At 41.8% G+C, this 136,438-nt stretch overlaps 1 protein-coding gene across 1 annotated transcript; it reads left to right on the top strand.

Moving 5' to 3' along the window:
* Window positions 1–16,058: 16,058 nt before the first annotated feature.
* LOC139470711 (H(+)/Cl(-) exchange transporter 6-like) lies at window positions 16,059–109,676 on the top strand. The gene is made up of 24 exons (XM_071252975.1): window positions 16,059–16,139; window positions 17,270–17,320; window positions 18,555–18,623; window positions 19,309–19,374; window positions 19,611–19,677; window positions 20,284–20,390; window positions 23,213–23,339; window positions 23,537–23,604; window positions 28,595–28,656; window positions 32,168–32,214; window positions 35,028–35,113; window positions 35,514–35,627; window positions 36,359–36,528; window positions 39,611–39,698; window positions 40,720–40,867; window positions 46,404–46,557; window positions 46,921–47,080; window positions 52,221–52,327; window positions 52,882–53,047; window positions 53,524–53,573; window positions 57,114–57,228; window positions 91,920–92,018; window positions 101,302–101,427; window positions 108,507–109,676. Exons 1-24 carry the CDS (start codon window positions 16,059–16,061, stop codon window positions 108,585–108,587), a joined length of 2,409 nt encoding a protein of 802 aa, XP_071109076.1. The 3' UTR covers window positions 108,588–109,676.
* Window positions 109,677–136,438: the final 26,762 nt, after the last annotated feature.

Genomic DNA, 136,438 nt, shown 5'->3' with positions numbered 1-136,438 from the left:
AAGTTATATTCGGCATAACATTTCTCAGTCTTCGCTGATATTGCAGGAGGAGGATGGAAGTCGGTACAAAACGTGATCTCACAGAACATTACCATTGATGGTTTGAAAAGTCATGCTGAACTTCTCCAGTTACAGTTGGGAAAGTGCTGACGAAAGCTCGATTCAATAGTTCATTGGGTTTTGATTCCGATACGCTAAAAAGTAGATATTGTCTAACACTTCAGGGTCGTCTGAACACTCTAAAGTAAATCTGTCACGTTCCCAGTAGATAGTTTGCATGAACCGCACTGAAGAAAGAGTGTAATGTAATTAGATTATTGAAGATTCCGAGCCCTCACCATCATCTACTGTCTCACATAACTACCCCGTCCCCTGTCTTATCGTTTCTCCCCGTCTCATCCCTACTATCATTCCACACCTGTCCCCTGTTTCACCCCTGTCCCATCTCATCGCTTTCTCTCGTCCCCCTGATTCACCCGTCTCACCTCTGGCGCCCTGTCTCACCCGCTTCACCCTTTTCACCATTACCTCAATACCCTATCGTGTGTCACTTTTCTACCCTGCCCCAATGTCTCACCCTTACATCCACTACTCTCACTCCCACCGCACTCCACCCCACCCAGTCCTGTGCCCCAGGTAACCGACGTGAGCCTCGTGTGATGTAACAGACGAGCCGGAGATGTCGCCAGGCCGCACACGACAAGATGGCGACAGGGACAGTTAGCAGACGACACGTGCGGAGACAGACGACAGACAGATTGGACGTGAAGGAAGGCAGGTTTGGTCACGGACTGACCATCCACTGATCGCCTCACTGGTCACCAGTACAAGGGACGCCGACGATCGAAGGGAGACTTACGTAACAGTACCTCAAGGCTCCGAGTCGTGACCTGGGAGCATGTGATGAAACTAATTGACGCATACATACTAACGGATACAAACCAACGGATGTTCAACACTGGACACACATTAGACTCAACATATATAAGGAGTACAAAGATACGATTGAATTCAAGTTACACACGTTACACCATCACCACCCCACACCCATGGCTCACACACAAGTGATAAGTTTCAGTATGCATTAAAGCAATTTGTTTGTGTCTAAAGAATCATATTAACCCGACAAAATATGTGTTCAACAATATGTTACTGGAGAAAGGGGGATTAGTGTTTGCACCAGTTCTGATGAGAGCTTACTGACTTTGTCCGTACAGAATGATTCTCAGATGATAAGAATATAAAAGATCTTTTGAAGTATGTTTGTATTGCAGACATTAGCCCTGTGTGGGGGAGCCGGGATCAGCGCGTGAGTTTCTAACACCTACCCTGATAGCGAAATGGGCGCCCGCAGGTGACAATTGACACAGGACTTCAAAGAAGTTGGTCTGCAGGAATTCGCCATTCACGGGACCTACACACGCACATACGAAATTCTACAGATGCTTGGCTAGAATAATTTACGTGTCCGCCACACGAGTTTTGCCGGACGCGAGCTCCCAACAGTCCCCACTTAAACCTGACTGTGTCGCTTCCATAGAATAACCACAGCACGCTGAGAAAGTGGCGTGGACTTGCGGTCCCTACAGTTGGAATAGTGCGGGGATCGCTCTGCAGATCGTAATATACCCTCTCAACTCCAAATAGGTCAGCTGTCTTAAATTCTTCGTTTACGAATTCACTGGATCAACGTTAAAAACAATAAGACACAAACCTGATTGTTCTTCCAACTACTACTACTACCACTAGTACTACTACTTCTACTACAACTAAACTGGTAACAGATCGTGTGACGCGTGTAGATTGTCAATAGACCATGCAACACGTGTAGACTGGCATTGGACGTGTAGACTGCCAATAGACCACGTAATACGTGTAGAATGACAATATATGTTGTGGCGCCTAGAGACAATAGCTCGTGTGATACATGTAGACTGGCAATAGCTCGTGTGATGAGGGTAGACTGGCAATAGGTCGTGTATCGCATAGAGACTGGCAATAGATCGTGTGATGAGTGTAGACTGGCAATAGATCGTGTGATACATGTAGACTAGCAATAGATCTAGTGATTAGTGTAGACTGGCAATAGATCGTGTGATGAGTGTAGGCTGGCAATAGATCGTGTGAAACATGTAAACTGGCAATAGATCGTGTGATACATGTAAACTGGTAATAGAACATGGTATACGTTTAAACAGCCATCAGATCGCGTGCGGCGATTCGACTGGCAAAAGATCGTGTGACGCAGGTAAACTGGCAATAGACCATGTAATACGTGTAGAATGACAATATATGTTGTGGCGCCTAGAGACAATTGCTCGTGTGATGAGGGTAGACTGGCAATAGATCTAGTGATTAGTGTAGACTGGCAATAGATCGTGTGATGAGTGTAGACTGGCAATAGCTCGTGTGATGAGTGTAGACTGGCAATAGATCGTGTGATTCGTGTAGACTGGCAATAGATCGTGTGATGAGGGTAGACTGGCAATAGCTCGTGTGATGAGTGTAGACTGGCAATAGATCGTGTGATGAGTGTAGACTGGCAATAGATCGTGTGATGAGGGTAGACTGGCAATAGATCGTGTGATGAGGGTAGACTGGCAATAGCTCGTGTGATGAGGGTAGACTGGCAATAGATCGTGTGATGAGGGTAGACTGGCAATAGCTCGTGTGATGAGTGTAGACTGGCAATAGCTCTCGTGATGAGGGTAGACTGGCAATAGCTCGTGTGATGAGGGTAGACTGGCAATAGATCGTGTGATGAGTGTAGACTGGCAATAGATCGTGTGATGAGGGTAGACTGGCAATAGATCGTGTGATGAGTGTAGACTGGCAATAGATCGTGTGATGAGGGTAGACTGGCAATAGATCGTGTGATGAGTGTCGACTGGCAATAGATCGTGTGATGAGGGTAGACTGGCAATAGCTCGTGTGATGAGTGCAGACTGGCAATAGATCGTGTGATGAGGGTAGACTGGCAATAGCTCGTGTGATGAGTGTAGACTGGCAATAGCTCGTGTGATGAGGGTAGACTGGCAATAGATCGTGTGATGAGGGTAGACTGACAATAGGTCGTGTGATGAGGGTAGACTGGCAATAGATCGTGTGATGAGGGTAGACTGACAATAGATCGTGTGATGAGGGTAGACTGACAATAGATCGTGTGATGAGGGTAGACTGGCAATAGATCGTGTGATGAGTGTAGACTGGCAATAGCTCGTGTGATGAGTGTAGACTGGCAATAGCTCGTGTGATGAGGGTAGACTGGCAATAGCTCGTGTGATGAGGGTAGACTGGCAATAGCTCGTGTGATACATGTAGACTGGCAATAGCTCGTGTGATACATGTAGACTGGCAATAGGTCGTGTGATGAGTGTAGACTGGCAATAGATCGTGTGATGAGGGTAGACTGGCAATAGATCGTGTGATGAGTGTAGACTGGCAATAGATCTAGTGATTAGTGTAGACTGGCAATAGATCGTGTGATGAGGGTAGACTGGCAATAGATCGTGTGATGAGTGTAGACTGGCAATAGATCGTGTGATGTGGGTAAACTGGCAATAGACCATGTAATACGTGTAGAATGACAATATATGTTGTGGCGCCTAGAGACAATTGCTTGTCTGATGAGTGTAGACTGGCAATAGCTCGTGTGATACATGTAGACTGGCAATAGCTCGTGTGATACATGTAGACTGGCAATAGGTCGTGTGATGAGTGTAGACTGGCAATAGCTCGTGTGATGAGTGTAGACTGGCAATAACTCGTGTGATTAGTGTAGACTGGCAATAGCTCGTGTGATACATGTAGACTGGCAATAGATCGTGTGATGAGTGTAGACTGGCAATAGATCGTGTGATGAGGGTAGACTGGCAATAGATCGTGTGATGAGGGTAGACTGGCAATAGATCGTGTGATGAGTGTAGACTGGCAATAACTCGTGTGATGAGTGTAGACTGGCAATAGCTCGTGTGATACATGTAGACTGGCAATAGATCGTGTGATGAGTGTAGACTGGCAATAGATCGTGTGATGAGGGTAGACTGGCAATAGATCGTGTGATGAGGGTAGACTGGCAATAGATCGTGTGATGAGTGTAGACTGGCAATAACTCGTGTGATTAGTGTAGACTGGCAATAGCTCGTGTGATACATGTAGACTGGCAATAGATCGTGTGATGAGTGTAGACTGGCAATAGATCGTGTGATGAGGGTAGACTGGCAATAGATCGTGTGATGAGGGTAGACTGGCAATAGATCGTGTGATGAGTGTAGACTGGCAATAACTCGTGTGATTAGTGTAGACTGGCAATAGCTCTCGTGATGAGGGTAGACTGGCAATAGCTCGTGTGATGAGGGTAGACTGGCAATAGATCGTGTGATGAGGGTAAACTGGCAATAGATCGTGTAATTAGTGTAGACTGGCAATAGATCGTGTGATGAGTGTAGACTGGCAATAGCTCGTGTGATGAGGGTAGACTGGCAATAGCTCGTGTGATGAGGGTAGACTGGCAATAGCTCGTGTGATGAGTGTAGACTGGCAATAGCTCTCGTGATGAGGGTAGACTGGCAATAGCTCGTGTGATGAGGGTAGACTGGCAATAGATCGTGTGATGAGGGTAAACTGGCAATAGATCGTGTAATTAGTGTAGACTGGCAATAGATCGTGTGATGAGTGTAGACTGGCAATAGATCGTGTGATGAGGGTAGACTGACAATAGATCGTGTGATGAGTGTAGACTGGCAATAGATCGTGTGATGAGGGTAGACTGGCAATAGCTCTCGTGATGAGTGTAGACTGGCAATAGCTCTCGTGATGAGTGTAGACTGGCAATAGCTCGTACGATGAGGGTAGACTGGCAATAGGTCGTGTGATACATGTAAACTGGCAATAGATCGTGCGATGCATGTAGACTGGCAATAGATCGTGTGATGCATGTAGACTGGCAATAGATCGTGCGATGGGTGTAGACTGGCAATAGATCGCGTGTTGAGTGTAAACTGGCAATAGATCGTGTGATGAGTGTCGACTGGCAATAGATCGTGTGATGAGTGTAGACTGGCAATAGATCGTGCGATGGGTGTAGACTGCCAATAGCTCGTGTGATACATGTAAACTTGTAATAGAACATGGTATACGTTTATACAGCCATCAGATTGCGTGCGGCGTGTAGACTGGCAATAGATCGTGTGACGCAGGTAAACTGGCAATAGGCCATGATATACGTTTAAACAGCCATAAGATCGCGTGCGGCGTGTAGTTTGGTAATAAATCGTGTGACGCGTGGAGACTGGCAAGTGTTCGTGTGACGAGTGTAGACCGGCAACAGACCATGGGATGTATATGGACTGGCAATAGATCGTTTGACGCGTGGAGACTGGCAATAGATCGTGTGACGTGTGTCTACTAGCACTAGATCGTGTGACCAGTGGAGACTGGCAACAGACCATGGGATGTATATATACATGTAAACTGGCAATAGATCGTGTGATGAGTGTCGACTAGCAATAGATCGCGTGATGAGTGTCGACTGGCAATAGATCGTGTGATGAGTGTCGACTAGCAATAGATCGCGTGATGAGTGTCGACTAGCAATAGATCGCGTGATGAGTGTCGACTGGCAATAGCTCGTGTGATACATGTAAACTGGCAATAGCTCGTGTGATACATGTAGACTGGCAATAGATCGTGCGATGGGTGTAGACTGGCAATAGATCGTGTGATGAATGTCGACTGGCAATAGATCGTGTGATGAATGTCGACTGGCAATAGATCGTGTGATGAGTGTAGACTGGCAATAGATCGTGTGATGAGTGTAGACTGGCAATAGATCGTGTGATGAGGGTAGACTGGCAATAGATCGTGCGATGGGTGTAGACTGGCAATAGATCGTGTGATGTGGGTAGACTGGCAATAGATCGTGTGATGAGTGTAGACGGGCAATATATCCTGTATCGCATAGAGACTGGCAATATACCATGTAACATTTGCTGACTGACAATATATGTTGTGGCACCTTGAGACTGGCAATAGATCGTGTGATACATGTCAACTGGCAATAGATCGTGTGACGCATGTAGACAGGCAACAGATAGTGGGTCACGTGTAGACTGGCAATACATCGTGTGACGCATGTAGACAGGCAACAGATAGTGGGTCACGTGTAGACTGGCAATACATCGTGTGACGCGTGTAGACAGGCAACAGATAGTGGGTCACGTGTAGACTGGCAATACATCGTGTGACGCGTGTAGACAGGCAACAGATAGTGGGTCACGTGTAGACTGGCAATACATCGTGTGACGCGTGTAGACAGGCAACAGATAGTGGGTCACGTGTAGACTGGCAATACATCGTGTGACGCGTGTAGACAGGCAACAGATAGTGGGTCACGTGTAGACTGGCAATACATCGTGTGACGCGTGTAGACAGGCAACAGATAGTGGGTCACGTGTAGACTGGCAATACATCGTGTGACGCATGTAGACAGGCAACAGATAGTGGGTCACGTGTAGACTGGCAATACATCGTGTGACGCGTGTAGACAGGCAACAGATAGTGGGTCACGTGTAGACTGGCAATACATCGTGTGACGCGTGTAGACAGGCAACAGATAGTGGGTCACGTGTAGACTGGCAATACATCGTGTGATGCGTGTAGACAGGCAACAGATAGTGGGTCACGTGTAGACAGGCAACAGATAGTGGGTCACGTGTAGACTGGCAATACATCGTGTGACGCGTGTGCAGGGGATACCAAGTAATCATCAGTAATAATAACAACAACAAAAGTAAACGCCCGATCTGTATTTAATTATGAGACGGATTTAACAACATGATACAGATTGCTTCAAGTCCCCATTCCTCAAGGGGTTCAATGTTTGTGTTATATATACAATGTATCCAAATGTGGTGTTCCAGGGCGCGCACCCACGTCTGTTTACACTCATGATACATGGAGACATTTCTTTTGATTAGAAGGTAAGATGCATTGCTAGTTGGGGATACGTTGTTCTTTGCTAATTCAGGTAGAAACAGCCAATCCACTCCAGCTTAAGAACACACGTAAGGTCGATATTGAAACACAATATATACGACAGAATTATATTATTTCTCTTCCGTTGAATTATATCTCGCTCTACGATGTCGTAGGCACACTGTACACAGCTGTTTATTATAAGCAATCAATCAAGAAAACAGCATGTATGTACATTCTTCTAGAAATACTACACGGCTTCTGGATCTGAGTACAATAAATGGTTGGATTAAATGCTTGCTATACAAACATTTTTTAACTCTAATCCTCCGAAATGTGAACACTGGAAAGGTGAATATTTGTGGAAATGATTCGTTGCACTGAGGGGAGACATTGAAAGCATGTGATATTATCTGTCACTTGTGAGTGGACAGGATGACATTAAGGTGTTACAAGTCTCACGTTTCGCTAACGGGGGAAAAGGAGATGCGCCTCCTGTTGACAAGCCTAACGTTGCCACGGAGATGATGATGCAAGAAGCCGGCGTTACGCCATGTGACGTCATTGGGGTCTTCCTCTTCTTGACACGTCACGACGTCAGGTTTTGGTATTGACTTGGAAAACTACAGAATGCAGCAGTATGTACACAACAACAGCAACATCACTCTGTTGCCACAGCAACGGACTAATTTATTTGGCACGCCTTCCGTCATTCTCTGATCATGCGTACATTCGGAAGCACCTGACGGAATATATGACACTTTGACAGGTAGACTTTAGTACCACAAAACAATGATTTGGCCCAGAGGAACATATATTACCCAACAGAGGGAACACAGATGGCGCAGTCATTTAACCCAACTAGTGCTGGATGACACGAGGTATCTACATGTTTACTACACTCGACATTGGCGATCTATTAGCTAGCCCTCACAATATCCAAGTGCAACACACACGGCCCATGCAGAGGTGCAGGACAGTTGATATCCCCTCGTCACTACTATTGTCTCGAAGTAAATTTAATGAGGCTGATTCGAATGATCCCGATTGAGGCCCTTCCACACCTACCTCGGTCAATTGACAATACAGATATAGATCATATGCAATTTCTACATAGGTATAGCACAGTTAGACAGGAGAATCTGACAGTAAAGGATATATCCTTGATATCCCATCCGTGTGCCTCGTATACTTACACGAGATCTAAATAGGAAATCTTAGGTATTTACTTGAAATGTATATGAGAGATCTCAGTCTCAACAAGAATAGTGACCTCATATATTTACGCGAGATGTATATAAGAGATATCAGTCCCAACAAGTGACTTCATATATATTTACTTGAGATGTATATAGGAGATCTGTCTCAACAAGTGTCTTCATATATATTTACGTGAGATGTATATAAGAGATCTCAGTCTCAACAAGTGACCTCATATATGTTTACGTGAGATGTATATAAGTGATCTCAGTCTCACCAAGTGACCTCATATATTTACGTGAGATGCATATAAGAGATCTCAGACTCAACACGTGACCTCATATACATTTACTTGAGATATATAGAAGAGATCTCACTCTCAACAAGACTAGTGACCTCATATATTTACGTGAGATGTATATAAGAGATATCAGTCCCAACAAGTGACTTCATATATATTTACTTGAGATGTATATAGGAGATCTGTCTCAACAAGTGACTTCATATATATTTACGTGAGATGTATATAAGAGATCTCAGTCTCAACAAGTGACCTCATATATTTACGTGAGATGCATATAAGAGATCTCAGACTCAACACGTGACCTCATATACATTTACTTGAGATGTATATAAGAGATCTCACTCTCAACATGTGAGCTCATATATATTTTATTTGAGATGTATGTAAGAAAGCTCTGTCTCAACAAGTGAACTCATACACTATGTAAATATGAGATCTCTGACAGAGTCTCAACAAGTAGTCTGGACTACTATTTGTGTGTCACAGAATTCTAAATTCTGGGCGCAGGACATATATCGCTTAATGTAGATAATGGTGTCCAGTAGTGATTGGATACCTGACCAGCTAATGGGAGCAGGGAGGTTCGCTGTAGGTGTGCGGAACTCGAGACTTGTGCTGGGCAGCACACTGGACATATTTTACTGTCGTTTCAACAGATTTACGCGACACCGGGGCTCTAATTGTACATTCTACTCACAGTTTAGAACGCCCCGTTTCAATGCATGTTGTTTTTATTGTTACCGGGTGATTTCCAAATTGACACACAAAGAGTAACCACAATATGGGGACGTGCAGAGCTAATTTGTGAAATCAGACCACACAGGATCAACAAATAATCATTAAGTCATATCAGAACACACAGGTTTACGTAACCAATCACAAAAGGGTAATGTGTCAAATAACTGGCAACAGCAATATATGACATGTCCTAGAATTACAGTGCGTGCTTTAACAAATGTCCGGAATCAAAGTCATTGTTCTTTGCCACGAGTCAGTCGATGCAAGGGAGATAACTGTTTAGCGTGACACAGGCACAGCATATGACTGGCGTCTGTTTTCCGTGCGCACAGTTACATATCTGCATGATTCACGCACCATTTCGAAGAGAGAGCACCCCATATCTGAATGATTTTGACACAACACAAGCTGCTGGCAGTCTGTTATTTTTTGAAACACCATAGTATGATGTTTAAAATCGATATTGTTTACGTTTGATGGCAACTGAACTTAATGTGACCTTGCCTGCCACTTAATGACAGCATCATTCGACGCAGCCAGAAATATTTCGATGCATTACATATAATCAAGACAGTCAAACCAGTGATTGATAACATGATCGCCGTCCACCGCCATTGGTGTCGTCACAGAGACTTGTCACTCGATCCCATGGAGAGTGAAGGCAAGGTGGACGACACAGTGGGAGAATCATCACTCCCACGTAACAGCCTCCTGTTGGGAGGTGAGGTGAGATGGGGTTATTTCACATGCATGTGTGTGGCTGCTTGTACTGGTGGTTGTTGTTGCATGTTGTTGCATTAGGTGTTTAAGAGGTCGCCTTGTGCCTAGGCAATTTCGGCTGACCTGTCCCTCTTTGGGACTCCTGTGTGTGAGAAGGGTACACATATCTATTGTGAGTTCGGTGTTCACATAATTTCTGTTTTTGCATTGATATGATTTCTATTTTCTTATATTGATATGATTTCATTTTTATCCTTGGTTGCTCTGTTTATAAACGTTCGAGCAGCTGTCCATCTCTCAGAAATAGAGTTAGTTTGGCCTTCGCTATTGCATCTCTTGGCTTTAGGAGATCTATGACAGATAGCGGATCTAACTGCAATTCTTGTTTTAACCTAGCCCGGGCTGGGGCATTGTCTTGACATTTTAGTAACACGTGGTCAATGGTTTCAGCCTCATTGCAAAAATGAACAAACCTTGTCATAGTGCTTTCTGTGACCAAGTCTGAGGCGTGAGATAGCAATTTCAATTTTCCTTTCATTTGAGTATGAGTTTGGCTTTTGTTGGACCTTGGGTTGAATTTTGTATAGCCATCTGCCGATCTTACTTGCGTCCCATTGGGCTTGACATCTTTCTGCTATGGAGGCTTTCATTTTGCTTTTTGTCTCTAGTTTACTAAAGGGAATAGGCTGTATATCCCCATAGAGCTAGCTTCGCCAGTGAGTCTGCTTTTTCATTTCCATGAATATCTATGTGAGAGGGGATCCAACACAGCTCCACCTGTTGCCCTTGGTCCGATAGTTTTGTATATTCGTATAGAATATTGTTGACTGTGTTTGGCCTGGAGTTTGAGTTTCTGCCACTGATGGCCTGAAGTGCACTGAGCGAGTCTGATAGGACGACTGCCTTTGCTTCCGGGAGTTCCGGTATGAGTTTGAGTGCATGATGAATTGCCTCCAATTCAGCGGTGAATACTGACTGACCATCAGGCAAGCGAACTGAATGTGCTTGGGGTTTGGAGCTGTGGATATTGATCCCGTAACCAACACTGTTTTTGATAGGATTCTTGGATCCATCAGTGTATATATGGGCCCAGCTGTCCCAGGTAGTTTGAATTTTAGTGATAGCTACTGATCGTAGTAGGGTTGGGTTTTCTCTTTTAGTGACTTCTGATGTTAAAGCAGTGTCACCTTTGGGAGTTTTTAAAGTCCAGGGAGGGTGTAACCCTTTGTAGTGACTTTCTGGAGGCTGAAAGTCATCGCAATTGTGACTTCGAATGAGTTCACGTACTAATATCCCAGATGGCTTTAGTGAGGGATTTTTTCGAGCTAGGGCTTCATCTCGAGTGTTTTTGTCTTGCCATATCTTTTTAACCATTGTACTGGTCCGTACTGATGTCTTTATATAGTGCTAGCCCACTCAGATACCATGCCGCAGTTTAATAAGGATACCGCATCATGACACATGTGCTGATTCCGAGCAAACAAATCCTTTTTTTATCCCTTAAATGCCGAGCACCGGGTAAGGAAACATCAAATTCCATTTCAATGCTTTGTGGTACGATTCAGCCAGGGGATAGAACGACCGACCTTCCACTCTCTGAGCCGACACTCAGCATGGAACCGATCTCCGGGCAGACGCTCTATCCACAACACCACGGAGGCGATCTCCGGGCAGACGCTCTATCCACAACACCACGGAGGCGATTTCCGGGCCGACACTCTATCCACAACACCACGGAGGCGATCTCCGGACCGACGCTCTTATCAACAACACCATGTAGGCGGTCTCCGGGCCGACACTCTATCAACAACACCATGGAGGCCGTCACAGGGCAGACGCTCTATCCACAACATCACGGAGGCGATCTCCGGGCCGACTCTCTATCCACAACACCACGGAGGCGGTCTCCGGTCCGACGCTCTATCAACAACACCACGGAGGCGGTCTCCGGGCTGACACTCTATCAACAACATCAAGGACGCGATCTCCGGGTAGACGCTCTATCCACAACATCACAGAGGCGATTTCCGGGCAGACGCTCTATCCACTACATCACAGAGGCGATCTCCGGGCAGACGCTCTATCCACAACATCACAGAGGCGATCGGGCAGACGCTCTATCCACAACATCACAGAGGCGATCTCCGGGCAGACTCTCTATCCACAACATCACGGAGGCGATCTCCGGGCAGACACTCTATCAACAACACCACGGAGGCGGTCACAGGGCAGACGCTCTATCCACAACATCACGGAGGCGGTCACCGGGCAGACACTCTATCCACTACACCACAGAGGCGGCCTCCGGGTAGATACTCTATCCACTACACCACAGAAGCGGTCTCCGGGCAGACACTCTATTCACTACGTAACAGAGGTGGTCTCCGGGCAGACGCTCTATTCACTACACCACAGAGGCGGTCTCCGGGCAGACACTCTATTCACTACACCACAGAGGCGGCCTCCGGGCAGATACACTATCCACTACACCACAGAGGCGGTCTCCGGGCAGATACTCTATCCACTACACCACAGCTGCAGAGGCGGTCTCTGGGCAGACTCTCTATCCACTACACCACAGAGGCGGTCACCTGGCAGATACTCTATCCACTACACCACAGAGGCGGTCTCCGGGCAGATACTCTATCCACTACACCACAGCTGCAGAGGCGTTCTCCGGGCAGACACTCTATCCACTACACAACAGAGGCGGTCCCTGGGCAGACACTCTATTCACTCTACCACAGAGGCGGTCTCCGGGCAGATACTCTATCCACTACACCACAGAGGCGATCTCCGGGCAGACAGTCTATCCACTACACCACAGAGGCGGCCTCCGGGCAGATACTCTATTCACTACACCGCAGCTGCAGAGGTGTTCTCCGGGCAGACACTCTATTCACTACACAACAGAGGCGGTCTCCGGGCAGATACTCTATCCACTACACAACAGAGGCGGTCTCCGGACAGAAACTCTATCCACTACACAACAGAGGCGGTCTCCGGACAGACACTCTATCCACTACACAACAGAGGCGGTCTTCGGGCAGATACTCTATCCTCTACACAACTGAGGCGGTCTCTGGACAGACACTCTATCCACTACACAACAGAGGCGGTCTTCGGGCAGATACTCTATCCTCTACACAACTGAGGCGGTCTCCGGACAGACACTCTATCCACTACACAACAGAGGCGGTCTTCGGGCAGATACTCTATCCTCTACACCACATAGGCGGCCTCCCCCTCCTGCCCTCCTCAACATTAGATAGATCCAGAACATTCAGACATTTAGCTTTGAGATATTAAATATGTGGTAAGAAAGTGGTGATTAGAAATTGTTCCTAAAAACTTAGCTTCCTTTGAACTTTACTTGATGTGCCCGCTAGATGTAAAATAGATATTTTTTTTTATTTAGAAAAATATAAAGCCATTACGTTCTGACCAATCATTGATATGGTTGAGACAAAGCTGCAGCTGACTCTCAATCGTGTGCATATGTTTACCTCAACATGATACATTAAAATCATCAACAAATAATGACCCATCAACAGTCACTTAAGCACTTAGATAAACTATTTATTTTGATATTTAACTACGTTACTGATAATATGCTACCTTGTGGGACACCTTGATCGCGATCATAAATATCTATATAAGGTAGAACCCACACGAACCTGGAATGCCTATTTGATAAAAATTGTGATATAAAATTATGTCCTTTCAATCCCGTCTCGTGAAGATCTTTTAAAATTCCATGTTTCCAGGAGGTGTCATAAACATTTTCTAATTAAAAAAATATCGATAGGACATGTTGATTTTTAATTATATAATTTTTCACAAATGTCTCCAATCTAATCAAATGGTCAACAGTACTTCTATTCTTCCGAAAACTACATTGAATATTTGTCATAAGATTATATGTTTCAAAGTACCATATTAATCCGTTATTGACCATTCTTTCCATTGTCTAACAAACACAGCTAGTAAGTGATATTGGCCTATAATTAGATGGATTAGTATGATCCCCACTAGGTTTAGGAACAGGAATGACAACAGCATTCCGCCAGTTGAAGGGAAATTTCAAGAAGTCCATATATTGTCATAAAGACTTAACAGTACTTCGAGACACGTGTCAGGTAAATGTTTTACCTATTAAAGGATATTATCAGCCCTCGAGCAGTATTATGTGCTTGCCCTAAAGCAGTGCGCAGTTCCTGTAGGGAGAAAAGTTCATTATAGTCCTCACCATTGTCAGAATTAAATTACATTTTTACTTTTTTCTTGTTGTTTACTATTCTGAAATTTCGATGTATAATGTGATGAGGAAGAATGGTTAGCTGATGATTCTCCGAGTCTATTTGCTATATCAGATTATCTGTTAGTAATGTGTCGCCTTCCTGCAGATGCTGGACGCTAGATCTTCCTTTACGTTGTTGTAGCATGTTCCAAACTTTTCACATTGAATTCATTTCAGGTACATACGTTTGCCAAGAATAAAGTTTAGTTTGCTTAACGACGCGGCGGGCTTTAGCATTTGATATTTTAAAATTCGTTTAAATTGTGGACTGTGTGATGTTTGCGGAAATACTTTTCAGCCTTCTTCCTAGCCTTTGTAGGTTGTTTATAGTCATCAATTTACCATGGTTTCCGTATATGTGAATTTGTAGAGGATTTAGGAATACATTCATCAGCAATTGTCTTTAATGCAGCTGTTTTGAAAGTACTTTTGCATAATGTTTCAAACAAAGCCCAAGTCTAGGTGAAGCAAGGGTCAAAGTGGTGTATTAGGCAAAGGAACGCTATTCCTGGCTCCAGTGCCCTCAACCATCAGACTCCCGTCCTCCACCGACATAGAGGCGCAACCCACGGCAAAGAGGTTTCCCAACTCGGTCGCCTCTTACGACAAGCAATAGGGTGCAGGGGACACATTCTACCCCGGGTCCCCACGGGGGACTTACAGTATGACACGTGCATGATGCCAATATACAGTATGACACGTATAGCACGACACATGTAGGGTGACCGCATACAGTATGGTACGTATTGGTAGGTAACATACAGTATAGAGTAGTAGACGTGTAGAGTGTCAGTATGAGACGTGTAGTAGGCTATGAATATGCAGGACGACGTCCTTAGAATAGGAATGTACATTATGTCACGATGTCGTAATGGTAGATGAATGAATGAATGAATGAATGAATGAATGAATGAATGGGGATATATAGTATGACACATGTAATAGGAATGTACATTATGCCACGATGTCGTGATAGATATATGACATGACATGTGTAGAATAGGAATGTGCAGTATGTCACGTGTATGTTGGGGATATATTGTATGACACGTGTAATAGGAATGTACTGCATGGCAGTGTATGTTGGGGATACTAGAATATAGTATGACACGTGTAATAGGAATGAACTGTATGGCAGTGTATGTTGGGGATACTAGAATATTGTATGACACGTGTAATAGGAATGAACTGTATGGCTGTGTATGTTGGGGATACTAGAATATAGTATGACACGTGTAATAGGAATGAACTGTATGGCAGTGTATGTTGGGGATACTAGAATAAAGTATGACACGTGTTATAAGAATGTATAGTTTGAGACCAGTATGTTGAGAATATATAGTATGACACCGTGTAAGGGGAATGTACATTATGCCACGATGTCGTGATGGTAGATATATAGTATGACATGTGTAGAATAGGAATGTACAGTATGACACGTGAATGTTGGGGATATTAAGTATGACACGTGTGATAGGCATGTACAGTATGACACGTGTATGTTGGGGATATAAAATGACACGTGTAATAGGCATGTGTTGTGTGACACGTGTATGTTGGGGATATATTGTATGACATGTGTAATAGGAATGTACAGTTTGACGGCTTGACTGCCCTTGATTGTAATTACCATGGTGACTATATCAGTGATTTTGTATAATTTCTGTAGTAGTGGTTGTGTACTTTACCACTGATTTACACGACGGTAGCTGGCTGGCGCTATCGCATTCGCAGTTGATACCGATACAGCACGTGGATCGACAATGCTGTCACGCCCACCTGATCAAATCTACCGCCATGTCATAGGTTAAGGTCATCAAAATGGCTTCCACTAGTTGGCCCGTCGGCGCGAGGGATCGACTGCGGACTGCTGAGAGTGGCACGGGCGACACTGAGGAGAGGGTATGTTACTCTCACTGTCACTGACTCCAACACCCACTGTTTCACCTTGTTAGTCCTGTGTGTTTTCACCGTCAATCCATGAAGTATCGAGTTATGCCAGCACCCAAACGGCACGCCCCCTTGACTTCTGACCTACTTGGTAGGATGTCGTCTGCATCTGTCGTCAATGAACACTGATATCATAACCATAGCTGATTTATATTAATTAAAACCGAGATTACAAACTTGTGGGTAGCAAAGTCTTCCGAGGCTATGTTTCATGATTATTTCCGTTGTTGCAGACATAGATTGGAATTATCTTTACTGTATAAAAATCCTGCCTGATGGCCGTTGTCTATGATAAGGTATTGGAGTTACGATCACCTTAGTGCTAAGATCGCTTTGTACAACGGCACCCTGGACATATGGGGAAACGAGTGCACTTAGATGTCTGCTTGGTTTTTAGGGCATTGATTAGGTGTGAAATGTTCTTTTGTTCGTTCTATTGTTCAACGCCACACTTAGCAGTGTGCCAGCGATATGACGGCGGTCTGTAAATAATCGAGTAATGTCAACATAATTAACTGAAAAGAGTGAATTGCCTTTATCATAGTAAAAATAATTATCTAAAAGCATAGAACCGTTTAATAGTTTATTCAAATACAATACGCTCAAATGGAATCCGCTTTGAACTGGGTGCAATCATGTCGCTAAATGTAACAGAGGGAATCTAATGTAAACACTAAAAAAGCATTACGGCAGCTTACAACTCCTATTGTTATCTCGTTACGCCCAAGAAAATAACAGTAATCTTTATGTAACTTAACGATAAACGATATTAGAAAGAGTGCTTCGAAATAATTTGTTTAATGTGCTGTAATATGTGGTTTAGCCCACACGGTTATAATTTTTTCGTACAAACATACAAACCCACTAATCGAAATTATTTCATATTGTTTCTAAAATCGGGAATGTGATTAAGACACTTTAGATTAATTATTTCTCTGCTTTAACGTGTTTGTGTTTCAAAACGATTATCATTAGTGTGATATAGTTAGAGTTGATATGAAACGGTACACATGTATAAGCGTACATGTGGAATAACATAAGCCACATGTATGCACACAATTAACGCTTATCTGTCTATACAGACCCCACTGTTGCCGTCTCGTCAGCCCACCCTCCTGACAAAGGACTTTGAAGTAAGTTTGTTTATTTTCCAGTTAAAACTATATAATTTGTCGATGACAAAGGTCACGTTTATTGACAGGTGTGTTCTTCATTAATGTTTAACACTTACAACCTTTGGCTGCGTGGGGGGCATGGGTGACCCAGTCGTATGTTTGATTGTTTGTTGTTTAACGCCGCACTCAGCAATATACCAGCTATATGACGGCGGTCTGTGAATAATTGAGTCTGGACCAGATAATCCAGTAATTGACATCTTGAGCATCGATCTACGCGATTGGGATCGATCTGAGGACCCCCTGAGCAGACGTGCGTCCCTTGCACACACCAGAAACCTATAATTCTGGGTTCGAATACCGGTTCGCCCGTATATGTTTTTAGGTTCGACAGCATCATATTCGTGCTCGTGGTTTCCAACTAAGTGGTAGATGTCTAAAGCCTGCATTACTTCGGGCTTTCCTCCCACGTGAATCTCACACGACGTGATATAACTGAAAATATGTTCAAATCGACGTTAAACCTAACTTACTCACTGTGTGTTATTCACGCTGGTGACCTTTGACTCAGGATGTCCGGCGATGATCTTCGAAGATCAGTCTGCTTGTGTAACTGTTATGATTGTATGTGCGCTTCGGAGGACTAGTGTGACAGTTCGCGTCAGGTGACGGGATTCATTGTGTGTTGTGTAACCCCGCACTCAGTCGTATTGCCGTTGCCTGTATGGAATCGAGTCTGGACCAGACAAACCACTGATATTATGATAAACGTCCTACGCCGTCAAAGACACGCATTCAACCAAGCCACCGAGGTTGAACTCCCGACCACTTTGTATCAGGCCCCTCTTACAAGCAGCTCACTCTTAGCCCCCAGACACCCGTGAAGATCCGGGGAGAGAACAGGTCTTCAGCAACCCATGCTTGCCGTTAAAGGCGACTATACTTGTCGCAAGAGGCGACTCACGGGATCGGGTGGTCAGGATCGCTGACTTGGTTGATGCATGTCATCGTATCCCAATTGCGTAGGTCGATGCCTATAATGTTAGTCACTGGATTGTCTGGTCCAAACTCGATTATTTACAGACGGCCGCCATATAGCTGGAATATTGCTGGGTTCGGCGTTAAACAACAAACAAACAGAACTTGTTCCTCAGTTCCAACCAGGACGTCCGCGTACTTACGAGATAATGGTGCGGCTATTTGTGTTTACATCTGATACTCTCTCAGTTTCTAATCTACCGTCTTCCTCCAGAGTTTGGATTACGACAGATGTTTCAACGAACCTTATGAGCTCCTCCTGAAACGACAACAGCAAGAGCACGTGAGTGTCACACACGTTAACTCCAGACGATACGCTGACTGTTATGGTAACTTTTTCATGTACGACTCTGAAGTGATCATTTTATTGATGTTTGTGTTAAAATGTACAGATCTGAAACAGAGTAGAGTATTAATATTGACTGTGGTGTGCGTTTATGTTCCTAACGTCAAGACCGCCTCCGTGGTCCAGTGGAAGAACGTCCAACCGGAGAGCGGGAGGCCCGGAGTTCGATCCCCGGCCACGTGGGTACTTGCTGATACCATGCCTGGCGCTCGACATTAAGACCGTGTATTCGTGTCAAACTGCGGCATGATATCTCAGTGGGCTAGCACTATAAAATCGGTATTAATACGGACTAGTACAAGAAGACACACACACACACACACACACACACACAAACACACACACACACACACACACACACACACACACACACACACACACACACACACACACACACACACACACACGTAATCTTGGCCGCGACGTTTAACCAAATTCACCTCTCCTCACCTAACGTCAAACTACCATCTGTTTACCTTAAGCTTAAGCTAGTGGTCCTGTCTCTTGACAATGTCCTGATGTATGAATGTATACATATATGGGCTTATATGGAGTGTTGGTTTCACAGTTTAAAATAAAATAAAACATGTGATAAAACAAGATAGAGGGTTATTTTTTTCAGTCCGACAACAAGATCGAGGCTATAAAATGGATTATTACGTTTTTGGTTGGACTTTTGACTGGAATGGTGAGTATGCATTCTCCGCGTTGCCAGGAATATGGAAAAAGATGTATCTCAAATCATCAATTTCCTGTGATCATGGGAATGTATGTGTTTATAAAGCGCAGACATTGCAAGTCAGTGACCCTGACAGAGAAGCTAAGCCTGAAGCATGGGGAACATATATAATATAATATAGCCTTCCTGTCTGTGTCCTGTACGTCATGCCGGACTTCCCATAGTGTGTCTACTTCTACTTTCAGGTTGCCCTGTATATAGACAGCATTGTCAAGCTCTTGTCTCACTGGAAGTTCAACACTATCGATGTATGTATCCTTCACTGAAACGAGGCTGTTTATGTGACCGACCTCTCAGGCTCCGCAATTCGTGGTCGTAGTCCTGCCAAGTTCCCGGGTTCGAATACCAACATCGCCATGGGTATTATCATTACTTTGTCCGTGGTTTTTACCCCACAGTGTAACGTAACAAACTGACACATTCATGACATGGAAATATATCCATTGAGCTATCCTTGCAAGTTGTTCTCCCTTACTGAATGGTCACATTGAGGCTTAGGCCCCCACAGATGAGATTAGAGAACACTTGGGCAGAGAGTCTCTTAGGAGGCTGTCTGTCTGTATTGGTGTATTATCGTACCCGAACGTCATTATAGAATATGTGGTTATACCATACAAACACGTAACACATGACACACAGGCTGACATTGATGAGGTATTCCTCATATCTAATATGTTCCGTACACACACGGTATCTATATTTGTCAGGTAAAGGATGTTTAGAAATAAGCTGGTCTCTGCAATTTGTTGCTCAATAGTAGGTTAAACCCCAGACCGACAAGTATATCATTGACCGGCCGTTGGATTGCCTTTATAGCACATGTTGGTGTGTGGAGCGTTCTGTGCCTTGACATGCCAGCCATACAGAAGTGTTCTAAAGAGGGGTGTCTAGTGGAGTCGCTGCTGTTCCTGCTGATGTTCAATGTGGGCTTTGTCATTATCGCCGCCTGTCTGACCGTGTATGAGGTAGGTGCACCCTCAAAGTCACCCATGTACATCTACCCTCACAGTTACCCTGGTACATCCACCCTTACAGTCACGCATGTACATCCACACAGTGTACATCTACAATCGCAGTCACCAGTGTACATCCACCCTCACAGTCACCGTGTACATCTACCCTCACAGTCACAGTGTACATCTACCCTCACAGTCACAGTGTATATCTACCCTCACAGTCACAATATACATCCACCCTCACAGTCTCCCATGTACATCCAGCCTCACAGTCACCGTGTACATCTACCCTCACTGTCACAGTGTACATCTACTCTCACAGTCACAGTGTACATCTACCCTCACAGTCACAGTGTCCATCCACCCTCACAGTCTCCCATGGACATCCAGCCTCACAGTCACCGTGTACAGCCACCCTCACAGTCACCCATGTACATCCACCCTCACAGTCACAGTGTACATCCAGCCTCACAGTCACCGTGTACATCCACCCTCACAGTCACCGTGTACATTTACCCTCACAGTCACAGTGTTTATCTACCCTCACAGTCACTGTGTACATCCACCCTCACAGTCTCCCATGTACATCCACCCTCACTGTCACCGTTTACATCCACCCTCATAGTATCCTATGTACATCCACCCTCACAGTCACCCGTGTACATCCACCCTCACAGTCACCCGTGTACATCCACCCTCACAGTCACCCGTGTACATCCACCCTCACAGTCACCCGTGTACATCCACCCTCACAGTCACCCGTGTACATCCACCCTCACAGTCACCCGTGTACATCCACCCTCACAGTCACCCGTGTACATACACCCTCACTGTCACCGTTTACATCCACCCTCACAGTCACCCGTGTACATCCACCCTCACAGTCACCAGTGTACATACACCCTCACAGTCACCAGTGTACATTCACCCTCACAGTCACCGTTTACATCCACCCTCAAGGTATCCTATGTACATCCACCTTCACAGTCTCCCATGTACGTCCTCCCTCACAGTCTCCCGTGTACATCCACCCTTACAGTCTCCCGTGTACATCCACCTTCACAGTCTCCCATGTACACCCTCCCTCACAGTCTCCCGTGTACATCCACCCTTACAGTCACCCGTTTACATCCACCCTTACAGTCACCCGTGTACATCCACCCTCACAGTCACCCGTGTACACCCTCCCTCACTGTCTCCCGTGTACATCCACCCTTACAGTCACCCGTTTACATCCACCCTCACAGTCACCCATGTACATCCACCCTCACAGTCACCCATGTACATCCACCCTCACAGTCTTCCATATACATCCACCCTCACAGTCACCGTGTACATCTACCCTCACAGTCATCGTGTACATCCACCCTCACAGTCGCCATATACATCCCCCCTCACAGTCACCCATGTACATCCACCCCCATAATCTCCCATGTACATCCACCCTCACAGTCACCCGTTTACATCCACCCTCACAGTCACCCATGTACATCCACCCTCACAGTCACCGTTTACATCCACCCTCACAGTCACCCGTGTACATCCACCCTCACAGTCACCCGTTTACATCCACCCTCACAGTCACCCGTGTACATCCACCCTCACAGTCACTCTTTATGTCCCCACAACGATGTGTCCGACTGATGTTAAGCGCTGTTGTTGATTGTCATTACCCTTAAAATACACTGCTTGAAAGCCCAGAACGATAATTTCCAAATCATCAAAGGCAAACAGAGATTTTTGCAACACTGCATTATGAACATAATGTTTACAAACGACGCTGAAGCGTGAAGCCATGCGTCATGTTTTATTAATCGTGTCCACCTTTTTTAGTTGACATGTTTCAAGGCCGTGTTTCTCTGTTCTTTTGTACTATTTAGTCGTCACTATGTGCTCTCTTTCCAGAAAACAATAACTGACAGTAATTACTTTTGAAAATTGTCCATTAACAGCCATCTATGCCTCCCTGCTCTGGAGACACACGCCGCTAGAAATATGCACACATTTAGGAGAAGTTAAAGTAGAAGTGAAACGCTACACTTAAATCGTGACATATAATTTTATGACATTTTTCCCGGGAGACGTTGTTATAACGACTCACTGACTTATGTGTATATCGTGTTTATCGTGAAGTGTAAGATGTGATCATGTAAAACAAGATACAGATTATTGTTTAATCTCCGATTTAAAACGCTCGTTCCCGGGATCCAGTACTCCACACAGCTCAAACAGCACTGGGAACTCAGAGACAAATGCACATTATGACATGTACACCTGCCTTCTGTGTTGTTTGTGTTCATTTCTACCTGCAAATGTACGCAGTTGTTGATCACTTGATACACCAATGTATAGATACACTGAATGTGTACCCTAACTATTGTACACTAGCAAGATACAGGGGACACGTTTGTCCTACACTGTAAAATGTGTTTACAGTATATGTAAATACAAGACATGTTTAGTGATGTTTATGAATATGTTTAAATCCCAAACGGAATACATGTTTTGTATGACTGTTCTATTTAAACACAGTTTGTGACATCAGTTGTCTCACAGTCTGAACACCACTGTAAACACAACATCCGCTTTATCTTAATATGTTTAGAATGTAAACTAATGAGACAAAGATTACACTAAGCTCTAAGCATGTTTAAACACTAAACATAATTCATTAGGAGGGTATTATTAATTGTGTTTAAACATGTTAAAATTCAAAATATGTTTAGATTATGGGGATGCTGTGTGTACAAACGTGCCCATTGCAGGAGTGGGGTGGGGTGGGTGGGGGTAATCTAGTACCCCAGAGATCAAATGCTGTCTCACTGTTTCAGCCCGTCGCCGGGGGGTCTGGTATACCTGAGATCAAGTGTTATCTGAATGGCATCAAGGTCCCGCGTGTCGCAAGGTTCGCCACACTTCTCGCCAAGTCTATTGGAGTCCTCTTCAGTGTAGCAGGAGGTACGTTCCACCCGTCTAGTCCAATACCAGTACCTTACGGTGTGAGATTTGTCACAGACGCAGACAGACGGAATACGCACGTAGACCGTGATATACAACGTTCCCCTGATAGTTCAACATACATTAGTTACGAAAGAACGACTCGAAACAGTCACTGACCAGTGATGTTTCCTGATTCTATCGGTCTCTTCTTCCAGGTTTGTTTGTTGGCAAAGAAGGCCCGATGATCCATAGCGGCGCCATCATAGGAGCTGGCGTTCCACAGGTAGGTCAACCCTGCTGACACGCACTGGAGTGGTCTTTGTTTCAGACATCACAGCCGCATTACTTCTTGTCAAATCGAGATGAACAAAAACATTGAAACTGCGTGTAAATAATAACCACGTCAAGATTAATTCTCCACAAATTAGATCCCAGACAGTAACTAATGTATCAATTTGATGTATAACTGTTTAGACACATCGGTCGCCTGAACTATCGACGTGTGTCTTAAGGCGGGGAGCCCCTGCTAATGTGTGTTCAGTGTACGTGTTTAACGTGTTTGTTGGGATCTGACGTTTGTGTTCCAATATGCACTGTTCATCAAATCTTTAGAACTTAATATGAATTTTAATTAAGTTTTAACGTTTGGCGATGATTCTATTGGATTCCTGCGACATTACTTGGGTTCTGTTCCTCTGATGGAGTGGCTAATCGTCGACCCAGTTTTTCGGTTTCGCGGACGCCACCTGGGTCTGCTATTGTTGAATCCTATACGACACTGTTACTACCTGAGCGAAAGCATCTATTCATATTCTGCCCTGGATAAAATAAACCACATTCATTCCTTCATTTAATAAATCCAGATAAAGAAATAGTTTACACAAAAACCCTTCAAGACCGTTTTAAAGACTGCTATGAATCGATGCAGCGATGCGAGAAAACGATTGACTAATGCGATGAGACGATGAATCTATGCAATAAAACGATGAATCGATGCGATTAAATGATAGAGCATTCGATGAAACGATGAAGCTATACAATAAAACGATGGATCGATGCGATTAGATGATAGGGCAATATGATGAAACGATGGAACAATGCGATGAAACTATGAAGCGATGCGATTAAACTGTGAAGCGATGCGATGGAGCGATGATGCGAAATGATGGTGTGTTAACGCGATATGACGGAGCGATGCAATGGAACGATGAAGCGAAGACTCCGTGTGCTTTTTTTTAATGAAGAGTGGTTTGGAAAGGGAGGCGACAGCAAATTCTCTCGACAGTATGACAGATAAGACCTCAAGACATTTTCTGCTTCCGAGTTATTGCTGAAATTCCGCCTACAACGTTTTTCGTTCGTAATATATTAAGTCAAGGAAAACATTTTGTTCTATGATGTATTGAGGTATTGTACATTACGCCAGTGGCATAACTACCACGTATCACAAAAAAGCGAGTGCTTACACTTTGAAATCGTCGGAAACATAAAATAAAATAAATAATTAAAAAGATGTACTTCAGTGTGGTCTCAGTCGTTAATTTACAGGTTGATCCGCCTCCCACTGACACAAGTGTCGTTGATGAATTGGTTCGATGCTGTTGTTTGCTTTTTACATTTCCTTTACCCATTTCACGAACACCTGGTGTTATTACTGATTTTCAGTAGTCTATTCATTTAATTTTCACAGCTGGTTTGCCCTTAACGCCAAATGTAATCTGTTCCTGTGGACAATTTAGAGTGGTTATTATTTAATATATTTTATGAGGATATCTTGGTTTGATCACAATAATCAAACTGTTTTATACTTAAAATGTGTTATGTTCAGAACGTGGTGAGGACATTGCGTGATATCTCTGTTTTAGATATGCTTGGGCCTGCTTGGGCCTGCATGGGCCTGCTTGGGCTCGTGTTTGAAGCGTTATTGGAGTTTACGAAAAATAAGTACTGCAATGTGACTGCTTACATTTTATTTCCCCCAAACTACGTCCCTGAACGCCAACATTCAAGAAGGTGCCGATAATACCCTAGGCTAGTGTCGTGATAACCGAAATAACCCAAACCACGTGTCCACTGTAACCATATCATTCACGCCTTGCACACATGTAATCATTGGCTTGTAGGAATTTTGACAATCGGTCATATTTGAATTACTTATTTATCACTATTAAGTTGCATAGTTGCCAAACGTCCCCTGGTTCACCGATTCCTGATCATATCAGTTTGATAGTTTGAGTGAAGAGGTTGGGTGTAGCACTGCTCAGAATATTGGGTGGGGTAGCACTGCTCTGAATATTGGGTGGGTAACACTGCTCTGTATGTCGGATGAGGTAACACAGCTCTGTATATTTGGTGGGGTAGCACTGCTCTGAATATCCATCACCATTATGACGTCATATCGCTCATTGTGACGCAAAAGATATGACGTCACAGTCGTATATAGAAGAGCGCCAAAATGTCAAGCTCTCTGTTGTCTCCAAAACGTAAATACATTCCCCTTGTAGATTTCTGTCGTGTTTTTCTGCACGAAATGTATTGCCACACATCCTTTGAATATTGTAGTAACCGCATCTGTGCATTTTGTAACCTGTAATTGTAGATATAGTGATTTAAATATGCCTACCGACAATGACTGAAAATAGTACTATTCTATGAATATTAGCTTCCGCGGTGATGCGGCCGTCAAACCAGCTGTTTAAATTTAGATGGGGTTTATTGTGATTTAATAGCCTCTGATTGACCAATTAGAATCGAGTAAATTCGAAATTCATGGTAGAATTATCATTTAACTTACAGTAATTACTTAATGTGATTATTTATGTATATATGTCATATAAGATTATAGGTCATTGATGATGATATGTGCTATGATGAATATATATGCTATGCTGAGGAGTATTAAAAGATTATTAAAAGTATTGAAAGTTGTAATTTTGTGTTTCTTGGATCATTCCACTTTAATTGTGGGTATTACGAAGGTAGTTGTTGGTGCAGTCTACCATGCCATATGTTGTTTTAACCCGTATGACTAATGTGGGAAATAGGCCTTTTTGCAGTAATCATCGTCTGCCTCGAAGAAGAGTCGTATTTCACGAAAACTTGACCTCCAGTTATTGACTTAATAAAAATAACAGAGATGTCGCGGGAACGAATCCCAAAAAAATGCTACGAAATGCTTGTCTATCGTGATAATGTTGGTTACGTAACCTGGGCATCAAACATTAAGCATTTACTCTTCTCTCACGGATTTGGATATGTTTGGCTTAATCAAAGCGTTGGAGACAAAATGTATTTTCTTAGCTCTTTTAAGCAGGTAGCAATTGATATGTTTACTCAAAATTGGAGGTCGTCACTAGATAACAGTACACGCTACGACGTTTATAAAACCTTTAAATATTGTCTAACACCAGAGGTTTACCTGCATACTATAACAGAGAGAAAAATTAGAGACACATTTATTAAACTTAGGCTAGGGTTAAATGATTTGATGTGCAACAGGGGTCGCTTCTCCTCTATTCCTAAGGATATGCGTTTTTGTCCATTCTGCGAAAACCATATTGAAAACGAATTACACTTTTTGTTTATATGTCCAATTTACGACAACCTAAGATTGAAATATATGCCTAATATAACTAAGAACCACTATTCCATGAACAAAATATTATCTTTTAATGGTATCTCTAGTAAAAAATTAACTAAGATATTACAATACATCTATCAAAGTCTACGAGTGCGCAGTAAACTACTTAGTAAATCCGATATGTCCAGAAATAATAAGTTGTTTTGAAACTTTCGCATCTAGATCAGGAGTATCTACATTTCATTTTTGTCTGTTTGTTTCTACTAGAAATGCATATAAATTTAAATTGTCAAATTGTCCTGACATGATGAGTATATTTCTGATAGATCCTCCTGATAGATCCTTTTCTATTGAATGTCGCGTTATGGCTGAAAGCCTTTGCGACGTAAAACTTCATATTTCCATTCCATTCCTTTTGTATTCCTTTTGTATTTTATACTACTACTGCTGCCACTGTGGTTATTACCACTGTTATTACAATACCTTTATTATATGTCAAGCATCATATTAGTTATCAAATAATTATAAAATGCGCTGTACAGCTGTAAATAATATTGTTTATCTGTATGTGTATATGGGCCAATGGCCTTTCATACAATAAAGATTGATTGATTGATTGATTGATTGATTGATTGATTGATTGATTGACTTAACATGGTTTTTTTATTTGAATCGGATATAATTACAATACAATTCATCTTTTGTCTTGTTCATATTGCGTGTAATCGTTATCGTACATATTTACAGCAAACTTATGATATACTGTATGGGAATCACTACCGATCGCGCACTTGAGATATTAACATTGAGAATATACACCTGTCTTTTGACGATCAATTTGAATGTTTGTGAAATATATATAATATGTTTCATAGATATATTTAAACCTATTGAGAATCTGTCCATCCCATCGAGTCATCGCTCCATCGTTTCATCGCAGCGCTCCATAATTTCAAAAACATCGTCCCATGGGACATCGTCCATGTCCCATGTCAAAACTTGTCTTGTCTGTGCGACCCGGGAAGATCCGGGTAGAGAATAGGACAATCCATTCTCGTCGAAGGAGGCGACTATGCTTGTCGTAAGAGGCGATTAACGTAATCAGCTCGCAGACCTGGATGATGCATGCCATCGTATCCCAATCGTGCAGATCGATGCTCATGATGTCAATCACTGGATTGTCTGGTCCAGATTCGATTATTTACAGACCGTCGTCATACAGCTTGGATATTACTAAATGCGACGTTAAACACCAAACAAACAAATAACCAGAACAAATGTCTCTCGTGCTCACATGACCAAAACTGACTTACATGTTTCTGTTGAATGCACGCGTTTCATTTGTGATGATATTTATGGTTCGAACATGTTTTTTAGAATCTGTATCTTATTGTGTCGTAGCCTTGATCTCGGAGAAACCTGCCTTCTTCATTGTCAGGTCGTACATGGAAAGAACAGCAGTCAATGGGAGAAACGCACCATTTCCGAATCTTGTATTAATCCGTCACATTTAAACTTGTGATATCCGTTTTCAACAATGCATAAGATGATGTTAAATATTTATTGGAATAAAAATTATATTACTCGTCGTTACACACCGTTATTACAAATCGTGTGCTTGAAACACATTAGTTTCCATACAAAGACTATCTAACGTGATCAATATACATCAACATGTTTCTTATGGCTTCAGTTTCAGAGTCTGGCATTTCGAAAGATCAACATTAGAAAATATGCGTTCTTCAGGACGGATAGGTAAGATAAACGATTCACGGCTTTATTGTTCAAACTGTTTGACGTTACATGACGTTGATACAATGTGACGAAATGTGAAACGGGATAACAACAACATTCTTCAGATGGTATCATCGTAAAGATACAAAGTACCATTGTCATGATCATGAACATTTCGTACAGGTTGTAAATACGTCTTAAACATGAAATATAAAGAATAACTCAGACAACTATGTCACTAAGCTTACACGATTTCCCACAAGTCTTTAACAACAGTGACTCACGACAGACCTAGTGTGAACAGTGTCTCCAAGTGTATTTCATTACCTAAAGTGACACACTTCACAGACCTAGATACAGTGTGCACAGTGTCCCCAAGTGTATTTCATTACCTAAAGTGACACACTTCACAGACCTAGATACAGTGTGCACAGTGTCCCCAAGTGTATTTCATTACCTAAAGTGACACACTTCACAGACCCAGATACAGTGTGCACAGTGTCTCCAAGTGTATTTCATTACCTAGAGTGACACACAGAACAGACATGGATACAGTGTTCACGTGTTCCTAAGTGTATTTCTAACCTAAAGTGACACACAGAACAGACCTAGATACAGTGTGCACGTGTCCCCAAGTATTTCATTACCTAAAGTGACACACTTCATAGACCTAGATACAGACACCGTGCACGTGTTCCTAAGTGTATTTCACTACCTAGAGTGACAAACTTCACAGGCCTAGATACAGTGTGCACCGTGTCTCCAAGTGTATTTCATTACCTAGAGTGACACACTTCACAGACCTAGATACAGTGTGCACGGTGTCTCCAAGTGTATTTCATTACCTAAAGTGACACACTTCACAGACCTAGATACAGTGTGCACGGTGTCTCCAAGTGTATTTCATTACCTAAAGTGACACACTTCACAGACCTAGATACAGTGTACACAGTGTCTCATAGTGTATTTCATTACCTAAAGTGACACACTTCACAGACCTAGATACAGTGTGCACGTGTTCCCAAGTGTATTTCATTGCCTAGAGTGACACACAGAACAGACCTAGATACAGTGTGCACAGTGTCTCCAAGTGTATTTCATTACCTAAAGTGACACACCTTACAGACCTAGATACAGTGTGCACAGTGTCCCCAAGTGTATTTCATTACCTAAAGTGACACACTTCACAGACCCAGATACAGTGTGCACAGTGTCTCCAAGTGTATTTCATTACCTAGAGTGACACACAGAACAGACATGGATACAGTGTTCACGTGTTCCTAAGTGTATTTCATTACCTAGAGTGACACACTTTACAGACCCAGATACAGTGTGCACAGTGTCCCCAAGTGTATTTCATTACCTGGAGTGACACACTTTACAGACCCAGATACAGTGTGCACGGTGTCCCCAAGTGTTTTCATTACCTGGAGTGACACACTTTACAGACCCAGATACAGTGTGCACGGTGTCTCCAAGTGTATTTCATTACCTAAAGTGACACACTTCACAGACCTAGATACAGTGTACACAGTGTCTCATAGTGTATTTCATTACCTAAAGTGACACACTTCACAGACCTAGATACAGTGTGCACGTGTTCCCAAGTGTATTTCATTGCCTAGAGTGACACACAGAACAGACCTAGATACAGTGTGCACAGTGTCTCCAAGTGTATTTCATTACCTAAAGTGACACACCTTACAGACCCAGATACAGTGTGCACGGTGTCCCCAAGTGTTTTCATTACCTGGAGTGACACACAGAACAGACCTAGATACAGTGTGCACGGTGTCCCCAAGTGTTTTCATTACCTGGAGTGACACACTTTACAGACCTAGATACAGTGTGCACGGTGTCCCCAAGTGTATTTCATTACCTACAGTGACACACAGAACAGACCTAGATACAGTGTGCACGGTGTCCCCAAGTGTATTTCATTACCTAGAGTGACACACTTTACAGACCCAGATACAGTGTGCACGGTGTCCCCAAGTGTTTTCATTACCTGGAGTGACACACTTTACAGACCCAGATACAGTGTGCACGGTGTCTCCAAGTGTATTTCATTACCTAAAGTGACACACTTCACAGACCTAGATACAGTGTACACAGTGTCTCATAGTGTATTTCATTACCTAAAGTGACACACTTCACAGACCTAGATACAGTGTGCACGTGTTCCCAAGTGTATTTCATTGCCTAGAGTGACACACAGAACAGACCTAGATACAGTGTGCACAGTGTCTCCAAGTGTATTTCATTACCTAAAGTGACACACCTTACAGACCCAGATACAGTGTGCACGGTGTCCCCAAGTGTTTTCATTACCTGGAGTGACACACAGAACAGACCTAGATACAGTGTGCACGGTGTCCCCAAGTGTTTTCATTACCTGGAGTGACACACTTTACAGACCTAGATACAGTGTGCACGTGTCCCCAAGTGTTTTCATTACCTGGAGTGACACACTTTACAGACCTAGATACAGTGTGCACGGTGTCCCCAAGTGTTTTCATTACCTGGAGTGACACACTTTACAGACCTAGATACAGTGTGCACGGTGTCCCCAAGTGTTTTCATTACCTGGAGTGACACACAGAACAGACCTAGATACAGTGTGCACGTGTCCCCAAGTGTTTTCATTACCTGGAGTGACACACTTTACAGACCCAGATACAGTGTGCACAGTGTCCCCAAGTGTTTTCATTACCTGGAGTGACACACTTTACAGACCCAGATACAGTGTGCACGGTGTCTCCAAGTGTTTTCATTACCTGGAGTGACACACTTTACAGACCTAGATACAGTGTGCACGGTGTCCCCAAGTGTTTTCATTACCTGGAGTGACACACAGAACAGACCTAGATACAGTGTGCACGTGTCCCCAAGTGTTTTCATTACCTGGAGTGACACACAGAACAGACCTAGATACAGTGTGCACGGTGTCCCCAAGTGTTTTCATTACCTGGAGTGACACACAAAACATACAGTGTGCAAGTGTTCCCTTGCTTCCTTGTTGCTTAACGCCGTACTCTGCAGCTATTTGGCGGTGTCTGTAAATGATCGAGTCTGGACCAGTCAATCCAGTGATTGATATCATGAGCATCGATGTACGCATTTGGGATACAATGACATGCATCAACCAAGTCAGCGACCCTGACCACCCGATCCCGTTAATCGCCTGTTACAACAAGCATTGTCACCTGTTGCGACAAGCATGGGCTGCTGAAGACCTAGTCTAGCCCGGATCTTCAAGGCTCTCACGGTGTTTCTAAGTGTTAGCGTCCAGGTCGGGCGGCCATGTTATGTACAACTTTTTCTATTGTTTTCTAGCAAACAAAAACATACACTGATATACATAACATGATAAAACACAACACGAAGTTTATATGTACTGCTACTTAGAGTGAGTGTACCAGTGAATTAAAACTTAACGTCGCATCGGCATTATATCAGCCATATTGCGATTGTTACTCAGATGTTTATGAATCATTCAATCACATCATCATCAACATCATTAATTTTACAGAGACAAGAGGGACTTTGTATCGGGAGGAGCGGCGGCGGGTGTGGCAGGTATGCCGGGATAAAATGTGATGGGTATGGCGAACAGGAGGGTGTGGAATGTTCGAATATGTAACAGGTAGGACGATGAGGCAGATAGAGTGTGTCAGGAAAGATCGTGTGGCATGTAGGAGGGTGTGGCAGGTAATAGGGTGTGGCAGGTAGTAGGGTGTGGCATATAGGAGGGTGTGGCATGTAGGAGGGTGTGGCATGTAGGGGTGTGTGACATGTAATAGAGTATGACAGGTTATAGAGTGTGGCATGTAGGGGTGTGTGACATGTAATAGAGCGTGGCATGAAGGGGTGTGTGACATGTAACAGAGCGTGACAGGTAATAGAGTGTGGCATGTAGGAGGGTGTGTGACATGTATAGAGTGTGACAGGTAATAGAGTGTGGCATGTAGGGGTGTGTGGCAGGTAATAGGATGTGGCATGTAGGGGTGTGTGGCAGGTAATAGGATGTGGCATGTAGGAGGGTGTGGTAGGTAATAGGATGTGGCATGTAGGAGGGTGTGGTAGGTAAAAGGGTGTGGCATGTAGGAGGGTATGGCAGGTAATAGGGTGTGGCAGGTAGTAGGGTGTGGCATATAGGAGGGTGTGGCATGTAGGAGGGTGTGGCATGTAGGGGTGTGTGACATGTAATAGAGTGTGACAGGTTATAGAGTGTGGCATGTAGGGTTGTGTGACATGTAATAGAGCGTGGCATGAAGGGGTGTGTGACATGTAACAGAGTGTGACAGGTAATAGAGTGTGGCATGTAGGAGGGTGTGTGACATGTATAGAGTGTGACAGGTAATAGAGTGTGGCATGTAGGGGTGTGTGGCAGGTAATAGGATGTGGCATGTAGGGGTGTGTGGCAGGTAATAGGATGTGGCATGTAGGAGGGTGTGGTAGGTAATAGGATGTGGCATGTAGGAGGGTGTGGTAGGTAAAAGGGTGTGGCATGTAGGAGGGTATGGCAGGTTATAGGGTGTGGCATGTAGGAGGGTGTGGTAGGTAATAGTATAGGGCATGTAGGAGGGTGTGGCAGGTAATAAGGCATGGCATGTAGGGGTGTGTGGCAGGTAATAAGGCATGGCATGTAGGGGTGTGTGGCAGGTAATAGGGCATGGCATGTAGGGGTGTGTGGTAGGTAATAGAGTGTGGCATGTAGGGGTGTGTGGCAGGTAATAGGATGTGGCATGTAGGAGGGTGTGGTAGGTAAAAGGGTGTGACATGTAGGAGGGTGTGGCAGGTAATAGGGTGTGGCATGTAGGAGGGTATGGCAGGTAAAAGGGTATGGCAGGTATGACGGGGTAAAATGTGATGGGTGTGGCGTGCAGGAGGGTCTGGAATTGTTGAATATGTAACAGGTAGGACGATGAGGCAGATAGAGTGTGTCAGGAAAGATCGTGTGGCATGTAGGATGCGGTAGGTAATAGGGTGTGGCAGGTAACAGGGTGTGGCATGTAGGAGGGTGTGGTACGTAATAGGGTGTGGCAGGTAATAGGGTGTGGCAGGTAACAGGGTGTGGCATGTAGGAGGGTGTGGCAGGTAAAAGGATGTGACATGTAAGAGGGTGTGGCATGTAGGAGGGTGTGGTAGGTAATATGTGTGTAAGATAACAAGGTGTGGCATGTAGGAGGGTGTGGCGGGTAATAGGGTGTGGCAGATAACAAGGTGTGGCATGTAGGAGGGTGTGGCAGGTAATAGGGTGTGGCAGATAACAGGGTGTGGCATGTAGGAGGGTGTGGTAGGTAATAGGGTGTGGCAGGTAAAAGGGTGTGGCAGGTGACAGGGTGTTGCATGTAGGAGGGTGTGGCAGGTAATAGGGTGTGGCAGAAAACGGGGTGTGGCATGTAACAGGGTGTGGTAGGTAATAGGGTGTGGCAGGTAAAAGGGTGTGGCAGGTGACAGGGTGTTGCATGTAGGAGGGTGTGGCAGGTAATAGGGTGTGGCAGAAAACGGGGTGTGGCATGTAACAGGGTGTGGTAGGTAATAGGTTATGGCAGGTAACAGGTTGTGGCATGTAGGAGGGTGTGGCAGGTAATAGGGTGTGGCAGGTAACAGGGTGTGGCAGGTAACAGAGTGTGGCATGTAGGGGGGTGTAGTAGGTAATAGGTTATGGCAGGTAACAGGGTGTGGCATGTAGGAGGGTGTGGCAGGTAACAGGGTGTGGCAGGTAACAGAGTGTGGCAATTATGGGTGTGTGGCAGGTAATAGGGTATGGCAGGTAACAGGGTGTGGCATGTAGGAGGGTGTGGCAGGTAATAGGGTGTTGCAGGTAACAGGGTGTGGGATGTAGGAGGGTGTGGTAGGTAACAGGGTGTGGCATGTAGGAGGGTGTGGCAGGTAACAGGGTGTGGCGAGCAGGAGGGTGTGGAATGTTTGAATATGTAACAGGTAGGACGATGAGGCAGATAGAGTGTGTCAGGAAAGATCGTGTGGCATGTAGGAGGGTGTGGCAGGTAATAGGGTGTGGCAGGTAGTAGGGTGTGGCAGGTAGGAGTGTGTTGCATGTAGGAGGTCGTGGTGGGAAATAGGATGTGACAGAAGGGGGCTTGGCAGGTAGGAGGGTGTGGCAGGTAGGAGGTTGTGACAGGTTAGAGGATGTGGCATTTAGGAGGAAGTATGTTAGCAATATTTTGTAACGTTTTACTGTGATTGATACACAATCGTTCGTTGTGGCTGAAAGGCATGCCACTGTCGTGTCTGGTGGTGGAAATCAACTGCATGCCGGCCTCCATGTGATGTTTGTAACTATCTTGTACCATCTCTTGTGTAGTATGATATCTGTATATGGTCGAATGATATAACGACAAAATGTTTTGTTCGTTTATTTTCAGCTGCTTTTGGAGCCCCCATTGGAGGTGTTCTGTTTAGTTTGGAGGAAGGGTGTTCGTTCTGGAACCAGAAACTGACGTGGAGGACGGTAACTTGACTTCACGTTGCCAATGATGTTCCAGTGGGATCCGTTATTGGTCTTAGACAACGGCTAAACAAGGATTGAAGATATGTCAGTCGAAATATGGAAAGTCAACTGAAAACTGGGGAAAGAACGGATTTCAAAATGCGATAAATTCTCACCCAAAACATGCTCAAAACGTGCAACATTATTACTTTGGTCATTGGATTCATTACCCTCTTCCTCTTTGCTCTTCTTCTTTGCTCTTTTATCTTTCCAAGGCAAAGGCTCAACAAGTCGTATAAGTTCGTATTCAATAAGCTTGTAATTTATTAAAATATATTGTTATTTCTTCTTTTTCCAATAGTAATAAAATTGTTTTGTAACTTTTTTTGTTCTGATTGTGACTCATTTTGTCTACTCCTAGTTCTTCTGTTCAATGGCCGCCACGTTCTCTCTCAACTTCTTTCTGTCAGGACTTGACAGTAGAGACTGGGGGTACTTCTACCTACCGGGACTCATCAATTTTGGAGAATTCAAAGTAAGTAATTTATAAAATGCACAGCACTTCAAGACAAAGTGGGCATTTGATACAAAGCTTTCAACATAAAAATGGGTAAACTGAACCTGTCACCGCGCATCTGTCACAATGAGAAGAAAAAATGCAATTGTCAAGGCAAAACATAACAAGTGATCTCTCCCGAGACATGACTGTCAAATTGCCTAGATATTTAATAAAAATGTGTGTTTTGCCAACAAATATCCTTTTCAGGAATGCTGTATGGGAATGCATTGATAATTATGAACATTCTTTGATTCACGCTCCAATGAAAGGGTTTACGTGTGTGTGTGTGGACGTGTGACCTTTGTTGTGTTATCCGGGGCGACCAGAGCGTCATAATCTTTGGTTATCATAACGCAATAATGTTTTTTCACTGCTGGTTGATGGATGTTTAGTTTGATAAAACAATAAATTCCTTTGTGGGAGGCTTTAATATAATCGATATGAACTTTGTTATTATCAAATTGAATCTATATATGCACGTATCGCTTGTGAATGTTGGGCGGAGCGTGTCATATAGTTTGTTTTACGCCGCTTTGAACAGCACTTCACATTAAGACTTGATGTGACACGAGGGCAAAATGTCTCAGGCATTCACCAGTTTCGTGAAACCAACGAGCACGGGCAGAACGCTGACAAACCCGCACGTTAATAGAGACAACAATGGGAGTTTCCAGAAGCAGTGAAAAGTATATGTCTATTCACCACAGTGCCAGAGCGAGGAAAGTGGAGGATGCCACTTGTGGAACGCCGTCGACCTGCTCATCTTCATCGTGATGGGTTTTGTTGGAGGACTTCTTGGTGCGCTCTTTAACGTCTTCAACAAAGCGTTGACTGTTCACAGAATAAAATATTGTCACACCAAGCATAAAATATTCAAGTATGTACCTACTCTACTTCATGAAGGACACACGCAATATACGAGGGTAAATCGATAACTTCTTGGCCTCACATACAAACTCGTTCGGAATACAAATTGTTTGACTACTATCTATTTCACAGATTACATAAATTCAATGTCTTGATCCTAACTGATAAATGTAATATCATAAGAAATTTAGCTTTGGATATTCATAAGTCTATGCAATTGAGGAGAAAAACTGCTGATGTAAATGTCAATCACAATAATGGCTGCTGTGCACCTGTTGTGACAAGGGCCGATGGCCTACGTTACCTTTCTGAATAAACATAATAATAAACAGAATATTTATGTTCTGTGCAGTGGGACAGGAAACACTCACCTTTTCGCGAACACCTGGAATCATCAATAATTGCAAGTGATTTAAAGACAAATGCTTATGATATAGTCGGAATCGTTATGGGAATTGTTTTGTCGCTTTAATTTATTATTGATATCTTTTTGACATCGAAATTTCCGAATCGAGGTGGTAAAGCTGACTTCTGATTGGCTCAAGAACCCACACATCCTTCATGTAGATTTAGGGCTTCACCTGACACGACCTTATATGGAGGTGTACTGAGATCGTTAAGGAGAGAGGTATAGTTTAAGAGTAAAATATTTCCTTTAAATAACGTTGATTTCTTAATGGAATAGGGATGGCAGTCATCCCCAAGTGTGTATATCTTTGCCACATGCCCTTTACATGGCTCGTTTCTCAATTTTCTTTATTTTCGCAGCTCCTAAACCCTTTCAAACTCGCTCGCTGACTTCTCGAAAAGAGATGCACTCCGAAACGTGGTGTCGTCTAAAGAGAAATGATACTCTTCATACGCGTGTTAAAACCTCACATTATAAAATGCAATACCTCCAGAAGGCCACGAAATGTTCGAATTACTCTCGTATAACAGCTAAATGGTTGTTAGTTCCTGACAAATAGCACGACACTAGATATGTGCCTGATGTATGTACTGCAGATTGCATGGATCGCCATCACAGTATACTGAACACATGATTCGTTTGCTTTGTTGTATTTATAGGTATGTAGAATCACATTTACCTTTTTGAGAACCGACAATGAATTGTCCTAGGCTTGGCCCGCTGCATCTATACATTGACACAGTGTCACGTGTCACATGTTCTTCTTCCAAACTCGATGTAATCACCCAGACCACAAGCATCCGCAAGCAAGGAAGGTGGAGCATGCAATCTTATCAATTTTATGACATACGAGGGTATTTGGCCTTTCTTGTCTAATGACATGTTTATCTGATAGAGTGACCTGGCAAGATTGATATTTTCATGTGGCGCAGATTTTCCGGTCATAGGATAAGATATACAGGTTATTTGACGTGAAAAGACAAACGTTCTATTTCTTGTGTGTTGCTTTGCTGATTTTTTCACGATCTTGCCCATAAAACCAGCGTGTCGCTGACGCAGACTGAACGCAGTGTCAACTCGAATAAAATATCAGTTTGATTTTTTTCATCAAAACATACACAATAAATACAGTTAATTTGGGGTTGGTGTCGGTGTTTGCTGATGAAGAAGATGCAAGCTCTTTGTATTGACCCAGTTACCCACAATGACGTATCTTAAAAACTGTATCCGTCAACGTCGCGATGTAGTAGACGACTGGACAAGACATCAACTGTATCCGTCTACTTCACGATGTGGTAGACGACTGGACCAGAGATTACCTGTATCCGTCTACTTCACAGTGTGGAAGACGGCTGGACAAGACATTAACTGTATCCGTCTACTTCACGGTGTGGTAGATAGCTCGACCAGACATCAACTGTATCCGTCTACTTCACGGTGTGGTAGACGGCTGGACCAGACATTAACTGTATCCGCCTACATCACGGTGTGGTAGACGACTGCACAAGACATTAACTGTATCCGTCTACCTCACGGTGTAGTAGACGGCTTGACCATACACTAACTGTATCAGTCTACTTCACGGTGTGGTAGACGGCTGGACAAGACATTAACTGTATCCACCTACTTCACGGTGTGGTAGATGGCTTGACCAGAAAAATGACTGTATCCGTATACATCACACTGTGGAAGACGGTTGGACAAGACATCAACACTATCCGTCTACTTCACAGTGTGGTAGACGACTGGACCAGACCTATACTGTATCCCTCTTCTTCAGGGTGTGGTAGACGACTGGACAAGACGCCAACTGTATCCGTCTACATCTTTTTGTGGTAGACGACTGGACAAGACATTAAGTCTTCTTCACAGTTTGGTAGACTACTGGAACAGACATCAACTGTATCCGTCTTCTTCATAGTGTGGTAGACGGTTGGACAAGACATCAACTGTATCCGTCTTCTTCACGTTCTTGTAGACGACTGGACCAGACATCACCTGTATCCGTCTACTTCACAGTTTGGTAGACGGCTTGACCAGACATCAACAGTATCCATCTACTTCACAGTGTGGTAGACGGCTGGACCAGACATTAACTGTATCCGTCTACTTCACGGTGTGGTAGACGGCTGGACCAGACATTAACTGTATCCGTCTACTTCACGTTGTGGTAGACGACTGGACCAGACATTAACTGTGTCCGACTACTTCACAGTTTGGTAGACGACTGGACCAGACATTAACTGTGTCCGTCTACTTCACAGTGTGGTAGACGGCTGGACTAGACATCAACTTTAACCGTCTACTTCACGGTGTGGTAGATAGCTGGACCAGACATCAACTGTATCAGTCTACTCTACGCTGTGGTAGACGACTGGACCAGACATCAACTTTAACCGTCTACTTCAGGGTGTGGTAGAATATCATTTTAAGCGATGCTTATGTTACCACATACCTCCTGGTTATTAACCCCAGTATGGAGGAACAGTGCACGAGGAGAAGTCTTGCTGTTGTCAGTGGTGTTTTCACTTTAGGGAAATTTTGTATCTGAATGATAAGAAATCTTGACTGTATTACAATGGAATTAAAAGAACACATTTTCCCCATACTATCGTACGCAAACCCCCTGACACGTGGGCCAGTTTCCTAGATAATATGTCTAACAACTGTCTCGTCTATTTAGAATTCTTGAGGCTGTTTTGGTTGCTATGGTAACAACAACGGTTGCATTTACTGCCGCCATGACCCTTGGGGAGTGCAGTCCTTTAACCGTAAGTTCAACAGCAATAGACTGAAGAGTATTTGGATTTTAGATTTTGTTAAGTTGCGACCTCTTGCATGATAACACCTTGGACGAAAACACGCAGTATATGCCACAATGTAACTAAACCGTGACATAGTCTTGCTATACCTTATTATCCCTTTTTGCCCTGATTATGATCCCTGATTTGCCCTGATTATGGTCCCTGTTTTGCCCTGATTATGATCCCTGATTTGCCCTGATTATGATCCCTGATTTGCCCTGATTTACCCTGAATATGATCCCTGATTTGCCCTGATTATGATCCTTTTTTTGCTACTAGGATGCAACAAAAGAAAAATAAACGTCTGATACCTACATCACATCGGATTTTCCTCTCACATTAAGCTGATATGCCGTGATATGAAATGTTGTGAAATGATATGAAATTAGCTAAACTCACGGCGATGATCGTGAAGGATCGTGTCCATAGCATATCTGTAGTCAGGTATCCAAGCTGAGTAGAAGCATTACACTCGTAACTCGTAACTTGGACGGAGACGCCATTCAGCCAGAAGCCAATTTACTTCTTTTATCACATTGATAATGTTGTATCCTCTTCTATACAGATGCGATCTTTGTTACTTTAAATCAGCCATATATTACAAAAAAATATTAAAGCATTCATGGTTTGCTATTTTCCGTTATTTGTAAAAGTGATATTGCTGACTGAGGACTGCTTGTGTTGCTAGGGTGATACTGAGGACTGCTTGTGTTGCTAGGGTGATACTGAGGACTGCTTGTGTTGCTAGGATAATATTAAGGACTACTTGTGTTGCTAGGGGGATACTAAGGACTGCTTGTGTTGCTAGGGCGATACTGAGGACTGCTTGTGTTGCTAGGGTGATACGGAGGACTACTTGTGCTGCTAGGGGGATACGGAGGACTACTTGTGTTGCTAGTGTGATACTGAGGACCGCTTGTGTTGCTAGGGTGATACTAAGGACTGTTTTTGTTGCTAGGGTGATACTGGAGACTGCTTGTGTTGCCAGGTTGAGGGCCATCTGAATGTATCTCTAGAGGAGAATGTGGAGACCACTGTCCGAACCTACTTCTGCGAGGACGGCTACTACAACGACATGGCAACGTTGTTTTTTAACTCACAAGAAGTGGCAATCAAACAGCTTTTCCATCAAGCAGGTACATGTGCTGCAGATTACACGTATTTCACTGATCATGAATATTTATCATAAAGGGCTTGGGATTTCACATGTCCCGTTAAAGTTACGTGCATTGTGTTGTTCATTCTATAGTTCAACAGTTAGAAATAGTTCTGCCTCGATTGATACTTACGTCACTGGGTCACTCTTAATACGAACACGCATTTACAAGCGTAGAATCCCCACCAGCAGGTCACATCGCCCCACTTAGATATAATGAGGGCTGTGAATAGGGTCCGAAATGGGGAGCTCTTCGGGGCTCGGTTCAGATTTGTCCGAGGGTTTTACAATATGGTCCTGAGTGGACGTACGTGTATAGCCCGCATGGGCCTCAAATGGGTGTTTGTGTTTTACCCTGCCTGAACCCTTTTGTGGCATCACTATCTAGTATCTTCACATACATATAACATTGTAGGTATATATTCATATTGCATGTATATTCGAGTTTATAAATTGAAACCATTCTACAATTACTGCGCAGCTAACTTTATAATGTATTTTTAGCAAATATTATGATTCAGCATTACAATACTGTGTAAGAATGTATCCTGTCTAACTAAAACGGCCTAATTCATACCATCTTTCAGATGAACAATAAAGTTCTGCACAGGAACAAAGGAGTACACTTCACCGTATCGTTGTAAATGAGATGATTTATTATGAAGTTAACAATACATATTGGTCAAGTTAATGTTCAATAAACACCCAGAGCTTCATTCTAAAAACACCAACATTCAGGACAAGAGTTTGCAGTCCCCACAACTGTTTTGGTTGTAGTTTATTGAATTCCTTTATAACAATATGTTTTTTTAAAGATATTTAAGCTACTCCATGAAATGAAATATTGCTGGAATATTGCTAAAAGTGGCGTAAAACAATAATCACTCACTCACTCACTTATTCTATACGTTATATTAGCTTTTAACTGTACTTGTCTTCAATGTCCAAATTACAGTCTTACATTTGATGCCGAACGTCAGGGGCGTAGCTGAGCCCTCTTACAGGTGTTCAGGCAACATTGGAAATAGAAATTACGAATACATTATCCGAGGTCGGTCTGGGTATCAGTTCCCATAACTGTGATTGTAGACTTCTGCGACTTGGAGTCTTTTCTCGAATATAGGTACAGTTTACTTCATTTGGTGGACGGCTACAAAACATAGAACCCATAACTGAGGAAGAGGTTCATGTACATTCCATACCGAAATGAGGCAAAAAATGGCCGAAGGTGTCTGGTAAACCGCATTTATATATGGAATACAAGAAGGGACATTGTCGCGTCGTCGCCCTTCCAACAACAAGCAAAAAGTGTCAAAATTAACCAAAGCGCGCAATTCTTGCTTTGTATCAATGTGTCGGTGTGGGGGACATCGGACCAATTTCGTAACACAATAACAATGCAATGATCAGGAAGACTCGAAACAAACAGACCTGTGAATATCCGGGCTAGAATAAGTCTTCAGCAACCCAATGCTTATCGTAACAGGCGACAAACGGGCTCGGGTGGTCAGGATCGCTGACTTTGTTGATGCATGTCATTTTATCCAAATTGCGTGGATCGATGTTTATGATGTCAGTCACTGGATCGTCTCGTCCAGACTCGATTATTTACACACTGGCTGGGGTGTTGCTGAGTGCGCTGTTAAACAACAAACAAACAACTTAAACAAACCTCATTCACTGGAATTGGTCCCCGGGACGAGTGACCGCATGAACCAGATTACACGTCTCATTGCCTGGAGTAGGTTCCACTCAAAAGATGATGAAGGTACAGAAACTCCAGCCGGTGGTCCGATTGTTTGCCGCAAATGGCGATCATTGACAGTATGTGTAGGTAATTGTCTTCTAGCTTTCATGGCAGTTAGGTCTTTACCTGAAAGGAAGATTCAGTCGAAACTATATTGCCACTGTCCGACTGACTAAGCATTGACCTTTTGACGCAATATCTTAATCGCACATTCCAGGAAAATGTGCAATGTTTAGGAACCGTTTATGGCGTATGAATTAAAGAATAACATCATATGATACATGGATTATAACGCTCGTGAGTTTTGTGATGACAAATATCCTGTATTAGGAATAAACACACTGTATGTGGCTCATCAAGGCTCACTTATTACAATGTTTATTCACACTACATTACGCTAATAAACAACATCAAACAAATATTCATAACATGACACTTGCCTCCGGAAAACACACTTGCGTGATAACCTTTTTTCGTTATGGGTAAGACTTGTTGGGAGCCATGGGGACCCAGTGGACAAGTTGCTTCACCTGGACCTCGCACAACCAAAGTGGGGCCAGTGTGTACATGCTGGCGGGGATCTGACAATTTAAAGCAGTTCACCTTGTGGAAAGGTGGATAGCTATAAATGGAATTTATTTAATGACAAGTAAGTTGCACGTTAAGAAACGACCGACAGACAGAATGTGTTTTAAGTCTCATCCTAATTACATTAAAATATTGTCTACTGTCCATGGGTAAAAGTACACTCTTTAAAAAAAGAGGAAACAGTTCTATTGATTATTATATTAGTTATATTGGAAACGAGTATACGGGTTTTTCTCTGTTTTAAAATAACACAACAGGTTTTGGTCGTTACACTTTACATATCACATGATGATAAAACAAAATAAACTTGTTTTGACATCACACAGATAACTAAAACTACAATACACCTCCTGGCATTCTGTAGTCAGTGTGGCACATTCCCTATTGTAGACAGGGCAATATAGAAGGACATGAATGTCGTCTTCCAAGTTTCTGTACAGTTAAAACACTTCAATTGGGAGGTTGCTATATCGCCCTGTCTCCACGTGTATTAGAGCAGTACCACACCTGTCATCAAGCCAGTGCGCTTCTGTGGGATCGGGGCATAAGTCATGAGACATAATCGTGGGACATTTTTTAAAATTACAATTCAATCTGGTTTTTTTGCCGCCATAGAGGGAGTTACCATTGGGTTGTGGACTTGGCGGATTCCTTTATCGTCACATGCTTCCTCATGAACACCGGGTTCTAAATGACATGATCAATGTATCCACAGAAAGGCATCCCTATCTTGGCATACACAGTTGTATAATACCTTTGCGTTAACGAAATATATACACACCGCCAAAAGAAACGCGAACCATTGAAACGTTTAGAAAAGTTTGTACGTTAAGAAGAGATGTTTCAAATGTGGACCACTAAGTCTTTATGACGAAACTAAAATTCAGTCATGTGGTACCATAATGTCTCTATTCTTGTCGCGATATGCTGCATGTGATTTCCAAACTTTACAAGCTAATCCTGCACAAGAGTCATGGGTCTATCACGTTCATGAGCGTCGATTCACACAATATACCAGTATGTTCGTTTGTGCCTCGAACAAATCTAATATCTCTTGAATTTTAGCCATTCTTCATATACTAACCAACATGTATGGTATTCGCGTTTCTTTTGTCGAGGAGTATACACCAGTAAAACAACAGTAATACACTCATACTGCAAAAGTAATCGGATAGCAGCATGTTGAAAGTGACGGTACACTGTCTAACCAGGCCTAGACGAGGAGAGTAGCTCAAAGTCTTTTTGCTTACCACTCATCGTACACCATACACTGAAGTCCATGTTGTCCCCTTTGTAATATTGGTAGGAAGTATATTAGATATCAGGTTGTGGAACCATTCTGTTCTCACATTGTCTTCGTCCTTTGTCCTCCGTTATCTCGTGGATGCCTTCCTAAATTGGGAGTCACCTTGTGCTTTCTCAGCGTGTCTCGCGGATTCCCTCGTCCTGATGGCTTACCTTGTTCTTCCTTCCCAGGACTCGCCATGTGTTTCCCCACGAGGTCTTCAATAGTATTTTCTCGTGAGATCTAACCGAGTGCCTCCTCCTAGGGTTTCGCCTGCTAGACGGATTGTTTACTGCTAAGTCTAGTCTTAAGATTTTTAACTGAAAATTACTTCACTGACATGAGGTTTATTAAAATACTAAATCTGCTGATCGTGCTTGCAATTGACTAAGGTGACAAAGTTGTCATGAATGTTACTGCAACATGTCTTAAATAAATGTAAAACTTGGATGGTTCTTGTAATTATTTTGAGTTTTGATATATCATGCGCGCCTTGTGTCTTGTAGTGTATAATTCAATGAAGTAACTGGGAGCCTTCAAGGATGTGTCAGATTAAAAATGCTTACGCAACCGAAAGGTCAATATTGTTTCCACAAAGGTCATTTTTTGTATTTCTTTCTCTTTTTAAGCGTCAGCTTAGTCTTCATGTTGGGGACATGGAGGCGTCAATGGCATGTTCTACGCTCAACTGCTGTGCGATTACCTGCTAAACTAAATGCTATAGTGTTCGAAGATAATCAGTGGAAACAGACTATTCATGCAAAACGTAATGGTTCCGTGTTGATGGCGTTACGTAATTTGACCTTCCCCTTTGTGTGCTACAGTGGTCTGCAGTGTATTGAAGTCTGCTAGCCCCTTTACCTGTTAGTTTGTATTGCAAATAGATAGAACCCATCAGTGCAAGATCATACTAATTGTGTCATTATTAAACAGAGATCCCTTATCATTGCGTGGAAGATTGTTTACTATTACTATTGAACTTATCAGTGGATCCGCTTTCTTCTTTTGATTAGCATCTTTTGCATCTCCACCCTTGGGTCAAGTTGTCTGTCCTAATGGTCATGGTGGTTGTTTTCGGACATAAAGCGCTGAACGAAATTCATTACTGATTATAATTGCAAATTAGGCGACAGTAAGGTCGATCTAAAGATATTCAAAATAGTATTCGCAGTGAGGTCTCGTAATATAAGCCGCCATTTGTATGTCATGTGTTTCATATTTGGTTATTGTAATTTTCCAAAATACTAACCGCAAGGTATATATCACGAATGATCATGCCGTCCATGGGGATTTTCTATACCTGATTCTTCATGCTGACGTTTTACTGTTTCAGGTAGATTCGGCGCAGTCCTTGTGGATATTCTTTATCTGTTTTTTCATACTGGTGTGTTGTTATTTCAGGAAGATTTAGCGCGGTCCTTGTTGATATTCTTCGTTTGTTGGTTTTTTTCATGCTGGTGTGTTGTTGTTTCAAGAAGATTCGGCGCAGTCCTTGTGGATATTCTTTATCTGTTTTTTCATGCTGGTATGTTGTTGTTTCAGGAAGATTTAGCGCGGTCCTTGTTGATATTCTTCGTTTGTTGTTTTTTTTCATGCTGGTATGTTGTTGTTTCAGGAGGATTTAGCGCGGTCCGTGTTGATATTCTTCGTTTGTTTTGTTTTTTCATGCTGGTGTGTTGTTGTTTCAGGAAGATTTAGCGCGGTCCTTGTGTATATTCTTCGTCTGTTTTTTTTTCATGCTGGTGTGTTGTTGTTTCAAGAAGATTCAGTGTGGTCCTTGTGGATATTCTTCCTCTGTTTTTTCATGGCTGTCCTGTTGTTGTTTCAGGACGATTCAGCGCGATCCTTGAGGACATTCTTCATCTACTTTTTCATGCTGGCGTGTTGTTGTTTCAGGAAGATTCAGCATGCCGTCCCTGTGGATCTTCTTCGTCTGTTTCTTCATGCTGGCGTGTTGGACATACGGCGTCACTGTCCCGAGCGGGCTGTTCGTGCCGTGCTTGCTGTGTGGAGCCGCGTATGGGAGAATAGTAGGAAACTTACTCGAAAAGTAAGAACTTAACATGTACATTATATGACGATCTCATTTCATTATAATGTCACAGCGTCACTTTGTCTCATCAACAGAGAAATACTACTTCGAACCTGGACAATTCTGTGACTGTCCTAAGGTGATTAGCCGAACGTACAGATCAAGTACTATCATCTACCATTAACTAGTAGAACGAGATACCCTTAGCAGCGGAGTAAATACATTGCAACTAACACCTTCTTACTGAACAGATCGTCAGCCAAGTATATGACCGTTTAAGGAACTGAAATTATTTATACATTTCTAAGTTATAGTCATTTAATTTTGCTTCCCCTTTTAGTCTTCACAGTATTATATTCGTTTTATATACTTTATTTCCAGTTATATAGGATATAAGACAATCTACTCTGGAACATTTGCTTTAATCGGAGCTGCATCGTTTCTTGGTGGCGTTGTCCGAATGACCATAAGCCTCACCGTTATCTTGATAGAGTCAACCAATGAGATCAGCTATGGAATGCCTCTCATGATAACACTAATGGTAAACTATCCTTCTCTGCACTGTCCCCACAGTCCTCATACATGTGTACACCATACCCTATATTATCACATGGTCACATGGACCAGTGGACAGAATTCGTCAGGGAAGTATCACTAGCTTCATTAAGGTTATCTTCAATGTGTCACAACGGCAGGAATCTGGCACTACTAATTAATACTGTTCAACTGCTAATTAAGATACTTTGTTAAAGCCGTCTAGTTCCTGTACTGGACTTCCACTGGACAACGGACAATTTATAACGACCTCTGCCTTAACAAAATCTACATCGTACAATCGACGCTGAGTATAGAAAAGGTTTTGTCGCATTTATTTACAACGGGAGCCAGCGAACCATGGTTTGTCAGTAATTTATTAGGTTCAAATGAAGTTGTTTATTTAGTTCATTCATTTGTGAATCGAGAATGCAATAAAAAATGACTGAGTAAGTCCTCGTTCTTTCTTTGATGACCGTATCATACATTGAACGACTTGTGATCATTCTTAACCTTTAGCCTGCTGAATTATTTTCACACTTCTTACCCCTGCCTGCTGGATTAATTTTAGCATAAGGCGCTAAAGAGGGTGGGTGATTTCAAACAGTCGGTGCCTCATTATACAAGGGCCAATTGAAGAAATATTTTGCACATATATTCCTGATAGAAAACTACACAATACTATATAAAAATATCCCGGTGTTTTCAATCATACCTAGGTTAAGACCAAAGCGAACACAAAATTTGTAATTTTTCTTGAACTTACCTGAATTGCGTTATAGAAGGTGGTTTGTATTTCATGCTAGGAACCTTTTAATATCGTAACATTTGTGCAAATTGATTTCAATAATCATATCGGCATATAACAGCGCGATGGTAAATTATGAACCATTTCAGTGAATTTATTATCTATACGTTAAACAGAAAAATAACTTTATTTTCGAGGTCATCAGTGTCGGTTGCAGAAATACGAATATTCGGGTTAATCTGACGTTTTAATGTTATAAAATTTGCAGGAAACATTTAATGACTTATAAATATTCACTAATACTAATTTCAAGCGTTTTGGTTGAATATCTACGATGTACAAAAATATTCAGCCCGTGTCATGACGCTAGCAGACGTCCTAAAATCAAACATGGCGCGCTTCGCCCGACCTCCGCATAACTCATTGCTATTTCAATATCAACAAAGTTTACATTGCCTTTATGAATATAACTTGGCGAAAGTTGTCGATCTTCGAAGATCGAAGAATGTTTTATTCGTCATATTCCGATTAATATGACGAGAGATAAACGAAAATAAAGATCGTGAATTCTGACAGCACTATTTCAATAAGTGCAAAGGTCACCGGATGTGATGTCACAGACAGGGGTAGTCTGCTGATAATCTTTCGAAACAAAACAATTATAGTAAATTTATAAATAGTTCGCCTATCACATACAGCAAAAACATAAGTATCAGTAATCACCACTAACATGAAATACAAATGTGACTTTGACGTTATAATTCGCGTATTAGTTAATCCGTTTGACCTTGCATGCTCCCGTGACCCGGAAACGGTAGACGATAAATCAACATGCCACATGCGAGTTTCTCGGTATCTTTTATTTGAACTTCTGTTGATATTTAAGAATTACCATTCAATGTTACGGTGAATATAAATGGGACATGATTCATATTTCTGCGATGTACACGCTGATAAGTTTCACTACAACAAGTGTATCCCACGTAATACGTCTATGGATATCGTCGATCAGCAAGATCACCCTCTACAACAGGTGCGTGAAAATGGGCTTGACACAACGTGTTCCAAAATAACATCCCCGCGTTGCTGAATATGATAGGGTATATATAAACAATAAAATGTTACGTACATATTTTCGGTGTTAGTTCCACATTACATTTGAGATAGTTTTCCTTTCGGGAATACATTCATAGATTCTAGCATGATTTTAGAACAGTTTCACGAAGGATTTCTAAATTTATTCCAAAAATATGAAGACCACCATGATTGCGTATTGATGATAGATTTGTAATTGTTTAATTATTTACAGCTGTTTACAGGTTTTAAAATTTAAAGTTATATTTAGTAGTTATTTTTTTCCACAATGATGGTGTGTGTGGACAGTAAATATTGGTCTTTGCATCAGCACAGTGTAACTGATCAAACTTCAATTATTATCTTTAGTTTAGACATATTTTTTCAACAATTATTATCTTTCACTCTGAAAACCAATTACGTGAATAAGTAACTCTCTGATGTCATCATTTTAATTTTAGTATTCCATGAATAATGAATAAATCAGATCCTTAACATATGCATACTAAACTCATATGGACATTAATCTTGTGCATTATGTGGTTTGTTTCCAAATAAAACAATTCTGAAATATAATTTAATAGGAATATGATATACATTAATTACAGTAACAGTACTTGTAACAGTATATAACATTTTTGTTTGTTTAATCCCAAGGTGGCACATAAGCTTGTAAATTAGCCATATGTTTCTTAGAAAATGCTATCTCAGTCTTCTGGTTGGAATGAAAAGAAACATGTCTGTGTACATGTTTACCCTTGCCAGATGTATTTTTTCCTGTCAGCCAATCCATTACTGTTGTTCACCTTATGTGGTCTATTTTATACATACAGGTACTGCTTCCAACCTGTTTTTCCTTTGTATGCACAACTTCCTCAGCTGGTGTGTATAAAAGATCCCCTGTAATCATGAAAAAAGATTTATAAAGGAAAGTCATATTTTCATTCAAAAACATATCTGTCTTTCCTTGAATACTCTTTGTCTAAGTGCCAGAAATGTCAGTGTCATAACAAAATTAATAAAAGACTTTCATAAGGACTTTTCTTAGATAGACCTAGATCTAAGTCAAACCATGTGACAAGTTAGGTAGAATTATAACCTTATAAGCCCTCATTTCTGAGGTGTCCATATTTTTTCACATTTTTATATATTTTTAGGACAAAACGTGATCCGTGTAGATCTGCCTGTTTTGTTATGTAAACACATTTTTGTCTTAAAATGAGAAAAGGAATCATTCAAACGAATTGTGTTTATCCCATTGATTCACGAAAACCAGTTGAAATGTACAGTGGTGACTTTTGTACCCAAAATGTCTAGTAATTTGTTACCCAAATGGGTATGTGATTTTGTAGATCTACCTAGAATTATTTCAAAGATATACATTAATTTTGGTGTCTTAAACTTAACATAATATCACTTTCCTATCAAAACAATAATTCTAACTTAGGTTTATTTTTATTTCTTATTTTCTTATGTACAAATTCACAAAGTATTTTGGGTACAATTTAATTTGTTTTGGGTACAAAATCACATATAGGAGCCTATAATCTATAAAACACTACCTCGTCGTGTACCAAAATTGTATAGGTTCAGAGGACTGGAGGTTCTCAGGAAGTTTTCAAAAACATCTTTAATATTTTAAATTGTTCTTTTTGTGATATTGGACCAATAACAATATCATGTTGTTATTATTATGGCATATCAATACGTTATATCGCTCTCCGTTGCGTTCGTTTTCAGAAAATATTTTAAAATTAAAATCATCGAGCGTGAAATCCATTACGGTTTCGGATTTAGACTTACACATTTAATGGCGACAATCACGAAGAAATATGAAACAAATAGGAGTGAAAACTGCTCTCCAGATCAATAAATAGTAAATAGTTGACGAAAAATAGTAAATTATGTATTTTCTTTTGAATTTGAATCTATTTCGGAATTTCTTTATGATAGCTTACCAAGTTTTGCATATTTTGCTTCCATGTGTCACATGCGGGACGTGCTTCCGGTTTCAGAAATGATAGCTAAAATTGCAAGAATTTTGATTATTTCTCGTAAACTGCATACCTAGAATGTATATCAGTTCAGATTTTGCGTATCATCCAATATTTGTCATTTTTCGCAGTGTTTGTTGACTTTGTTCAACTCAACAAATCGCGAGTTAGGCCACGCCCAAACGTATCACTGACGTTTGTCGGCTTGTCAATGTGTCCGAAAGTTTATCAAACGAAATCATTATGCCAACTCTTTAAAAATGATTTTTTTACAAAGATTTATACATACGTGTCAATTATTCTAGAACGTTAAGGTAGATGTAACCAAATGATTTTAATAGTCTAACAGGATAACTATGCATGTGGAGTTGATTGTTTACCGCCGTTGCCATGATCGTACAAGTTCCACCCAATCGATGATGTTACGATTCAGATTGTTTTTGTTTACAATTAGTTACATCGAAAGTTGCCAATTTTTAGAAATTAAGGAAAATGAGTGTCAGCAAACAAAAATGTATGATCGAATAGGGAAAATGATGAAATTATAAAGAAAATATCAGACTGCATGCCGCTCAACGTGAAGTGCCAAAAGTCACCAATGGCCGTTTCTGGTAGTTGTGTGCCGAGAAGTTTAGCCGAAACTTTTTAACTCGCGATATTTTCTTATTGAGGTAAATAAATGACTGAAAGTTTTGATATTGAGCAAGCTGAGCATTTATGCATGTCATACGTAATTTAAATGTTACGCAAAGCCTTCTTGGTAAATAGATATGGCGAGTTTTATTTTGGGGTGTCGTTATGACATTTGCCTGTCGAATGGGTTCGACATCAGATGCACGTGAAGTGACACCTTTGTCGAATGGCTTCAACGTTAGCGTGCAGAGCTTTAATGACGGTCTTTGGTCCTTCCTGGACGGCACATCACTGTACGCACATGCATCGCTTAAACAGAGGTAATACACCGTTGTAGACCTTGACACTTGATATCAAAGTTACTTCTTGCACGCCACGTTACAGACTTGATTACAGCCAGTGTGGTGCATCAATACGAAATACATGAATCGGGCTCTCCATCTAGCCAGCTACGATATCCTTGTATCGAGATAGAGAACTTTACGTTTACTTTTCAAAACAGTAGGATAGCTAACATGTCCATTGACACGTACACGTACTGTACTGTTTTTGTACAGGTTTTAGCAACCCAATCAAGTATGTGTTGAACTGTGCACATGGGGCAAAGGCCAATAATGTGTGAATGTCCTGTTGGCACTTCGTACTTCTGTTTAGAAAATCTCAGTAATTCTATTGTTTGTTCCTGGCTTTGTGTTCAGGTTGCCAAGTGGTCGGGGGATCTGTTCAACGAAGGCCTGTATGACATCCACATCAAACTACGAGGGGTTCCGCTCCTTGAGTGGGAGGCACCAACAAGGTCATACACGTAGGTTTGTTTGTTTGTTTGTTGTTTAACGCCGCACTCAAAAATATTCCATCTATATGAAGGCGGTCTGTAAATAATCGAGTCTGGACCAGACAATCCAGTGATTGACATCATGAGCATCGATCCACGCAATTAGGATACGATGACATGTATCCGCGAACCTGACCACCCGATCCCGTTAGTCGCCTCTTATGACAAGCATAGTCCCCTTTTACGGCAAGCATGGGTTGCTGAAGACCTATTCTTTCCCGAATCTTCACGGGTCGTACAGGTTGGAGTGGGGTGAGACCGGACATAGCCACATCCTCTCCAGGCAGGTGGGTGATGTACACAGCATGTGCGCCGATAAACGGAATAGATAAAGAATATATATTCACCCTGCATCGTGTCCGTTTGCACTGGATATAACTAGACACGTTTATACTCTTAACGTCATCCCCATGAAGTTCTCCAGTTATCGTGATCATTCGAAACAGAGAAATAAGTCATGCGATATCCTGATAATAATAGAGATGCTATTAATACTTGACCTTTTCTTTTTCTTTGTATTCCAGCTTAAAAGCAAAAGATGTTATGAGCAAAAAGTTGTCAGTCATTTTCCCACATACGAGAGTGTCAACATTAATAAGAATTCTCAAGACAACTGTTTACAACGCCTTACCCGTCGTGACGATGCCTCGACCGTCTGACAAAATACATATAGAGTCCGACATTGAACAAGTCAGTATACTGGAGCTTGGCGTCACAGCAGATTTCATGTTTTGTTAAGTCTGTAGACATCTGGAGTGAGTAACTTAAGTATTGACAAAAGCATATGACGTTGAAATAAACTGCTACTGATTTGCTTCCAAATGGTAGTCTTTGGCATTACATGATATGACGCAGATTTGGACAAAGGTTGTTTTATGTACCGTCATGGTCAACGGATTAATGCAGTTAAACTAAAGAGATATCAAGCAAATGTTGTTTTGATTTCCATAACACAATTTTTTAAATTATGCATCCACCGGGGTCGTTACGGTTTGGCTTTGAATCATGGACCCACACAAATACATGTGTTCAACTTAAATGTCATACATATTTTCTTTTTTTAAAAATATTTCTGCAGGTCTAAATAATAATGAGGTACCTCAAATAACCCCCGAACACTCGTACAGGACTGTTGTGACGCAATCTGTCTGTTACTTGTATTACAGGATGACAAGGGGGACTGCCTCAACCAGCCTCAAGACGGGCACCGAGACAAGTAGGTCAACAACCGTTTGATGAATTAAACAAACATTATTGTGCCGTTATCAAGCTTGATATGACAAAAGTGACATCACTCAATAGTTGTAGGTGTGTCCGATGGCTACCTGTACTAAAGTATATATTGTAAACATACGAACCTCATAAATAGGGTTGTGCACATCAGTGAAATGCACTGAACGTAATTTATAGCTCTTTACAAAAAGTATAGAATGTTCACATCCTGATGCAGCTGTGACGTATTATACTCTGCTGTAGTCCATCATTAGTTTGTGCAGTATGGGGAAATAAAGGGCTGTGTGAAAGTATCCTGCAATTAAAACATTTTCAAAGACTATTTACGTACCAATCACACAACGCAAAATGGTCATCTGCAACAAACGGCATCTGGTTTAATCAATCACAGTCTAAGTGATAGCTTCATGCCAAATTAGTTCTTCAGATGTTCATTCCCACAGGTGGACTGAATCGTACACTTGGCGATAAACGGAGATGTAAAGTTCGCGTGATTCCAGTTTATCGCCTTTTGTTATCGTTCTTCGTACGGTGTTCTTCTATCACATAAAACAAAGCACTTTTATTTAGAGATCGTCAGTATTATGGTTTATTTTAACTTGCACAGCGACCATACCACATACGCATTCAGACTTGCCCGTCACGATGCCGTTCCTGTATGAGCCTTCTTCATATCAATTATGCAGAATGATTAATGCTTCCTGTCAAGGTCTCTAACAACCTCAGTGATGTTTATTCACATATGGAAATAGGTGCTTCAGGCATTTAGGACGTCACGTGAAAGCTATAGCAATTCAATAGCACTGATACAGACTGAAATATAGGATGAAACACACACTCCTTGTGATTGATGAGTGTCGGCGATTTCAGTGTTGAACGTTTCCGTCCATGTTGTCCGGAGGTAATGACGTGCCAGCAGAGGCAGGTGTGGGATACACATTCTCCATCTGAGAGCATCTCAACCTGCTGGTGGCAGTGCTGCGGTGTTGATAGTTGGTTGTTTTAGAATAGTATATTCTTCTCCAGCGAATGCCAGTTGGGAGTTATGAAGCTACTACAAGATATGTCATGTATCATTCAGGGTACAGGGCAGACACAGTTGGATTGGGCATCAGCATTATATCTACTAACGTCAACATGTTTAGAAAAGTTGTGCATTCAATGTAAACAAACGATCTCCTGCCATGCTTCTTCGATGTTACCTTTATACATTTAATATGAATGTACATATGGACGCGACTATAAACATGTCATACTACTTGTACTACTGCATCTAAATGTTACTATACTGATAGCACTGCGTGGTGGCACGTGGTCCTGTGCACAGCGCGCAGATCACAAGTCAGATATTATTATTATTATTATTATTATTGTTGTTGTTGTTGTTGTTGTTATTAACGTCGGTCTCGGAGAGTAGTTGGATGGGTGGATGGTTGACCACTTTCAGCAGTCTGTTCACCCAGCAGTGACTGGGTACCAGGTAGGATGAAATGGTAATGTGGCTGTTAACCTTCTAGCGCTTCACAGGCAGCTTGGGTTCTATACTCCCTAGGGAACTGAGAATGAAAATCGAGTGCTCACTGATCCATTGACCGGGGTAACAATAGTGTAGCGCCTTGAGCATCCACTTGGTGAATGGAACCTGGCGCATTATAAATGCACTTATTATTATTATTATTATATATATATATATATATATATATATATATATATATATATATATATATATATATATATATATATATATATATATTATTGTTGTTTTTGTTATTGTTATTATTAAATGTTACTAGCGCTGCGTCTAAATGCTACTATACTGATAGCACTGAATCTAAATGTTACTATACTGATATCGCTGCGTCTAAAGCTTACTATACTCATAACACTGCGTCTAAAGCTTACTATACTCATAACACTGCGTCTAAAACTTACTATACTGATAGCGCTGCGTCTAAATGCAATACTTCTTGTCACACTGCTTGAAAATGTGACCATACTTATACCACTCTTCTTTATGTTATCAGACTTATATCACTGCTTCTGTGTGTAATTATACTTACATCACTACTGCTATATGTTATTATAGTATGTCACTACTTATAACACTACTTCTAATTGACACTCTGCACTACATAGCGTTCGCTCTCTAAAGGGGCCTGATTATGTCTGGTAGATGATGGTTAATGTTCAACACATTAACCTGACTGTATTTATGAAGTGGTACAAAATTGAAACAACGGCGTGTTCAAACTGCAGTGGCTTCCTGGGCGACGGATACAGCAAGGGAGTCATTACAACATACTCTCCTTGCATTGAATCATGTGTTTTTTCTTAAGTTGACTCTGCGGAAAATGAAATTCAAACGAGATCTCGTCACGACAAGTGTGTGAGTGTAGCTAGCTGCCGACAGCTCCCCGTCGCGTCAAGGCGAACTGTTGATTAGCAATGCCCTGTAATTAGAGTACAGCTGTACACAAACAACTGAGTAACAGTTGGACCAGAACACGTGCAACACGTGCAACTCGCAAACCAGTAGGCAAACAACATGCACATACCTTTGTTACAGATAATTACATCACCACTTATAAATTCGACGAGATAATTTCCCTCAGTTTCCCCCTCAAGTATATATCTGTTCTCAATGTCATGTCTCAAAACGATACACAGATTCAGCCTTTTTACGGATGTTGCCATTGCAAACTGCCTGTATCCAGAAAGCAAAAAACATAAGCTCATGGCTGCAATAACTACATATCATAAAGTAAGCTTCTTGTTGTTGAACCTGAATTTATATATAGGGTCTTCATTATGACATTGACTTTGATTGAATCGAGGACAGTATTATGATATTTAACCTGGTGACAATGTGATTTGTGAAACTTTATAAATTAGCTGCAGATGTAGGTTTGCCATTACAAGTAATCTTAGCTAGTGTGACAGGTTGGTCATATAGAATGACATGTACATGGTATATATGTTGCACGTAATGACTAGATGCAATAGAGTAGGGTAATGTGTCCCATGCACTGAAGACTTCAACATATTTGCAAGTCAGAACTCTGATATATTGATACACAGATTTAACAGGTTAAAAGCAAGTATTGTGGCACGTAACCTTTTAAACTAGGTTTCTTTCTTATCAGATAACATCGATTTCATTCATAGTGTAGTCTTTGCTCTTCCATGAGATTTGTCCTTTTGCGACAACACACCGCACTGTCTGTTCAGATAGGTGTGAGCAGCGCCTGTGATGTAATTCCGAATATGTCGCATTCAAGGTTGCCTACAGTGTACAAGTTACATCTCAAAGTCACACGTCCCAGATACAAGGTGTACCTACACAGACCCTGATTAAATGCTACAGCATGAACATTCTGTCATCCTCAAAATACTTGACTGGACACTATTTCTTTGTCTTAGTCCAGTAACGTGACCTTGACAATAAACGCCGTGTTATCGTTGCCCATTCACTGACATTTGTTTGTAAAAAGTAGTGCGAGAGACATTTATGTATATTTTACAGTATGTACGAGATGATGGTCAAAGTCCTTCCTATGAAGTTTACTGGCATCATCCTGCGCTCTCAGCTGGTCATGCTGTTGAAGAAGGGAGGGGCTTCACCTGGAGGAGAAGACCAGGTAGGTCAATCCCTGCATCTCGCAACTCACTCATACAATCTATCACAGATACTTCTGGTGAATCTCCCATCACAGGACAACCTAAAAGAGTTATGACGCAACACAAAGTTTCGCGCAAACTTATGAAAATAAATTGTCACAAAATGGATGTCTCAAATCGAATCAGTCGGAGAGATGACCCATATTGATGATTTTGTTTAAGACGCCCCCTTTCTTTGCCCACACTATTTCCATCCACTGTATCTCACTGACGAGGGAATCGGGTGGAGTTATATTTACTGTGTGACAGAAATATAGGCCTTGATCTACATCGTCACGTAGAGTGAATTCGATCGGTTTTTTTATTTTAGAATACAGGCATGCTTAGCGAACTGTTCATATAAGGAAGTTAGAGGATTTAAAAAAACCCAAAAGATTGAAACATCATTAGTTTCTTGTTTAGGTCACGTGTCGTTGTACAGACATTAAGTATGTCAAAAATGTAAACATATATAATATGTGCCCGTCCGAGCAAATCGGTTAAGGGACATTCTGAAAGCTGTATGACAAGTATTATGACTTGCCCCATTGTAATGACAATAAATATCCATAAGGTGTTCATGGAAATCCTCATTATGTTTTAAAAAGTGTAAATCATCGAAGATGTGGTTGAAATATAACATAATTCTCAGAGGAGATATTACCATGCTGCGAATTGCTCAGACAGATGTGCTTCAATAAAAACTTGAAATATTTAGAAAAGCTGGACTTATTACCGCATCAGGGGCAGTGTATTGCCCAGGAATGATGCGAATTCTCGTTTTGACATCTCAGCACTATGACACTTGGGAATATTGTATACAAATCACGTCACATATCAAATAAAATTTAATATGACATGCTTTATCTAGCCTGGGTGGGTGGGAGTATAGGTACCGACTGTGTTTTCTAGTTCCGGTACTGGACACGTGATAACGGTTGAAGTTCATGTCGTCATCACACTGGAAGATGACGCTCAGCAGTTGCATCTGTTACAGTACACATCACGGGATGGTTATCTGTACTGCTTCTCGAGGGTTAATTGATTCACATAACCAGCTCTTGCATATGTTATAGGATAACCTACCATCTGCTAGCTTTATTTTGACAAACATCCTAAGCGATTGTACATGTTTCACATATAGTGGGAATGGAACTTGAGTTGGTGTGGTTTATTCCCTACATCTCTACATGACCCCACCACCACCACTTATTTTTGGGAAATATTAACAGTTTACGTGAAACACGAAATAATATCACATATTCATTTCGCCTCGTCAACCAATCTCCAAAATGCTATCATCCAATGCCATTTCTCGTTAGGGTTGGCTTCTATTACATGTATTTGGTTTTTTTTTAAAAAAGGCAAAGTCTATAAATTGCTTGAATAATCATGACGTGTTGGTACTCAACACATATTCCTCACGTTCTATAACCGCCTTAAGCTACGAGTTTTGATTTAAACCCTCTTTACGCAAAAGAATGTCAGCCGTATATATTGTTGGAGTAAATTAAATCTTCTTCATGGAGGGTCGTACCGCAGAGTATTCTACTTATACACAAATATTCGAAAAACACGCAACATGGAGGCAGTCATCCGTAATATGACCTTATGTCCGCGAGTCGAGGCATGTGACATGTGTTTAAACTAGAAGGCATAATGCGGCATCTGTGGCACGTTCTCTAGATGATGAACATCAAATCAGGACGAGTCCCTTAAATCTGTCCAAGTTACATTAATTAAAACAAATAAGCACAATTGATTAATATCATCGCAAAATGCCATTTAATCAAATACTGAAAGTTATGCTCTGAATATTGATACATACATGCGTATTCTCAGTGCTCGTGGTCTGAGACGCGCACCTGGGGTTGGGGTGGGTGGGTGGGGTGTGGGGGTGGGGTGGGGGGTGGGGGTGGTCTTGCAGGTGACACTGTATCCCACCTCGGGTGGAACTGTTCTCAAAGGGTGTTTTTCAGCGTAGACAAAGTATGTTTTTGATGAGAATATAACATGAACTAAATAAATTACTAATGCTCGCCATTGACCTTTTGGTGTATTTACGTGATTCCTAATATAGCTAGTTCGTATGAATTACCCTGAGTTTCGCTCAGCGGTCATAATGTACTTTATATACATATATCGTAGTATTACAATGACATTATTTTCCGATTTCTATTGATTAAGTATCTATTTAAATTTATCACTGCTTTGAATTCGATCAATGTGATCTGAGACATTTAATAACATAACAAGATGTACTTAAGAACTGTAAACGAACATATGCAATAATGTTTACTTTCCTCTGTCCCATGCAAGGAAAACTACCTGACGAAGCCTCGTGTCCTTGTATCGCGACATGTCCTTTCTTTGTATTTACAACCCTGCAAGTGTTGTGTGGTCGAAGAATGATGGTAATAAGAACCGTCACCATATGCTACAGATACACGTGAAACCTGTAGCCTCGCTGTCATTGCTTACTACATACTGTGAGTGTCTGAGTATACTCAAAGTAGTGTCTGTGTATGTATGTGTATATTGTGAGTGTCTGCACATGTCTGTAACCCCAAGTTGTGTCCGAGTATTTAGGTGTATATTGTTGTCACGGAGCTGTGCTAAAGAAGCATAAATTAATGATGAAAACGTGGTAATAAGTTCATAAGTTTTATTAATAGTAGCTAATTGTACTAAAAGAAGACAATACAAGATCAGAAAACCCCAATCTGCGCTGACGCAGATCACTGATTAATTACATCAGAGCAAAAACACAAGCGGCTTAGCTAAGCAACTGCATTACAGTAATAGAAACGAGAGGCTAAAACAACACTTTGACAAAATACCTACCAGATGCGTAGACAGCCAACTAAGGGGGCTGCGACCAATTAACACCTGAGTCAATTTACCCAACAATCTCACGAGTGAAGAACCTCGGTTGGGTTTAAATAACGTGCGTGCGTGCGTGCGTGTGTGCGTGCGTGCGTGCGTGCGTGCGTGCGTGCGTGCGTGCGTGCGTGCGTGCATGCGTGTGTGTGTGTGTGTGTTTTTGTGGGTGTGGGTGTTGTGGGTGTCTTAGCATTTTGGAAATTTCAAGTAGTGTCTAAAGGTGTGCATGTAATTAATGAGTGTCAGAACATGTGGGTAACTCCAGCTAGTGTCTGGTGTTAGTTTGTGTGTGTCTGTATGTGTGTGTATTGTGAGTGGCTGAACATTTAGGTCACTCCAAGTAGTGTCTGGGTATGTGTGTATATTCTGAGTGTCTGAGTTTTTATTTGAGTGTGTGTGCGCGCGTGCGTGCGTGCGTGTGTGTGTGTGTGTGTCTGTTTGTGTGTGTGTTTTTTTGTGTGTGTTGTTGTTGGTGGTGGTTTTTCTTGTGTGTGTGTGTGAGTGTGTGTGTGTTGTCTTTGTGTGTTTTCTTTGTGTGTCTGAACATGTTGGTAATTTCAAGAAGTGCCTGAGTGTTTATATTATTAGTGTCTGAACATCATATCTCAGTTGTTTTTATTTGTGTGTGTGTGTTTATATATATTATGATTGTCTGAACATGTTGGTTGTTTCAAGAAGTGTCTGTGTGTGTGTATTGTGAGTGGCTGAACATGTTGGTAACTCCAAGTAGTGTCTGGGTATGTGTGTGTATTCTGAGTGTCTGAATATGTCGGACACTCCAAGTAGTGTGTGTGTGTGTGTGTGCGTGCGTGCGTGCGTGCGTGCGTGCGTGCGTGCGTGCGTGCGTGCGTGCGTGCGTGTGTGAACATGTTCGTATTTCCAAGCAGTGTCTGAGTTTATGTGTATATTCTGAGTGTGTGAACATTTTGGTAACTTCAATAAGTGTGTGTGTGTGTGTGTGTGTGTGTGTGTGTGTGTGTGTGTGTGTGTGTGTGTGTGTGTGTGTGTGTGTGTGTGTGTCTTTGTGTGTTGTCTTTGTGTGTCTGAACATGTTGGTAATTTCAAGAAGTGCCTGAGTGTTTATATTATTAGTGTCTGAACATCGTATCTCAGTTGTTTTTATTTGTGTGTGTGTGTTTATATATATTATGATTGTCTGAACATGTTGGTTGTTTCAAGAAGTGTCTGTGTGTGTGTATTGTGAGTGGCTGAACATGTTGGTAACTCCAAGTAGTGTCTGGGTATGTGTGTGTATTCTGAGTGTCTGAATATGTCGGACACTCCAAGTAGTGTCTGAGAAGTAGGTATACGTGTGATAAGGTTATGTCCATGTATTGATATGGGTGATGCTACATGGTGTTTGGGTATAGGTATTACACGGTAGTGTCAAAGTATTCATACATGTGACCCCAGAATGCATCTGGGTACACCTGTGACTCTGAAGCCTCCAAGTATACACGTGAATCTAGACGATATCCGGGTACATATGTGACCAAGTGATGCCCAAGAACATATGTGAATCTAGGCGATGTCCGCGTATACATGTGACCAGGCGGTGTCCAAATGTATCATGATTAAATTGTGTCTAAAGTGTATATGTAACTACATATGATATATCTTTTCGCATTTGCATGACGTCAGTTGATGTGAAAGTGTCCTGTTCGCCTTGCTATGTCACGAGAAATTGCTCTTTATCGTAATTAGCGCTGGAGCTGGGTTGCAGTGTCACAGAAATCTCATTCTTCAAAGACGATTTCACTTTATCAAGTAGGAATGTATTGTAAAGCATACTATAACCCTCAGCGCAACACTTTTGTCATTGCACACTTGCTAGCTGATGTTTTGAACTACAATTACTGCAACTCTCAACAAGAGACAAGAAGATTATACGTGGAAATGGCACTAGCTTCGGCGTTTAATGTATGACTTTTACACATGATTGCAGTTGAAACCTCATTAATCTCAGACGTCACTGCGATCATTTGGATACATTTTGTAACACTGTCAAATGATTTCGTGACTGAATGATTGTTTGGATTTTTCAAGCCGTGTGGAATTTTCTCCAGATGATATTTCTTCCGAAGAGCATGGAAATGTAATTATGAAAAAATGCCATCTGTACTTCAGAAAGTCGTTTATTTGTAAGATAGGGTTGCGTTAGCATATTTTGTGAATAAAACACGTTTGTAAGATAGTCTTTCAGGAAATACTATATCTTGATCTAACACAGTATAGCATTACCCGTGGAGAAGGTGATATGTTTCTGTCACTGACACCATACATCACTGTCCAGTTCTGACTCGCCTACGTCCATGAATACTTTTAGTGCCTTCTCAAGATTAAGGATAAGGAATTGGTGCCAAAAACTAAACTTAGAGACATATACATGATCAACAGCGACATCTTCGCAAAGCCGGAGTGTAGTGAAACATGTATTATTGTAATATATGATAGGGCTTAGCACTAGATTTCCAAGAAAGTTTTTTGTTACAAGTAAAACTAATATACCGTTGTCCTTGTCCACTGTTGTAACATTCTGTGAACAGTATTATTCAGAAATATAGGATTTGTTCTCTCTTGGTAAACGCTATTTTGAGGTATATGATAGAGATATAGATCGTGAGTGAGTGAGTGAATCCTCTTCAACGTCACATCACCAAATTACAGCTATTCGAACCACAAGGTAGAAAAAGAGTGTGTGAGTTAGTGAATCTTCTCTATCGTAACAGCAATTGGCCCAGAGTGGACAGAAATGTCTTGGAATGTGTCCATCGCACTGAACACTGGGATGTCATAGGATATGCGTCACTCGAAGCGAGCCCTGGAATATCGCAGAAAGTATCCCTCGACGAGCACAGGAATGTGTGTCGTAGAATGTGGATCACCCGAAGTGTGATTCTCGACGAGAATGTGTGTCCCTTAAAGCAATCACAGGAATGTCACAGAATGTGTGTTCCTCGAAGTGGGCACAGGAATATAGTAGTAAGTGTTTTCCTCGAAGCGGACGCAGGAATGTTGTAAAACGTGTGCCACGAACCGGACACAAGAATATTGTTCAATGTGTGTGCCACGAAGTGGGCATAGAAATAAAGTAAACTAACTGTGCCCTGAGGCGTGTACAGGAATGTAGTAGAAAATTTGTGTGTCGAGGCGTGTACAGGAATGTAGTAGAATGTTTGGGTGTCGAGGCGTGTACGGGAATGTAGTAGAATGTTTGTGTGTCGACGCGTGTACAGCAATGTAGTAGAAAATTTGTGTGTCGAGGCGTGTACAAGAATGTAATAGATTGTTTCTGTCTTGGGGCGAGCACAGGAATGTAGCAGAATATATAATTGTGTGTCGATGCGCGTACAGGAATGTAGCAGAATGTCTCGAGGCATGCACAGTTACGAGGCGGAATGTTTGTATCTCGAGGCGTGCACAGTAACGAGGTGGCATGTTTGTGTCTCGAGGCGTGCACAGTAACGAGGTGGAATGTTTGTGTCTCGAGGCATGCGCATTAACGAGGTGGAATGGTGTTGGTGTGCACAGTAACGAGGTGGAATGTTTGTGTTTTGAGGCGTTCAAGGGAAAGTAGTTTAATGTTTGTGTCTCGATGCGTGCACAATAACGAGGTGGGTGTTTGTGTCTCGAGGCGTGCACAGTAACGAGGTGGCATGTTTGTGTCTCGAGGCGTGCACAGTAACGAGGTGGAATGTTTGTGTCTTGAGGCGTGCAAAGTAACGAGGTGGAATGTTTGTGTCTCGAGGTGTGCACAGTAACGAGGCGGAATGTTTGTGTCTCGAGGCGTGCACAGTAACGAGGTGGAATGTTTGTGTCTCGAGGTGTGCACAGTAACGAGGTGGAATGTTTGTGTCTCGAGGTGTGCACAGTAACGAGGTGGAATGTTTGTGTCTCGAGGTGTGCACAGTAACGAGGTGGAATGTTTGTGTCTCGAGGCGTGCACAGTAACGAGGTGGAATGTTTGTGTCTCGAGGTGTGCACAGTAACGAGGTGGAATGTTTGTGTCTCGAGGTGTGCACAGTAACGAGGTGGAATGTTTGTGTCTCGAGGCGTGCACAGTAACGAGGTGGAATGTTTGTGTCTCGAGGTGTGCACAGTAACGAGGTGGAATGTTTGTGTCTCGAGGCGTGCACAGTAACGAGGTGGAATGTTTGTGTCTCGAGGCGTGCACAGTTACGAGGTGGCATGTTTGTGTCTCGAGGTGTGCACATTTACGAGGTGGAATGTTTGTGTCTCGAGACATGCACAGTTACGAGGTGGAATGGTTGTATTTTGAGGCGTGCAGAGGAAAGTAGCAGAATGTTTGTGTCTTGAGGTGTGCACAGTAACGAGGTGGAATGGTTGTGTCTTGAGGCGAGCACAGTAACGAGGTGGAATGTTTGTGTTTCGAGACATGCACAGTAACGAGGTGGAATGGTGTAGGCATGCACAGTAACGAGGTGGAGTGGTTGTGTCTTGAGGCGTGCACAGTAACGAGGTGGAATGTTTGTGTCTCGAGGCATGCGCAGTAACGAGGTGGACTGGTGCAGGCGTGCACAGAAACGAGGTGGAATATTTGTGTCTTGAGGCGTGCACAGTAACGAGGTGGACTGGTGCAGGCGTGCACAGAAACGAGGTGGAATATTTGTGTCTTGAGGCGTGCACAGTAACGAGGTGGAATGGTGCAGGCGTGCACAGAAACGAGGTGGAATATTTGTGTCTTGAGGCGTGCACAGTAACGAGGTGGTATGTTGGTGTCTCGAGGCGTGCACAGTTACGAGGTGGCATGTTTGTGTCTTGAGGCGTGCACAGTAACAAGGTGGCATGTTTGTGTCTTGAGGCGTGCAAAGTATTGATGTGGAATGTTTGTGTCTCGAGGCATGCACAGTTACGAGGTGGAATGGTTGTGTCTTTAGGCGTGCACAGTTACGAGGTGGAATGATTGTGTCTTGAGTCATGCACAGTAACGAGGTGGAATGTTTGTGTCTCGAGGCATGCGCATTAACGAGGTGGAATGGTGTTGGCGTGCACAGTAACGAGGTGGAATGTTTGTGTTTTGAGGCGTTCAAGGGAAAGTAGTTTAATGTTTGTGTCTCGATGCGTGCACAATAACGAGGTGGAATGTTTGTGTCTCGAGGTGTGCACAGTTACGAGGTGGGTGTTTGTGTCTCGAGGTGTGCACAGTAACGAGGTGGAATGTTTGTGTTTTGAGGCGTTCAAGGGAAAGTAGTTTAATGTTTGTGTCTCGATGCGTGCACAATAACGAGGTGGGTGTTTGTGTCTCGAGGCGTGCACAGTTACGAGGCGGAATGTTTGTGTCTTGAGGCATGCACAGTAACGAGGTGGAATGTTTGTGTCTTGAGGCATGCATAGTTACGAGGTGGAATATTTGTGTCTTTAGGCATGCATAGTAACGAGGTGGAATGTTTGTGTCTTTAGGCATGCGCAGTAACGAGGTGGAATGTTTGTGTCTCGAGGCGTGCACAGTTATGAGGTGGAATGGTTGTGTCTTGAGGTGTGCACGTGAAAGTAGTAGAATGTTTGTGTCTCGAAGCATTACAGAAATGTAGTAGAATGTTTGTATCTCCAGGCATGCACAGTAACGAGGTGGAGTGGTTGTGTCTCGAGGTATGCACAGTAACGAGGTGGAATAATTTTGTCTCGAGACGAGCACAGGAAAGTAGTAGATTGTTTCTGTCTCGAGGCGTGCATAGTGACACAGTGGACTGTTTGTGTCACGAGGCGTGTACAGGAATGTAGTAGATTGTTTATGTCTCAAGGGGAGCACAGGAATGTAGTAGAATGTTTGTGTCTCGAGGCATGTACAGGAATGTTGTAGAATGTTTGTGTCTCGAGGCGTGTACAGGAATGTAGTAGAATGTTTGTGTCACGAGGCGTGTACAGGAATGTAGTAGAATGTTTGTGTCTTGAGGCATGTACAGGAATGTAGTTGAATGTTTGTGTCACGAAACGAGCACAGGAATGTAGTAGAATGTTTGTGTCTCGAGGCATGTACAAGAATGTAGTAGAATGTTTGTGTCTTGAGGCATGTACAGGAATGTTGTAGAATGTTTGTGTCTCGAGGACTGTTCAGGAATGAGGTAGAATGTTTGTCCTTTGAAGTGAGCACTACTACTTGTTATGATTATACTTGTATGCTGATAAGGGTGATGATGACATGCAGTATTTCCGTAGATCATAAGATGATCGACCTTACAGTTATTTTTCAAAGTGATAAATATATCACAATAGATCAGGTAATGTATTCGAACGCGTGACATACAACAGCGAGTCTGGTATTTATTGAAGAATGGGGAGTGTAAGTGTCAGCCAGTGCCATTTGTTTCCTAAACCTTTCAACTTACATTGTACTTACCGGAACTGTCAAGGCATATAAAGATCTGGAGTGTTACACACAAAACATATGTGTTTAATGTCTTTCTTGGAGAACGACTCATTTATTTCCAGAAGAAGTTTGTCATTTCGGAATTTTGTCGACAAATGCAATTTTATAACGAGAGAAAGATGCTGCAGTTACCACCATTCAAATCCCATACTCTGACAAGACAGGGCATTTATTGTATTGTCAAGGGGTCCGCTCTTTCTGCTGGAACATAGTTTCAGTGCAGACGTTTCTTTAACAGCTTCTCACTGAATGTACCATCGTTTTATCTGTGCATGATAAAGTGGAGCACATAGAACGAAATAACCCTCCATGAGTATTGAACAAGGCGCATAATTCGAATTTGATAAACAGTTGATTAAGCGTAAATCTTACATAACATCGTAAACGTGACTCCAGTTGGCAGCATTAGGTTAAAATTAACTGTCTGGCTGGGATATTCTTGATGTGTGTAGCACCATTTATGTATAGTCAAGGTTTTGTGGAGCTGATTGACAGCATCGTTGGCGACGAACGAGGACTCCCTGCTGTTATACAGTGATTGCAAGTAATACCGGCACAACGAGGATGAACTCACGAACCACGAAACTCAGCCTGGTTCAGTGGCTTCCCCCGTCACGCAATGCACGTTCGCCCGACATAAGGACCCAGGTGTGTAAGTGTGTGTTCAAGATGTCTTTACATTTACTTAACGTAACTCTCAATGTGTTTAGCTTGTTAAACCACGCATTAGCAATAGTTCAGGTATTCAGGGCCTCGTTCCACAAGCGAAGTTATCGCTAAGGTGATTATTACTCCCATACTTTAACACAGGCTCACGATTATCGTAGCTTCAAGGTCGCTTTGTGGAGCCGTGCCCTGGTCGCTTCGTTTGTGCAACGCGTGTTTTTGTGTCATAACATATCGTATGTAAACGGCTGTCGTATTTATATACGTAAATTTAAGTTGCTATATGCGACTAGAAGTTTCTATATCACACCCTACCACCCTTATTTATTTTCTTGATAATTTCTACCTGACTACCACATCGAAACGCAGTACACCATGCTGCAAAAATATTCAATATCACCTGCTGTGAATGCGAAACTGTCTGTCAGTCAAAGTTATTGATGTTATCAAGTCTTTCTGATAGGTCCATTCTGTTAAATGTCAGTAACCGATGTTGCCGACTTTCAATTGAATGCCGTCTTCAGTCAGTGGTAGCATGGTAGTATTATATGGGGAGATGCGGTAAGTTTTTGAGGGGGTTAATATGATTATGGCACAGTTTCAAATATATCGATATTGCATTAGTAAATATCGTCAGCGGATTTCAGATATGTTTTTGCCATCGAATTCAATTGATTGCTTCTTTATTGTATCAGGAACATTTGTGGGAATAGTTATGATCAATGACATCGCTGATTTGATTTGTATTTCGCCAGTCATGAATTTAGCCACTAATTGAGTTTCACCGGTTTACATGCGTGTGTCTGCATGGTAGGCCGTCCTCTTCTATACGCAGCTGTAATACTATCAGATGAAATATTAAGATTCTCTAGATATCTAACATCTTCTCAAAACGCCCTAAAATCACCAGAATGCCCACCCACACTATGTAATTAGATTGTGTGTTCACACCTTGAAAGGAATCATGTCACGCCCAGTCTGACCCATACAGGGAAGGTAACACCCTGCTACAAGGGAGCGTTTGTCAGGAATGTTCACCACTTTTAGTAAGCATGTGATAGTTCAACGCATTATCCGTTCCCTTTGTGTTCAATGGTGCTTGCTACTGACGGGCAAACCAGATGGAATATAAATTCATTTAAACCTTTCGGTAAAAGATAACAAAATCACAACGAATTAATTTGAATTTTTATTATTTCATTGAGTCCCCTTTGTAAAATGCATGACACACCAGCTTTCGAACAAAATAGAAATGTACAGTCTTGCATAATCCCTGTCAGTGATGGTCCTGGACTTGTAACACTTAACAAAAATATGTGTGTTGCCATCTGTAACATTCTGCTCTATGATGTGTATTGTGTGCGTCTACTGGCGGCAGAGGCGGGCATGCCCTGGATCAGGTCTTCGTACAACCGTCCTCGTAGATCCGAGGCTTCTTCCATGAAACGGGTCCTTAAATCGTGTATAACATATTGCAAAAGGCGAAAGGTCAAATTTCTAGTTTTACCGAAGTTGTAGATCCCGCCACTGCCACGCGCATGTGCGTAAACTCGGTGGATACCAATACCAGTATTACTATGTAGTTGTGTTTATTGTGTTGAAGTAAACACCTTCGACAGGATGTAGAGGGAAGGGTCATTGTCGTCATCGTGGTCATATCCTCAGTGTCGCCTAGGCCGAAGAGTGTGGATGGAGGTTGAGCATTGGTACGTTCATGTGGAAACAGCATTTTCTCTAGGGTCAATAGAATATCACAAGGCCTACAACAGAATAAAACAATTCGTTACATGACATATATATAGATTAGGGGATGACGCATATATGGCCAGTTTATTGCACAATTCACAGCCTGACTTGATATAGAAAGGTGTTGCGTTCCCCTTCTATACCTGCAGATACCCATGACGTATCTGCATCTCTAGGACCTATCCTTGGCATTTCCTACTTCCATTCACCAAGTATTATATTGCCAAGGGATCAACGTAAAGATTGCTGTCAGTCGATCTTAAATGAGTATTGTTATTTACCAAGTACAGCCACACATACCACAGGACCACTACCACACATGCATGTGTACCCAATGGCTGGTCGGATGTCACCGGGAGCAAGGGGGCGCCAACATTACACGTGTGATAGCACATAAAGATGCTACATCATGTGAACGGCAGCGTGTCACGTTATTGTTGTCCATGGTTCAAAAACACATCAATGTTCCAATAGGACATATTTATTCAAGATGTTTGTCAGACTACGAAATGAACTACAAGTTTACAACCGCCATCCTAGGTATTCGTAACGCCAAATGGCCGACTTTATCGTGTTGTTACTGCTGACGAGGCTCGAGGACGTATAGGAAAGACATCGAAGCAAATGATACATTGTGTCTGATGTCCAGGCCGAGTTTACAACACAGCGTTAATCTTCAGGTCAATCTATCATGGTGGGGAAAGTTAGACATGTCTCCTAATTGTATGTCTGCTGAGCCGGTCCCCCCGTTGATTGAAGTGTCTTTTTTATGTGGAACGGGAGAGGCCAGCCTGTTTAAATTACTTCTCGACGATTTTGCTATACACTCCATTTTACTTTCTGTAAAAACATACCTTTTTCGTGAAATTTAAAAACATGTCTTTCCATGTGGAATATCATTGTCAGCTCCTTTGGCGTGTTTATATCTTATTGGGATTGACAAAACCTGTCTCGATTGATGTCAAATGGTAGAGCTGTGTGATGGCGGTAGATGCGTCAAGTGGATACTTAGCATACATAGCATACGTGATGTAAAATATTAAAATGTAGTAGAAACAGAGTTGAGATTAAATCAACCCTTCTGTTTGTAAACAACTATTTTCCTAGTAGACTTCCACCAAAGTAACCAACTATGCCGGTCGGGAGTCCAAACGTGCCCCCCGTAGAATGACTCTACAATGAGAAGTATTTCACTGAGTTCCAGGCTCTCCTAGTCAGCTATTCCGAAGACGGAACTTTACATCAAAGCTAACGCATGACGGCTGACGTAATGCTTAACACAATACATAAAAAAAATGCATGATGTCAAGCATCACTTCCTGCCATTCCATCTCTATCACACATACTACTACATATTTGTATCACACATTAAACATGGTTCGAGCTCTTTGAGTCCTCATGAAGGCTGCATAGCGAAAAAAAGGAATTTACGTAGACCTTTTTTGTAATTACTGCTCTGCGCTATGACACAGATCCCAGCCCAAGGCACACAACAAGCTTTATTGAAATTCTAACAAACTCAAGAATTTCATTTGCTTTTGACTCGCGATTATTTGAGACGATTTAATGGTATTTAAGAAATATAACGTTGGGAGGACGTGTAAGATTAAATGGCTTCCTCTTTTACAGAAAATCGATTTGTTGCTTTATGTGAGCTGACGAGCGATTACTGGAACGAACACAGCATGAATATGTTTCCTTTTGTAACTGATACTGGCGCAAAAAGTCAGCGATCCTCCTCACAGACTATGGGAACTGTTACAACGACGGTTGTCGTATTCTGCTATTTCGTTAATAACAGTTTTCTTCAGAAAGAGACCGTCTTTGCCCTGTTAAGAAGCCTGCGGGCCTACTTCAGCTTTTTGCCCAGTGTTAATACTTTTTCTTGATTTTTTTCTCAGTGTAGATTCTCATATTTGCGTTTTTTACTAGTCGATAACCTTAGGTATCCAATGTAATTTAGACTACCGCTCGTGTTACAGATCTTGCACAACAGGAAACTGACGAAAATAGTGTAATTGTTTTCATGTTTTAACAGAGCGTTTTAACAATTTCACTTGGTAGAAGAAATGTTATTCTGATTAAAAAGTTTATTTAATTTAGAGATCATCTACTTCATACACGAACTGTCAGTCAGTCAGTCAGTCGCGTTACAGGAAGGCGAAACGTACGAAGTGATTCAACTTACATCTAACACAAGTCTATAGCTGATATAATTGATGTCTAGCGAAAATATTTTGCACTTTAGGCCCTAAAATATATTTAATCAAGAATGAGTGCTGATCCAGCCACATAGCAACTATTTAATAAAGAACGTTTAACACAAGGAGGAAATATCGTAAACAAATAAATACTTGAAAACAATTAAACGTGAACTTGACTGGTAACTGTAACATAAAGGTTAACTAACTAACTAACTAACTAACTAACTAACTAACTAACTAACTTGTCTTTTACTATACGACCCGTGAAGATCTGGGGAGAACAGGTCTTCAGCAACCCTTTGCGTGCCGTAATAGGCGACTATGCTTGTCGCAAGGCGACTAACGGGATCTGGTGGTCAGGTTCGCTGGCTTGGTTGATGCATGTCATCGTTTCCCAATTGCAAAGATCGATGCTCATGATGTCAATCACTGGTATGTCTGGTCAAGACTCGATTATATAGACCGCCGTCAAAAGTTGTGTGCTGCGTGCGGCGTCAAACAACACACAATCCAACTTGAACTATATCTGTGGTTGACTGACCTTTGTATGATGATGTAGTGGATGCTGTACGGGTCTATCTTCGTGCGGCTCTGTTGACGATGGGTGCGGCCTTCCTGCTCTCCCAGTCCTTGTACAGCTGGCCGATAGCGGCTAACGTGGCCTCAGCATCATTCAGGGGCATCCCCTCGAAACGGTGGCGAAGGAAGTTGCCGACAAGGTCTTCCTTCTCTCCTGGAAATAAAAGTTGTGTTTTGTAAAAATGTATATGACAAGAAGCGTGGAAACACTTTCACAAGTACCTTAAAGAAGAAAGAGGATTTGATGGCAACCATTGAGTTTCTAGCTTTATGGCGGATCTTTGTAAAAAGGGGGCAGTGGGGTAGCCTAGTGGTTAAAGCTTTCGCCCGTCACGCTGGTGGACCGGTTCGATTTCCCACATGGGTACAATGTATGAACCCCATTTCTGGTGTCAACCGTCGTGATCATGCTGGAATATTGCTAAAAGCGGCGTAAAACAGAACCATCTGTGGTGCAGTATAGGTAATAGACGATGTTCAGGTGGACGGACCACCATAAGTGGATCCTCGGCATTGTTGTCAATTTGAATTGCGAAAACCTTTCATTTATTATCTTCACCTTCACCACCAGGCGTCATACAGGTGTCTTATCGTGCCGTACTGAAGGATGATGTGTGACACAATGCAGTAGCTATATAGGCTCTGGTCTGCCGTCGGCTGTCTGCAGTTTGGTGGAGTCCACGTGTCCATCGAGTAGCTGAAGCGTTCGTAACATGCAGTAGACAAGCCACTGTGTGGTGACTGGATAACACTGGCCAATACGGGGGACGTTAATGACGTGCGTGTAAGAACAATGAGTTCTATACAGTTCGTGTCGACTCAACGTACTTTTGGGTGACTGTGATCGTGTACAAGATGCTTTACCTTGTTAATTGATAATACCATCGTGTGTGCATTCCGTGGTGTGAACGGTCATGTACGGCCCGAGGAAGTTGAAATATGACGCCAGTTTAAAGATTTGATAAATAATTATAAGAATCCGATGTCATAAAAATTGAATCAAATCGGAGGAAAGAAGGATAAATATGAGACCCCGCTGACATACCCATTACAGAATTATGTAAAGCATCTGTAACTTAAACCAACTAACAACTAGAGGCTAGCAAACGTAATTAAGAATGTATTTCAACGCCTTGAGCTTCACGATAAAGTGTTCTGATTATCCAACGTTTACGCAAGCACCTCACCTTACTTTGAATAAAATATATGATTATCGAAGTAGAGCGTTCATCTACGGATATTAAAAGGATTCACATTAGAGGTGCGCTTGTTTCATGTTTCATATACAACAAATTAGAATGTGAAAGCTGTTTAGCACAAATAGCATATATCTAATTTTAATAGAAGAAATATAAATCGCATGTTTTGATACCCTTGAAACTGATTGGGATGTACGTTTCACAAGTGTATTCGTTTACATGAAACAGCGATCCCCTCTGCCACGACGGAGAAAGCAAGGATGGTGCACCACTCAACCAGGACTTATTACATCATTATGACAGACATACGTCATCCATTATTACTGAAACGAGCACACGGAACATGTACAACATCATTTTTAATCGCTTTTTATTGCAATCACCTTGGAGGCATTGTGTCGATGCTAATCGCTGTTATGATGAAAGTGGTGTATTGACCAGTGTGACATGTGAGAGAAACGGCACGGTGAGGCGCGAAGGCACACCGCCAGCACGCGCAACCGTTGAGCAGAATTAACCATTGATCGCCTATACACAATGAGTTCATATTGTCGTTGTACGGCGCATTGTCGGTGTTCGATATTAAGCGTGTAAACGGTACACCAAGTGTACAGGAAGTTATATACAAACCATGCTGTAAGAGGTTCATTCAGGGAGTACGAGAAACGAGAGGAGGTTCACAACACCGGTGTGTTTCAATGTTTCTTACGTTGTCAAGTCGACAGTTCATAGTTGCACGACCCCTCCTATCTTTAAACTTCAATAAACAATGCAGAAGCCTGTAGGTGACGGGCTGGGTGTGTGAGATCAAGCATCGTACAGGGGAGTACAGATGGGGAGGCCTGTGTTGAGCCCCACATGGACCAAGGGACATTCCTACCAATCCTCATGTCGATATAAAGCAATTCATGATCCAGCGTGCGTGCATTTGGGCACCCCATAGCCTTAAATATTGATATGGTTCCACACTTGATAAACGGTCAGGCCAATAACGATGGGCAAGATGGCTCTCCAGGCGCGATGTTGGCAATCTTCTCCACCTTTAATGCCACATCAACCAGGGTGTAGCCGAATTATGTAGTCCCCGGGGTATAAGACAGCAACAGCGTGACCTTCGCGATGTTGTTTGCGTACCGCCGGGAGCTCATAGAACCATGTCCGGACTTAAATACCGAAAAGACCTTAGTAGTATATCTCGTAGTAATGTCACAACTGTCTTTTAACTTATATCTTCTGTTGTAATTAATGTCTATGGTCAGAATGTAAATGTTTCATTTCCGCTTTTATTTCTTGACATCTCTTTTGGAATTACATATTTCAAAATATCACATTGAAATCATTGAACTATAATTCTGATATTTGCACAAAGGTAAATTTACCACTTTCTGGTGCGACCGCATCACGGTTGACTGGTACGTGTACATATTGTAAGAGGATAGCTGGGAGCAGCTTACTGAAGGAGCTAAGACAAGCCGGAAATGAAACATTGTCCTTGTCCAATATAATCCTCGCTGTGATTAATATGCGAGACAGGCTGCAGGGATGTACGAGAGACGATGGCAGTTTTAAACATTCAACAAGGCTGATTTCATATCAGGAAATACGGGTTTGTTTCCGGACTTTAGTAATTCGGCTCTGCAGGGAACGATATTCCACGAATGTAAACTCCAAGAAACCCAAACCAAACCTGCACCAAACCATACGTTGGGAGTTCAGGTTTGAAGTAAAGTATGTATATTTCAATGCCCTAGTACTGTTTATTTACCCTTGAACTTAGAGTTTTCTTTTAAAATAAAACAATCACTTATAATTACTTATAATCAACATGACGTTTGAGGATAATCTCCTAAATAGTATTAACACTTTCATTTTTTATGATAATAAATAAAAGGGAAAAATCCTTTCCATATTCAAAAGAATTTTCTGCCAAAACGGGCGATTGTACGATTCCGACTGTATCATGGGCATGTGTTTATGAATCACTATCAAATAGTAATGAAGCCAGACGTTCGCGAAAAAGGTGAGCGTATCCTGCCCCATCGGGGGCACCCGTCAGAAACACATGCAAAGGCATGTCAATTGTTCACCTTAAACATGGGAACAAATGATACAAAAGTCCTGTATACCATCCATGTGCCCCCTTTACAGGACACACTCGCCTCTGTAGTATATTTGTTGTTGTATGTGTCTCCTGTGGGTACGAGGGCAAACGCTTGCAATGTCACATACGACGCTGTAAGTCGCAATGCAGAGTCGCGTACCTTAGGTGTGTCAGAAAAAAATTATGATGATGGGTTTGAATCCTAAATTCGCATTATTTATTGTTCTTGATTTGTCAGAACTATGCCCCTGCTCGCGGGTTTGACGAAAGTTGTACGGTCTGTATCAGCTCGGCACATTTAGCGGACAAGCCGCGACATAACGGATATCGTGTTCAAAGTGGCGAGTTATTTGGATTACAATGTGTTAAGAGTTAATAGAATAGATATTTCAAAGCCCGATTACATTTCATATATATGCTAAATCTGGGTTTCTCAATCGCGTCACCTTGTGAGAGAATCTTGTTACGTCAGTGACATTACCGACGTTTGAAGTGAGCTCCTTGCTGTACTGAAACGTTATAGTGAAGGACGGACACTGGAGCAAGGTGTATCTTATCAGAAGATGCTGATGATTGCTGACACCTCGAGGGGCAAACCGCCATGTCACTCGGCAGAAGGGACTCAAAGTACAATACATTGCCGCACGTAGTTAGCAGATGGAAAATCGATCTTAACTAATTTGTTTTTATGACAATCAATCCGCGTGTATGCTTTTCAAATGAGTGCATTTCGTTCAGCTAGAAACTAGTGCAGTTCTACAGATGTTGACTTATTCATATGTTAGATGTTTATTCAAGCTATACATTTCAACTCACTTATTAATAACAGAGCGACGTAGGAATGAATTCTTAACTTTCGTCAGCCCCAAGCTGAAATAATTGTTTGTGGACAGTTGTTAAAACTCCGTGGTTGCGCTAACAGCAGAATTAAATCAATAGGCCACTGTGAGTTGAGGGGTCTGTGTGCTGGCTTTCTGTTGACTCAAAGGGTTTATTTTAACTTTGCTGAGATAAGTATGTGGTATAGAATATACTTTGTGTGAAGAATTACGATTCAGCTGTCTAACGTGCATCGTTTACTGGAAACTCGCATTAAAACTGCCGCGTAGTTTCACTGTTTCCACCCAGCGGTGTCTGTTGAACACGGCCATTGTTATCCAAGATCAAATGTCATTTCTCTGTTATTTATAATATTTGACGTAGGTTTGTGGAATCACGACAACTAACAAGGTATTAAAAAAACATGTAGAAACACAGTATATATTTTGATACTTACAGCGAGTGAATTTAGCTTCATGAGAATGTAATCCAATACCTCTCTTTTCATGGCATGATGTTTTCAGTATAACCAGTTTAGAAAAAAAAACATTCTACTTTGGAAATCGATAAAGGGTGCAAACATTTAAGAATTTGATTTCCCTTCTCCTTAACCATTGCCACTGAAAGCGGACTGTCAGTCGACGGTTTAGTCGACACACTAAATGTCGATACAGTGGTCGCGCCGTCAGGTCGCTACATAGACAACACATATACAACACGAAGTGTGCAGTGGATAACACAACAGTACCCAGTGGAACGTGATATCTTGTACATAATCATATAACCACGCCATACAAACAATACTTGTGTAGCAGCGTGGACCGAGGTGTAGAGACATGTACAGGGACTACTGCCGTAACGGTAACAGAAGGTAGCGGTTGCCCGTGCATGTAGATAACGGTAACCGAAGGTAGTGGTTGCCCGTGCATGTAGATAACGGTAACCGAAGGTAGCGGTTGCCCGTGCATGTAGATAACGGTAACCGAAGGTAACGGTTGCCCGTGCATGTAGATAACGGTAACCGAAGGTAGCGGTTGCCCGTGCATGTAGATAAAGCTCTAGCGCATGTATTGACACGGCAATATTGGATTTCATATCAAATTGCGAGTTCATTAATCATGGTTTTGTTTCACCCCAACCTAACAACAAAAGATTGTATAGATTGTAGATGGTATTTATGAATAATATTGTCATGTCAATCCATTGCGTGATGTGGTTGCTTCATAAGACTGTAACTATAAAACAGTAACTATAAAACAGTAACTATAAAACGGTAACTACAGATGACAGTCAATTTCGCCTGCAGAGAAGTACTCAATATTAAAACTCCGAAATGTACCCAGCATTTTCGAGGTAACGTTATTCAAGCTAACATAGAATTTGTTCATAAACTAATTATATTGTGTTATGATAGAACAAAGGCTAAATTTCAAACTACATAAAATCGCAATATGCGATCTCAGCATTCAGATTATGAGAAGAGTATTTCCGAGGCACGTGTATGAAGTGGGGGATGGCACCCCTCATACAAACATACCGACTGAATGTCATGTGCTATACCATATTATCATAGCGGTGTTTTGGATATTCAACAAAATGTAGACCTTAAAAGACATATAATTAAATCGTGTGACATTCTTAAACATTTTGTGACGACTGACTAATCTACTGAACGTGTAATGTTAGTACAAATGTATTACTAAAACCAAGATTGATTAAGTTGTACGGGTTGCGAACAATGTTCCTCATGACAACAGGCTATGTCTTAACAACAGTTTCCAAGAACACAACAAGCAGTGTTGGGTGGGCATTGCTAACCAAGTGTTCATTTCACACACAACCCCTCTGCCATGTGTATTATACTGTAGAACAAATTCACTAAACACTTATGACGCAGAGCATCAAACTAAACCTTATAGAGATACCTTATGCATGTAACCTGATGAAGTTGTAAAGTCTGAAGTCCAAAGAGAGTAAAGTTTGACTTACCTCTCTTGCCGTACCAGTTGGCATTGGATGAAGAGATGATGGCGAAAAGAACAGTGCAGACGAGGAGAGTGGCGCGCATCATGGTTCTGGTGGAGGTGTGTGGAGGACTGAAGTAAGCCTAACTTTGCAGGTGCGATGTAGCCTGTTGCAAGTCTGGACTCGGGGAGTTTGTGGCCGAGGGACACGCTTCCCTTCCTTTTATACCCACCACACGAGGGTTCGCGAGTCGTAGGCGGGCTCAATGGCCAACTCAATTGAGTCTTGTCGCCTTGATTGGTGGAGTCTCTCTGAGTCGGCTAGGGAGCGATTCATCCTGCATCCCTTGTTTACATGTATTCGCTGGTTCCCATTCTCCTGTCATGATCGCCGTTTTTGACCTTCAATTTGCAGGGCACTTTCTTGATCTTTACCTCACTGTTCTTATCCGACTGAATTGTTGCAGTTGAATGTTATTGATTGCGTCAGCTTTTATGCATGTATATATTCTATACAAATAATGGAAAGGACAATTTTCGTGTCTCCTTTGTGTATTTAAGAAGCATTATGCCTGTCGTATTTCGGAATATTATAGGGCCTGGTCTAGTATTTACATGAAATATATGCATGATGTCAGTCGTCTCCATAAATGTGAATGAATATTTACATCGGAGATGGCATATTCTTAACACATGCCCTCACACTGATGTACCGGGGTATATGAATCATTCACAGGTGAAGCAATAATTTGTTTTTGATATATTCTTGTGGTTGAGGGAGGTGAACAATTCATTTTCACGTGCAGCAATACTTATAAAATGGTTACGCCGTAAATGATATTTCTTGGACAACATTTGACTGTGAGTGTATATATGTCCGAAACTAATCCTGCTTTTAAAAGAACATCAATGCCATGCAGATCAGTACTATAGCGCCTATTGTATGAATGTAATGTTGCTGATTCACTGTAAAAGTATTTTGACTCACTTAGTACCAGAACTAGGGTACCAAAACTCGTCTTTTTAACGAATGGCATGCCCTCACCTCTTTATAATGTTGCCTGGCAATTATTCATTTATACAGCTGCAGGTAATGCTGAGACAACACTTGCACTTACGTGTATAAGTCTAGAAGAACATTTAAGCAAATAACTCCGAGATAAGGTTCACACATTACACCAACAATAGTTGGACACCAGACAGTGGCGCATGTTGTTTCGTCTCCAGGATTACCTTAAAAATTGTGCGGAATATTTGAGTTTTCTGTGTAGGCTCTTGTCTTTGAAAAGATAATTTTCTGTCATAACATGTAGCATGGTTTATATTAGAAGTTTTTGTTCACAGTCGGATTCACGGTACTGTAAACAGGGATTGTTCAGGTCTATATGCCCCTATAGAATGCAATGTACCCTGAAACAGTCAGTTCTCATAAGGAAGGAGAGAGGCATCGGAGGTAAAATACAGACTGTTATTGACAAAGTCTTAATCGAAATAGTATTAATCTAGCTTCAGTCCGTGGCGTGCCAAAGTCGGAATGACGACCATATGCAATGCACGATATGTCCAAGTCGGGGTAACCAGCAACCACGCATACATGTTACATCCGGGATCGTATACCTTGATGGCATGACATCACGCAGTCGGAATACTACCCCAACAGTGCATGGCGTGTCTTTGTCTGGATAACAACTCTATAATACATGACGTGTCTTTGTCTGGATAACAACCCTACAATACATGACGTGTCTCAGCCTGGATGAGAAGCCTTCGGTTTGGGGCGTGTTCAAGTCTGGAAAACAAGCCTTCAATTCATTATATGTCTCGGTCTGGATGACAATCCTTTAATGCATGACATGACACGTACTTGATAACAACCCTACAGTGCATGACATTTCACGTACTTTATAACAACCCTACAGTGCATGACTTGTCACGTACTTGATAACAACCCTACAGTGCATGACGTGACACGTACTTGATAACAACCCTACAGTGAATGACATGTCACCGTCGGGATAACAAACTCTACCATGCATGACATATCTTACCATGGATAAAAAGCCTTAAATGCACGACGTGTCTCTGTCTAAATACCAAACCTTCAATTTACAACGTATAACGTTCATGCCTACAAGCCGACGTTTCAGCGTCGGGGTAACAAATCGTCAATGCATAACAGTCAAAACGACCATAATCATTAGGAAACTGACATTAAGAATAGCTTAGTAAGTTCGACAGCTACATGTCTTTGCAGTATATGGACAATGTGTCTATAAGCAAGAGATATCAGGTAAATAGTAATATGCAAATTTCTTCTTCTGTGTAATGGCAAAATTGGTGTGGTATGTACATTTTTAACTAGCTCGTCTATGAACGATATCTTCAATACATTACTCCCATATACACATCTGACTTTACGGAGACACAATGCCTTATTTGTTCCTTCATTGCATAGGTCGTGGAGCTCAGACTTACGTGTATGTGATCACGGAACCAGGCCATCTGAACGTTTAATGCTCCCCGAGTCTGCGTGGGGGTGTCGGGGGAGCGAGGGGTTGTACCATCACGTGGTACGTGTTCCAGCAGGGGTCAAATCATCCCATCACTACTGAGATGGAAGTGAGAGGAAAGCTGCCTTTACTGAAGCTGGGGATATTTTAAGATGTCGGGAACACGTTATATATCTATCATTTGCAAACAATGATGAAAAAAACACACAAAACATCTGAAACTTGGCTTTAATACACTTATTTCCAAGTATTCCAAATCATTGGCTTATATTTTCAAGTGTACCTAGTTAGGGGATGTTGCCAGGGAGTAGCGACACAAATCCAAATTAAAGACAGTTACATGTGTGCACATATCATTTTTTAATACTTTGGTCAGTTTATTATTTCAAAGCATATTTCAATCGTTAAATTTTCAGGTACAGAAATTATTAGTAAATTTTACAATTTGACATCATTTGCGCAAGTTTGGCATGTATATGATATACGATTGGCACCTATACGCTTGGAGTACATAGGGAAGCACAAGCCGAATAAACGAGTTGTGTGTCATTTTATTTCCTTTCATGGCAATTTACGGGCATCAATGCTCAATCAAACTTAATTAAATACGTGGACACATATGGACATATAACTAATTTTATCTCTGCGGGCGCGCGGTATCCCTGTCACAGCTCGTTGAGTTGAACAAAGGATGCTCAGTACATTAGCGAGGGATACTTGACTTCAAGTGGCCATGGGAGTAGATAAAGCCTCAGCTTGTTTATAACATTAGCACGGAGAACTTTTGATGAAGAAATATTACACTAGTAACGTTGTGCGTTTAATGCAAGTAAACACGAATATTTTAGTGCTTACTATTTGAACAACAATAATGATGGATTCTAGAAAACATTCACGTACACCTTTTGCTTGTACTATAAACTTCATAAACTATTTAGGCCTTCAATTTTAGTAAATCACAATCGAAGTATGCTCGGTGAACGTTACAAGAAATTCCGTCTGTTCATTTTTGTACTTGCTGAAGTGTCCAGTTAGGTAGTCACCTGATGCGGTAAGCACAGTTGTGATAACTGCTGATATCAAAAATATGTTGTGCACATCATCGATATTGTAAGGATGTTGCTGTACAATCACCTCTGTGTCTGAGATATCGGAATTGTCTGTTCGGGTATCAGAAAAACAAGATGTAGACACGCATTTACGCTAAAGATATTTCTATCATTTGTTTTTGTTCAAGGGACGACTGTTGACAGGAGTTGAACTCACAAACTCAGTTTTGTAACTACTTGGGTCTGACAATACTAGTATAGCATAACAAAGATTTTCTTTTAACACAAAATAATTCACCACATTGTTGGAAATGAAAATTGTTTTCAATGATTAAGACAAACTGACTATGTTGTTACAGACAGGTGTTCAGAAGTCCTAATGAACATGGATACTCGTGACGTGTTTGTTCCTATTCACGTAGTCATTATGTGCAAAATAGACAGGCACAGTCTTGGTAGCAATAATCGTGTATCTGACCTAATAGTTTTCGTCTTCAGATTATCAAAAATAATAAATTATCACGCCCATAAACGCCATCGTTCACTTCTGCCCCTTTAGTCTGTAGAAACATTCAGGTTCTACCAGATGGTTACTGTAAAATAACTTGGTTTATCAGGGTTGTGTTATGTACTCTAAGTTGTGGGGATAACTGATGAGGTATAAGGTAAATATAAAGAAAGCTTGCTGATCCTTTGTTTGTCGTTGTACTAATGTCCAGGTTCACTGATTGTGGTCAAATGGTGGACATAGACTAACATCAACACATGGAGGTAAGGACATAACGTGACCTTCAAAGTAGTGCGAGCCATGTGCTGGAAGGACTACCGTTGCTGTGGACTAACCGACATGAGTCTTATTTTGTTAAACTATGTTTGTCCTATGCAGTAGGACGACCACGTCACTTTCCTTTACAAGCTTGGGGTAATCAGGCCACAATAGATAGATCTCATGTGTTAACAATGAAGACCTTATACACGGAGACAATCCTTGGTTAACAACTAACACCAACTGTCTTTGTAAAGAACGGAACTGATATCCCTTGGCCCCTCTAAGGCAAATTTTGTGTAGATGTTTCTACGACTACATATTCGTGTTACAAGAGCATTTAACAATCATATTTGGAACATTATTTCGGCATGAACTGCATTAACATTTGAAACGTCGTAAAGTTATATGTGCGCGTATAGTTAATCTAGTGCAATTTGAAACAATACAACATACATTATTTACGTATTAAGTCTAGGTTGTTTATTTTTTGGAATGTATAATCAGTCGGGCATGGTGAAGTTTTAAACAATAGGAAACAAGGTGTATTTTACTAGATTTGGTATCCAAGATAATGAATATGATACATCGCAGATATTGGCATAAAGACACAAAGACATTTAGCCAAATAATCAAAGAGTACTCCATCTCAGCAACTGTCATGTCGGTGTTTATGTAACTTGTTCCAGTGGATTGGTATCAAAGCATGAACTCCGCAGATGTAGGATTATATTTCATCGTTGTTTTTACAGTTATTCAATATCGTGTTGCTTTTAAAACACACAAGATTCTTTTATATACACACGCACGCACTCACGGACGCACGGACGCACGGACGCACATACACACACACGCCAAGATTTTTACACATCGCAGTAACATTGTTGTTAGGTCCCGATCACGAGTTCAAGCACTCAGATGCTGTTGGTGATCATCAGGGAGAAGGAAACCTTACATTTTAACTCAATCCCTACAGTTAGTGAGCACAGGTTGGTTACCCAAAATTGCCATAGACAATCACATTGTAGAAATGTTATTAGTTAGCGACAGTTTGATTTCAATTCTTTATTATTCGTATTAAAAAACAACATTTTATCCGTAGACAGGCGGCCAGAACTGTTACATGGTAATCATTTGCAAGACATTCTAATTTTCAACAAACAATAAACGAATGTAAATGTTATATACTGAACCGCCATGGATCGATATATGAGAAACCATATTTGTCTAAACACTGTAAAAATACTTTGAGACATATTAAAAAGATGAAACTTGGCAAAACTGATCATCAAGGTTGAAATTAAAGTGTCAAATGTTCTTAAAGTGAAACACAACACTAGTCTCTGAGAAAATGGCATCACAAGTCAATATCTCGTGTGTCCGACATGTGCATTGATGGCTACCGTGCAACGTCGATACATGGAATGGATGAGGCGGTTGATGAAGGCCATAGGCACTTGAGCCCACACTCTGAGGAACGCCTGACGCAGTTCAGCTGCAGTTGTCGGCTTTGGTCGGACGTCATTCAGCCGTCTTTGAATCTCGTCCCACAGGTGCCCAATGGGATTTATATCGGGACTGAGGGCAGACCTCTGCATGGTTCTGATGCCATTTTTCTGGAGGAAGTCTCTTGTTGCTCTCGCAGTGTCGGCACGGGCGTTATGATGCTGAAACTCGTGGTTGCGGCGACGTGCCAAATGAGGTATGGCGTGTGGTGTCAAGACTTGATCAATGTACCGAGCTGCTGTGACACCATTGCCTCTCCCTGGACCGATGTTCTGGAAGACCACAGGGCCGACCCTCTGTAAACATCCGAATAACGTTCCCCGCGGCGTCACCAAACACTCTGTCTCTCTGCCATCTGCTGTTGAGATACAGTAACGGCTCTCGTATGAGAAGAGGACTCTTCTCCACTGCTGGTGGCGCCAATGATGGTGCTGTGTTGCCAACTGAAGACGGTTCCGGCGATGACGTGGTGTCAGAATGGGTCCTCAGTGTGGCCTGTGACAGTGGAGGTGTCTGCTCGTCAATCGTCGACGCACGGTGTCCGCACTAATGTGTCGCTGGTGTGTCCCCATGGTCTGCCGAGCAGTTTCCGCAGCAGTAACGAAGCGATCTTGAAGATGCTGTCGTACAATCTGACGATGCTGACGTCGGATGGTGACCTTTGGTCTTCCACGCGGTCGGTCATCTGTAGCGTTGGTGGTCTGGTGGTCTGGTACCGTTGCTGGAGCCTGTATATGGTCCTTATGTGGACTTGAAATGCATCGGCTACTTGCCGGACGGTTTGGCCACCTTGCAATCTTCCAAGGGCTGGGAGACGCTGATTTCTTGGCATGTGGTAGCAATTCAATAACGAATGAATGTTATCCGATCTGGGTGGATTTTTATAGGGCAGGAAATGGGGGAATGCGTGTGCACTTTAAGTTTGCACGGAACTGACGTGCATCACGTTGCCGTGATGCGTTTGAGCGATCGGTTTTATTGTCATCTGCTTTATTTTTTTATCATCAAATTTCATTTTTTCGGACAAGGTATATCAAATTTTAGAAACTTGGACAAAAATTACCCAGATAATTAAATAACAACTTTTCATGCAATGTTACTTGGGGTGACGTTTCTTTTGCGGTTCAGTATATAAACTAAATACATACTAATAGTGCATTAAATATATCATTTTCCGTTTCGTTAAGGTTAATGCTGCCAATATATATCACAAATACGTCTGATGGACGTGGGGTGCTCTAACAGGCCAGAAAATTGCTTAATGAAGATATGAGTTGACAATCTACGTGTGGTTGATCAAAACTAGCAAATATTGGCATTCGTCACCGATCTCTTTTAAACCTTATTTTACTATGTAGGATACATTTCAATAACCTCCCCGAATTGGCATATAAAATCTAAATTTAAGACGATTACGCCCGTGGCATCTTTTTATATATTGATAAATAATAACTATTATTCAGCATTTTCAAAACAAATTGTTTTGCCATTATAAGTGACATATTTTTATTTTATACAACCATTGGTGTTTTATATATCAGTGCCACATATGATATATGATTATGATTTTTTATATTTCGATCGAAATGAATATTCAATACTACAAGAAGCACAGACTCATAAACATTAAGGACTAAGTTATTGTACCTTAGTAGTGGTTACGTTAGTGCCTCGTAGTAGACAGTAGAAAAAATAAATAAATGGCAATTAAACGTGGAACAAAGACTCTCTATATAAAAACTTCATTAATCAGTATAAAACAAACACCTCGAGCTCACAATCCCTGCAATGAATTCTGTAAGACATTAACACTGAATTCCCTTTGCAAGTCAAGAGAAAACATACATACAAATAAACATTCCCTCGCTTCGTTTAGACCATATATGTCTGTGTCAATAGGCATGTGCATCTGATTAAGAACAAAGGAATCCAAGTAGCTGCTCATTAAAAGCCGAAATAATGAATGTGAAACCAACATGTAACTGATCACATAAAATGCATTCATTCCGTTATGTTTCAGCATCGTTTGGAATCGAACTACATGAACAAACGGTATACCCATATCGAATTAAGTTTGGTCCTACTGCCAGTAAATGAGCTTAGAAATGTCTGCAGAACAATCTGGCACGTATATTAATTCTCGCAGAAATATTTGGCAGAATTTCCTCTTCATATATTTTAGATTATTTGTCTAAATTATATATATATATATATATATATATATATATATATATATATATATATATATATATATATATATATATATATATATATATATATATATATCCCTTAGCAGTTAATAATTTTCTCACAAAAGTTGTATTTGTGTACACTTATTAAGCTTTGTGGAAAGTTAGGCCTTTTACCTGTGAGATAAAATACTATTGACTGACGGACAACGGACTTCCGAGGGTTGTATGCCATGCCTTCTAACAGGTTATGTGAAACTAGGCTGTGGTTATGTGAGGCGAAACGTGCATCTGCCACGACAGTGACGTGCTGTGTAATGACTGCACGTTAAAACAGTGAGCACATTTCAGACTGGTTATGTTGTTTTCTTTAATAACTTCACAGCATTGCTGTGAAATCTTTAAGTGTCTTAAAAAAGAAAACTTGCAGCCGCTCTGATGTTTGATTACAACAACCCAGATCGACGTTGCTCTCAAACTGTCACGTTGAAGAACAGCAACAAAATCCTGCAACTATGTTTTAAAACTGTCTGATTGCAACGGACGTAATTTCTCATACCATGGGTACAAAAAGTTGATACTTGTTTTGCAAAAGTATCAATGTACGGGATCTATATACCAACGTGTCAGACAACTTTTTCAGCTTAGATCCTTGTGTTCATTCTGCCGACAACATGCTGTACAGATATTTGTTGAAATCTTGGACGAACACATGAGTACCAGCTGATGAGTGTGGATGTTAGTAGATATTGAAATTAAAGGGCGACGACGCATAGTCACATTACACACTAATGCCACTTAGAAGCGGCGTTGGATACCTGTGATCTGTGACTGACATCACAGCGGCAGTGCCACTCAACACACCCTTTGCTGCCCTGTTCGAATGAGCCCAGAGCTTGATTTCCCCGGCTAACATGAAGATAACTAATTTGTCTAATGATCGCCAATTATATGTGCAAACCGGAATTTACTTACTGTGTTAATTCGGTGTGCTTTGCTAACTTTTAATATTGGAACTGTAAAAGTATGTCATGCCTTTAGGATCTGAAATTTGAAAAAATAGCTTTATGTTTTTATCGGACTTCAAAGAAATTCCTTTTAATTTTCCTCCGCCTTGTTATGTGGTAAAGATTTTTTTGCAGTATTACAGGGCAGCTACAGGAAGGACGAAACAGTTGTTTGCTTTAAGAAGACGTGCTGAACATAACAACATGCATATGGGAGCGGTGGAAATAGGTTTACCTTTATTAGAAACCTTAAACTAATATTAATCTTCGGGAATCAGCTGATCATGTTAACATGCCTCTGTACCAGATGATGCCCACGACTCAGTTGCAGTTATCAACGTAACCATTCTTTATTCCTATAATTTATAATAAATATTTACACATGCATTAAGCAAGACAAGGCAATGGCGATATATACAACGCACACACAGTGATGTGATCGAATTAGACGGAAATGAGTTGTCACGGGATATGTGTATGTTGGTGTTAGGAACAAATGAATGCTATTAACATGTTCTTTGTCATTTTAATATCTGGTTGTGCAGTGTAAAATTGTATCGATGTTTTTTTTTATGAAGCATCTGAGGACACAGTGTCTGTAAACACTCCTGTCAGTGATAAATTACGCAACATATAGCCCGGAAATCGTCAACAAATCATTCAGGACAAATACATAGCTACAGTGAACAAAACGTTTACATACATACACAACCAAACACACGTGTCCTCTCGACATGTTAGATCACGTAGATCACGTGTTACCTTCAGGCCAGTCCGGATATGTCGAACTTCAAAATCACATTTCGGTAATCGAGTTTCACATAGACAATAACACTCGGAGTTCGTTTATTCGCACTCTTTTCATCCGGAGCTGACTGCATATTTTCAAATCTCTTAAACGGCTTGAAGGAGATTTCGTCTTGACTCGCGCAAACAAGAGGTACGTGGGCCATTATAAAAAATGCATGGATGTCTTTTCCTGGAATCTGAATGAAAACAACCTTATAACAATCTAGTTGTCTTCATTACATCATAGAAATTGTATTTCACTTTCAACACGCTATTCAATTGACATGTTAAATGTGCAATTCAATTTATATGATGTAAGGAAGACAACAGTGATAGAGATTGGACGCATCGCTCCGGTTATTGATAATGTTATTCATCGTCGTTATTGCTACCGTCGAGAAGGTAAGTAGCTGCTTTTTATCTCCGACCAAGTGTCGGTCCTATATAACCAAGCGTTATATCACGTGGCATGGTCGAATGTATCCGTACCGCAATATGTTTCAAAACCTGTATGTAGGAATACAGAGAAGGCACACCACATTTGCCTTGCCTTGCGTCGGTCACTTGAAGGGTACAATATGTCTTTGATAATATTAAGAAGTTACTACAGTATTCATTGAATGGCTTCAAGCATCACTCTAAAGGAATATTGAATAGTAGATTGTTATAAGGTTGTTTTCATTCAGATTCCAAGAAAAGACATCCATGCATATTTTATAATGGCCCACGTACCACTTGTTTGAGCGAGTCAAGACGAAATCTCCTTCAAGTCGTTTAATTGATTTGAAAATATGCTGTCAGCTCCGGACGAAAAGAGGGCGAATAAACGAACTCCGAGTGTTATTGTCTATGTCAAAATCGATTACCGAAATGTGATTTTGAAGTTCGACATATCCGGACTGGCCTGAAGGTAACACGTTATCTAACATGTCGACAGGACACGTGTGTTTGGTTGTGTATGTATGTAAACGTTTTGTTCACTGTAGCTATGTATTTGTCCTGAATGATTTGTTGACGACTTCAGGGCTAGATGTTGCGTAATTTGTCACTGACAGGAGTGTTTACAGACACTGTGTCCTCAGATGCCGTATACAAAACGTCACAGTCTGACTCTTGACAGTTTTTCATTTTTTCAAGAAGTTAACTATTGCGGCACTTCTTGTTGGATTGAGTTGATGTGCTCTCGTGGCATCATTGAAACAATCCCAGCACAATCCATGTGCTTTGCAGTGTCAGCAGCCTGGAGCTAAGTGATTCTATGAGGACTTCATTCGTCACATTAGTGGCTCGCGCTTGTCCTTTTACAGTCGATGTTTTCAGGCAAATCGCTTTGAATGAACAGATAGACTCTGTTAGTGTAGGCGGTCGTGCGGGGACGTATCGAACGGGAGGCGCTGACGGCCATATCAGGATGTTAGACCGAGACGAGCTATGCTCTACAACCAGTACCTTAAACGACCGTAAATGTGTGAAACTGTCAATGCATAAAGTAGCGCAGCCTGTGTGGTATTTGTGTAGCTTAACGTGGACGATGTAGAATTTGTAGCTCAGTGATAATAATGTCTTATTTTCTCTTACAAGTATGAAATATTCCCCAGCGTGTGGATAAGTGGTTAATTTCCATTTAATATTTTCTCTTATAACTGATTAATTATTCTATGTACTTTTGCCGTAGAATGCCCATTTTATGTTTCGAAAAGTGTTTTCGAGCGAAACCGCTACATCTATTTCACATTTAGATCTATACATACAGATTCAGAGTGCGATATCCACAAGACTGTATGACAAGAGGGGTGACTTCAACTTTCCAATAGTCATCCTTATGTCGAGTAATATTCCAACCGATTCAGCCCTTGGTGTCCACATTTCATAACTTGTAATGTACAATCGAGCTTGCTCTTTCTACGACGATTTCAAAGAGCGTTATATACGACCCTTTTCCAAACGTTATTTGATGAAAGTTACAACATTCAAGGCTCCAGTGAAGCTTTCAAAAAGCTTTATGGTAGACATGAGGAGGACATTTGCAAGTTTGACGCATCAGTGACCAACATTTCCGATTCTCAATCGACTTCTGACTTTCCATATGTGAACGTGCTGGTTCAGTGTCTATTTGACTTGGCGGTGCCTATGCCTGTGTTTGAAACGGTGCCACTGGTGGGACATCCTTTCAGCGAACTAGTTGAGTGCGATTCATAAACACAAGCGTTCCCAAAACCCTTTCGATAATCATAAGACATCTCTGTTGAAAACAAAGTTAATTGTGCATTCGCATGTTTTTATAAATCACTATCAATAATGTGTTCGCGAAACCGTGTGCCTTTCCTCACCCATCGGCGGTAGGACATAAAAATGTTAGTATTTTCGGCTAAACAAATCACTGACTCTTAAAGATAGATATTTTGACAAGGCGTTCGTGTCATTATTTGAATGGAGAAAGACCCACACTGCCGTGTAGATTGCAGAAGTTTAAACATTTCACCAGCAATAATTGATCAGGATGTGAACATTATCTGTCTTGGTTCAGAAAATAGAACATAGATAAATTATTTCCTCGTTGAATTTATTTGACATTAGCTTTAGTGCTTGCAGTGTTTTCAGTATTGAGTATTATGCTAAAAAGCTGACAATGTATTCGCAAGCGCGAATATGGAGAAAAGGACAAATATGTGGAAAAGGCGAATTGCATTTCAGGATCAAAATTTAGCATGCAAGTGCTCGATGAATTGAACTAATCCTCAGAGCATCTGCGTTTGCTAAACGTGTTTCCATTGCAGAAGAAGCATTACAATAGGATCTAGTTATGGAGCATCTATTGCTAATTATGTTAAAAAGTTGATCACATTACGTCAACAATAGACTTCAATGAAGTTATTTCGTGTTTTCCTAAATTTGAGTAGTGAGAGTAAAATAAAGGCAAAGGCTCAGGGCTGATACAATGTACCTTTCATTCAGTCGCAACAGATAAGTCGTGATACGAAGCTCGTTGTTTATTGTCTGTGTACACCCTGACGACTCGGGTATACTAATTGATCGATACTCTGTCTGATGTGACGTCATTCTACAAGGCGACTAGTAATAGAGCCTCTCTGTACTTTGCATACAACCGTGTTATCCGAGGTACACTATAGTCACGTGTTGCATTTGAAGCCTCTCTTCCAGGAAACAATCTACAGAGCTTCCATGTGTGTTTCATTATACACCCCTTTCATCCAAGGTAAACTAGGTAGTCCTGTGTCTCATGTGAGGTCTCTCTTCCAGGAGACTAGATCCAGAGTTTTACTGAATTTCTCATTAAACAATTGTGTTATCCAAAGTGCAGTAAGTTTTCCTGTGTCTCATGTGACGCCTCTCTTCCAGGAGACTAGCTCCAGAGCTTCACCGAATATCTCGTAAAACAATCGTGTTATCCAAAGTGCAGTAAGTTGTCCTGTGTCTCATGTGACGCCTCTCTTCCAGGAGACTAGCTCCAGAGCTTCACCGAATATCTCGTAAAACAATCGTGTTATCCAAAGTGCAGTAAGTTGTCCTGTGATTCATGTGACGCCTTTCTGCCAGGAGACTAGCTCCAGAGCTTCACTGAATATCTCGTAAAACAATCGTGTTATCCAAAGTGCAGTAAATTATCCTGTGACTCATATGACGCCTCTCTTCCTGGAGACTAGCTCCAGCGCTTTACTAAATATATCTCGTAAAACAATCGTGTTATCCAAAGTGCAGTAAGTTGTCCTGTGTCTCACGTGACGCCTCTCTTCCAGTAGACTGGCTATAGAGTTTCACTCTGTATCTCATTAAATAACATCTTCAGTCCTGTGTCTGACGTGAGGTCTCTCTTCCAGGAGACTAGCTCCACAGCTTCACTGAATATCTCGTAAAACAATCGTGTTATCCAAAGTGCATTTAGTTGTCCTGTGCCTCATGTGACACAGAGTGTCACTGTATATCACATTATACAACCGTGTTATCCAAGGGGCACTATAATCCCGTGTCTCATGTGATGCCTCTCTTCCAGGAGACAACATGTAGCTTCAGAGGTTCACTGTGTGTCTCATTATTCAACACCTTTTTACAAGGTAAACTATGTTGTCCTGTGTCTCATGTGATGTCTCTCTTCCAGGAGTCTACATGTAGCTTCAGAGGTTCACTGTATTCAATACCTATTTACAAGGTAAACTAGGTTGTCCTGTGTCTCATGTGATGTCTCTCTTCCAGGAGACAACATGTAGCTTCAGAGGTTCACTGAATTTAACACCTATTTACAAGGTAAACTAGGTTGTCCTGTGTTTCATGTGATGTCTCTCTTCCAGGAGACATCATTCAGCTATGAAGAGCTCACGGAGGATTACCCAAGGTACCCAGATGTGCAGGACCTCGACATGTCGACTATCAACCCTGAGGATATTCTGGTACGTATAACCTTTAGTCACAAGTACATTTTCTCATTACAAACAGCTAATAATCTGGTAGGCTGAGTATATGTGTAGAAGCTTTGTGTATATATCGGATGTAATATTAACGTCAAAACAAAAATAGTACATATTCATGTCAGTTTTCATCGCTTCTGTGACGTAAACGTTACCTTAACGTAACTGAACTGACGTCTTGTCATGGTGCATGAACGCAAGTCGTAGTTGTATTCATAATCAGAATGTATTTCGCCGGAGTACTCTGTGTTTTTGGTTTAGAGATTTTCTACAGATGTATTGTCACAATTAAGTCAATCATTTAAAGTATTTGTTTCAAACGTGTCATGAAGAATGGTATTATTCTAAATGTTATACCACGAATCTGCCACACTTATGACGCTGATGATCCTGTTTTATCACACATCTGATTGATCTTCCCTTTGTCCCTGTACCAATATCCTCCGCATCACACGTCATCATCCACAGTGTTATTTATTGTTTCTATTTTTATTATACGTATCAGAACGCACAGCTCAGCTGCTTCACTTCTTTGGAATGAGCTGCATTCCCGTCCTTTCTCCCACACAAACCTGAAGCCGCTCGTCATTGATTATTAACGTGACCCATGTAATCACGTCGACCACTCCTCGTATGACTTTGTATCTAGGTGTTTGTTTAGATAGATTTCAAAGTATGACCAAGAAGGTGGTACCATCACAGCAGTATAAGATGGCGTTTATGGAAGAAGACTTTTTATGGCGGGACACGATCCAGCAACAACTCATCGGGCGGCTTATGTTGTATCAGTGTATATAAGCACGGTTACTCTCATGGTGAATAATGCTCACAGCAGAATAGAAGGACTCCAGTCTATATGTATTACAATTATATAAAGACTATGGTCTTTGATAGTAAATCTCCAAGTATGAATATGTTCTGGTCTCCATGTGTAACTGTCCCCCTGCTGCGGGAACAAGTAACTGTCCCCACGCGGTTCAACAAAGCAGCCTGCACGGCAACACACAACAAGAAGGGACAGCTGAAATCTTATCCCTTAAAACTTGACTATTCCCTGCATGGTTACAGTCTTACAGTGTGAAGCTGTTGATAGTCACCAAGTCCTTGGAATACTGTAAAGTCCTATTTGTTTACTCTTATGAAGCTGTTGATAGTCACATAGTCCTTGAGATACTGTATATTCCCATAGTATACACTGTTTGAAGCTGAAGACAGTCACCAAGTTCTTGGGATACTGTATATTCCCATTTGTTTACACTGTATGAAGCTGTAGATACTTTACTCTGTATGAAGCTGTGGGTAGTCATCCAGTCCTTGCGATACTGTATATTCCCATAGTATACACTGTATGAAGCTACAGACAGGCTCCAAGTCCTTGGGATACTGTATATTCCCATAGCATACTCTGTATGAAGCCGTAGACAGTCACCAAGTCCTTGGGATTCTGTCTATTCCCATAGTATACACTGTATAAAGCTGTAGAAAGTCACCAAGTCCTTGGGATACTGTATATTCCCATAGCATACTCGGTATGAAGCGGGAGACAGTCACCAAGTCCCTGGGATACTGTATATTCCCATTTGTTTACACTGTATGAAGCTGTAGATACTTTACTCTGTATGAAGCTGTGGGTAGTCACCAAGTCCTTGGGATACTGTATATTCCCATAGCATACTCTGTATGAAGCTGTAGACAGTCACCAAGTCCTTGAGATACTGTATATTCCCATAGTATACACTGTATGAAACTGCAGAAAGTCACCAAGTCCTTGTGATACTGTATATTCCCATAGAATACTCTGTATGAAGCTGTAGACATTCACCAAGTCCTTGATATACTGTATATTCCCATAGTATACACTGTATGAAACTGTAGAAAGTCACCAAGTCCTTGTGATACTGTATATTCCCATAGCATATTCTGTATGAAGCTGTAGACAGTCACCAAGTTCTTGGGATACTGTATATTCCCATTCGTTTACACTGTATGAAGCTGTAGATACTTTACTCTGAATGAAGCTGTGGGTAGTCATCCAGTCCTTGGGATACTGTATATTCCCATAGTATACACTGTATAAAGCTGCAGACAGTCACCAAGTCCTTGTGATACTGTATATTCCCATAGCATATTCTGTATGAAGCTATAGATACTTTCCTCTGTATGAAGCTGTAGACAGTCACCAAGTCCTTGGGATACTGTATATTCCCATAGTATACACTGTATAAAACTGTAGAAAGTCACCAGGTACTTGTGATACTGTATATTCCCATAGCATATTCTGTATGAAGCTGTAGACAGTCACCAAGTTCTTGGGATACTGTATATTCCCATTCGTTTACACTATATGAAGCTGTAGATACTTTACTCTGTATGAAGCTGTGGGTAGTCATCCAGTCCTTGCGATACTGTATATTCCTAAAGTATACATTGTATGAAGCTTCAGACAGTCGCCGCCAAGTCCTTGGAATTATGTATATTCCCACAGTATACACTGTATAAAGCTGCAGACAGTCACCAAATCCTTGGGATACTGTATATTCCCATAGTTTACACTGTATGAAGCTGTAGACAGTCACCAAGTCCTTGGGATACTGTATATTCCCATAGTTTACACTGTATGAAGCTGTAGACAGTCACCAAATCCTTGGGATACTGTATATTCCCATAGTTTACACTGTAAGAAGCTGTAGATACGTTACTCTGTATGAAGCTGTGGGTAGTCATCCAGTCCTTGCGATACTGTTTATTCCCATAGTATACACTGTATGAAGCTACAGACAGGCTCCAAGTCCTTGTGATACAGTAAATTCCTATTTGTTTACACTCTATGAAGCTGCAGACAGTCACCAAGTCCTTGGGATACTGTCTATTCCCATTTGTACACACTGTATGAAGCAGCAGATACTTTACTCTGTATGAAGCTGTGGGTAGTCATCCAGTCTTTGGGATACAGTAAATTCCCATAGTATACACTGTATGAAGCTGTAGACATTCACCAAGTCCTTGGGATACTGTATATTCCCATTTGTTTACACTGTATGAAGCTGTAGATACTTTACCCTGTATGAAGCTGTGGGTAGTCATCCAGTCCTTGGGATACTGTTTATTCCCATAGTATACACTGTATGAAGCTGTAGACATTCACCAAGTCCTTGGGATACAGTATATTCCCATTTGTTTACACTGTATGAAGCTGTAGATACTTTACCCTGTATGAAGCTGTGGGTAGTCATCCAGTCCTTGCGATACTGTATATTCCCATAGTATACACTGTATGAAGCTACAGACAGGCTCCAAGTCCTTGGGATACTGTATATTCCCATTTGTTTACACTGTATGAAGCTGTAGATACTTTACTCTGTATGAAGCTGTGGGTAGTCATCCAGTCCTTGCGATACTGTATATTCCCATAGTATACACTGTATGAAGCTACAGACAGGCTCCAAGTCCTTGGGATACTGTATATTCCCATTTGTTTACACTGTATGAAGCTGTAGATACTTTACTCTGTATGAAGCTGTGGGTAGTCATCCAGTCCTTGCGATACTGTATATTCCCATAGTATACACTGTATAAAGCTGCAGACAGTCACCAAGTCCTTGGGATACTGTATATTCCCATTTGTTTACACTGTATGAAGCTGTAGATACTTTACTCTGTATGAAGCTGTGGGTAGTCATCCAGCCCTTGGGATACAGTAAATTCCCATAGTAAACACTGTATGAAGCTGACGGTATAAGTTGGCTTTCAGCATAGGTGTATGGGACTCAAATGGAGTCACAAGTGTTGGTTCTTACCTGTAGTTGTGATGCTCGGAAATATATAATTCACGACAAAACACGACAACTTCGAAAGGTTGTAGACATAACTTACGTTGAACAGAGAACTTTCCTAGTTACATCCAGATTGGAGGAAGAAGCCAATAACGTTCGAGTTACTAGACAAACATGAATACTCTCCCGCGTGAAATACCTGTTAAACGCCTACCCCTTTAATCTGAACACCCAGATTATAAGGGAACATCGAAACATCGACCTTCTCCGTAGTTGGGCACTACTGTGGTGTAAATGTGAGCTAATGTAATTTGAATACGCAATTATGTTAAACTAACCACCGCAGCATGTTTTAAGCTTGTTTAGCAGATGTAAACGGTTTTAGGCTGCGATCACACAGTGTCGATTATCGCTCCCGTTTGAGATCAAACAGCGCTACGGCATGAAAAGTGAAAAAGTCTGATACTATCTTCAATGATCTGGAATGTCCTATCATTGTCTGAACGCAGTCGTATATGTTCGTAACAGAGTCCTACGGAACGGAAAGGTCCAGAGAGGTCGGCCAAGCACTCACAACAGTATGGTGCGTCCCGTAACATTCGGGAAACTCAGCCGATTTTGTCTAGTCGGATTACAATCGTGACTATGTCGTGACAGATTCCGCTGTATCGGATCAAAATTGTAACAATGTCCTGTGTTGTCTGGACGGTGTCCTGTGGATCGGGACGCTGTCGTGATGAACGTGCATGATTTGGAGAAATTGTTCATTGCCGTTTCTTGTCGATTGAGTCCAGATTGCGTTCAGATCTTGCCGAATGCGAATCGTCTTTGTCGGTTCACTGTGCAGTCACTGTCTGATCCCTGTCGGATCGCATTCGGGAGAATCGGGACGCCATCGGGACAGATTCGATCATTTTGTACTATGCTGAAGATACAAATCGGATCAAATTCGGATTGAGAACGAGAGAATCGGGACGAATTCGGCTGGAAACGGTTGAATCGGGACGCTTCCTAAACAATATCTGATTGTTGTCATGACTAAATAAATGTTTTTACAATTTTGTGAATTTCCCGCCACGAATCACGGGATCTTGATCAGACTTTTCACAAAATTTAATCAGTAACAGTCCTATCATGGACGGCAGTAGAAATCCTGAATGTGTGACTGTGCCCAGTTTTGTACTGCATATCACACACTGGGGTACCTGCGTGTAGGTTACTGGTTTCGTCATGCAACTAGCTTGGGGACTGATCACAGGTTGCAGCTGCTGAGGGGCGGTATATAATGTGCGACGGTACGCCCCATCAGATCTCGTGCCTTGGGTATGTTCTACGACGGACAGTCGCGGGCAAATTACCCAAACAGGACAAGGATGTTATTCGTCTCCTCTTGATTGGAGTCCCTACATCGATCTCAGCCTCACAATCCTGGCACGGCTTTATACATCGTTCGTATTATGTCAGAGCCTCTGAACCCCCGCGTCGTTGTTGAGTTTACTGTTGACGTGATACAGAGAGTGCGACTACTTTGACTACTGCAGATAGCTTGCTGAAAGGTCCCCGTGCACCCACAGCGACGTTAAACGTCGGGAATATGTATGTGAGATAGTGTATGAGAGGGAGTGTATTTGAGGGAGTGTATGAGAGGGCGTGTATGAAAGGGAGTGTATGAGAGGACGTGTATGAACGGAAGAGTATGAGAGGACGTGTATGAGAGGGAATATATGTGAATTCGAAGGCGTGTATGTGAGAACGTGTATGAGAGGGAGTGTATGTGAGGGAGAGTATGGGAGGGATAGTATGTGAGGTAGTGTATGTGAGGGAGTGTATGTGAGGGAGTATATGTGAGGGCGTGTATGTGAGGGATCGTATGAGAGGACGTGTATGAGAGGGAGAGTTTGTAAGGGAGTATATGTGAGGGAGTATATGTGAGGGCGTGTATGTAAGGACGTGTATGAGAGGGAGTATATGTGAGGGCGTGTATTTGAGGGCGTGTATATGAGGGCGTGTATGTGAGAACGTGTATGAGAGGGAGAGTATGTGAGGGAGAGTATGGGAGGGATAGTATGTGAGGTAGTATATGTGAGGGAGTGTATGTGAGGGAGTATATGTGAGGGCGTGTATGTAAGGACGTGTATGAGAGGGAGTATATGTGAGGGCGTGTATGTGAGGGCGGTTATATGAGGACGCGTATGTGAGGGCGTGTATGAGAGGGAGTATATGTGAGGGAGTGTATGTGAAGACGTGTATGAGAGGGAGTATATGTGAGGGCGTGTGAGGGCGTGTCTGTGAGGACGTGTATGTGAGGGCGTGTATGTGAGGGAGTGTATGAGAGGGCGTGTATGTGAGGGAGTGTATGTGAGGACGTGTATGTGAGGGCGTGTATGTGAGGGAGTGTATGAGAGGACGTGTATGAAAGGGAGTGTATGAGAGGACGTGTATGAAAAGGAGTGTATGAGAGGACGTGTATGAGAGGGAGTGTATGAGAGGGAGTTATGTGAGGGTGTATGTGAGGACGTGTATGAAAGGGAGTGTATGAGAGGACGTGTATGAAAGGGAATGTATGAGAGGATGTGTATGAAAGGGAGTGTATGAGAGGACGTGTATGAGAGGGAGTGTATGTAAGGGAGTGTATGAGAGGGAGTTATGTGAGGGTGTGTATGTGAGGACGTGTATGAAAGGGAGTGTATGAGAGGACGTGTATGAAAAGGAGGGTATGAAAGGACGTGTATGAAAGGGAGAGTATGAAAGGGAGTGTTTAAGAGGGAGTGTATGTAAGGGAGCGTGTGAGAGGTCATGTATGAAAGGGAGTGTATGAGAGGACGTGTATGAAAGGGAATGTATGAGAGGACGTGTATGAGAGGGAGAGTGGAAAGGGAGTGTATGAAAGGGAGTGTATGAGAGGACGTGTATGAAAGGGAGTGTTTGAGAGGACGTGTATGAAAGGGAGTGTATGAGATGGAGTGTATGTGATGGAGTGTATGAGAGGACGTGTATGAAAAGGAGAGTATGAGAGGGAGTGTATAAGAGGGAGTGTATGTAAGGGAGCGTATGAGAGGTCATGTATGAAAGAGAGTGTATGAGAGGACGTGTATGAAAGGGAATGTATGAGAGGACGTGTATGAGAGGGAGAGTATGTAAGGGAGTATATGAAAGGGATTGTATGAGAGGACGTGTATGAAAGGGAGTGTTTGAGAGGACGTGTATGAAAGGGAGTGTATGTGATGGAGTGTATGAGAGGACATGTATGGGAGGGAGTGTATGAGAGGACGTGTATGAGAGGGAGTGTATGAGAGGGAGTATATGGGAGGGAGTGTATGAGAGGACGTGTATGAGAGGGAGCGTATGTGAGGACGTGTATGAGAGGGAGCGTATGTGAGGGAGTGTATGAGAGGACATGTATGGGAGGGAGTGTATGTGAGGACGTGTATGAGAGGGAGTGTATGAGAGGGAGTATATGAGAGGGAGTGTATGAGAGGACGTGTATGAGAGGGAGCGTATGTGAGGACGTGTATGAGAGGGAGCGTATGTGAGGGAGTGTATGTGAGGGCGTGTATGTGAGGACATGTATTAGAGGGAGTGTATGTGAGGGAGTGCATGAGAGGAAGCGTATTTGAGGGAGAGTATGAGAGGACGTGTATGAAAGGGAGTGTATGAGAGGACGTGTATTTGAGGGAGTATATGTGAGGGCGTGTATGTGAGAGATCGTATAAGAGGACGTTTATGAGAGGGAGTATATGTGAGGGCGTGTATGTGAGGGAGTGTATGAAAGGGAGGGTATGAGAGGGAGAGTATGAGTGGACGTGTATGGGATGGAGTGTATGAGAGGACGTGTATGAGATGAAGTTTATGTGAGGGAGTGTTTGAGAGGGAGAGTATGAAAGGGAGTGTATGAAAGGAGTTTATGAGAGGGAGTGTATGTGAGGGACTGTACGAGAATGAGTGTAGGAGTGGGAGCGTACGAGATGGGGCGCATTTGTGCGGAATCTGACAGCTAGAGGGACAGACGCGCTCGCATACTAACACAGACACACAACACGAGCGCACACGCACACTCAAACGATAACAGACTCGCGCGCTCGCACACTAACACAGACACACAACACGCGCACGCACGCACACACAAACGATAACAGACTCGCGCGCACACTAACACAGACACACAACCCGAGCACACACGCACACACAAACGATAACAGACTCGCGCACACTAACACAGACACACAACACGCGCACGCATATACAGACGACACACACACACACACTCGCACGCACAGAAACGAAACATATGTTTATTACCTGCATGACCAAACATAAGAGACATCATACCTTTCTTATTTTAAAAGATGTAGTCTAAAAGGCAAGGCGTCTTGTGACATAATGATTGACTTATCATGTAGATATAAATGTCTATTTTTTACTTTTATATTCCTCTTGGATCAGGGTCAATACAAGTCATGAACGTTGCCCAACCACAATATCTACGACATCACCAGCAAATAACAAAATTAACGCAAATTTACATAATTCGACACAAGGTTCAGGAAGTAAATCTTTTCACAGTCACGGGTGGATGTACTTTCTGCCTTTCATTGTTGACTTTCCAACGTGTGCCATGTTGTCTGTTGTTTACAGCCAATACAGTAAGCCATTATCAACATCCTCATTGTTTACAAGTCGTTTCCGACTTCTGAATGTCTGTATGTTTCTGCATAACAATACAGCTTATACGGTGATCTTCGAGAGGTGACATCGACGGTTGTAGTAAGCAGGACAATGATTCAAAATCCCAACACAGACTGCGAACAGGTTTTTTGGGTAACTAAATTATAGCAGGGGGGATTTCCAACAGAAATAATGTAAGTGTATTTGCAGTGACCCAAGGTCATTTACCAGGGACGCCATGCGCCGTGTCACACGGGATGGGTGGAAGTGACCGGGGACCTGCCCACAGTACAGACAGATTACAGACAATGGAAACAGCGTCAGCGTTGTGGTCAGTCCATGCGGACCTTGAAGGGGGACCCAAGTCAATGAGAACGAATGAATGAATAGTGGAGAAGGGAATAACTTGAGATGCAACTCTCGGATCTTAGTTTTTGTATCATGGTTGTTTGGTGGCAAGTTGAAGCAAGACAAACATCGTGAACGTCGGCGTCATATGTCATTGCGACACTATCATGGCTGGTGTATATTATGTACAGGATGTGCTTTTTTCTTGTCAAGTAACATGTTTACCCAATCGGGTGACCTGATACAATATATATTTCAGTGAGTGTTGCAGCCGAGGGAGAAAAGTTATGTTTTTCGCATCACGAAATGAGATAAACATGTCGATTGACATTAAGGGGCAAAGAATTTAATACACTATGAGTCCTCTCACTGATCTCTAATGTCTCAGATTGAAAACCATAGTGTATATACGGAGAACAGTGCATTGTTTTCTCCTGTGTCTAGGTGAATGTGTGAATTATTTCCTGTATGTGTTTCAGGACGTGCGACGCTACATGAACACCTGCCCTTACACAGTGTTCGCCGACACAGCCCTGCCTCAGGTGTTCAACTTGTTCAGAAGCATGGGGTTACGCCATCTACCGGTCATAGATCACCAAGGAAAGGTAACCGCAACTGACGGTATTGCCTATAGTTTATCCTCGTATGGAGGCAACGCATTCAGGGTCTGCATGTCGATACAAATCAACATTGGAAAACAACTGTGCAAACATATGAACACTTCAAGCCTGAGTTCAGTAACTGATGGTCAATCGAACAGTCAATGCTATCCTGTTACAAGCTTGGTGTATCAGTTCCTTAGCGTTTGATCGTAACATCGCCATACGGCTTCCGTCGTTGTCTTGTTGAAAGCACCCTTCCATCTGAATGTCCACACGCGGGTCCTTTTCTGTTGAAGCATGTTAAACATTTATACATTCAGCAGTGTTATATAGATGCTCGGGTACATTTAAAGTAGACACTTTGAATGAGTATTTGAGGACTGCCGGTGAGCCATGATACCCGGAATGCAGTATGCTTGATGGACAGTGTAGCGAACGTAACGCACGTTGCGAAAGAAATAATGGGGATTGCGTTTAGTAGGAACATCAGCTTGTATGTTCGCCCTGAAGAAGAGAACAGGGTGTAGAATGCACACGCACTGCGACATCTTGTCTTGTCTAAATGAAACGAGATCATGTACTTCTCGCATGCCGCGCTGCATGTGATGGACAAGAGTGACTTGCGTGTTTCACGGATGATCCAGCAAACGGAGGATGTGCTGAATTAACTATGATTAGCAACAGTTCCAGTGAAACCGCATGATATCTGTTATTGACTCAAAGCCATTAACATCAGAATGTAACTCATGCTTTAGTTCTCCTGGAAATTATAAATCAATTCTCAACCTAAACTAGTTGATTTTAGGGAAAACACCGGTTTATGTGTTTTAGTGGGGTTTTTTTAAATTTCTGTGACTAAGGGTTTGAAAGTGTACACGATTTGAGTTGATGTTGAGTTAACGTGCGGGCTGCTGTTGACTAAACGATCAATACGATCGCGAGCTTCTTGTGCCGGGATTCGATATACTGGAGGTGAGGTGAGGTGAGGTGAGGTTTAACGTCGCGTTGAAGATTGTTGCACTTATGTAGCGACGTGAATGCACGTATGTTAGTGTGTTTGTATGTCTGTTTTCACTTGTCCGGACGAATGCAGAATTTATATTGTTAGCCCACTGAGATACAATGCCGCAGTTTAAGGTGAACAGACCACTCTGTCACTAAACACTTACTCACATCACCAGCTGAGCCCAACACAGGTCACATCAAGAGACCAACACACGTCACATCAAGAGACCAACACAGATCACATCAAGAGACCAACACGTCACATCAAGAGACCAAAACACATCACATCAAGAGACCAACCAACACGTCACATCAAGAGACCAAAACACATCACATCAAGAGACCAACACGTCACATCAACAGACCAACATACATCACACCAAGAGACCAATACACGTCACATCAAGAGACCAACACACATCACATCAAGAGACCAAAACACATCACATCAAGAGACCAACACACGTCACATCAAGAGACCAACACAGATCACATCAAGAGACCAACACAGATCACATCAAGAAAGCAATATGCATCTTATCAAGAGACCATCATACATCACATCACTAGATCAACACAGATCACATCAAGAGACCAACACAGATCACATCAAGAGACCAACACACGTCACACCAAGAGATCAACACACGTCACATCAAGAGACCAACACACATCACATCAAGAGACAAACACACATCACATCACGAGATCAACACACATCACACCAAGAGACCAACACACATCACATCAAGAGACCAACACACGTCACATCAAGAGACCAACACAGATCACATCAAGAGACCAACACGTCACATCAAGGGACCAACACACATCACACCAAGAGACCAACACACGTCACATCAAGAGACCAACACACATCACACCAAGAGACCAACACGCATCATATCAAGAAAGCAATATGCATCTTATCAAGAGACCATCATACATCACATCACTAGACCAACACATGTCACATCAAGAGACCAACAGAGATCACATCAAGAGACAAACACACATCACACCAAGAGACCAACACGTCGCATCAAGGGACCAACACACATCACACCAAGAGACCAACACACATCACATCAAGAGACCAACAGAGATCACATCAAGAGACCAACACATGTCACACCAAGAGACCAACACACATCACATCAAGAGACAAACACACATCACATCAAGAGATCAACACACATCACGCCAAGAGACCAACACACATCACATCAAGAGACCAACACACATCACATCAAGAGACAAACACACATCACACCAAGAGACCAACACGTCGCATCAAGAGACCAACACACATCACACCAAGAGACCAACACACATCACATCAAGAGACCAACACACATCACACCAAGAGACCAACACACATCACACCAAGAGACCAACACACATCACATCAAGAGACCAACACACATCACACCAAGAGACCAACACACATCACAACAAGAGACCAACATACATCACAACAAGAGACCAACATACATCACATCAAGAAAGCAATATGCATCTTATCAAGAGACCATCATACATCACATCACTAGACCAACACACGTCACATCAAGAGACCAACACACATCACATCAAGAGACCAACACACATCACACCAAGAGACCAACACACATCACGCCAAGAGACCAATACACGTCACATCAAGAGACCAACACACATCACATCAAGAGACCAAAACACATCACATCAAGAGACCAACACACGTCACATCAAGAGACCAACACAGATCACATCAAGAGACCAACACAGATCACATCAAGAAAGCAATATGCATCTTATCAAGAGACCATCATACATCACATCACTAGATCAACACAGATCACATCAAGAGACCAACACAGATCACATCAAGAGACCAACACACGTCACACCAAGAGATCAACACACGTCACATCAAGAGACCAACACACATCACATCAAGAGACAAACACACATCACATCACGAGATCAACACACATCACATCAAGAGACCAACACACGTCACATCAAGAGACCAACACAGATCACATCAAGAGACCAACACGTCACATCAAGAGACAAACACACATCACACCAAGAGACCAACACGTCACATCAAGGGACCAACACACATCACACCAAGAGACCAACACACGTCACATCAAGAGACCAACACACATCACACCAAGAGACCAACACACATCATATCAAGAAAGCAATATGCATCTTATCAAGAGACCATCATACATCACATCACTAGACCAACACATGTCACATCAAGAGACCAACAGAGATCACATCAAGAGACAAACACACATCACACCAAGAGACCAACACGTCGCATCAAGGGACCAACACACATCACACCAAGAGACCAACACACATCACATCAAGAGACCAACAGAGATCACATCAAGAGACCAACACATGTCACACCAAGAGACCAACACACATCACATCAAGAGACAAACACACATCACATCAAGAGATCAACACACATCACACCAAGAGACCAACACACATCACATCAAGAGACCAACACACATCACATCAAGAGACAAACACACATCACACCAAGAGACCAACACGTCGCATCAAGAGACCAACACACATCACACCAAGAGACCAACACACATCACATCAAGAGACCAACACACATCACACCAAGAGACCAACACACATCACACCAAGAGACCAACACACATCACATCAAGAGACCAACACACATCACACCAAGAGACCAACACACATCACAACAAGAGACCAACATACATCACAACAAGAGACCAACATACATCACATCAAGAAAGCAATATGCATCTTATCAAGAGACCATCATACATCACATCACTAGACCAACACACGTCACATCAAGAGACCAACACACATCACATCAAGAGACCAACACACATCACACCAAGAGACCAACACACATCACGCCAAGAGACCAATACACGTCACATCAAGAGACCAACACACATCACATCAAGAGACCAAAACACATCACATCAAGAGACCAACACACGTCACATCAAGAGACCAACACAGATCACATCAAGAGACCAACACAGATCACATCAAGAAAGCAATATGCATCTTATCAAGAGACCATCATACATCACATCACTAGATCAACACAGATCACATCAAGAGACCAACACAGATCACATCAAGAGACCAACACACGTCACACCAAGAGATCAACACACGTCACATCAAGAGACCAACACACATCACATCAAGAGACAAACACACATCACATCACGAGATCAACACACATCACACCAAGAGACCAACACACATCACATCAAGAGACCAACACACGTCACATCAAGAGACCAACACAGATCACATCAAGAGACCAACACGTCACATCAAGAGACAAACACACATCACACCAAGAGACCAACACGTCACATCAAGGGACCAACACACATCACACCAAGAGACCAACACACGTCACACCAAGAGAGCAACACACATCATATCAAGAAAGCAATATGCATCTTATCAAGAGACCATCATACATCACATCACTAGACCAACACATGTCACATCAAGAGACCAACAGAGATCACATCAAGAGACCAACACATGTCACACCAAGAGATCAACACACGTCACATCAACAGACCAACACACATCACATCAAGAGACAAACACACATCACATCAAGAGATCAACACACATCACACCAAGAGACCAACACACATCACATCAAGAGACCAACACACATCACATCAAGAGACAAACACACATCACACCAAGAGACCAACACGTCGCATCAAGGGACCAACACACATCACACCAAGAGACCAACACACATCACATCAAGAGACCAACAGAGATCACATCAAGAGACCAACACATGTCACACCAAGAGACCAACACACGTCACATCAAGAGACCAACACACATCACATCAAGAGACAAACACACATCACATCAAGAGATGAACACACATCACACCAAGAGACCAACACACATCACATCAAGAGACCAACACACATCACATCAAGAGACAAACACACATCACACCAAGAGACCAACACGTCGCATCAAGAGACCAACACACATCACACCAAGAGACCAACACACATCACATCAAGAGACCAACACACATCACACCAAGAGACCAACACACATCACACCAAGAGACCAACACACATCACATCAAGAGACCAACACACATCACACCAAGAGACCAACACACATCACAACAAGAGACCAACATACATCACAACAAGAGACCAACATACATCACATCAAGAAAGCAATATGCATCTTATCAAGAGACCATCATACATCACATCACTAGACCAACACACGTCACATCAAGAGACCAACACACATCACATCAAAAGACCAACACACATCACACCAAGAGACCAACACACATCACGCCAAGAGACCAACACACGTCACATCAAGAGACCAACACACATCACATCAAGAGACCAACACAGATCACATCGAGAGACCAACACACATCACATCAAGAGACCAACACACATCACATCAAGAGACCAACACAGATCACATCGAGAGACCAACACACATCACATCAAGAGACCAACACACATCACATCAAGAGACCAACATACATCACATCAAGAGACCAAAACACATCACATCAAGAGACCAACACACATCACATCAAGAGACCAACACATAGCACATCAAGAGACCAACACACATCACATCAAGCGACCAACATACATCACATCAAGAGACCAACATACATCACATCAAGAGACCAACATACATCACATCAAGAGACCAACATACATCACACCAAGAGACCAACATACATCACACCAAGAGACCAAAACACATCACATCAAAAGACCAACACACATCACACCAAGAGACAAACACACATCACATCAAGAGACAAGCACACGTCACACCAAGAGACCAACACACATCACATCAAGAGACCAACATACATCATATCAAGAGACCAACACACATCACATCAAGAGACCAACATTCATCACATCAAGAGACCAACACAGATCACATCAAGAGACCAACACGTCAGATCAAGGGACCAACACATACCACATCAAGAGACCAACACACATCACACCAATAGACCAACACACATCACACCAAGAGACCAACACACATCACATCAAGAGACCAACATACGTCACATCAAGAGACCAACACACATGCATCACATCAAGAGACCAACACACATCACATCAAGAGACCAACAAACGTCACACCAAGAAACCAACACGTCACATCAATAGACCTACACAAGTCACCGCACAATGGTGCCAACTGGGTCCAACACCAAATTAAATCACACGCCAATACAATATGCAAGGCAGCACAATAAAACACTTAGCGGATGTTGTACAACACAACACTAACACTACATCTTTGTGCTCAATACCATAAGACACACTCCAGTACAAATCACTACATCAATTCACCACGTCCAACTGTGTCGTTGATTTCCGTATGTTCTGTGTCCGACCATCTGTCAAATAGGTGAGCCGACCTCATGTTGAATAGGTAAGCCGACCTTGTATGATATAGGGAATAGCCGTCCTCATGTTCAATAGTTAAGAGCCGACCTCATGTCCAATAAGTAAAGCCGACCTCATGTCCATTAGGTAAGCCGACCTCATGTCCAATAAGTAAGCTGACTTCATGTCAAATAGGTAAGCAGACCTTGTGTGTAATAGGGAATAGCCGACCTCATGTTCAATAGTTAATAGCCGACCTCATATCCAATAGGTAAAGCCGACCTTATGTCAAACAGGTAAGCTGACCTCATGTCCAATAGTCTAGTCTGCCTCACAGTCCCTAAACCATATTATCCCCCCCCCCCCCCCCCCCCCCCCCCCCCCTTCAGCCCGTACTGTACTGTTATAGTCCTAAATAAAGCAAATCTTGATTTTCCCCAGGTTCAGGATCTCCCATCCCACTGGGACTAAAGGGTTTTGTTTCTATCAAAATTATATATTATCAGAGACTTCGCGTTAGTCTACAAAAAGGTTGGCTGGGCATGTTAACTCGTAACGCACGCTTTGGAGGGGTTTGGACGTGTCTTTGTCAGTATTCGTGTATTCTACTTACAGCTTGTGGGGATGATAACACGACACAACCTCACTCACCACTACCTTGAGGAGGAGCTACATCGCCAAGGCAACAACCGCTGAGAAGATGGGTGGAAGATGATGATCATTCATATAAGCCTCAGTATCACCATAAGGGGCTCAGTATCACCATAAGGGGCTCAGTATCACCATAAGGGGCTCAGTATCACCATAAGGGGTTCAGTATCACCATAAGGGGCTCAGTATCACCATAAGGGGCTCAGTATCACCATATGAGTAAACTGCTATGCACATTAAATTCTTTGCCATATTACTGTTTGTCGGAACGTTAAAGTATGGCACATTTTTTAATGAATAAAATGGACAGCAGTTTTGGAAAAAGAACTCATCTAATGATGACAATTCAACGTCAAAATACTTCTGGTTTAGGCGCTGGTTCCGGTTGAAGGTATCGGGCCCATTAACGAGAACAAGATCCAAGCGGTCCAGATGTCGTCATCGGGTGTACCTGGCTTTGAAGCAGTGAATCATGGAGCATTAAATAACTATATTAGACTGCATATTACCCAGTCAAAACACATATTATGGAAATGAATTATAATTGTTCTGTGTTATTACGTTTGTTTTGTGTTTTTGTCTAATCACAGTCAGATCTATTTTAGCTATACCACGGTGACCTGTAGACAGTTTGGGGCAGCAAATCATTGTTTGACAACACGAGCAACGAACCAAGTCATTGGGGAACGAGGTCACACACTCGGGCGGTGACACAATGGAACCACTGTACGTGGTCAGTGGTCTTACGATAAGCATGGGGTATTGTGGAACAATTCTGATCCAGAATCGCACGCATTGAGAACTTACGTAACAAACTGAACGAGGGCGTTTATATTATATATTCAGTCGCTGATGATATTGACCGACAAAATGGTATATCAAACTAAAGTTTAATGGCACAGCGAAAGGATCAGGTTCTGGAGCCCGAGACAGGATTTGGGGTTCTCATCCCTGATACGCCCGATTATGACAGTGAGTTGGTCATCAGCGCTTGTCATCTGCGTCTGGTGGCAGTAATGCGACTACCTGACACAGAGCTCCCCTGGATACCCATCTCCTGCAATCATGTTCCAGCCTGCTGTCTTTTCACAAACCCCATGAGGGAGTATTTACAATGATTGCTTTTCAACAAAGACTGACAAAAAGGAGTAGAAAGACGTTTATTTAGAATGACTAATGGCATTAAATGGATGTTTTTCACTACATGAAACTTATTTTTGAAAAGGTCTCATTAAAGAAAGCTATACATACTTCATCCTGATTTAATTAACTCCTATAGTTAATTTTGGTGAATTGTGACTGTAAGTTCATATACACTGTATATTCATGTGGCAGGAAGTGAACATCTTTGTATGTCCTGGTGTGTGGGATTGACTGCCCAGTTATAACACAGAATGCCATGAACAAGACTCTGGCCGCTTGATTCAGACACATGTTCATGAAGACTTCGACTAGTATTCATGATGCCAGGTCCCCCGGCTTCCAATACAATATAAACCAAGCACTCTTCTCACAGGGTACACAAAGGGTTGAACAATTCCAGTATTATAAACTGCGGGCAAACTAAAGTGTACACTTGAAAACTGGATGTAACTAATTATAAACGTTAATCAAAAACGTTAATAGGCTGAAAATAGTCACATAAACTTTGCAAACTTAAGGTCCAAAACACAACTATGATACCCGTATCCAAGACATCCCCATCGAATAATCATTTCCTGTTTGTGTCACTTTTAGCCACCAGGAAAATTGACAAACTTGAGGAACGTGTAGTGATTTCTTCGGAAGTTCATCCAAATTAACCGTTGCTTTTTTTACATAATGTGAGAACACTCCACGATATGTAACGTCTGATCGACCTTTCTGTTGAGTATGCTATCCACATGTTTAACTGCATTATTTTCCCATACAACAAATAATACGAAAGTCTATTTTTCCTACACTGTAGAGCACTGTTCATGAAATGAATTGGCTTTTGCAACAGTGACGTAACAAGCGTTCACGTTAAACCCCCAGCGTCACGCTCATCCACCGTAAGATGAGGCTGTTCAGGATTTGGTTCACGCGAGGCATGCCGGGAGTACTAGATGAAGAAGACTTTAGTGTTCTTCCACTGGTGTTTGTTTTGGTGCTGCCATATCAACACTAACGAAGAGAATCTAAATATCTTTCCTATCAAAAGGTACACGATGACATGCGATTAATGGGGAAGTAAGTTCGATTTCAAAGTCCTTGTACCAGAAAACCCCGCTTGAATAGAGTGAGATGTATCTTGTCCATTAATTACACAGCCCAGGCGAGGAGTCCGTGTTATGTGTACGTTGCTTTCCACACGATCTTCCCGAGGCATTCACCTCAAGCGTTAATCCTCTCCTCGCCTTGGTGCAGCTTGATGAGGGGCCTATTGCTTCTTCTCTGTGGAAACAAACCTCCAGTACTAATGCCATGCATGCGCAGGTATGTGTGGCGGGTGTGTATTCTGGTATTTTTTAATATCACAAACAATAAGAGTTTAATTTGGGAGACAGGAGCAGCAAGTAGAACTTTAATATGAAAATAGAATATGTGTTTGTTTATGACTGAGATCCGTATTGACATAAAGCCATGCTCAATCAACTACCTAATCTCTTAAAGGAATGCCGTCTGCCCATACTATCTGTGCTTCCATTAGCCTCAATAGTACATAGTTCTTTATGACAGCAGTGCAGAGACATCCCATGAGAGATGACATTGATGTACTTTGACCTATTATCATGTTTACACATCAAAAAATGTAATTTCTATTACATATGTGCTTTCTACGTACATTGGTATACATAGTACATAACATTTTGTGTTTCTGTTTTGTTCTGTTTTTACTGAAAAGATCACACTCGCCAGCTATGTTAAAACTGACAATATATAATCTGACATTGCTCACTGAAAGTCCCTTGGGCACGCGAAAAACCTATGATTGTGGTTTCCAGTCCCGGTTCGCCCTGATTATGTTTCTAGGTTTGTCAGCACCATGCCACTGCTCGTTGCTTTCACTGAAGTGGATAACGTCAGAGACCTGTAGTACTTGGGATTTCCCCCTCTCTAAGCTGCCAGGCCGTGATATAAGTGGAATAATGTTAAAACAGGTGCTTGCACCAACTCACTCTCGGGATGTCAAATCTCCACCCTCAATGTTTATGTAGTGACTGAAACTTGTTTATAGGCTTCCAATCCGTTTATTTTTGTTGTTGTAAATATGGTCACCTTGTCATCCACATACATTTGATATTCTTGGGGGCCTGGGATTTAAAACAAAATCAGACTCATACTTTAAAATAACAAAATGTTAATCTACAACGGAAAACATCAACTTTCGTTTATTGAACATTTTGTATGTTAAAATCAGTGATATTTGTAAGGGAGATATAGGAACTTAGTAGTCTGTTCAGATTGTTGACTCACACACATGTTTTCTTTTAATGCGAAAAGCACACAATGATAGTTTAGCTATTATGTGCTCATAAAAACACTCGCTGAAAATCAACGTCTTCGCGTCGTGAATATGCTGCAAGCAGGAGTTGCGCAAAATGAAGCTGTTAGACATTTTAATGTTTTCCGAAACACAATACCATCTCTTTGGCAACGTTATCTACAGTAGGAGAACACTGTCACAGGCTAGCCATCTATCAAGAAGACAACCATATTCAGTTGATGCATGTACGGAATCGATACCCGAGTGTCACATGAACAACTCGGACCATTCCTGGGTTGATGCTTCCGCGTCGCCGTCAGTCGGGTCTAGCTTTCGTTAATGGAATATGTTTGTATGTTAAGATCAGGGATATTTTGAAGGGAGATATAGATACTTAGTAGTCTGTTCAGATTGTCTATCTATTTTGTGCCTGAATAACATATTGTTTAAATAACATGAGCTTACCTCTTGGTCAAATGTGTGGCCAGATCAATAGCTCATATCCATAACAAAACATACATTACAGAAATATCCAACCTTTATTGAGTGGTTGTATCGCCAGGTGTTCTATTAACCAATTCTCAAGTCGATAGAAAGAAAAAACATTATGGTACGAAGGATACTCAAACATGCTTTTGTTCTAAATCAATATACCAAGGTTATGCCGAAGCCATAAACTCTTAGAATGTTTTTGTGTAAGCTGGGACCTTGTCAATACCCTATGTGTAACATTATAGTCGTGTGTGTACACATAGAACGCAACCACAAAGAGTCTTGATATCAGGAACGGTTTCTGCACAATTGATAAACATTCTGAAGTTGAGCAGGATTTGGATCAGATACATGTACGTTTCGGGGAGAGTTTAATCAGAAGCTTTTATTGACATGACATTTTTTATGCCCAGTTTCGTATTGCTGGAAATGTCTTTGATTCCTTTCGCACGTACTTTTCATGTTCAAAGTAGTTTATCTATTTTGTAAAATTGTTCCTAAGTACTTCATTAGAGTATAAAATCATGTCAAAAACAGTCAGGAATTATTTTGATGGTTGTTAATACACACTTAAATGAACCCAGTAAAATGATTTTCAATGTCTCCATTTTGATTTGATACATATTTGGGGAAAAGTTCATATGTATCAAATACGTCAACATTGATCAGAAGTTCAGACTCACCTGTATTGGACATTCTGTTTAAATACTACATTTTCGTCTTGTGTCATACTACAAATAACTGTGTTTACCTTTTCATATATATGTGTTTAAACAGTGAGTTCATTATTCTTCAACAAAAAACAAATCTTCATTTCAGAATAAATATGTTATTGTAATACTATATGCATATCACTGATGATTAAAGACACATTTGCGATTTGAAAGATTCTAGATGATTTTGATACATTAGCCTCCTATGAACAATGATATTCAGAAGCTCTCAGCTGCTGTTGACGTATTGGATAAAGTGGAATTTGATACTGTATAGTTTTAGTCATTGTTTCCTTCATTTTCATGAAGAAAAAACGGATACTCTTCTGTTTTCATGAGAGCCAATATATACTGAACCGCAAAAGAAACGTCACCATGGAAAGATATATGAGAAACCTTATTTGTCCAAACACTGTAAACATACTTGTAGACATATCAAAAAGATGAAACTTGACAAAACTGATCATCAAGGTTGAAATTAAAGTGTCAAATGTTCTTATAGAGAAACACAACACTAGTCTCTGAGAATATGGCATCGCAAGTCCGAATCCCGTGTGTCCGCCATTTGCATTGATGACTGCCGTGCAACGTCGATACATGGAATGGATGAGGCGGTTGATTTAGGTCATAGACACTTGAGCCCACACTCTAGGGAACGCCTGACGCAGTTCAGCTGCAGTTGTCGGCCTTGGTCGGACGTCATTCAGCCGTCTTTGAATCTCGTCCCACAGGTGCTCAATGGGATTTAAATCGGGACTGAGGGCAGGCCACTGCATGGTTCTGATGCCATTCTGCTGGAGGAAGTCTCTTTTTGATCTCGCAGTGTGGACACGGGCGTTCTCATGCTGAAACTCGTGGTTGCGTCGACGTGCCTAATGAGGTTTGGCGCCTGCTCTCAAGACATGATCAATGTACCGAACTGATGTGACACCATTGCCTCTCCCTGGACCGATGTTCAGGGCCGATCCTCTGTGCAAGACCAATTTCACCCCACACCATAATGCTCGGACCACCCCACGAGTCTCTCTCAACAACACAAGCATCCGAATAACGTTCCCCGCGGCGTCGCCAGACTCTCTCTCTCTCTCTCTTTCTCTAAACATCGACGTTATGATTTGATGACGGCTGACTCACTCTCCACTTAGTGGCACATTCGTACATTTTTACCGCATTTGGTCAATACAACAGATATACGAACGGAAAAGGTAGCTATGCTTCATATAACGTTAATAAAAAAACATTTATTCTGAAACGAAATTATGCAAAACATATTTATGAAGACATCTCCCCGACTGATTCACAGTTTGCACGTGCATTTTAAATTTGGATGTTAGCGTGTTTGTTTGGAGCCTGATACTCACACGCATGTTGTTGTGGGTATTTTCAGAAGACATTTTAATGTTTTCCGAAACACAATACCATATCTTTGGCGACGTTGTCTACAGCAGGGCAACACTGTCACAGGCTGGCCATCTACCTGTGATGTCACGTCACGAAGGCAACCATATTCAGTTAGTGCATGTACGGAATCGATACCAAACTGCCATAATAGCAGCTGGGTCAATTCCTGGGTTGACATTGATGAGTGGCAGACCCGTACACAACCGGTTGAGGGAGCACAACATATGGCCCCGACGCACAGCGATAAGCACAAGTTTGCTTCCACGTCGCCGTCAGTCGCGCTAGCTTGCTGTAGGCAGCGTCTGAGGTTCAGAAGAAAGACGTGGACAGTATACAGTTCGCTGATGAGTCCAGGTTTTATGTGGACAACGCTGATGGTCGTGCAAGTGTCTGCATGCGTCTAATCTAACGTCTCCAGTTATGTCAATGCATTTTTATTCTAAAACATTGATCAGACAAATCACCAGTTACAATAACATAATATTTGCAACACTTTATATGAGCACAGTTACTTTATAAGTTAATATATTTATTTTCTTCCTTGATTTAATCTTTAAAGCGTGAACAAACTTATGTAGCTTTCTGTATTATAAAACGAACTGTAGCAGGATACACGCAGCAGATACAGTAAAAAGTTAGTGTTTATAGAGTTAGATGAGGAGTTATATGGAGTTTCACAGTTTTGCATTTAAGTAAAATATATTTAATTTATTCTATCCAAATATTTGGTAGTTTTACACATTTTTTTACATTTAGTGGTTGTCAACCATGTGCTATCCAATGTACATTGTTAAGATTCCACTTTTGGCTTAAGTTAAATTGTATTCCTTATACACAGACGCCATATTTATCGAATGGGATTGCATGTACAATAAACAAGTTCGTCTCAAACGTAGATCAGTGTCACTTGGTTAATTGACTTCTCACGAATCAAAGGATTACCACCAGCGGAAGCGGAAGTGTAAGCGAGACAATTTTGTGTGCATTTCAGTGTTTTGTGTATGAAAATGACCATCCGGTTCCGGAAACTGAATTTCCGTATATACGGGTAAATTTATATAGTTATTATTTCGTTTTGAATGAAAATCGTCCGGGAATCGAGGTTTCCGGATATCTGAGTGAGTGAGTGAGTATGGTTTTACGCCGCTTTCAGCAATATTCCAGCAATATAACGGCGGGGGACACCAGCATTGGGCTTCACACATTGTACCCATGTCAGGAATCGAACCCGGGTCTTCAGCGTGACGAGCGAACGCTTTAACCACTAGGCTACCCGACCGGCCCCCGGATATCTAAAGTCCGTATAAGCGGGGCATGACTGTATTACTGTGTATGAACTCTCATGGAGGGAGAACTCTTAGTGTCAGCTTCCCTCCCATCACTTGATTACAATTACCACCGGTACCACCTACTTACTCGTCACCTGTGTTCTGCACGTCAGTGTTCTCCAGCACCGATAAATATTGTCGGAACAGTACAGGTGCACGTAGTAATAACGTCACCGGGGATTCTGTCAACCTGCCACGTGCACAAACCAGGAAGAGCCGCTCTTCCTACCTGAAAGAATGACGTTTGTTTTATTCCTACAGTGTAATGCGAAAAGGGTGTTTGCTAGAGTGCGTTTGAAGGAGACGCATTAGTTTTAGTCGGGTATATAACGTGCGGGTTTTGTGTTAAATATTAGAAAGTGGTTTTATATAAATGCGTCCTGCGTTAGAGACGGTTTAAAACCTGACGCTGGACGCATAAAGCCACATATATACACCGCGAGATATTGCTACAACGAATGTATCCTACCGATATGTTTAAATCTTCTATTGTGAAAGAATAGAAACAAAGAAAACAGCTGGTCGATTGAACTCAGGTTAACGTCTGCTGTGTCGCGTGACTTACATTGACTCGTAAGTAACGTGCAGCCTTTTTACTTCGTAGAGGGGTATAAGGGATATATCCCCCTGCTCAGAAATGCACGTGCTGTCTGTTTCCCTCTCAGGCAGGATTCATGGTATTCTATCAAGATCACGTGAACCAATCAGATCTCAACAATCTGACATGGAGATAAGATGATGTTGTGTGTGTCACTCGAGAAAAGAACTGTGTTACATGTTCCACCAAAATAGTAGCGGGTGTTTGGCGCGGTCGATGGAGACGTTGGTAATTCGAAACAAAACAACTCAAGTTTGATTCTCACTATGAGCGAAACATTTGCCCACTTCACTTCCGGTGTTCGTCATTATATAACCAGTCCCCCGTCACTTTACACATGGTCGCACCTGTCCAGGGTATCTGACTCCCCGCTAAAGTGAGTCAACTAGACTGTAATGACGAGATACTTGTGTACTCCCCAATGTCGGCCATCTAACAGTGAGATACGCTGTATCTCATAACACTGAAACACATAAAGTCCTTCTTACATTTATCGAACTACATCAATGTCGCTGCCTCCAAGGCCAAGAAAGACTCCATGACGTCGCTTGACTCACCTGACAAATCTGTTATTCGTCTATGATAGCTGAACCAACTGTGTGAGTTTCTGACCGGCCTGTTGCATATACACTGCAGATCCTTGTCATATTGACCTCCTTGTATTGTATCCTCGAACTGGGTGTCGGCTGTCTGTCTGCCGCGTGACGCTGCATCAACGTGTCAGGCATTTTTCTGTCAGAACCGACATTCAATTGTTGCAATTATTTACTTATGTGACTGAATGCGTCCAAACAACATGAGCATTTATAATCACATAAGATCAGATTTAATTCTTTTGGTTATATTTTTCCATTGTCCTCACTCGAAGTTACCGATGTTATGTTTGTTGTTTAACGCCGAACTCAGCTATATTCCAGCTATATTACAGTGACCTGTTATAATCGAATCTAGACCAGATAATCAACCGATTGATATTATGAGCAACGACCCGCGTCGTCTGTTTACATTGACGCCATCAACCAAATCACCGAACCTGACCACCTGATCCATTTAGTCATCTGTTCCGACCAGCAGAGATTGCTGGCCCTGTTCTAGGGACACTTCAGCCCTGACAAGTATACACAGCCACGCAGCCTGCTAATCCAGCTGACAGGGCATACAGTTGAAGTCTCCCTGGAACACCCACACGCACGATATCCACGAAGTCGTCACCCAGCCTAGATCCAAGCAAGCTTCATTTGGTTCATATTTGTATATTGCTGTTTTTTGACAAGCTACGCGACGCAAGTATAAACACGCGACTAGCACAAAGTGCATGTACGTGACATTTATGTAAGTAAAAATGCATAACAGCATTAAATATTGGAATTTACCTGAAAACACGTTGGATGTTGCATGCTTTCTGTGAAAGTCAGACATGGTGTAAAATCGTTCGCCTAGTGCGTGAGACATAGTTGTCTGAGGGGAACTGGTTCCCGGTGAGTAGTTCTTGTAGTAGTAGAACATGTATGGGGCGTACAGGAGGCTGTAAATTCTACATCTTAAAACTAATGCCGTAATGTAATGAAGAAATAATCCAGGGAGTTTATACTCGCTGTTTGCGCGACGTCCGAGGTGGCATGCAGTTCGGTTTAAAGAGACACAGACATGTAGTTAATTCACTCCGCTTTACACGAGGGTGCAGTCAAGAAGTTCTTGTACAACTGGGTAATCCTGGCAGCAGAATTAAATGTAGGCACATGTGATAAGTGAAGATAAAATATGAACTGACGACCAAAGAAACTTTATCACTTTTAAAAGGAAGGGAATTGCGAAACTTTAAAAACACAAGTCCACCTAAATCAATGCAAAACACATCGTCCAAGCACAAAAATCTTCTATGAAGAAAAAGGGATACACGTGAAAAACACGTGCCGCTTGGACAGCCGATACTACGCGTCAACTAGGGTATATACGGACGGCACTCGTACACTCACACTGATAAGAAAAACACACCATAGAAAATGAATGCTAGGACTAACACCAGAGGGGCGTCTTCAGTGACGAAAGCTTGTTCTGTGAGTGCATGTTACGTACAGGAGGTCGTGTCGTATGGTGGAGGGGGTGTTATGGGGTGAGGGAAGGAGAGAACACCACTGATCATCGCTAACAGAACTTTGACAGCTCAGCGTTACATGGATCACATTCTTCGATCACAGCTGGCACGTGGTGTCCTTTATCAGCATGACAACGCTAGCTCCCATACAGCACGAACCGTACAGAATTTCCTTGCAGCCAACAACGTGAACGTGTTGCACGCTCCCCAGACATGTCCCCCATAGAACACCTCTGGGATGTCATGGATCGTCGTGTTCGACAGCGACCACATCCTTCAGCCAATCGACAAGAACTGATCCAGACTCTCCATGAAGAATGGCGAGGTATCAGACGACTGATGTGCAGGATATTTTGTAGCAGGGGGTGGTCATACACGCTATTAATGTGACGTGTCATTGAACTTGAGTGATGTTAGATGTGTATGCCCTATGTACATTACGTTGGAAGCTTTTGTTTGCTACCCGAGATCAACTCGGGCAACTGTCATGCCAATATCGGATGCTGTATCACTGTCGTGTTAACGCTGGCTTCGTTGTGATTTTGATTTTTACTATACATTTACTTCATGCTTCTATCTCTTGCGGTTTTAAAACTAAAATGATTTCAAACTATGGTGAAGCTTCTCTTGTGATCATTGTTCAGCTGTCTAAAACCCCGTTCACATGCACATTTACTTAAGTAGTTTTAGACATGTGTAACTACCCATACGTGCGTATATGTAAATGTGCTATGTGCTCACATGAAAAACAACTTAGGTGTGTAAATGAAGCATGTAAAATGTGTAAGGCACACATATTCGTCAGTGTCTTCACTACTTTCAAACACGTTGTTTTCCAGTTGAATGAGAAGATAGTTACTTCACCGAAACGTTTCGCGTGAAGCAACATGTGTTTAATTTGTACACAAAGTTTTGACTCCTTGAAACCAAAAGAAAACACCGTCCGCCCAACTCTGTATATATGAATAAAAGTTGGCAACTGTTGACAGTTTGTTTTGTGTTGGCAAAAGAACAGATGTTAATTACATCATCCTCTTACGCTGACATAAACGTTCACAATGCAACATATACACACAGTGCAAATTCACATTTTACATTTGCACCTGCTCAAGACATGATGCAAATTTGCCTCTGGTGTAAATATACACACATGAGTAAACGCGTTCACGTGACAAGTATACTCAAGTAAATTGTTTGATAGACACGACTTAGAAGATGACGGATGACAAGATAGACACAATTTCATGGATAACAACTTCTTTACTACTGGGAAAAGCGACGTTTCGGTAAAGATCCTTATACCGTTGTCAAGCAAGATTGAAATTTCGGTTTCACTCTTGCTTTACAACGGATTTATATATTATAAGGATCTCTACCGAAGGTCGCTTTTCGCAGTATTAAAGAAGTTGTTATCCATAAAATTGTGTCTATCTTGTATACTCAAGTATGTATTTCTATACACGTATGCACATATACACACATATGTATAGAGGCGATGTGAGTGGGGCATTAAACATATTCATTTTATCCCTTATAATTGTATACATCTTCACCTTGCAGCATGTCCGCCTCTGGCGTGCTCGTCAGTGTCTTGCGTCGAAGTAACGTCATGACGTTTTGTCCTATATTTCCAACTATGATATTTGCTGGTAAATGCTGATGCTAACAGCTGGTCTGGTTTTCGATCGCTGTCAACTCATTGATTATGCGCAAAGGTTTATCTTTCTGTAAACCCTTCGGGTGCTATGTAAACACAATTATAACACTAGGAAAAAATGTTTTGATCAAATTCTGAAAGGTCTGTAGTTATATTATATTTATTAACAGGGTTCAGTCTCCAAAGAAGTATAGTCACGATATGGCTGAAATATTGCCGATGTGACTATAAACCATAACTCACTCACTCACTCCAAAGAAGTAGTATTGATTAGTTATTGTTTTGAAAAAAATGTTTCTAAATTTTGCATATCAGCGTATAAAAATATGTATCTAGTGTCCTCGACCTTGACGCGTGGTTGTATTGATAGGAATCATTGACAGGTCATGTCACCTTTCACAGATTGGATGGCTTTCATATCAGAAACATAGGTAGTGTCATATCTAACACAAGTAAGTTATTACTAAATGTCCTCATGTTTGTCCGAATGCAATTAGGACACAGAAGCATTCATATTGAGTCGCATTTTTGACTTGAGGCAAGCGGTCGCATTCTTTTGGAGACGCATTAATTTCATGATTTACAGTAGTCAAGACATCGAGACAATTTGTCATTATTAAGTGGACAATATCTTTACGCCAAAATAGCGTCAGTGGCCGACATCTTGTTTGGAGGTTAAAAAGTGAAATTTTACACAACAATCATTTTTTTATCAATTAGCATTGTCCTTATGTTATACAAAGTGTCCGAATAGATCGAACATGATGAACAAACTAAATTTGCGCTAATATCTTATATAGTAATATTAAGGACAAGTAGGTTCAGCCGAAGCGACTGGGAGGACAGTTTAACATTGACAAATATAGGCCTATAGGGCCAACAAATGTTGGCACTGATGTTGTCGTATATGTCCTTCAATAATTCGAACTCTAACAAGATTGACTTAAATACTTGGCAAATCCTTACAGAGAAAACGGATAAACAGATTGTCAATATACTGTCGGCAGCGAATGTCAATACACGCGACGACTGTCACATGCAGGTTCAAATGCAAGACATATAGGAACGATACATCTATGTGTCGGAATAATGCACGTCTGGCATAGACTGTAGTGAAATACTTGAACATGATTCTATGACTTTGATATAGAAACGGACATCCAAGTGATAAACAGTCACTATGCCAAACAGTGAACAAATATAATCACATGGTAACACGGAATGAAGCAATCTGTACAATAATTCATGGATGTGAATAACGTAGTAACACACAGAGGTAATTAAGTCATGTCTGACGAGTGCTGCTAGCGTGAACATTGAGTGATTGATAAACAGTGAACAATCACCAACCCACCCACTACCCACTCCTTAAGTTGTTTCAGATAGACGCAGTTCATTACCAGGTGACTGACTATCTGTGATACTATATTCGTATTATTTACTATAACGTCAAAATCATTTGCAGATGGATCGAGATATAACGAAAATAAGTGACACTTATGATTGCCAATGTATTACTTTATATTCTGATTACATTTACAGCTTATATATTTGAATTTCTATAACTATAATAGCATCTTTCCGAGACCCTAACATCTCCACGAGAGCTCAACATCTTCCCGGGACCCTAGCATCATCCCGATACCTCAACATCTTCCGGATACCCTTACAAAATCCGGAGTCCCTAACATCTCCACGAGACCCTAACATCATCCCAAGACCCTGACATCTTTCCTAGACCCTAACATCTTCCCTAGAGCTCAACATCTTCCCGAGGTTCTAACATCTTCCCGAGACACCTACATCTTCCCGAGAGCTCAACATCTTCCGGAGACCCTAACATCTCCCTGTGGTCCTAACATCTTCCCGAGACCATAACATCTTCCCAATGGCTCAACATCTTCCCAGGGCTCAAACATCTTCCGGAGACCCTAACATCTTCCCCAGACCGTAACATCCTCCTGAGAGCTCAACATTTTCCAGAGACCCTAACATCTTCACGAGACCCAAGCATCTTCTCGGAGTTCTCACAACATCTTCCCGAGGTTCAATAATCATCCTGAGATGATAACATCTTCCCGAGGTTCTAACATCATCCCGAGACCCCAACATCTTCCCGAGACCATAACATCTTCCGGAGACCCTTACATCTTCTCGATGGCCTATCATCTTCCCGAGACCCTAACATCTTCCCGAGGTTCTAACATCATCCTAGACGACAACATCTTCCCAAGACTCTATATCTTCCAGAGATCCTAGCATCTTTCGGAGACCATAACATCTTCCCGAGGTTCTAACGTCATCCCGAGACCCTAACATCTTCCCGAGACGATAACATCTTCCCAAGACCATCATCATCCCAGGACGATAACATCTTCCCAAGAGCTCAACATCTTCCCTAGACCCTAACCTCTTCCGGAGGGCCTATTATCTTCCCGAGGGACTAACATCTTCCCGAGGTTCAATAATCATCCCGAGATCCTAACATCATCCCAAGACCCTAACATCTTCCCGAGACGATAACATCTTCCCAAGACATATCATCTTCCTGAGACCCTAACAGCTTCTGTAGGGTCTATCATCTTCCTGAGGTTCTAACATCATCCCGAGATCCTAACATCTTTCCAAGGTTCTAACATCTTCCCGAGAGCTAAACATCTTCCCTAGACCCTAACATCTTCCCGAGAACTCTATATCTTCCGGAGACCCTAACATCATCCCAAGACGATAACATCTTCCGGAGACCCTAACATCTTCTCGGGACCCTAACATATCCACGTTAAGGTAAAATGTCGAAGTGAAAATACTATTTAAGAATATTGTAAAGAATGCTTTGCATTTTTGCGCATATTCAACTCGCTAAAAATAAATAATGTTAACTTTTCCAATGCAATAATGTTCCGAATAGAAAGGTCCTGGTGAGCTGAAACTATACACTCAGTTTACTAAAACAGAAGAGAATGCACCTACAACACATAAATGGTGTGTAAAAATGTGTTCAGCGAAACAGTTATTTTCCAAACAAGTGTTGACAGAAACAAACGAACAAGGAACCAGGAATAACGGATTTAGTTAGCCAGGTAATCTAATTTGCTAAACGGATAATCTATTATTCTCCAATATGACTATTAGCATTGTCTTAATCACAAGTTACAATTGTAGCACTACAATGCCCAAATCGACATCCCTTTTGTTTAGAATTAGTGCAAGAGCTAACGAAATCCTAAATCAAATAGTCACACCTTCCAAAGAAGTTACGGGAACCCTTCATCTTCTGACAGTGCCTCTGCAGCAATAGTTCCAAACAATGTCTTGGAGTGAATGACAAACGTACATTTTGTAAAGCTCTGTAAAGAAATCAAATATTAAATGGATTACCAAAGTTGATATCATTTCTTCTAATGTCTTGATAGCTCTAATTTAGCATCCGTTTCTAAAGGCGTGTTTTCATCGACCACAGTATCTGCTACAACGACTGTGTTTTATATCACATGTGATGGATAGGAGCGCACGTCACTCTAAATAGACCCGTGTCAATATCTTCGCAGCCACGCTAGCCCAGAGTCTCCTATTATAGTGATTACGGCCAAGGATCGCGATCTATTACACTTAATATGTAGTGAAGCAATGAATTTCCGATTATCTTGTAGAAGAGGTCAAATCGTATTTGAATAGAAAATCATTGTTTTCACAGTTCCTTCTAACCCCATGTTGTGCACTGCCCTTTCGGTTGACTATGTATCATTGCTTAATTCCCCGTCAGTTTCACTCATTACCTAGCTAAGACTTGTCCGGTCTGGATGTAAGTGTATGGTGATATATGAAATTGATTGCGCAAATTGTTCTAGGGCTTTGGGAAAATCGCAGAAGGAGTTGATAATTATTGATTCCCGGGAAGCGGTTAGTACGCTCCCACCTGCAATTGATTGTAAAAAGTATGCTGTTTGTGGAAAGCAGTTTCTAAATGAATTTCACGAAGATTATGTCACCTTTAATGACATTCCCATAGTCAATACATGTATCGGTCTTGGCATACAGGCCATTACTTGCTGCGAGATGTGTTCGTATTTGTATTGTGAAATACAAAGTAATTCGTCCACTGTTCTCGTTATTACCTTGGGAATGTCATCGGATTCCGCAGTTTACAGGTATTTCGCTTCTCTTTTTGAGGTCAGTATAAAGCTGTGTGTAATTTGGATCCTCCCATCTTCCCGAGGCAATGGCGTTAACTGACTACAAAAGTCCAGTTTCTACCCTTACCGAACTTGGATGGAATATCTCGGCTCGATCGTAGCGCCGCCAGTGTCAATCACGAGTTATGCCCCTTCTATTCCATCCCCATATCACTTGCATTTGTTTCAAACAAAATGGCGGCGCCCAGTCAAGACGATCTGATCGATTATCAAGATCTATATTGTAATTAAACAGGCCTGACCTCGCGTCAAGTGCATCAAATTACTTGAGTTCTTTGATTAAAACATGAAATCATTTGGAAAAAAATGTTTGGCGATGAGAGTTGACGACCGAAATCTGCACGTTGAAATCCATGTTGTTTACGAACCGGATGTCTAGTTCGTTGCGCGCTTTTGATTGAACTATGCATTGACTCGTTACTCCATCCAAAATGTAACTCCGGAATTTCAGCCGAGTTCGGCAAGGGTTGAAAATGGACTTCTATAGTCAGTTACCTCGGGAAGATGGGACCGTCTACCTAAAACAGCTTTAACTCATTCAGCTAATTTCAGTAACGCTTAACCCCGTAAATAGAGCGATCCTGTGTCAAAAGGACCAAAATTGTAAAAATTATAATTTTATATTTTCAGGTGTTGTGTCTTAGTCACACACATTAATCGCGGTATTTGTGGTGTCGAGTCAATTTCAATGCTTATTAATATAACGGCCAATGCGTATTGGTAAAACGGCCAACGCTTATAAAAAGGCGGAGAAAGCTGATAGAGAAAACAGCCAATGCTTGCAGAGAAAACGGCCAATGCGTATTGGGAAAACGGCCAAATCTCATTGATAAAACGGCCAAATCATATTAATAAAACGGCCAATGCAAATTTAAAAGCATTATAGAGAAAACAGCCAATGTTTATAGATAAAACGATGAATGGCTACTCATAAAGCGACCAATGCTTATAAAAAATGTCCCTGCTGAACCTTTGAGTTTAAGAAGACAGTAGCCATGTTTATTGTTAATCAATAACGGTCGAAGATGTGTATGATGGTAATCACGTGACAAAACGCACACCGAGTGGCCCATGTTCCCGGGCATCGACACATAAGCACATAAGTCGACGGCGGTTCGTCATCGGCGACGTAGTCGTTGGTGAGGCGACGGGTTTGGCCGACGCCACCACTTGTCGTATAATCCTGTCGCTTCTGTCGATGAACTGGGCCCGTCTCTCTGATTAACAATGTCTGTCAGGTTTTGTAGGTAAAGGAATTAGCAAATTATTGACACAATTAGGTATTTTCGATAAATAAAGTCTTAAAGACACTTATTGAATTGGTTTGCACTATGACAATATCGTTGTGTACTGTGCTGCCATCATTACATGTTCAATGAGTTCTAGTCTTAGGGACGCGGAAGGACATAGTCTGGGAGAATGTTAGTGATCAAGCAACGATGTCAGTGTGGAAAAGTAGATCGTCCGACCTGCACACTGATGATATGTGCATGTATCTGCACATGTGTTCTTTTTGTTTGTTTGTTGTTTAATGCCGCACTCAGCAATAATCAAGCTATATGACGGCGGTCTGTAAATAATCGAGTATGGACCAGACAATCCAGTGATTGAAAACATGAGCATCGATCCACGCAATTGTGATACGATGTCATGCATCAACCAAGTCAGCGAGCCTGACCACCCCGCGTTTTACTGCAAGCATGGGTTGCTGAAGACCTATTCTAACCCGGATCTTCACGGGTCGTATCATGTGAATCGCAGGAGTCACTGCACAACCCTGGACGTCATATCACACTCCTGTTATTGATAAACAACGCTGAACACAGTTAATTGGCCACCTCTAAACCTGGTTGACGGCAGTGTGTATAAATATGTCGCTGATAGATGCAAACTACGTCATTATTTAGGAATACTTTCCCCTGTCGCTCGCTTACTGGCAGAGAGCAACTCACAAACGGTTTACATCAACTAAATATTTTAGTTTGGAAAATTGAATGGTCATAATCAATAGCAGTTCCACGCACCGTATTACCAACGCTTTCATATGATTGTCAGAAAGACCGAATCTACTCGTAGATAGGCAGGATGAGGAGCAATATTTTAGTCCTGATTCTACACAGATTCCCAAATACACATTCAAATCATATGTAAAATAAATAAAATAGTATAGCTCCTCAAACATTCATTCGCGATTATCGCCCTTTTTCTTGGAACAAGACATAGCTAACCCTAGGGCATCCACTTCTTGTATTTGTGTAGTTAGCAACAGGACAAATATAGATATACTTCCTTATTAACCCTAATACCGTATCCTCTGTTCTGTCGAAATTATACCAGACCAAAACGAAGTATAAATGGTAATGCAAAAACAGGTTCCGATTGGAGTTATAAGAAAGCTGTAATTCCTCACGTTACCTTCCACGCGACAGAACTCACGCCTCTGTCTGGGGTGGCCGTATGCTGTATATGTTCATGTTTATCTCGGATCTAAAGCACAGATAATTGTCGTAACCAACCAATAACAGGAAAAGCCAATTTTTTATCTTTATTTTGGTGTACATTGTTTGTTCGAACGTTAGTCGCTGGTCAGTGCTCTCATCAATATTGTATTTGCAACGGGTTGTATGAAGACTGTTCTCGCTATAAGTAATCGTACATCTAAGTGGGTTTTCCTGTCGTGTGAGTGGCTGATACATTCTGAATGTTGAATGTTGACGTTGGTAGTATGGCCTTTCTTAACGTCTGAGAAATAAGGCTGATATGTTTGCGATTGTTGTCTTTTAAAATGCGGAGAAAGATACGTAACTGTCACATTCTTTCGACTACAAAACTAAATTGTAAACAGCAAACGAAGGCTTCGAACGGTGGATATCTCCGTGCAATGTTTGGGAGGGAGTGGGTGGTTAAGCGTTGGCTCGTTAGCGGTTCCCACATAAATGCAATGTTGAGACCCATTTCTGTCTCCCTCCTGAAATATTGCTTAATGCGACTTAAAGGTATTGCTTTCAGTCTGGAATGTCTTTTGCAAACAGTACATGTTTGGTACGAACCATGAGCTGAATTTCAAGACACTTCCGCTCTCTTACTCCCTCACTGTCACACAGCTCAGCTGAGGAGTGTGGCTGATTTCTGTACGCAGTTGATCGGGTGGTTTATGGCATATATACAGATGGAAAAGAATAAATGAACAATGACAAACATAGGGAAATAAGCTCTACGATCAGTACATTTAAAAATGCGAGCATATTAATTCAACACGTCAGAATCCAATGTTGAGATGTGTTTGTGTGCTTTGTTTCCAACGCGGACGTGGTGTACAAGGCTCGGAAACCATGGTAGCATATCATTTTACTGTATTTAAAAGTAACTGTTTCCTTATTCATTTTCGTCAATACCTGCTTACTTTATCTCAAGGCCCTCATACCAAATAATCTCCAGCCATAAAAGAACGGTCGTGTAGCCTATTGGTTAAAGCATTCGCTCGTCACGCCGAAGACTCTAGTTCGATTCCCGACATGGGTAAAATGTGTGAAGCCCATTTCTGGTGTACCTCGCGGTGATATTGCTGGAATGTTGCTAAAAGTGTCGTAAAACAACACTCACTCACTCCAGCCATCAACATGTTGTTCGTGATGTAGACAATGTCAGTGTGAGACATGTTTCGCCATGGTGGCTGACTGCGAGACTGTCGATCACAGCACTACCAGAATATCCACAAACTCGAGTCCATGTCCCTGGAATGGTCCCTTGATGCATGTCAGACAACGTACTACACATTGAGGCCCTCCAGATCGCCCCTCTACTGCAATTAAAATGCATCACAAATACATGTATAATTGTATGATTAGCCAAATTGTCTTAAACGTCACACGTGACGCCATCGGGTCTTGATACCGGGGCCCCATGACAACAATGATCAACGTCGGTGGGTTGGCCAGACGCTCTGAATCGATACATCAGTGTTGCGGGAAGCTTCACCCTTCTCCTATATCCAGGAGACATCGATGTTTAACCTGTGACACAGCATCAAATCCGCGTGGTAGCAAATAAATCTTCAAGATGCAGCGTCATTTTAACACGTTGACATGTGTTAAAGTTGTTGATTGGGGAAAATTCTGGCGTTTGGGCAGGGGACAATGCTAATTGCCAGGTAACCTCATGTGATGACAAATTTAAGTTAATTTAAAGTAACGTTTTTTTATGAAGAAGAAAATTGAGTTTTATGCACTGTAGATAGCATGTGCATATATTGTCGTAACATTAACTGAAAGAGGATGTGTTTCTAAATTTGAAAACATGCTAAAATACTGTCATAGCGACTGATTTACGACAACCATTATCTGAAGAACATTTAATTGCAAAGGCTCGTTACCCTGGAGCCATGACATCCATATGCCTTGAAACACTTAATTTCTGTTATTTATAAGATGCTAATCCTATTTGTTAATCCCCATTTTTGTGTACATCGACCGTCTGCCATCCTGAACGAGATGTGCAAATATGTAACTGATGATTTACTGTTTACATTTATATTTATTACTTACTAAGTGTCAGGTGACCTTGGCTATATAAGCCTTGGTCCAGAGAGATTGAAAAAGAGAGAAAAGAAAGGTCTTACCCTTAGCCTAGCTAGTGCAACCAGGTATGTTTAATCAAAGCCAGTTTATTAATGCCAAAATGTGTGTTTACAAAATTCATTTTCGTATATGTGCAATATACTCCAAATTACATCTTTAGTCAAGCTAGATCTTTGAAGTTATTGTGTAGGGAATCTTTGAAATGTCTCCAGGCCACGCCAGACATATAGTTGCAGCTAGGGCCCAGACAAACCTAAGCTGTAGGGTTATCGAGTCACACCTTAAAACTCGACTCGTAATTTCAAAAATCTAAACGACAAAATTTGTCATTTGTTACAAGTTATTAATGTGCACAGTTTGGTACAAAATTGAATGTATTGTCTCGGACTTTGAATTCAGATAAGGGATATTCTTGGGTAAGCCACCCCCACACATATGTATATGGTATGTCAGTATAAAGTAATTAACAGCACAGCAGTATTCAGCATTTCAGAGTTTTGATGCCGGAATTAAGGATTTTTTTCTAGGGCATCGCACCCACAATATCTGGGCAAGCTCCGTCAAAGACACGGGAAGAGCACCCATTGTACTTAAAAGGGCAATAGTACCCACAAGCACTGTTTGAGTCGCGCGGTAAAGTTAGACTCCTAGTTTCAATTTTTTTATGCGAAATATTTGCTGTGATGTTTAATTTGTACTTTTTATGACATTAATCATTATCATTATTCGGTACTGAGTCACACTGCCAAACCAGACTCCTGAATTCAAAGAACCTCCATGATATATTTATTGAATCTGTCCAAAGCGGTAATTACCTTGTAGTGAAATTGCACATTACAGTTGACTTCCTTTTAACATTAGTTCCACGTTTACAAGGCAAAATAATGACAGATGGTCATGTATGGAGTTAATATATATGTTTCGTTATAAACTGAAAAATCGCAAATAACTTGTCATTCGAGACTGTTCGTTTCGTATAACGCCATTTTTGTTTCTTGACCAGCGTGTACTCTTTCGCTTTCAACAGCGGCCTCGTAGGTTCCAAGAATAATTTTTGTTCAAATTGATTTGGATTCTAATCATATCCAAATGTATGATATCGTATTGTGACGGCCCTTCTCTCAATGAGAGAAACCTAATATCTCACTCGACGCATGAACTATCCTCCTGTAAGTATTTCTGGTTATGATGGTCAAAAGTCAACATTCTTTACAATGCTACCCTGCCAAAAGGGACGTCATTTATGATTTTAAGTAATGGAGTGAGTGAGTGATTCGGTTTAACGCCTTTTTTGCAAGTATTCCTGTTATGTCAGCTTAATGTGTGAGGAAAGATCCAAATGATGCAGGTCTCAGACGTTTACCACTTTGATGAAAAGCACGAGCACGGGTATGATGACTGACAAACCTAAAAACATAATCGGGGAGAACCCACAATCACAGGTTTCTGGCGTGCCCAAGGGCCGCAACTCTACACAGTGAATTTCGGCGCCTCGCACGGCTGGGCCACCCGTGCGTATCTAATGGATATTTACCATAACATTGTATGATTATTAACTGGTGAGCATGAGTTAATTAACGTTTGCAAAGTAAAACGACTGTTGCTGAAAATACATCCTTAGTTCATCTATATCGCCCGTGTGGTGATTAACCGACCAGCATTTATTAATCAACATAGACAGTCATAGCAGCCGATCAGCCTTTGAATGGAAACACAGGTTAAAAGTGGGCGAAGCGTAACAAACTCGTACTTCGACGTATGAATGACAACACCACGATTACATTGAACAGACTATTTAGTATGCTGGGTACCTAAAGTGTATTCATTGCTTGAAACATGTCATGCCATTTTTTAGTAAAGTTACGCTAGTCAACGTGAATATCTGGTTCACGCCGACATAATAACCGTTATGGGCTGCTCACTTTATCTCATTAAGTGCCTCTCACTAAATGGGTTTATTGAAACCAAAATGCACCTCTTTGTTTACCTCCGTTACATCATTTCCTCTTCCAATCTCCCGCCACTTACGTCATAATTCTACTTCCTATTACGTCATCAAACTTTCTTTCGCGTCATCTCCATCGTCCGTTAGTTCAGTCAAAACATTTCTGTACCCAGTTTTGTACAGCAATTCTCTACTTTTGGCTCTTCGACTCCTCTTCACCGATTACTATTACTCTTCGTCTTCGACTTTCTCTTTCGACATACACCCCGCTCATAATGCGTAAGGCATCGGTGAATCACAAGCTGGTGAGGACCGGCGGTAAGAACCGGAGGTCTACCACTGCAAGTAGGACGTTATTAGCAAATGACAGCTACAGCTACAGCACCAGGTGAGTTACCAAGCTTCGTTTCGCACGATAGGCCCCCGTCTGCAATGCCAAATGTTAACGTTAATTCTTATCTTTTATTACCAGCTCTTGCCCCTGTTACAGCCGTTCCCGTCCCGCTCTGGCAACCACAGCTATCTCAACACTTAGGTGCCATCATGGAAAAATATATATATCTTGGGGCACCTCACACATCTAAGCTGAAAATCATAAATGACGTCCCTTTTGGCAGGGTAACATTTTTTGTGAATTTTGTTAATTGTTATAATCCATCTAATTACTCGTGTTGGTGTAAATACATGGGTGAATGTATTAATAAATAAATAATGTATTCACCTGAACATGATGAAAAGTCAGGTTTTATTCACTAAAAAGGTTTCTGATGTAATTTGTGAAGAATTCTTGCAATGTTTGTATTTAAGAACCTCACTAAAGTGTAAACTGCATTCTATATGACATGAACTTGACAATCAGTAAAACCCATTTTGCATGATCAGTTGAAGACAAATTTAGATGCTATCATAAATTACATCATGATGTAAGCATTGTAAAGAATGTTTGATTTTTGGAAGAGTGTCTGAAAAGTGTTATTAATCTTTTACAGTTGGACCACAATAGCGATGTAGGGCAAAAAGACTTCCTTACCTTACTCATCTGTAGATCTAGGTATCACGAGAATTTCCAAATACATCAAACATAACGCGCCTCAAGGACAACAGATCTTCACATTTCTTTGAATATGTTAGTGTTAAGTTACACATTGCTTCTGAAAATACAGCAGGTGTTGGAAACATATCAAATTCCGATTAAACGGCAAACTGTAGCAATAATTCTGAAAATGATCGATGCTACTGTCATAATGCATTTGTACTATGGAAATGCTGGAATATGGTGGTGTTAGAACATCCCGGGTCTTTCAAGCACGGAGAAGCAAGGTCCTTTGTAAATCTACATAGTGACACTAGTGACAGCGCATGCTGGTAATCATTCCAATTCATAGGACAGTAATTTGCCCAAGTTTGACATTTAGGAAATATGTTAAATATTTTGTGAGTTATCATGATCTTAAAACAAAATTTTCTTTAAGTGTGAACAAAGAAGGCACAATTGACATGTTTTAATCACAACTGGTTTCCGCCTCTTATCAATAACCTTGTACTTAATCGTGTTGACCAATGTTCAGGAATTATCATCAAGTTGACTTTTGACCAAAAGGGAACGAACTGAAGAAGATGACAGCACAGGTAAGGTGGTATTGACACAAGTACAGCCTTAAGCTTGCCAGGCAAGACGCTTGGCATCGGTTCATGGACAACATCCTTTCATGTTTTCATGTCAACATACACTGAAACCATGCCTCTATTCACACGGTGGAGGGCATGCTGTCATACATGGAGGCTATAAGTAACGGAGCATTCACTTATGACGTATGATAAACAGTTTCGTCACCGGATGGCGCGGGACCCGATGAGGCAATGGGGTAGAATGAATGAACTGTGGCTGCGCTATATGATACCCCATCACAACAGGTCAAGGAATCCATCTGGCACGGTTTGGGTCCACTGTGCCTTGTTTGTGTTGCTTTCAGTGTGGCTGAAACGGTCAAGTTACCTGGCCCGGGCCCAACGCTTCCAGGCACAGTGCCAGTCTAGCTGGCTTTCCAAAGACTTGTGGATGGTTCGCGATGGGATGCTATGACAGGAGCTCATTCCCCTGGCCAGCATCCAAGGGCCGTACTGATATATCTGGGCTCCAATGACATCTGCAAGAGGAAGGCCAGCCAGCTGTAGGTGGACATTCACCTTGCTATGTTGAGGCTCCACTAGTCTTGTTATTGCATCAGACCACATTCCTTCGGTCCGACATGCGCCAAGGAGCCAATTGCTATGATGCGGTGGAGATGGAGGGAGTCCCTCATGGTTCATGGTCTTTGGTGTGGGCTTAGCACATGCGTGCTTTTGGCGTGGTTCTTGTAGGCTACAAATGAAAATACTTACTTAATCACCAAGTAATTATCAGAATTATCAGGTCCCTGCTTTTCAGCGTGAACCTGTTCAGTCCCTCTGCTTCTCAGCGGATGAGAACATTTTGGCTTAACTGCATTCATGTCTGCTTTTCAGCAGAAACTTTGTATTTTGCTGCTGGCAACACAGTTGCCCTTTGCTGCTGCTGCTACTGCTTGCTGCTAACTCAAGTTGCCAAATATAACTCATTATAATGATAGCTTAGGGCAGCCCACAAGTCCCGCCATACCTATGACATTGAACCCAACATACGCATTTCTTATTTCTTTTGCCTTGTCCCCTTTGACAAGCCAGGTTACTCTGCATGGGGTGTTTCAATAATTGTGTGTGTGCGTGTGTGTATATATATATATATATATATATATATATATATATAATTACGTTGTGAGGTGCTGTTTTCAGCACAGCTTCAATAAAAACACAGCTGCAGTGTCGAACTTTCGAAGTTTTATGTCACTTTACATTGGCAACTGAAATCCTCTTTGAGCCTTCTCGTTCCTGTCCAACTGTGACACTTCATTCAGCTTTGTAAATCGTTTGTCAGCGTGTGACATCTATTGTCACGAACTGTAGCTTCAACTTTGCCAATATATGCTTTATTGTGATTTCCTTGGCATTTATTCAATTTCAGTTAAAACGTATTGTTTCTTATGTGTCTAAGGGTTTATATCTGGGATAAAATACGATGTACTGCTTCCATATTTTGAGCATCGTCTGGCATAAGTACTTTTATTGTTCAAAGTGAAGCCCCATTTCTGCCATGGGAAACATAAACCGTAAGCAACGACACAGTGAATATCGATCTGTTCTCACCTATAAAAAGTTTTTAATATTTACATTGAATCTGAAAGCAAAATACAATAGAGAAAGGAATACTGTCCTGTGTATTTTTTGTGAATAGACTATTACGATCCATGTCTGCGTTGCAACCGTTTGGAGTGTGGAAGCCCATAGCCAGCTCCACTAGGAGGACCACGTGGCCAAGGCACAGTGACCACCATCTTGTCCCGTACTACAGTTACTGTACAATCAGTGGGTAGTCGTGTATAATTATTTGATTATCCACGTTTCAGTTGCACCATTCAGAAGGTATAATAATAATGTATTTCTTTCTGCTGTTTCTTAGTTGTCTTGATGTTTAGGTGACACTTGTGGTAGAGACCTTTAATCGTCCATAGGATCTGCTTATAATGGGTTCGAATCCCGAATTCGTTCTAGTTGTTATCTTTGGTTTGTCAGTGCTCGTGGGTTTCACCAAAGCGTTTCATTATCGCATCCATTTGAGTGTTCCTCCCACGGTGAATGGACACCACGTAATTTAGCTGAAATGATGTGAACAACGGCTTGGTCGAACTGATCTGAATAGCTATTTTCTTGTTTCTTAAGGTGGAACTACTGGATATACTGTGTCAAGTTACAGCAGTACAGACCTTCACGGCTACCTTGACGTCAGCACATTCTAGTTGCAGAATTGTTACGTTCTATTCATAATTCGAATGGAGTAAGATGTATTGTGTAACGTAATTACACAGTTCACTATGTCTATGATGACTTTCGCCCCGGTATTAATCCTTCTTCACCCTTTCTTCAAATTGTACTGCTCCACAACAGTCGCCCCTGGAGTTGTATTTCGACGCATGTGCAAACCTAATCCACATACTCAAAAACAATGTAATGAAGTTTCACCGATGTAACGCTTCCATACATCTTAGGGATCGACGACGATGAAGGGATTGAATGTAGTGTAGGGAGTCGACAACAGCGATAAGATCGGCTGTAGTGATTGGGTCGATTGTTTTGAGGGATCGACTGTAGCGGGGATATCGGCAGTAGTGAAGGGATCGACAAATGTTGGGGGAAAGACTGTCGAATGTGAATGTGTGTGAATATCGGGCTTCATATAATTCAGTGTGTGTTGGAATGCTTACATTTCAGAGTTTGTTTGTGTGTATGCATGTTAATTATAATTCAGTGTGTGTGTGACTGTGTGTGTTAGAATGCCTTTAATTCCGTGTGTGTTTATGTGTATGCATGAGTTAGAATGCCCATTATTCCGTGTGTACGTCTGTACGTGTGTGTTTCTGCGTGTGCATATGTGTGTGTGCGTGTGTATGTGTGTCTACGTATATATATGTGGGTGGGTGGGTGTTTCTGCGTGTGTATGTGTGTGCGTCTGTGTGTTGAACTGCCTATAATTTATTGGGCCTAGTGGATTGTCTATAATTCAGTGTGTGTGTGTGTGTTTCTTTGTTTGTGTGTGTACGTCTGTGGAAGCGTTGAGTTGCATATTCTCAGTGTGCGTTGGACTGCCTTTAATTCAGCGTGTGTTTGGCTTCCTATAATTCAGTGTGTGTTTAGCTGCCTACGACTCGGTGTATGTGTTGGGCTGAGAGATAGCCCTTTCTGATGGAGATGTTTTGTAAGTGCTTCTGCGGAGAAAATAATTGCCATCTTAGAAGTTGAAAGATGAGGCAGCGGTTTAACAAACGGATTTCGCACGTAGCATTTGTCACATCTAATACAATAATGTTTTAAGTACGTACTTACATGAAGACATTGCGAAATGCTCAAATCGTGTTAAGAATAAACTTGTTAGGTCGCTTTCATTCTTCCAATGATGATGTTAAATATCAGTTACTACTGTATGCTCGCTGCGAGGATGGGCGCCCACAACAGGATTTTGAATTTCAACATTACAGTCCAAATGTTGTAACGTAGCGTCCGGGATGTCTATGAGTGAATAGCACGCGGTGCAGTCCAGTTATCTGTCAGTAACCAGGCAAGATGTAATAAAGCTTTGAACACTGAGCAACGTTCCACGCCGTCGGGTGCTTTGATATAATCAGGGCATGGAGCATTACTACCCGGTCTCCAATCGGTTCCTACAGCACGAATAGGGAAGCAGGGCTCTGTTGTGATCCTGAATCTTTGGAAAGGTCAGATCCCCAGAATAGATACAGCAAGAAGACGGGTATGGATGGATTGAAATCTTGCATCCTTAAAGTGTACAGATACTGTTCCCATATCTGTATCATTATCT

The sequence above is a fragment of the Haliotis cracherodii genome, unplaced genomic scaffold, assembly GCF_022045235.1.
Source record: "Haliotis cracherodii isolate W230 unplaced genomic scaffold, xgHalCrac1.p SCAF_21, whole genome shotgun sequence".
In the NCBI taxonomy this organism is placed as follows: domain Eukaryota; kingdom Metazoa; phylum Mollusca; class Gastropoda; order Lepetellida; family Haliotidae; genus Haliotis; species Haliotis cracherodii.
This window is presented reverse-complemented; position numbering and strand designations above follow the sequence as displayed.

Bases quoted from the DNA above. Each gene is read 5' to 3' on its own strand.
- LOC139470711 (XM_071252975.1), top strand. From the start codon at position 16,059: ATGGCTTCCACTAGTTGGCCCGTCGGCGCGAGGGATCGACTGCGGACT. The intron at 20,391-23,212 runs GTAGGTGCACCC...TCACTGTTTCAG, and splicing joins CCTGTCTGACCGTGTATGAG to CCCGTCGCCGGGGGGTCTGG. The intron at 53,574-57,113 runs GTAGGTCAACAA...TATATTTTACAG, and splicing joins CAAGACGGGCACCGAGACAA to TATGTACGAGATGATGGTCA.